Below are 115,813 nucleotides of genomic sequence, written 5' to 3' on the forward strand. Positions count from 1 at the left end.
GTCAGCATCTTGACGACATAGATGCCATCGAAGAGGAGGACGAAGAGGAAGTCGAGAGCTCTCCGCCGCTGGACCTGCAATCGCCGCCTTCCTATGCGGAATCCGACTCGGATTGCCTCGATCGTCGCCGTGGACGCTACACCAGTGACTCGGAGAGCGATTGTCGACCGTATAAGCCATCGCGATCGGGTCGCAGTACCCCAGAGTATGGTGGCGGGCATCGCAAATCCGTGAGCTTCGACCTCAGCGGCGATGAGCGCTCCAGATCGGACTACGAACGTTCCAGGTCACGAACACCCGATGGCTATACGCGGGCCTACGACTCCGAGCAGGATAATCGGGGAAATGCGCGGAACCGCCTGCCGCGGAAGGGCATCCTACGGGCCACCAGCCCGTGCTCGTCGACCAGTTCCACCCTTGAGCGCCGACCGGAGAAGGTGGCGCCCATTGTACCCACTGTGGCACGCATCAGGGAGGTGGAATCCCCGCAGCTGCAGCGGGTGTCGCGGGCCACTTCGCCGGATCGACCCGGGGAACTGGAGCGGGATAATCCCTTCCGCCATCCCCCAATCGAGGACGATGAGTACACGCAGATCGCCAAGGCAATGAACAGGTCTCCGCGGTCACCCCGCTCTCCACGCGATCAGTTCTTCTTTGGCGCCGCCCGCTCCAGTGAGGATCTCCTCGAGCAATCACTTTCCAGTGGACGCAGCACCCCCAACACCGTGATATCCAAGTCGACGGAGAACCTGACGGGCACGCGGCCAAAGGTTGCCACCCAAGCCGCAGGTGAAGAAGGCGGATCTGGTGCGTAACGTGGCCCTGGAGACGTTCCAGGCCAGCGATGTGGGACAGGGCGACTTCACGGTGTTCGAGCACGACGCCAACACCAACACCATCCATCCCGTGGGGGCCAAGGTGCCGGTGTGCGTGTCGACCAAGACGCCGCCACGGCCGCGTGAGAGTCCACCCCCGCCGCCCGTCAATTACTCCACCCTGCCAAAGAGTCCACTGCCCAGCCCACTGTCCAAAGTGCCGACAGTGCTGGAGGAGTCGCTGTATATGGAGGCGCTGCCACCGGCGCCTCCCTCGCACCGCCGTCCCCACGAGTTTGTGCACGAGAACTCGCCGGACAACATTCTGGTGACGCCGCAGGAGCATCGCGAGTATCTGCTGCGGGAGAACGAGCTGCGGAACCAGCTGCGGGCGCCCTACGATCCCGCGCCGCCCATACCCATTGCGGGCAGGGCCAGTGGGAGCGGCGGCTATGCGGTAACGAATCCTTTCCTAGATAGTTGCGACACTGACATTGACAGCCTGCCACTGCCACCACCGCCCACACCGCCCACCGAACAGGCACCACAGCCACTGCTACACCACTACCACCACCACCTCCACCCCACGCGTCATTTGCATGAGCCGCCTGCGCCACCACTAACCGCTGTCGCCACTAACGCATCAACGTCTCCATTTTCTTCCTCCGCTGACGGCCGCCTCCTGATGGATGTCGCGTCGCGTTCGCCGCAACAGCTGCTGGTCGCCGGGTCGCCCACACAGATCTTTCCCACGGCCCAAATACTGCCCGTGCAGTATGCGAGTCTCCCGCAACCGCAACAGCCGAATACGCTTACATTGACACCGTCTCAGAACCAGACACAGTCCCAGACCCAGTCCCAGTTACAGCCCCAGTCACAGTCACAGTCACAGTCCCAGTCCCACCTCCAAAGTTCTCCCCAAACGCAGCCCATTTTCAACTTTGTGCTGCTGCCCGGCGACCAGGGCCAAGTGTCCTCGCTCTACCTGCAATCGGTGCAGTCGCAGCCGCAGTCACCTTCACCGTCGCCCGCCCAAAAATCGGTGAGTGAATCGAGTGGAAAGCCGCCCAAACAATTCCTGGCACCACCCAGCAGCTCCTCCTCCTCGCCATCGCCCTCGTATACGGGAATGAAATTTCCGACATTCTCGGAAATTCTGGTCAGTCCCGACTCAAATAGCAATTACCAAAACATGACCACATCGCGCGCTGGCATATCCAACTCCTCGCTGGCCACCAGCAGCTCCTTCTCCATCGACTCCTCGTCCACGTCGTCGCTGCAGACCAAGTCCACGGCAGCGACTGGGGGTCTGTCCAGCTACTATGAGACGGCGGAGGAGATCTACTCGACCATTGAGGAGGCCATCTACAGTAATACCTCGTTCTTTGATTCGCGTCGCAGCAGCGACACATCGCTCTCCTGTCGCGCCTCCAAGTCACCCACGCCGCCCCCCTTGCCACCCAAGCGACCGCTGAAGCCACTGAATATTGTGCGCACGGCACCGTCCCCACCAGTGGCCCAGAAGCCGCACGGACTGCGTGGCCTGTCCAGCTTCAGGCTGCGCTCCTCCCAATCCCAGCCACAGTTGGAGGCACAATCCTGGGCCCGCAGCCCGGTGCCGCATACTCCCACAACGCCCACAGGGAAGGAGACCACTGTGTAGATTGTGGCACACATTCCTCGTGGCCAGAAGTTCTTTCTTTTTAATTACTCCGTTGGCTCCCTTTCCATCCAATCAGTTGTAGCACCGCTTGCTCTGCTCTTTTCGACTCTTTTTTTTTCTCTCTCTTTTCTTTGGGTTTCTCTCTCTTTTTCTATGCCATTTCGTTCTCTCTCCGTCGCCTAGTTCTTCTTGTCGCTGCTCATACATTTTAATTAAATTCCAACACCTTTTTGCCATCAATTAAATGGCACCCAGCCCCAACAACAGCGCCAACCACAGCCCCTACCACAGCCAGTGGCAGTGAAGGGGTTTTCTCTTGTAGCAAAATTTTCAATATTTTCGTTCGCCATTTAAATTGATTGATTTGTTGTTGGATTTTCGTGCAGCACTTACCCCAGGCGCCGCACCTTGCCAGCTAGCTAATTAGAATGCAAGTTTTTGTTGACTTTGACAACGCTCCTCCAATACCCCGCACCCCCTCAAGCCACATGCACGAGCATATCCCCCTATCCCCCCGTACCCAACACAAAATTGCAGTTGAAATTGAGCAGCAGGCGGTCCGTCGCCCACTGCCTGTCTGGCTCCGCACGTTTTTGGCCAGGTTTAATTTGACGTTGATTGAAACAGTTTTCGGTCGCTCGCCCACCTGCAGCTAACTGCCACGCCCACTGGCCCATTAACTTTTTCCCGCCTTCGCCCCACCCCACCCCACCCCACAACACCCCACTCCCTCCAATTCTATATTGTTTTTAACGGTGCAAAAAACCAACGAATAAATAAGTATAACGAAGGAAAATAATACTTGAATAAAAACGAAAAACGAAATACCAAAAACAAAACAAAAACCCAAAAACACTGGAAAAAAAAAGAAAATACAAATTTACAATTTATAAAGTTAATTTCGGTGTAGCGAAGCGCTCTGCTCTGTTAAGTTGATTTTAATGCTAATTTATTTTTACCTAGAGAGCGGGCCGGGGGTAAAAAAAGCAAGCTGAAACATTTTTAATTGCATACCTTAAGGCAAATAAACACTGCGTATTATTCGTATTCGTACTGCCCGTTTCCGGAGCGCTTTTCATTTTGTTTTCGTCCCCACAACCGAACAAAAGCTCGGTTCTATTTTAAATGTTTATTTGGGTAAATGAGCCCTGGATGGGCGCGAGCATTGACCTTGACCTCACTTGTGGGCCACTCATCTAATTGAGCCCGCCCCCTCCCATTCGTGTCACCTGTTTGCAGAGGTGTAGACCCTGCTGTGCGGCGTGTCACCCACACGCTTTGGCATTGGGCCCTGCACTGATTTGGGCTGCGGCCATAGACCGCTTTATATAGCTGCCGCAGCAGGTGTATTTTGCAGTGTTCCCATTTCCTTATCGACGTTGTTGTAATCTTATCGGAGAGTGGCGGAGAGTACCCCTAATAGACCGCGATAAGGCTCAATCGAAGGGGGAACTTGTCTTTTGTTTTATCTTATCTTATCGAAGATGTGTCATCCACTAACATTCTCCCATACCACCCATGCCGCACCCATCGCATGGTCTGAATAATTTCATAGCTTATTGGCTTTTAATACTCTGTTGAGGGTTGCATACACACACACATTCTCACACACACACTCCCACCCAGGGCTGGGATATACACACATATAGACTATCTCAACACTTTCATGGCTCAATAAATTTCTATTAGTTGGACTAGCCATGGCAAAGCGAAGGGCCAAACAGGACACCGAGTGGCTCCCTTCAGACATTGACTTTAATTGAAAATCGAAAAATCCGATACGAAATTAATTTCTCTTCTAAAAATACAGCTTACAGCTTACAGCTTTGCTTCTTCTCCTGCTTTTGCTCCTTCTCAGCTTTCACTTTTGTCCATGCACTTGTCGCTGGTTGGAGCGTTCGTTGTTGGTCATCGTCCTGGTCCTGCTACTACTACTGGTCCTGGTCTTGGTCCTGGTCCTGGTCCTGGCCCTTGCTTTATTTATGAGCTCGGAAGTGGCCTGGTGTGGTCTTGTCCCCGACTCTCGTATCCCGTATCTGTGCTGGAGTGCCATTGCCCACAGCCAGGGATTGGTATACGGTTGCAATTTGTGCAGTTTAACGCTGGCCTTTGCCCTGCTTTTGATGCTGCTGCTGCTGATGCTGGTGCTCCCAGCAAACTCCCTGCTTTTGTTTTTTCCATCGTTCTGGCCCATTGCATGGTTGCCATTTAATGACTTTGTCGTCGTAGTCGTTGCTGCTACTGCTGCTGCTGGAGGCACTAACTATCTATCCGCCCTACCACATACACCCACACAGCCCACATATCCCACGTCGACTGGCTCTTATCTGCTGCTGCTGCTGTTCCTGGCCCAGTGGCGTCCACTGCGTCGTCGTCGTCGTCTCATGTTGGCTAAAACGAAGGAATTGCATGAAAGCATAAAACCGACAGTACATGACTTTGGGTGATAAATGGCCATGGTCGAGGATGGAGCCTCCTCTCTCAGCTGTAATTTGCGCCCACTTCTGCAGCCATTCTAAACCCAGTCTCAGTCCTCGGTCTATTCGCCCCCCGTAAATTACATGACCCCGGGTTGCGCGGAACGGAACAAAACAACTCCCTGGGTGGGTCACTCCATATGATTGAAACCTCTCTGCCTACGGATGATGATCCGCCCACTAGCCCACTAGCCTTTAGCCACTTCCCCTCCATCTAGCAGACAAACAACAAAATAACCTCGGAGTTCGTTCCGTTCCGTTCCGCTCCGCTCCGTTCTGTCTGCTTTTTAATAAACTTGTGTGTGAGGCGACATCAATTTTCTTTATGGTCGCTTGGACTTTTTTCCGCTTTCGCTGAGGGAAAATGGCACTGCTCTTTTTTTGTTTCGCAGTCATTTAATTGAAAATATGGTGCACAAAGTCAAAAGCTGCTGGCGTTTCGACGTTTATATGTCTATTGATTTTTTTTTTATTAATAAATCTTTGCGGGGTGGGAGGGGTTTATTTTCTGTATTGTTTCCCCTTTGACGTTGCTAACGAAAAACCTTTTTGCCATATTTCAGTCAACACCCGGCGGCCAGGAGGCAGAACCCACACCGACACCGACACCCAATAAAGTGCCTAAATCGGTATCCGATAAAAAACGCTTCTTCGAATCAGCCATGGAGGATCAGCACAAGCCCACACAAAAGACAGGTAAGTGCGGGCGACAAACTTTCCCAAATTAACCTCAATGGAAGCCCAGCCCAGCCACTTGCCACTTGAATCTTACTTGTCGCACAAGTTGTCAATCAAACCACTTATCAATGGTTGCCAAGCTACCGCAGGCTGCATCTTGTGGGTCCCTAACCCCCTTTTAGCTCAGTGGTTTGATTAATTAGAAAGAGGGACCGCAACGCCTTTTGCCTGTCTTTTGCATGCGCTGAAAGAGCGCGAACAGAGAGAATATCTAGTGGATAAATTCAGCTATCGCTATTTATTTAATTTCCTTTCTGACGTGCTTCTTGTCTCTCTGAATTCCTACTGATTTTCTGCGACCTTCGCTTCCTCTCTTTTTTTTTTTTTTTTTTAGAGAAAGTTTTCTCATTCCTGTCAAAGGACGAAGTGGAAAACTTGCGACAGGAGGAGGAGAAGAAAATTGCAACATTGCGCCGTGATAAGAAATCCCGATTATTGGATGCAGCCAATGACAACATTGACAAGAACGCTGCCAGTCATACCGATAAGCGCTATGATAATGCCGGCAACAGCAACAGCAGCGGCGACGATGAGGATGATGAGGATGAAGAGGATGAAGACGACAACGACGACGACGACAATAGCGACCAGGAGGCTAACGCACGGGTGGATGACGTTGACAATGCCGCATTGGGGCGTTTCGATGAGGCGGAGGACATGAGGTGAGTGTCGGTTATGTTGGGAGAGCTCTCATTTATCCGGATTATGGGTGCTTGCGTTTTTTGCGCTTTTTATGTTACATCTGAATGCACAGACACGCCCCCCAATCAATCAAAAAACCCACATCCCATCCCACCATCCACTCCTACCTACACTTCTCCTATACGAATATACGATTATGATAACACACAAAAACATGCACCCTCACATATCCACACACATACATACACATATTTACACATATTATCTTCACGGTGTTTGTGCATTTGCCGTAGAATATTACCTCTCTCTCTCTCTCTCCCTCTCGCACTATTTTTCATCGGAAAAATATTAAACTTTTTTTTGGTTTTTAGTTTTATTGGTCAAGTTTTTTCTGCTGACTTTTGGTTTGGTTCTGGTGCCGGTTACGCTCTTTACGTTGCTCTTAGATTAGATATTTTAAATCATTCAACATGCAACATGCACCATACACATACACATAAAACATATTTCTCTATTTGTACATGCCACACCACAACACACACTCACACATACAGCCCGCTAACGGAGCTGCTAATCATCATTGAGACTTAGTATGTTATTAAATAAGAGTATGGCGATCTATGGCTGAGTAAGCGAGAGGTCTTTAATAGTAAGTACTCCGCACAGCTCGCCCCCTCCCTCGTCGTGCCTCATATCTATGCATACGATTATAAGCGTGTAAGCAGCCCTAAGCAGTTTAAGTTTTATGTAGCACTTAAGCGCGTTCCATGGACTCGTAAATCGCAGACGTCAGACGGCAAACCAGCCAGGCAGCCAGGCAGCCAGGCATCAGGCCCCTGAGCCATTCATCTACTTAAAAAAGTGTACGAGGCAAACATTATATGGCCCTGCCTCTGCCAAGCAAAATCTTTTTTAGTACATTGTAGACCACACACATACACACACCCAGTGGGCATCAAATCATCCTGTAGGTTGGTGCTGGTGGTGTGTAATCTGCCTCTGTCGGAAACTTAACTCAAAAATGTAAGTATTTCCGCTCAGCTTCTACTTAATTTTGCCAAGCATTGCGTATACGCACTGTGGTGCACGCCCAAGCCCAAGCACATACCCCCTGGGCGATACTCTCGCTGTCGTTCTCCCGATTTCTGCGCTCGACTTGGGCGCACTTCAATTCCCCGCGGCTCCATGCCATCTGCTTTTACAATTGAATAACTTCATTTGGGGCATTCCGCAAATTGCGTTTGTGGGGTGCGGCAGCAATGAATTGGCAAACGAGCAGGCCCTCCCCACCCCCAACCCAACCCATCCACCACGTACATGTACGCATAATTTTGGCATTCACTGGGGAATCGATGACGCAGTAGCAGGAGTCGATATCCAGGTGCTGAAATCAAGCAAACATAACGGAAAATTTAACTGATTTTCTAACCATAAACAGAACACACACACATACACACACATGAGAAAGAGAGAGCAGCAGCAGGAGCGAAGGGGGCGACAAATGATATTTTAATGTCATCCACACGACAGAAACTGGCAATTATAATTAGCGCCTTTTGTGGGCGCTCTTCCTGTCCTGTCCCACTTGATGACCCTTGGACTTGCTGAAGGTTGCATGCAACACGTAGCAACCACAAAGCGTTATCCCGGAACTCTTGCCGCAAGCTGTTTTTGTTCTTGTTGTTGCTGCTCTGCTGCCATGTCAAAAGCTGTGCGTGTGTGTGTGTGGAGGGGGGTGGGGTGTCTGCCAAACAAACAATGAAAGAAACTACAACTAAAAGCTCACCTGCCACACCATACCCTAGATCCGTGGCAGCCATTTTATACCCACCGACACACACACACATATGCATACATATACATATTTTCGCTGTCGCCCTTGCCGCTTATCAGGGCAACTTTCACACATATGTATGCGGCTCGGTTGAAGGAGCTGCTCCCCACGCGATGTTCCAGTGGCTGACTCTAACAACATTATATAATGAGCAACAACAAAGTAATTTAATACAATTTTAGCCCCCCAAAGCTGCTGCTGCTGCTGCAGGAAAACATTAAAAAGAGCACAAAAGCCACATAGCAAGAGATAGAGAGTCGCCTTTGGAATACTCTACCACAAAACTAGATCGAATAGAACTGACCTTTACCACAAATTGTAGCGCCATAACTTCCACTCCAAACCCCACACACATATGGAAATCAATAGATAGATAGATAGATAGTCTGAGAAGTCTTTCATCTAGTGCAAACGAATGCCTGCTTCCGGTCATAAGGGTATGGCCAAAGACACTCGTAGAGGAACAAAGTCGAAGAAAACAACAAGCAGGGCGGGGGAGAAAAAATGTGCACAAACACGTATGACAACAGCAGATATCAAATGGCATCTGGCATATGGCAAAGCGCACATCCACACAAACAACAAAACGATGTCCTTTGTGTGGGCGAATGACATGTACTCGAAGGATGGGATAGGCTTATGAAAACAAGGGGAGTACATTTTCACTTGAGCGGTACACATTTATGTACATTTCATTACAAAGGCATTTAATGGATTGCCTTCCCTTGCGAACCCTTTCCTCATTATTCCACTTTTCATGGAGATGGAATTCTGGTATTGCCCTTTCCAGTTATTCCTTTGATCAACACCAGCAAAAAGAACTAGCACATAATGAACAAATCATTAAATATGGGATAATAAATATCCCATGACTTCATAGCGGACCTCACAAGAGTTCTCTGCGCAATTTCGCAAAGCCCCAGACCCTAGACCCTAGAACGCAGAACCCGCTGGAATCTGGTCGTTTTTATATGATAATATTGTCGAAGAAAACCTTGAAATTAAATTGGCAAAAACTTTGGGGAACGACTCTGGGGCTCCTCGAACCAGTCTGCCTTACAACTTTACATGAATAATAAAATAAATTGAAATGTGTGTTATTATGTTGCGGCCTTTTTGCGGGCCTTTGGCTCTCGCTCTCTGCGCCCTGCCCTTGGAATCCATAACGAGGAAAAGAAGATAAACATGTTAATAACCTTGTAATAAATTTCTAGCAAGAATTTCTACTAGTTCTCCCATGGTCGGTATCTTTTTTCCTGTTCTTATGCATAAAATTTAGCATATAAAAATTTAACAAACAAACAAAAAAAGCAAATGCCAGAGCAAGAGCAGAAGAATGTTATGTATAGAAAAACCCCAGATATCAAATTAGCCGGCAATAGCAATGTTCTCCAAAACTATTTGTATTTATATTCAAATTAAACTCGTCTAAATCTATAAAAACGGTGAAACACAAAAGGCTCGCCAGATCCGTGTTTATGAATTTTTTTTTTGTTCTGTCTTTTTTGTATTTTTTTTTTTTTTTTGGCAACATTAGAGGTTTGGCTTCCGTGACGACAAAGACGACGCGACGCGACGAAATGACGGCGGCGGCAAAACGCAATCGAATTCTTAGTCGTGCATTAATCGTCTAATTTATTGTTTGATAATTTATGAACTATTATTAGTTGGTCGTCCGTCTCCCCCGTCTGTTAGCCAAGGCTTGGCCCGGCCAATGATCGGACTCGAACTCGAACTCGGACTGGCATACAACTCCCTCGCTCTCGCTTTCAATTGGTTTTTCGGATTTAATTTTTGGTCATGCGGTTTGGCGCAGCGGTTGACCCTGAATATCTTTTGGACGCGACAAGACAATTGGTGGTCAGTGGAGATGGCGACAGCCGCAGATTGGATAGATGCTGATGCTTCTCTTTTTTGTTTTTTTGTTTTTTACATTTATAAATGTATATGTTTGCGGCCGTTTGCTTCTTGGACTTTTGGACGTTTTTGTGATTTTATGCAGATGAAAATATTTATGTTTTGTTGATTGCGCATAAATTAATTTATATTTTATGGCGTTGGCGCTTCGTTCGTTCCACAAATGGACCGCGTCCGCATACCCGCCCCGCCGCCGCCACTCCACCTCTACTGCTGCTGCTCCGCATATGCAAATCGCAGAATGCTCTGTTGTCTCTCTCTTTCTCTGTGTCTGTGTCTCCGATATAAAAGCATAATTTGACCTTAAGCTAAAAATGAGGGCGTTAATGATGTTTTTTGTATGCTTTTCTCAGTCTATTTTATTTTATTTAATTTTTATTTTGCCTCTCTCGGCTGTCTATAGTATGTGTTTTTTTTTTGTTGTTGTTTGTTGTTTGCCCTTTTCGTTGGGCATAAATATTAATCAAAACCCCGGCTCAACAAAAACAGAACCAGACCAAAAAAAAAATGAGTGGAAATTTGACTGTGTTTATTATTTTACAATTAGCGAGACTCTCTGCACCTGTTTGGATTTTACATAACAACAAAAACAAACAAACAAACAAACTCTCTCTCTGTTTCTGCTTTTCCCAATCACTTTTCCAGGAATCCACTTGATGAAATTGAAGCAGTATTTAGATGTTAAAACTAAAATAAGCTCTGACACAGCTCAAACCACACACCACACACACCGACCACACAGTTGTGAGAATGTGACACGTTTATTAACAATAACTATAATTACAATTACAACTATAACTTAAACTTAAACTTTAACCTTTATATATGTATATGTACATGTATATTTATATGTATTTGTATATCTATATGTGTGTAAGATATGTATTTCGACACGAGACTTTTCAGACTATAAGTTACTACTACAGCAAGCAGTAAACACAACCAACTAACTAACCTATAATATAAAGTAATTTTTTATACTACTATATATACGACTATACGATACGGTAACTTTTTACGAGCGTGAACTTTATGGAGTGACAACTACTGCCACACACACACACATAGAAACGCCCCACCCCGCACACTTGATAAGCATGGTGTTAATGCTGTGTGTGCACGCCCAACCGACCCGCCCACCTTTTATTTTTGTGCATTTTATTAGCCTAATTATTTCTCTCTTTTCAAATTGGCCAACTTTTTCTCCTCCCAGAACTACGAGTACGAGCACGAGTATGAGTACAACTGCACTGCAGTGTGAGTGCGAGTACGAGTATGAGTATGAGTACGAGTACGAGACCCTGTCCGGGCTGCCAGCACTTGAAAATTTTGAGTATACCACCTGCACACTCACACACCTTCAACGCTTTTAAAATGCACACACTCACTCAAACTCAAACACAAACACAAACACATAGACACACTAACACTCAGATAGACACACAGATACAGAGTGCCTTGGCGTGGCGTTTTGTTGCTTGCATAATTTATATGCCATTTTGCATTTTAAAAATGTTTGTTATTAAAAATAATGATTTTTAGCGCAGGACCAGAGATACAGAGGGACACTCTTCACTATTGCCGTATTCTACCACGAATGGCTGTCCTTTTGTGAATGGCTTTTAATTGCCGCAAATACAATATTCATTCTTACTGATATAGTAGTCACGATTCCGTGGATAAAGCCAATTTTCTGTGTGTGTCATTTAGGGCATTGCTTTTGCAAATGTTTTGTTATAGGGGATTCCATTGTGAGATGATTAGTGTTTAATGTTCCTGACTTGAAGTTAGTTTTAATAGTTATCTATCCATAGTACATGTACATCAATTGATTGAGCCCCAGAAAGTTAAGTTTTATCCGTCACGAATAGCAGTGTCGAGGCAGCGTTACATTTTTCGATATATTTTATAAATAAATGCAACAATATTTATATGTTAATGTGAGAACAATAAGAAAAGCATAATTAAGCACTGCTAATCCATGTATTAATTTAAATATATATATATTGGTTATGGTTATGGCCAGCACCTGCATTATACTACATCACTGTCATTATATTTAATCATGCCACATTTTTTATTACTTCTGTATTTATTTAACATCGATTAGTGCCATACACATACAAACATATTAATGTGTTTCTGTTGTTTTGCCACCAAACAAACAAAAAAGAAAGAGTAATATTTCATTAAACTAGAAATAAAGGTGAATGAATCGAAACTAGTTTTATTGCTTCTACTTTATATCGTTGCATAATTGTTTGAACTTTAACCAACTTTTGAGCACTCTTCGGTTGTGGTTTCTGCATCGCTTTTCACTCTCTCCACCCACTCTACCAACATTACAACTTATTAATCCATGCCGCGGACGTTTATTGGAAGTGTTTTTGATTATAGTACTCGTAGAACGAGCACTGGCCCCTCCATCATAATGAGACGGGGGAATGCAGCAATTAGCAATTGAAAGCGGGCAACAATCTACCAGTTCACTTGCAGAGTAGTTTTTTTATTTTTTTGTTCCTCGGTAGGGAAAAAGTTCAGTGGGAGGCCAACCGCCCCACGCCCATTGCATAAATCTGTCAATTGCTAAAGTTGAGCGCGCTCAAATACCTTCAGTGGGGGAGTTCTCCCGAAGCGCAAGGACTGCTAGAAGCTAGCACTGCGACGATGGAACCCCAGGACGGAGCCATTGTATGTCGGTACGCGCTTGAGTGTCAGAGCAAAGTTCATTTAAAAAGTCGAGAGGACAAATGAATGAATAAAAGGAGCGGAGCGCCAAGCAAATGCCAGGATAAAGAAATGAGCAAGAAGAGAATCAGGAGAATATTATAAGTGCAATTCCCTGGGTCAAGATCTGCCCTTCTCCATTCTCCATGCGGCTGGGCGAGAAGCAAACCTCTCCGGACGCCTCTCAGGCGTGACATTCGTAGGTAGTGAAAATTCTTCAACGAAAAACTTTCCCTCCGCAGACGCCGGCGGCCCTCAAATTGAAAAACATAAATCACTCAAGCAGAAGTTGTTGCCACTAACGCCGTGTAGTAGTTCCAGACGACGAAGCCAAAGCCAAAGCTGAGGCTCTGTGCGAAATAATTTCGTATTAAAGTTAAATTGAAAGTGTGTAGCAATTTGTTTAAAACAAAAGCCAGTTGGGTGCAAGAAAAATAGGAAGAAGAGACGAAGAACCAGAGCCCAGGCATAGGAGATACCCAGCAGCTTAGGCAAAACGGAAAAAGTAAAATCCTCTTGCAAATAGTTCTCAGACGGTTTATTTAAAATTAAATTTTGCATACCATATACCATACCATATAGTATATGTATGTATGCATATCTATGTATGTACATGTATATGTATAGTTATATAGTGCGAGACGTTTGCCAAGTTTTACGACTCCACAGACATGCTGCTCGAAGGAGGAGCCAGCCAGCCAGCCCCAACACGCTAATCTCCAGCTGCCATGTTATTGCACTTGTTGGCAAAGTTTTTCAAAAAGTGATTTTGTCAGGGACTGGGGACTGGTACTGGGACTGGGAGTGGGACGACTACCGACGACTGGACGGATTTTGTGGAAAAACTTTACAGTATGTTTCTTGGTTTTTAATTACAACAAATTCGACTTGTTATCCCAAAGTTTGAGCACTGGGAAACTCGGTAACTGGGGGAAAGTACGTGCCCCGTACGGCATGTGTGAGTGTGTGACTAAAAGAAATTAACGTCATTATGTCTGTAACTGCTCATATCACGTGCTAACCGCATTTCACAACCAACCACCACCACCACCCCCCTTTTGTCGAAACAATATGCAAATTTTTTGATTAAATGTGTGTTTTACTTTGCACAATTCGAACACCGAAAAAAAAAAAACAAAAAACAAATCTCAAAATTATGACAGAACCGCACAAAGTCTGGCGCCGACAATGCCGCACGCCCCCAGCAAAATCAGCCAAATCAGCAAAATCCCCAAGCAGAAGCAGAAGGAGAAACCAAAACCCATCAAAGCTGCCACGGCACCTGCCACGGCAACTGATCCGCCCAAGCCCTCGCTGCTGCCGAAGCCAAAGGTCAAAGTTGTCATTCCGACAGCACTGCAGCAGCGGCTCAAGCAGCAGCAGCAGGAGAAACAGCACCAGCAACAGCACCAGCAACAGCACCAGCAACAGCACCAGCAACAGCAGCAATCCCAGCCAGAGGAGCCCACCATACCCGAGGAGGGGCAGCCTCAGGAGCATGAGGAGCTGGGGGCGACATCACCCACCAGCAGTCGCATACCGGTGCGGTTCAACCTGAAGGCTGAACGCCGCGCCCTGGCAGCGGCCGCTCGCCAATCGGGCCTGGGTGTCGACGAGTACATTAGGCGGCTGGAGGAGGAGCGACTCCAGGGCGAGTCGCCAACAACGCCAGAGTCACACTCACCCACAACGCCCACGGGCAAGAGCCGGGCCATGATTAAGTAAGTTATATGCGTGCCGGTCAAAGAGTTGACATGCGTGCAGGTGTACACACTGTACAGGTTGGAGCTGGTCACAGAAAGGTCGCAGGTTACAGGTCACAGGTCAAGCATCTGCTTACCCGTATAGGCGTATACGCTGTAGGCGTAGCTAATTCGAGGGTAATAGACAAAGACAATCCCCATTTGGGCTCGACCGTGCAGCCTACACCCATAACACATGGCCACAAATACACACAAACACACAACAAGAATGCACCCACCCGCCCGCACACAGGAGAGGCAAATATGAATCCCTCAATGTTTCCGTATATACTAGGACCTATGTATTCTACTTGTATAGTATCCATCAATTGGTGGAGCACCTTACTTCTCCCATCTTTGTTTTAGTTTGCGGTGACTGTTCAGGCCACACCCACTCTTACCACTCTTACCACTCTTACCACTCTTACTCCCCCCCACTTGTACTCTCCCTCTGTCACTCTGTCTCTCTCTCTTTCTCTGTGTAAATACAATAGTCACAATAGAATAGACACATTTTGTAATTATTTTTGCTTCAGCTGGAGTTGAGATTCTGTCTGTCGGCCGTATTCAGTAGTCAAGAGTTTCCCCCACAACACAAAGACATATCTAATGGACTTTACTTTCATTCACTGTAGCTCTGAGAAGCGCGCCTCCTGGAGGGCAGCCCGTCTCCGGTCGCTCGAACAGGGCGCCGTCGAGGCCCAGGATGTCATCAAGAATATGCGCAAAGTGACCGACGATCTGATCACGCACGAGTCGAGGGCCAGCGAGGTAAGTCCATCTACAGGGCTGCTGATTAAGAGCACTAACCGAACCCATAGCGAAAACCCCCCAAACAAAAAAAAACAAAAACCATAAATCCATTAACATGCGCGCGATACGCCCCAAGGAATGGCCCGATCCTGCCCGAGAACATAACTAAGAAAAGAGCTACATATGGTTTGCTTTACTAACTGCAAGATAATAACCCTTAACTAAACCCCAAACCCCCAACCTCTCGAATGTGACTAATGATGAGAGGGGATAAAGAACGAATGAAGTGCTCGCTCCAATTATATTTCAATCAAAGTTCTATCTTTATCTTTCTCTCACCCCAACCCAAACCCTCCATCTTTCTCTCTCTCCCTCTCTATTATTGTTTACCCACTAATCAGGCTCAGCTGAAAATAGTATTTCCAAAAATTGCCATAAAATCAAGCGACGGTCCAGTAATTGTACGCGAACGCGAGAAAATACTCGACGAGAAAATCGTGCGCCGCACTGAGGAGGTTGCCTGCCCCATAACGGGGCGACCTCAACTGCGGACCGTCGAGTACATTGAGAAAATCATCGAAACGGAGGTTAGCTAAATACAAAATCAAAATTAAATCCAAACCAAAGCAAAACAGTTATCCGTATTGTAAATATATATCCAATTGGCACCCATCTTGAGTTTCGTTGGAGCAATGCTAAAGCGTTTTAGATACTCTCCTTTCTGTTGTGATTTTTTTTTTATTTTTTTTAGCTTAGTACATACTTATTTTCGGTTTTTGTTGTTGCCGCCTCTTGTTTGTGCGTCTTTCATCCACGAGTAGATTGTTGCGTAGTGTAGTTATCAGGTTGCACACTCCTAAACATTTACTGCACCCCACAAAGCACTTGAACGGATCCAGCAGCACTCTTTGTCTCTCATTGTACAAAGCAAACATCTCACGAATAGGAGTCCCCACATCCACCCACAATCCCGTCTCCCGCACAGTCTTAATTATTTTATAGAGCTCATCATTTTTATGGTCTGTCGAGGTCGTGTCCTGTTCCTGCCTGCTTTTGTCTGTTGTCTGTGCATTCTATCAAGGAAACTCTCCGTCTTTCGGTGTCTCCGGCTTGAATGTTGTTGAGTAAAACAAATTTTAATATCCGCGAAGCACTCTCGGCTGCCATGGGGATTTTGTTGACATTTCTCCGGCTTACGCGACCAGGTGGTCGCAGTCAGGAGTCCACCAACCACCACCAGCCTTCCAGGCGTCTCCATCCTCCAGTCCATCCTCGACTGAAGTGCAGCGCATAAAAAGGACAATAAGCCCCTTTTGTTGGCCACCTACGCGAAAAGGTTTCGCAGAGTCGAGAGTCAGAGTCAGTGTACGCGCGCGGGGTCTGAAATCATTTCCAGTTATTGTTGATGTTTGAGTGTCGCGGTTTTAAGACGCCCCTCTGCATACCACAACTTCAGGGTCTCGAACCCTCAAAGAGTTTCATTGTCTGTTTTTAGGGTTTGTTGTTGTCACGTGTCTATAAAGCGACAGCGAACAGGTCGACCGACGAAGACGACCGTCGTTTGGGAGCCTCGGCTTGATTCTGGATACCATTTTAAGTATGCAAACGCATTATAATGACGCGCAGCGTTTTTATGGCCCACTCCATTAAAATTAAAGCAAAAGTTTTTTTGTTTTGCGGCAGCCCCGTTTTAATGACTTTCAAAATAAATAAATATAAAACAACAATGGTCCGAGGGCCGAAGCTTTTGATACCCTAGCAGATAGATTTGTCCTATACTAGTTATGCGAAACAGTAGCCCGAGATCGATCTAAAAAATGAAACTCAAAACACGGGAGTTTCCAAAACGATCGTTTTATTGATATTTGCTGAAGAACACATAAGTCAGAGCTGATTCCCTCAATGAATTGCAAAAAGCTGGCTAAAAACTTAATGCCCTGTTTCAGGGTATCACCGAGAATGCAAATAAAAACCACAAATAAACAAACACGCAAAGTATTTTATGTGCTATTGTTATATTTTTGGGGGCACGTGTTTCGGTTTGGAAACGGTTCTGATTTGCTTTTCAATTTGCCAACGGAAGGAAAGGCCATCAGACGCCAAAAGCCCAGCCCCATCATCCACTAGAGAGAATGTCATTCACTGGCCCTGGAGCTGCAGCTGAAACTGAAGCTGAAGAGGAAGCTGAAGCTGAAGCCCAAGCACAAGCTGGTTGTGGTTTCAGTCCGGGTAATTCGAGTGCAAAAAACTTTGCTGTAGGCAGACTGCTGGAGAGAAACTTTTGCTTTGCCTTGCCTTGCCTTGTGAGCCTCCTGGCCAGAGGCTGACCCCGTTGCACAGAATGCACTGCACCGCAGGAGGCCAGGCAGCCAGCCTCTGTTCTCCGATTGCACAGTGCCTGTCAGCGGCAGTAGCTGCTGTAGCTGTAGCATGAGGAGAAACGGCAGGGACTTAGTTTCAGCTTATCTTTCGATGCAGGACTCTTTTACTTTGACAAGTAGAAAATGCAGGCAATTTTCCCCCTAGAAGCAGTCGTTTGTCAATTTGCCTCATATCACGTATACGACATGGCTGCCATCGTGCGTGCCTACTTCACATTTACCTAGAGATTACGTCTCGACGGCCAGACAGCTAGTCATCTACTGTCCCTGATCAGATCAGATTAGTTCTAGACAACTGAACCTAAGAAAGTTTTGCACGCATACTCCCCCCGCCCCCCCTGCCGCTCTCATTGCACAATTACTAATGACTCTTGCACCCCGCCCTCGCCCTCTCCTTTAACTTAAATTTCATTGTACTAACACACCTTCTGTTTGGGCTGGCTTACACGCACTCCACCCACCATTCACCCATTCACCCAGTCACAAGATGTTCATTTTCCACCTCGCTGTATAAATTAGCTTCATTCGAATTTGAGCGCCTTGAAGCGCCTGCTTCCATGAACACCATGTAGATTGTTAGATGCTTCTGGTTGGGGACACCTGCCTGCCTGCCTGTTGCTTTCTTTGGTTGCTTTCATTAGAAGTTAGTGTGCTGGCAAAACCCAAATGCACAACGTATCTCCGCATCTCCCATGTACTTAGGTGGAGACCTGCAAGGAGCGTATCATTTCACTGGAGCTGCAGGTGCCCGAGTCGGAGGATGGCACTCTGGATGAGACACAGCCGCCATTGGAGCTGCAGGATGAATATGATTTCGAAGATGCTGCAGAAGAGGAGGAGGAGGAAGATGATTCCTCTATTGTTACCGTCCAGGGAAATAATGAGAAACTGTTTTTGCGTCACGATTCGGATGCCTACGGACCGTCCTCCATCGAGAGCGTCGCCTCCGGCAAGGTGCGCATCAAGCCCACGCCGCTGTCTCTACACCAGACTCTGGCCAAGGAGACGACCATCGTGGAGGTCCTGAATCCCGTCATCGGGGGTGATGGCAGTGCCCGCACCATCCACGTGAGCGGGGTGCCGTTTGACGATGACGAATTCGAGCAGGGGGCCGTGTCCGTGCTGCGTAGCGAAACATTTGTACTGCCACAGAGCGGAGGCAGGTCTGAGCTGTCATTAAATGCAAAAATGAAAACTGTGCTCGAGGAGTTGCTGGAGAACGAGCGCGTCAAATTGAATTTACAGAAGAGCCTCGAGGAGCACAGCGATGACAACGATGGGGACGAGGACGGGGAGGATGCCTTTGGTGATGCGAGGGACGACGACGAGAGGAGCGCCTACGGTGATGCCATTGACGATGTTGTTGACTTTGGTGCTGCCCCGGTCACGACCCGTGGAACTAATGACCAGGATGATGCCGCGAACGGCAATCAGCAGCTGCTCGAGGAGCTGATAAAGGACAGCAACCGCAACACAATCATTGCTAAATTGGCAGGCCAATTGTCCGACGATGATGACGAGGAGGATGAGGAGGAGGACGAGGAGAGCAGCGACTCATCAGACGAGGACAGCGATGACTCTGACGAGGAGGACAATGCCGAAGATCAGCTGAATGTTACCTATGTGCAGGGCGCCCAGGTAATCGAGAATCTCAATACGCTGGCCACCGGCAGCAAGCTGCAAAAATCGCAAACCTACACCACCATGAAGCAGGCCGAGAAGGAGCACTCCGAATCCGAATCCGAACCCGAAGCTGAGGCTGATCCTGTTTCAGTTACTGTTAACGTTCCAGCGGAATCTAAGTGCGGTGCCGACACTCTGGCCCATCTGCAGGCCGAGCAGCGTGCCCTGGCCGAGATCTCAAAGCAGCTGCGGAAATCTGTCGAAGATTTGCTCAGCGCCGATGGCGGCACTGTGGTGGAGACGCAGCGCACCTACACCCTGCCCGCTGCCAGTGACAGTGCGGCGGTCGTAACCGTCACGGAGGTGGTGACCAAGCAGAAGAAAAAGGTGCCCTCGGAGTCGGGCGAGGCTCTGTTCAACCGTCTGCTGAGTGCCGGCGAATCGGAGCGCCAGATCTTCGACCAGCAGCAGGGCGAGACCATCACGACAACCACCACGACCACAGAGGCTGTAACTGGCGCCGGACAGGGAGCAACATCGTCATCGGCGGCGGCGGCGGCAGCGGCAGCTGGCGACCCGAGCACCAGTGTGGTGACCACCACGAGGACAGTTTCCAATGTTGTTACCAGTGGCATTCCCCGTCCGGAGAGCACCACCAGACAGCAGAGCAATCGCGGTGGCAATGGCAACAATAACCGCAACAAGAACAAGCGCAAGGGAAAGAAGAAATAGGAAAAGGAATAAATGAAGGAATGAAGGAAGGAAGGAAAAGATGAAATTGCGTATACGCCATGTGGTTCGTATGTGATTTCCCACTTTACGCACACACACAGACACACCGACACACAGCCACTGTCCATTATTTTCCCACTAATTGTATACATATGTAAATATGTATATATGCGTACATACATATGTATGTACGATGTACGCATATGTATTGATAATTTTAATTAATTGTGCAAATAACGTGTCCCCTGCATTTACAAAAACTCATTTGTTACTAATCATGAAGCAAAATATTATCATTGCAAATTAAAAAAACAAAAAACAAAAAACAAAAAGATGAAAATTTGCCAGAGTTTAATCGTAAATTTTAATGTTGTGCAGCAACCACACAAAGACCATCCAGCTGCCCGATCCCGAAACCCTCATGAACGATATTAATACAACCAGAAACAAAAATCTTATTTAATTGAATTAAATAATTTCATTTTGTTTGAATTTAACTATCATTTGCATATTGCATACGTGTATGTATACTTACTATAGTTTGTCCCTGCATCCATTTCCTGAATGGGCTTCGTTTTAATTTCCGCCAATTAAATTTTATCATACATTTTATGTTTTAGCACAAGAATTAATACGAGTCGCAGCAGCAGCGGTCTGAAGTATTAACGATGATATGATTCTGATCCGCCTCTCAGCATTCCGACTGCCCGCATTTTTTTGGGGCGTACACTCCTCTAAGTAGTTGTATCCATAAGCAAAGCGAAACGAATGGAAACACAAATCAAATATCGTATATCGTGTATCGTAAATAATAGTGAATAGCAATCTGTAAGTGCGTCCATCGTCCAGTTGTAATCCCTAGCATGCAAACACCATGCATAAGCACAACCGAACGAGTGTGAACTGTCGACATCCTAATGCGATTTAAGTTTCAACTTTGATATACATATGTAAATGTAAAAATCTTTACAAGCAATTTTATGTAATACCTTTGCTGATATTTAGTGTGTAAACTCAACTTTTTATTGAACCGAAACTAAGAGAAAAAACAAACAAACGAAAAACGAATGATAATAAACCAATTGTATGCATTTTTATTTAAAGCCAACAAATTCTTTTCAATCTTTAATTTGTGCTGTACTTAATGGGGATTGGCGGTAGCGTAGGCATAAGCTTTTACTGGATGAATCTTTCCAAGGAGGATTGCCGCTGTCATGCCACTGCCACTGCCACTGCCGTGGGCGTATAATTATGTCAAATGGATTTGCCCGCAAATATTTTCCAGCGGGCAGCATCAGTTGTGCGGCTTAAAAGGACCACCAAAAATAGGATCGAAAATTTAATACAGGCACAGACATCTCTATAAATAGGCATATTTCATATATTTTTATACAGCGAAGTGCTGATGCTATGTGGTAAGTGATTTATGTAACAGGTATGCCCACCCCAAACCGCACCCGCAGCAGCATCGCAACAAAATTGACATTTCGCATAACGCAATTCCCGCTGAAAGGAATATTTAAAATATTGTTAAAGCTGAACAATAAGGGAATTTCTAGTACTGCGCGTATCTATGAGATACATATGAAATACATACATATTTGTGTGTGTGTGTGTGTATGGATGGAATGGAAGCCTCCTCCCGAGGCTGTCGTGGAGTGAATGGAAAAGCGGAAGACGCTGCCACTTTAGAGAACGGCAATGGCAATGGAAATGGGAATGGGAGCGAGTTCTACAACTAGAACGCATAACAGACTGTCTTCCGACATCGTCTGTTCAGGTAGTCAAATAGATAGACAGCTGCCAGAAGCGTACGAGGTCCGAGGGCGTGGAATGGTACGGTACGGGGCGGATTGCTAATGTGAAAATCGTTAGAATTCGTTCAGGGCTCATGCTCTATGCTCACATCATATGAACATGAGTACGAGTACGCGTATCTGTGTGCGTAGAAGAAGTTTGGAGCGGAAAGGAAACGTGTAGAGTCCCCAGGCCAGCGGACATGGACGGGGACGGGAACTGGTACTGAGACTTGCTCACGTTGCCTACTTTGTGCACGGTGCATAATACGATTTGGAGTGCGCAACATATGAGAGACAGAAAGGGAGGGAGAGACTTACACTAAGGTGCACTTGCGTCAGCATTTTAAATATTCCATGCCCACCAATTGAATTAAGCTCTGTTGAGCGCTGAGGAAAGGATTCTGCTGACGTAGATGCTGCACTGTTGCCTGCTGCTGCTGCTGCTGCCGCTGCCGCTACTGCCGCTGTCTGTTGCATGTTGCATGTGCCAAGTGCAATGCTCCTGTGCCTGGCAGGTTCTGGCTCCCCTGCGCTGCGATGAGTAAGACAAATGAATGTGGGAGTCTCCACGTGCCCTTGACCGCCCCTGTGCCGCATCTCACCCACTGGCTGCCACTTGATGCAGTTGCATTTGCATTTGGGGAGCCCTTCACATGCAGAAGGGCTGCGCCAGTGCTGCGGGCATTTTGGCAATGACGCTAATGCAACCGCCGCACCACCACCACCACCAACATCTAACCCTTGCTTGACGCATTAATCAAAATCTCATTTTGGGTGGGGTGGCGTGCACACAAAACACAGCGAGAGGAGAGGCAGACAGGGACAGGACACAGACGTAAACACATCGTACATTACATACACTCAGAAATATATGAGTTCCATTTCAAGCCAATCGCTTTAATGCATAATATCGTTATTGCGGAATGGATACTGTCTAAAGGTATTCCTCCTTTTTCTCTCAGTGCAGTCGTAGAGTCGGGCGGGGGAAAAACAAAAACAGTTTGTCATATTTTAATACACTCCAGTGGTCGTGGTCCTGACAATGCAGCTGATGGCTGCTGCCCTGTCCGGATGCGGCGTGCTGTGTCCTGCTGGCAAGTGGTGCAAGGGCGAGTACAAGCATCGCTGTCGTGGCCAAAAATCCAGCCAATTGTCGTCCCCTGTCACATTTAATAGGATTATGCTTGGTTAAACACAAATATCCTTGGACACGCATACGCGTACACAGACATTCCAGGCACCAGCAGCAGCAGGGCACACATTCTAGTCGAGTGGGTGCCACACATAAATTTACAGCATTTGCTGCTAAGAATTTTTCGCATTACACACATAAATCCTGGAGGGATGCTTCTTGCTGCTGCTGCTTTTGCTGCTGCCGCTGCTAGTCGTCGAACCTTTTGAAAAATGTCCACTGTTTGTTTGCGTAGCACAAACACACACACACACACATGGAGGAGACATACGCAGGAGGCACCACATATGACCAGGTAAAGGTAAAAGAGTCTGCGAGTCTACGGACTGTGGCGGTGGTCCTTGGACGCGTGCTCGCCGTGCCATTTGCCGCCGCCGCCGCCCGTTGCTGAGTTATCTGGCAAATAATGGAACGTGCTGTGCAGATGATGCGTTTTCATAAATTTTAAATAAGCACAGCAGCACAGCAGCAGCAGCAGCTGGCTGGGGGCACCAAGAGAGCGAGCGAAAGCGAGAGCAGCGGATCGGTGGCATCGGAGCAGAGACGAGGGACCAGGGACCAGGACCAGTTCCAAGACAAAGGAGGACACGGACTTGTGCCTCTGCATAATATTCCGTTTTATTCGAAAGTTTAGTTGGGTTTGCATTGAGCGCAGCTCCATTGCGCTTAACGGGCTGATTCATTTATCAAGCACTTTATCAGGGGCCACAAGGAGTCCACGTCCACTCTGACAATGAAATATCCATGGAAAACAATAATCAAATTCGATGAACTTTCGGTCTCACGAAGAACGCACAAGAGTACCTACCATGAACAGGCCATTGGGGCAGGGACGATGGCATAAAAATGCATGGCTTGGCATTGCAATTTTTGTACTGACACAGCCACAGTCACAGCTACAGCCACAGCCACAGCCCCTCTCTCAGTTAGATTTCTATTGTGTGTTAGGCTGCTCCTTCAGCCTGTTGCTGTTGCTCGGCCCGATTTTGGCTGGTGGCACGAACTGCGCAGGCGCTGGAAGTGAGCGCAAACTGTTGCAGTTGGCCTTTCCCCTCCAAAGGACATTTTATCCGTGGCTTTATCCACAATATGTGCCACACACGCACACACACACCACACCAACGCCTGCCTGACTGTAATAGTTGTTTGCGTGGGGCAGGTCCCCTAAAGGGACTTCGTCGTCTTCGGCAACGGCCTCGTCGTGTCCGTTGTTTCCGTTGCCTGGAAGTTTGCTTTTTGTTCTTTCACTGCCTGGAAAGCGGTGCGTTCAGTTTTTATTTCTTTTTTTGGTTCCCGGTTCCCCCTTCAAAGCCAGCCCCATACCAATCTAATTTTTTTCTGAGCTGCCTTGGCAGCTTGGCTCGGCGCTGTTCCTCTTTTTCGCACCACTGCGGCAACTGCTGCTTTGCAATTGCAATTTTCAAGGATATGCTTGAAACAGATTTATATGGAGGGCTCAGTACGTGCGGAATTTATTAATGCTGCCCCAGAGCATCAACCAACCAGCCTCCCACCCAACACTTGGGCACAGGCAAAGGCAGAGGCACAGGCACAAACCCACTCCGCCATCATTAGCTGGCGGCCGTAGTAGAGTAGTTGGCGTTGGTGTTGGCGTAACAATGATGCCACCCATTTTGGGTTACATAAGGTGGGAGTGGGAGATGGAGAGCGCTCGCTCAGTGGGAGGCATATCGAAGTTGGAACATTAATAATGAGCTGAGGCTGTGTGTGTTCAGGTGAGGGCAATAGAAGAAATTTCAGCCGCTGTGTTTTTGTGCTGCATTTGGTATTACGAGATTTCCGACATTTGCTTAAACGAAAATGAAAATAGACAGCTCGTTTCCTTTTGTTGTTTCTGAATAGTTTCGCCAGCACACCTCGAACTTTGGCTCCTAATCCAGGCAGGGGCAGGAGGTGGAGCCGTAAGTTGATGGGCCGCTTTCCGGGAATCTGAGCAACGCTCACGTATTCGCATTAACAAACTTCGGTGCTTAAAGTGCACTCGAAAGGCAAACACCAACAAAGAATAGAACGAGGTGGCGCCCGTATCCGTAGCCGGATCCCGCCGGATCCCAGACACGCGAAAGAGAGCGCAGCTTGCTCCTCGCACCATAAAAGTTTATCTGTGTTTGTGCAGTTGGCAGGGCAAGGATTGGACAGAGAAGGGGCCACGATGGTAATGAGGCGTCGACAGGCAGCAAGTGGCAAGGCAACAGTAGATACAAGAAACAGTCCCGAGACTTGGACATGGACAGGGACATGGCCAAGCATAATTCATGGGTGAAGCTCTTAACTGCAAAACATTCCCAAATTGATTCAAGTTCTACGGCTGCATTCTCTGCCATCTATTCCTGCAGCAGCTTCAGCTTCAGTTTCAATTGGGAGCAACTGCCCTGTAGGAGTATTTTAAAAATTCCACCTTAAATTCCTTTCATTACGTTTCCCTCCAGCTTAACTCCGTTAATTAATTTCCATGCATACATACATGCAATACCCATACATATTCGACTATGTGTGTATGTATGCTCTGGTTGTCTGGGTCTGGAGTTGCATTCCTGTTCATCTCGGCTCTTCATCAACGGGCGGCCACAGCGGAAGAGCAGTCGCAAAAAAGAATCTGTTAAATTGGATGGAGCCATGCCCCCATCGCAATTTGCATACATTTTGATTGTGATTATCCTGGGCCACTGATTTAAATAGGGATGGACGGGGGCCAGCCACACCATGCCACATGCAATGCCTCTCGTTGCACGTGACAGATGGAGCGATGCAAGCTCATTAATAAACAGGACGCTCTGCCGCGGCATACTCATCCTCATCATCGTCACCACGGTGCATCAAGAGTAACCAGGGGGAACAGTCCTGCGATGACGTACTCGTGGCTTTGCCATTGTCCATTTAATGTCGATTGTTTTTCATTGGTAAACGACACACTTCTTTATATATGCATTTTTTAAATTCTTTTCTCTTTTTAATTAAACCCACATTAAGCGAGTACGAATGGCAAGCACTTACACTCATTCGATGCCCGGCTGATTCGTGCATTCATTTGCTCGCATTTAAATATCAGTGGTTTGAATGGAAATGGAAATTCGCTGATTGCTATTACGTGGATATCGATAGAGTCAGCCACACAAACGCACACCCACTCGAAACTCGACATTCGCTTGAAAAGAACGCTAGAAAAATGAACCCGACTATGGAAAATGCTGCGATGAAGGGCCGATAGCCCGCTGCTTTCATTTCTCATCAGCTTTTAGCCCTGTTTGCTGTCTGTTTCAGCCACAGAAGAAGCAGCAGCAGCAGCAACAGCAGCAACAACTTAACTGCACTCAACATTAGTTTGTTATCAACGCTCGATTGCTGGAGAAAATTGAAAAATATTGTCGCTGGAGGATTCACAGGAAACGGAAGGAGACGAAAGCAGCAGCAGCATCTGCTGTGCTGCTCCTTGGGATGCAATGCACCTCCCGCGGCTCCCACCTAATGATGGATTGTGCTGAAAGCGTCTTAAGCTCACACGCGCACCCGCACTCTTCAAATAAAAGTTTCCAAATGTCGCCTATGCAGGCGCTCCAACCACCAGACACCACAACGCCCCTCCTCCCTGGCCTCAAGCTGTGCTCCATTTTGGCCCGTAAAAACTTTGCTTTTGATTTTGCATGAACGCAACCTTGTTGCCCCGCCACCGACCCGTCTCTAAAACTATTTGGGTTACGACTAGCTAGCTAGCTAGCTGTGCGGACTGGGATGTGGATGCTGGCTGGCTGGCTGGCTGATAAAAAGCGGCGACATTGCCTGCTTTAAGTGCACTTTCCTTGCCATTTAGTTGGGGAATTTCCAGTTTCTCGTTGGGCTACAAAATAAATCATCTTGATCGAGTGCACAGTGTCTGCTGAAATATTAAAGCGACTCTCGCCAAATCGAATTTAAGCGTAAAATCGGCAGCTGTTTCAGGCAGATGCCCGTAAAAGAACAAAAGTGAAAAATCGTTCAATATTTCAGCTGAAAACCCTTTGGCCATGAATGGTCTGGGTGGTACATTTGCAGCCCCCCTCGAGGCTGGCTACATCGAATATTTCTAACATCTAATTTGTGTTCGCTTCAAATGATACTTGAATATAGCCCACAGCTATGCGCGGGACCAATGGAAATGGTTACACGAAATAAAAATGTATAAATTAATGTTATCGGGCAGGTGATTTCATAACTTGTTGCACTGCCATGGCAAAAAGCATAATTCATTTGTCAACGAGCCGCGTCCGTGCCGAGGCACGCTAATGTGGTCAATGCCAACTGTTGCCGGTCGGCGGCAGCCATTGGGCAGCCATTCAATTGCAGGATGCAGCCGGAATGACTCTATAAATGTATAAATGTATCTGTGCTTGCCTGTGCCTGTGCCCAATAAACTACTGTGACTCTGCCTCTGACTCAGGCGATGGCGATGGCAACGGAAACGGAAGCGCGCAAAAAAATTACGACTGCAAAATGGCAATGGCGGCGATGGGCAGGATAGGAAGTGGCAATGATGGGAGAGAGAGAGACAGAGAGATGGTAGTGGCAATGCCAACGACTAAGTGGCAAAACATGAACAAAAACTTTGTCCGCTGTGCGGCCGACAAGTTGAAACTAATGACAATTTTGTTGTAATTAGTTGCGGCTTTCCCGTAAACCAGCAAATGCGACGCACAACAAATAAGTTGTCAGCGGACTTAAGTTAAGCAATTTTCATAGTTTTCGTCGCCACGGAGCTGGAAGTGGAAGTAAATCTAAGGCTGGGACCGGCGTTTGGCAAATCTTTTTGCTCAAGCTCAAATTTGTCGGAAATGAGATTCATTTGTTTTCTTTGTCAAGATTGTTTGAGTTGTTTGCGTGGTCGTTGCCATTACGCGGTGGCAGATTACACGCTCCTCATGCAGGGCAGTGGCATGCACGAGTGGCATGGGGTAAGCTAAGCAAGGCCACTGCCTGCCAGATATTTCATTGCTTGAACACTTGGCTTTTAATTATTTAAAACTGCAACCATGCCAGCTGCTGTTGACGTGTTCCGAAAAGGGAGGGGTTGTAAAGCGGTGCTGTGTGGCACAGGTACCACAGCCACAAAATATTTGCAACAGCATCCACATAGCTGGGTTTCGGGCTTTCGGCTTTCGGGCTCCTGTTTCCTGGCCTGCCAGCTCTGACTTGGCTAAAAATGGCTTTTCATAAATTTTGTGCAATTAGAAGCTGTCCAAGGGCATTGTTGAACCCGTACAAGCTTTCACACTTTCATCCACAATTGCACAAGAGAAATGAGATCCCCAGCCATTTGGCGTTCGCCTGGTAATCTTTGTACCTTATTTAAATCACCACTCGGAATTGTAAATTCAATCCGTACACCCCAATCCCCCACCCAACTTCCCTACCTGCATTTTCATCTGTAATTTTCCGAACTTAATACACACACTGTAAACTTTATTGAGCACGCTGTGGGTGGTCGTGGCCTACGTCTCCGTCTACCCGGGCGAAGTGTGTGCGAAAAAAATAAAACAATTTAAGGCTTGCGTTAAGAGAACATTTTTATGTGCGTGGCAGCTTCTTTATTTTATGCACCACACTGGCAGAGACGCAGAGGCACGGACGGGTACAGAGCGGCAGAGGGTGAGGCATGATTGTGCGGGTGCCGCCCACATGTGCGTCGTCGTCAGGCGAAGGACTTCTTTGAGCATCGACTGCTGATTCCATTTATTTGCACACGCGAAGAACGTTGAGCGTAGAACAGGAGCAAGGCCAGTCGCACGTCCTGTTTGGCTGACAGGCGGCCTCCTGCAGGACGGGTGTGGAGGTACATTCATATGGCACTGTCATCGCAAATTGATGGTGCACGGCGGCCAAATGAAATATCGAGCAACGGAGAGTGACGTCTGAGGCGTGTCCCTCACTTTGTGTCTAATCAACATTTAATTGTTGCTGTTTGCTCGTACAATATTTTGTGACTTTTCTCTGTGTGTGTGTTTGTGTGTGTGTGTCTTATAAAAGTATTTCCAAAAATAAATATTTATTTTTCGTGTGGAAACACATTTGCATACGCACACACTCATACGGCGAGAGAGAGAGAGAGAGGTCAGCCATGTGGATGGCGGTCAAGCGGAGAGAGTGCGTATCCACGAACAGAGACAGAGTCAGTGGGGGGGTCGAGGCTGGATCATTTGCATATCATAAAAATTCATGTTGGAGCTTTTTTGTAGACTTTTTAAATTGGAGAACCGCAAAGTTTTGCATTGCATTATAAACAGCAAGTGGCATTCATATCCGGGCATTCCTCCTGCCCTCCAACGCACGTACTCGGAGTCGTACTCTAGATTTTGCAACAATATTTTTGAGAGCACTTTGCTTCGATTTGCCGGCTGCTGCGGGGCCTCAGCACTCAGCACTGTGTCCATGTCCATGTCTATGTCCATGTCTGCATATAAATTACGCCAACTTGTAGTTGTAATTCCTTTCCACGTCTCAGTTTGCCGGATCCGGACCCGTACCCGTACCCGGACCCGGCCCGGCACGCACATAAAATACATCAATGTGTACGTAACTCGAGTTCCGTGGAGACACAACTCGAGACTCTGTCCAGAGTCCAGTGTCCGTCCTTTCACCATTCTCTCTGGTCTCGGTTTCTGTCTCTACTTTCAGTTTTGATTTAGTGCCACTTGCGACAACTATGCTCGTTGCTCGGTTTTTCACTGGCCTCAACTTTAAGCCACTCCAGACACTTGAATTTTCTGGCAATTGAGGGCGTTGCCAGAGCTTAATGATGTTTTGCCTGTTGTTGGCTCTCCCTTTCGTCCGTTTCGTCCTTTCCGCCTTTCGCCCTTTTCCTCTTTCATTTGCCACTTGCAATGCCACCGCAGGGCAGTCGAGACCAGGCCAATGACACAGATACAGGCGACACACACACACACACACCAGAGGCACACCTGGGACGTGGCAGAGCGAACGTTGAAATATTGTTTATTTACCCAATTAACGATAATTGCTTGGATCAATAAATTTATATTTGCTCAACGCTCGAATAGAACCACAGAGAAACCCGTAGTAGAGTGGTCTAGTCGTCGAGTAGTCGGCTGGTCGGCTCTGGCCAGTTGGTCAGTTGGAGCACTCACCTCACCATCCAGTGAATTGATATTTGTGTTTCAATGAACCGAGCTGCTAGCTCGAGCCGAATCTAAGGCACAAATTTATCATTATTATTCCCAATTGTGGGCTGACATTAATCATGTCTAACAACGCGCGACTCTCAGCCCATTAATACAGTCATTACCATGTGCCAATCTTTCGCTTAGGCTCTGCCATATCTGTCCCTAGACTCCAGACACATCAAACCCAAATGACATCCATTCGGGGGCCTAATCACAACTGCAATTTCAAGAGAGAGAGAGAGCCTCGTATCTGGCAATAAATTTGGAGGCGCGTATCTCGCGGTTGACATGCGGAAATGTCATTTGGCTGCCGCGCGCCTATGAGTGGGGCAACACTTTTTTAACTGCTTATTAAACTCGAAGGACGAATAAGGACGAAGGCGTCACGTAGTATCTAGCAGGGAGTAGGCGGCGGGGCAGGGGTCCAAAGCTTTAAGTTTAAGTGGCAATTTTATAAAATAGCTGAGCGTAAAACAAATTTCTTTTATGTACTCACAAATTGCTAGCCAAAGTTTTCATATAAATAAATATAAAAGCGACCGAACAAAGCGAATACAAAATACGAAGAAAGCGAAAGAAAACGAAATCCAAAGTACAAAATGCCATCCGAGGGCACACTCTTGTAACAAGTGTCAATGGTGGTGCGGGGGGCGGGGGGCGGACAGGACACTATAAACATAAAAATGTCTTGCCACACACACACACACGCACATACAGAAATGCTTTCTTTAAAAACTTGGCGAGGCGTGGCAGACGCGTTAGGCGTGTTTAGGCGAACACACACTTATTGTTGGCATTACTGTTGTTGTTCGTGGTACTGTTTGTTGCTGCTGTTGCTGCTGCTGCTGTTACAGGGGGCGCCGCTTAACGGCAATTGAATGCCGAGCTAAGTGGCAATGTGTGCGAAGGCGTTTTGCTTTTGCAATTTGCAATAACCAAAGCATGGCCATAAAAATATAGTTGCCTGGGCGGAAACCCTCGCTCGACATCAGAATCCCCTCAACCCTCCACAATAAAGAGAGAGCGAAGAGAGGCCAAGGTGTGTGAGAGAGAGAGACACAGTCAGATACTGAGCAAAAGAGATGGCAGCACAATGAGTTTTTGATTACTTTGAAATTTCTTATTTGCCTTTCACTAAGCCGTGCACCCAAAAACAGAAAGAGAGAAAAAATTCTCGCCTCGTTACTGTGCAAATATTGATAAGCGTCAGTCACGGGGCCGGCTGTCGGTCGATGTTGCCCATTCTTTTTGGGCCAAAAATTTTATTTGTTTCGCAATCAGACAGTCAAGTGACATTCGACGGCTGTTTGTTCTCCAGGGCTTAATGCTGCCCAGATTAGGGACAGGCACTTACCGAGTCACATCTACCCGTAATCCTGCGCGCCTTGTGACCGCATCCAATCGAAGGAAACACACACACAACCTTCCATTACTATAGTTTCAGAGTCGTGAACTAATTCAATCGATGGTTTTTTTTGTCTTGTCAGCTAATTAAATAGTTTGCCATAGTCTTTGGGGAAGCCATTTCGACCACATCCACATCAGTGCATATTCTGGAGAAGTCAAACCCCCGTATATCAGCGGGACTTGGTGCGAGGTCCTTTGCTAAATTGAAGAATTTTTGTGTGTAATAAATTTGATACGTGACACGCGGTAAAATACAAAAACAACAACTGCGACCTGTGTGCCTCGAGGCTTATTGATAGGGCAAAAAGGCATCCAAAGGAACAAACAAGGCAGCTACTTCTCCTGTGGCTCCTGGATATAGATATACGAGTACGCATGTCGGGGAGACCCGAGACCCCCTCCCCGCGCTGACAGATCTGTCACCTGCTCACGTACGGGAAACATAAGCCATCGATGGGGTTGGGGGGAAAAAAGAGACCTTTTGACGTTTAAGAAAAACATGATAACCTCAGCTAATAATTTATGAAATTTCCAATAATAAGCCTATGGGGCAAAGCCAGGGTTTTCCATTTCCGCTGGCATTAACCAAGTTCATAAATTACCAAAGTCTTACCAAAGTCCAGGGCTCTGCCTAATGTGGGTCTGGGACAGAGAGACAGAGTGGCTGGCACGTGCAACTAGTTTGCTGATTGATTAAACCACGCAAGCATCGCAGCATCAACTTCAAACGGCATCAACTACAAGCGAGGGAACGTTCCAGGAATTGTTATTAGATCGTTTGCTAGTTTCCCCCTCCTCCATTTCTGCACACTTCTCAACGGTTGTGCTGGTGCGTGTGGATGTTGATTTCGGAGCTGAAGCTGATTGTGATGCTGATCTGACGTGGACGGCACACGTGCTAAAGTCACTTTTAACGGAACAACACGGCAGCACTTAACACGGTCCCAGCTCCAGACTGCTGTTCCATCCCTATCCCTATCCCTATCCTATCCTATCCAGCCCAGAAGCTAACCCCATGTTCATTGACTCAGACGTGACAAGTGCGGGCAATGGGCGATATCCAGAGCCAGAGACGGGACTGCGTCTCATTGTCATGTGTAACGCATAAATGGGGCCGCTGGGCGGGGCTAGTGCTGAGTGGCAGCCAGGAATACCCAATATGACAGCCTCGGGCAAGGTCGCTGCTTAAAGCGCATGGGTATCAAGTATACGCACTGTGTACTTTCGCTCACGCTCTCATTCTCGTACTTAAAGCCGAGCTTGCCATAAAATCAAATTCCAAACGGGCTGATGAAATTACTTGCAGGAATATTTAACAACTCAAGTGCGAGCATGCTAAAAATCCAAATTGTTGTCAACGGGCAAACACTCGAGCACATTGTGGAAACATTAGATGCTTCACCCTCTGCCCGGGGAGTCCTTAAGAACGAAGTAATAAAAATACAATCTACCCTGCTTCACACACCATGGCATGGATGGCATGGCTTAATTGTGAAAATATTTAACTCAATTACCAGTGTTTAAAAGAAGGCAGAGCTACGCAAATATTTGGGAATTTATGTCGACATATTTCCCACAGCCTTACGTCGCGACGGGGTGCATCTCTCCACTCGAGCCATGAAATATATGTTAATTCCCTGATGGTTTGATTACAAAGCTCTCCGCTTGACCACTGCAGACGGCCGAGTTCTGGTGCTGCTGCTAAGGCTGCTGCTGTGAGTATTCATTAGAAATGCAAATCAGCCTGGCGACATCTTCAAGTTCAAGTTGCCAATAAATTTCGTGGTGCGTTGCGGGTGTGCGTGCGAGCTCTGGGGAAAAGGCCAGGCAAACCAGGTGACAGTTGTGGTGGTGCCAACCAGTTTCTACTGTATGGCCAACCCGTTTTCATTACGTATACGCAGTGCTGCGCCAAATTTATGTCAACCAGAGAGGCGCAAATGGGCGCGCACTATGTAGATGGGTCTACTCGTATCTAGCTGTGTGTGTGTGGGTTTATTTTCTAATTACTCTCTTAGTGTGGGTGTGTGTGTGTGTTTGTTTGTGTGGATGAATGCATGTGTATTTGTAATTAGTGTTTGGTATTGTACGTTTAATATTCATATTAAAAGCCGTTGTCACTCGCTGCTTAATAAATTAAACGACAATTCGCACTTGGAAAATCCGCTGTCTGTTTTCTGTTGTCTGTTGCCGCTCGTAAAGCGGCAACCAGGACATAATGCCAGCATTAACAAGAGGCATGCTTGCAATTAAAATAAAAAGCAAAGCTCAAGTGTCGTCGACAATATGCACTACATATACATACATAAGAGCACTGTGTCTTGTCCTACATCTAGGCTTTGGACGCGTGCTTAGGAGGCCTCGAAAATAATTCATTGCCTCCCTGTGGGCGCCCACAATAAGCTTGGAATTTATTCTCCTGTTTATCCTGTTCGTACGCTCCAGAAGGTGAAGCCGAACGAACGAACATTCACATATTTTTATTCGGATAACAGCAAAGTCAACTTCCAAGAGTCAAGGCATTTTCTACGCCCATCAATTCTGTTGCCAATTTGCCAGACATTATTTTTTCTGATTAACGAGTACAGAGATATCCTTTCTGCAAATTCTTTTTAACAAACAATCTGGGAGAGGGGCTGAAAACACAACCGAAAAATAAATAATCAGCAACTGTCGTCGTTGCCATTTGATTGTCAATACAAAACGTTTTGATCGCTAATACAATTTGCTAAACAAATTGGCCAGCTCGGCGAAATTTGATTTGATTTATTCCTTTCAGCACTCTCGGCCAGTTATTAAAATGTTGCTTTTATTCGCGCCCACTTTCAGACTAGTTTAGTTTCAGTTTCAGTTGTAGTTCGTTTTGTTTATTTTTTTTTGTTTTTTTCGCTTGCAATAATTGCTATCCCATCCGATATTTGCATATCAAATTTAATAAATTTGCATATCTCTTTTATTTTTTTTTTTTATTTTGTGCAGACACCGGCCAATTTTATGGCTAACTGGCAACTGGCTGTTCTTTGGTTTTTTTGTATTTTTAGCGAAACCGTTTTTTTGTTGCCTTTTTTGGTGCGGTATGCGGAAATATTTCGTTAAAATAGAATCAAAAGAGCGGCGGACAGCTCAGCTCGTAAAATGTTCTTAAAAGGCAGCCGCTCAAACATTTCTGCAAAAGAAAGGCAAGAAGCAAACAAACTGGTCCGACCACTATCGAAAACTGCAAATTATTGCACATAAACCTTGTGATTTAGAGAACTTACTAATGCCCCAATTTATGATGTGAGATGACAGTTTCGTTTTAGTGGTTTTTGCACCTGAAAGACAACGCCCCGCACCGCTCCGCCCCGCCCCGGTTTGACAGCTATTATGCCATATAATTTGAGTTTGCTCTTTCGGATTTTACTTTGTTTTCGGTTTGTTGTTTGTTGTCGCTACACTGGCAATAAAATAATATAGGGGGCAGGCTTATTGTGCAGAAGAAAGGGGGCCAAAAAAACATCAACAGTGACAGATTTTGTAAATAGATCGATTGACCCCAAAGGGCATTTGCATAAAGCGCTGTCCGGACGCCGGGGTTTCCTCCCGGAGCTTGGTCGATTTTTATTTTTTATTTATTTATTGATACGCCAACGTTGTCGGACCGCTATTATCGGCTGACTTTGTGGGGGGACTGGAGGGAGAGGTCTGGTCGCCCGTCTCCGCTGCCCTCTCGTATCTTGTCGCATTTTTATGTCGCTGCTGCGTGCATCTTTTATGTGCGTGTGGCGCCCGAGACCTTGAAATTGTGGCTGGTTTGTTTTATTAGGTTTACATTTGTTTAGTTTGCATATGACATTGCCACCAGCGACATGGAGAGTGGCAGAGCAGCCGCAGAGACTCCGGCCATTGGTGGATCAGCAACAGTTGAATCCAATACGATGCGATACGATACGATTCAAGTGGATCGGGTTGGGTTGGGTTGGGTTTCGGTGGTTGGGTTAGACAAAGACAAGACAAATTGTTTGTGACTTCGATACTGAACCTTGATTAGACTTCGATGAGCACGCTCCGACTGGGGAGACCTAGAAAGATACACATAGAACGAGAGATGCTCAGTGACCTCATGAATGACTCGCCATAGGCCTGCTCCATGACCCCCGTCGCTGGGTTACTCATACTAGCTATAGTTATCCATGATATCAATCAATATATGTTAGTCATAAGCACGGCCAGCAGTCACAGCTATTGATTTGCAAATCTAAGCGTCTATCTTAAATATGGATCTTGGGTATTTCTCTCTGCTGAAACTCTTTAATTATGCAAATCGAATCAGTTTTGCGGCAGTGTTGTTGCTATTTCGCTCCTTCTACACCCGAAATTTTGTGTATCAATACGCGAAAAGCAATAATTTTTATGATATCAATAAACCATGATGAAAAACGTGATAATCGCTGATCAGATTAAATGGTCGCCTGGCGCCAGCTGATTACCGCCGGTTGGCTCTGGGCGATTGGTGGTCAACAGTAAAAAATCTCAAGGTCGCAACGGTTGTTAACTTTATGGCTTCTATTTGGCCGAACAGAGCCGTGTCTTTTTGCTACAGGTTAAATGGTTGAGATGACGGTACGGACAGACGGATGGATGGACCGATAGATAGATGGATGGATGGATGGATGAATGGATGGGCAAAAAAGGCTGGCGAAAATTGATTTCGTCCATTGTTTCCCAAAAACCACCAGCCTCTAGCCAGCATTCCATTCAATGTAACTTGATAAGCTCGGAAAGACCAGCAAAAGAGCAGCCAGTTCCAAATACCGAACAACACCAAAAAAAAAAATGTTGACGGCGGACGCAATAATCGTTTGGGAATTCCCAGCTAGAAATATGCGGCTGAACAAACTAAAAAGTGTAGAAAAACCGAGCAGGTCTCGTCTAGTTTCGTCTCGAACAACTCGTTTTGATGCTCCGCCAAATGTTTTAGCATATAAAATATGAAGAAAAACATTTCTTTTATTGAAAGCATGACCATTTTTAGTGGCATTTGCTAAACAAGTTTGATACTCTGCTCTGCTCTCCTCTGCTCTGCTCTGCTGATGACCCGAGCCTGCCAGCCCTGATGCTGCTTCATCGATTTACAATCTGAGCGACCGCCAAAGGTTGTCGCATTAATGCGACTCGCGCTAGGGCTGGTGCTGCTTGTAGTTGGTACTGGCTCTCGCCTGGCTCTGAGACTGGAAAATTATCATAATGATGGCAGCAACATTTGCAAGAATAGGGCCGCATGATGGCATGATGCGCTTTGTCCGCAGCGTTGGCGCCATTGTTTTATCACTTTGGCGTCTCTGTCACAGGCGGATGGCCATTTGAGAGACAAAGGCAGCAGAAGATGTCGCGCTGCAAAATGCTCCAAGCCCAAGCCGAGCAGAGCCGATCGGCAGCGGCTGAGGAAACGGCAGCAACAACCACACGGCCAGCCACGGAGCAGCCTCCGTGGCCACGGCAAAAGTCTGCATGAACTTGAGCGCAGTCTAGTGACACCGATCGGTGGTTTTCGTATAAATACTGGACCTTTCGGTGATGCAAACGTCAGACACAGCTCAGTGGTCGAAGTCAAAGAACTAAATTCAAAATGCGTGCATTCATTGTAAGTATCCAGGACAGCCCGAAGGATTTCCAAGGATTACAGCGACGCTCCTCTCTCCCTAGGTTATGTGCTTGGTGGCAGTCGCCTGCGCCGATAAGCTCGGCTACAACTACCAGCCCGTGGGACACTCCAACTCCGGCCTGTCCTTCGCTCCTGGCAGCGGCAGCATTGGTGGTGGCAGCATTGGCGGTGGCAGCATCGGCGGTGGCAGCATTGGAGGAGGACTCCAGGGACTCGGAGGTGGTCTAGGAGGAGGTCTCGGAGGTGGCAGCATTGGCGGCGGCAGCCTTGGTGGTGGCTCCATCGGAGGAGGATCCCTCGGCGGTGGCAGCATCGGTGGTGGCAGCTTCGGTGGTCTGGGCAGCCTTGGCGGTCAGTCCGGCGAATCTCTCAGCGCTCCCGTCTCCTACAACGCCCCTGCCCCAGCTGCCGAGCTTGAGAAGGAGTTCTTCACCTTCACCGCCAACGAACAGGACTTCGATGAGCCCCAGGCTTTGGAACGCGTCTCCAGCTCTCTGAACAAGGCCCTGCGCGTCGTCTTCATCAAGGGACCCGAGAACCGTGGTCTGGAGAACGCTGCCCTGGCCCTGGCCAAGCAGGCTGCCCAGCAGGAGACCGCCATCTATGTCCTCAACAAGCAGGCTGATATTGGAGATTTGGCCAACAAGCTGAATGCCATCCGCAGCAACAACAACAACAAGCCCGAGGTGCACTTCGTCAAGTACCGCACTCCCGAGGATGCTGCCAACGCTCAGCGCGCCATCCAGGGTCAGTACGATCAGCTCGGTGGATCTTCCCAGGCCACCAACGGCGGTGTTGCTCCCGTCCTGAACTTCGCCTCCGCTGGTCCAGTGCGTCAGGCTACTGCCCAGAACCCCGACAACTCCTACCTGCCCACTTCGGTCTTCCGTCGCGTCTAAGTTGCTCGTTTGATTCTGAGATTCTGAATCGAAAACGCCAGCGATCTTTGACTGATTTTAAATCCTAGTTATTGTTGACTAATGAATAAATAAATTTCAATTTTTACATTTTAAACCAATGTATTTTAAACCTTATTGGTGGTTCTTCGATGCTGGGCAATGCCTCGTACAAACGATTTAAAGTGTAGTCAAGGGAATCCTTTGATTCAAATGGTTTACCATAGCAGCTGCATATTCTTCATATCAAAGCTGCAATTAATAAAAAATTTTCTGTTAAAGATGATTCAGAATGCATTTAAATCAAAGATCTATGGTTATGGTTAGATTCATTCTACACAAATCCAATTTAAAATATCTTTCTTAATGATCCCATCATATGGGCATTTCGTTGACGACGTCCACCGAGACCAAAATTTCATTAACTTTGATGTGAAAACTGTAGGAGGCCCAAGATTGATGTAAGCCACTGCCGCACTGCCGCACTGTTGATTGGTTGTTCTAAAACGATTCGCACGACTTTCTTTTATTCCGCTCAGTACTTTCCAAGACGCTCGTAATATCCGAAAGTGTCGGGCTCGATCCACGTCTCCGCCTCTTGACTTATGGATAGTTCTTACACGATGTATTAGATTATATTGGTATCTCCACTGTTTATATTCCACGACTTAGTGGAAGATACCAACGCGCGCTGCATATTATTTAAATTCTATTTCCCTACATAGTTACAGTGCTGTAAATATATTGCTACAAAACCTATTCAAATAAGCAAAATTTTATTTTTGTTTATTTCCTATAAGATTTTTGATATTATTGATTTTTGACTTATGAACCTAGTATTTTTGTCCCGTGCGAAAGAAATTTAAATTAAATTAAAAAAAAAAACGAATCATATTTTCTTTAAATTATATATAACCATTTTAAAGAGACATCAATTTATCAGAAATTCGCATCTGTTGCCTCAATTTAAATCTGCGTGTGATTTGATCGAATAGTGACGAATAGTGGCGCAAAATCGACCTTAACATGAGTTATATGGCAAATCAAGAGGTGCGTCATAATGGAAAAATAATTTTGAAAATCTTTCCTATTTTGACTACCACATGCAATGCGTACGTATGTCCCTTCGACGTCAGAGAAAGACCCATATGTTGATACATTTGGTGGAACTTGACCTCCTTGTCTTCAACAATCAATCTAAAGCTATCCACCGTCGAATTTTTGCACTGCAAATCTGTTAAAAAATTATATTACCCAATGAATTAATTACTCGAATGTAATTTAAATTAAAAACAAAACTCTATCAATTTTTATTCGAAAACAACCTATAACAAATGGATCTAATAGAAAGCTTTTTAGTGGCGCAGGCGATTGATGATGGAGGCGGGGAGGTAGTCGCTGATGGGCGCCTGAACCTGACCGGCACGGACTGGAGCAGGAGCACGGGAGGCAAAGTTCAGGGCTTTGGCTACTCCTCCGTTGATGGCTTGGGAGGTTCCACCCAGATTGTCGTACTGCGACTGAATGGCGCGCTGGGCGTTGGCAGCGTCTTCGGGAGTGCGGTACTTGACGAAGTGCACCTCGGGCTTCTGGTTGGCGTTCTGGCGGACGGCATTGAACTTGTTGGCCAGCTCGTTGATGTCCGTCTGCTTGTGCAGGACGTAAATGGCGGTCTGCTGCTCGGCGGCCTGCTTGGCCAGGGCGAGGACTGCGTTCTCGTAGCCGCGGTTCTCCGGTCCCTTGATGAAGATGACGCGCACACTCTTCTTAAGGGAGGCGTCGATCTTCCTCTGGGCATCGGGATCCTCAAAGTCAGCCTCGTTGGCGTAGAAGCTGTAGAACTCCTTGGTGACTCCGGCCTGGGGAGCGGCATTATAGCTGACTGGTCCTCCTAGTCCCTTGCTGACTCCGACAATGCCACCGCCAAGGCTGCCACCGCCAATGCTGCCAATTCCTTGAGTGGTTCCCTGTCCGTAGTTGTAGCCGGACAAGCGTCCGGCGCTGACGGCCGCCACAAAGCATAAAATGATAAATGCACGCATTCTGATGTTGACGTTGTCCTATCGCTGCCGAACTGTTCTAATAGAATGCGGGATGTATCTTTATTAACTAGCTTTTATACCGCCAACGCGTAGACGGTTAAAATTGGACCAGAAAATCTGGTCGAATTGAGCCGTCGCATATGGTCGGGTCGGAGCTGCGTTCCCGTCGCTTCTGGCGCTGCTGGCGGAAGACGACGCTCATCGATCTCCGAGCGCGAATCGTGAATGGCCATCGGGTTTTTGGAATGTTGTTAATCTGCTAACATAATTTCGCTCTTAACACATTTAACACATTGTTTTGAGCAGAGAGACAGCTTCAATCGCGCCGCCTTTTAGCCCGAAGGCGACCTGCACTCGGAGGTCCAATTCCAATTCCGAGTCCCATTCCGATGCCGATGCCGATGCCGAGTCCAGTCGCCGAGCTGATCCGAGCGGTGATTGGGTAGCCGTGATTCACCCATAATTGGCTTATAATTTATGCATAAGACAGAGATCGGCTCACGCAATACTAGTATGTGTTGAATATGTATACAGAACCGCTTATTTGTTAATGATTTCAACAAAAAAGTGATCGTCAGCTCAATAAAATTAATGATTAGATTTTTGTTTTTATGGCTAATCAGGTTTCGATCGAGCATAAATCTTCTCCGCTTTGTCTTCGTATGTGGGTTGCACTTGAGATTCCTTTCTAATTGTACCTGACACACGGCAGGGCCACGCTCGGAAACCAGGTCACCTAACTGTTGTTGGCAGCTCGGAGACCTTGAGCTGTCACCGGCAAGGAATTAGTCAAGCGACTAACTGGTCAAACGAAATTAATGCTTCCCCGGCGCCTAGGTGGGCGGAGATCCGCGAGTAATCTTGTAGCTAATTTGTTCGGATCGGACAGGAAAGGAATTAGTCAAAAGCGTTTAGCGGAAAGTGAATCTTTTACTTCTACGACGAAACCTGTCTATAGTCACTCGGAGTGACTATATTCTAGTTCAAACCAACCCAAACTATTTATAGCTTGGAGGGCATTGTCCATATTTAACGCATCCGTTTTGCAAACAAGATCACGATGCTGATTTTATTGTATCAACAAAATTCTGAGCCATCGGAAATCGGCCATAAAACGGCACTTAACCAAGCATTAAAAGAACACCTTTGTCTGAATTTTCGGGGTCAAATATAAATTTCAAATCTCAGATTTATTCGTGTAATTATGCATTAGTCAACAATTTGTAACAAGTAGAGTCGGTCGTGACGCTTCTTCAGTCGGTTCACACTTAAGCTAAGTCCTGGAATCCGTTTAGAAGCGCAGGCGACGGAAGACCGAAGTGGGCAGGTAGGAGTTGTCGGGGTTCTGGGCAGTAGCCTGACGCACTGGACCAGCGGAGGCGAAGTTCAGGGCTGGGGCCACACCACCATCGGTGGCCTGGGAAGATCCACCGAGCTGATCGTACTGCGACTGGATGGCGCGCTGTGCGTTGGCAGCGTCCTCGGGTGTGCGGTACTTGACGAAGTGCACCTCGGGCTTGTTGTTGGAGTTGCTGCGGATGGAGTTCAGCTTGTTGGCCAGATCTCCGATATCAGCCTGCTTGTTCAGGACGTAGATGGCGGTCTCCTGCTGGGCAGCCTGCTTGGCCAGGGCCAGGGCAGCGTTCTCCAGGCCACGGTTCTCGGGTCCCTTGATGAAGACGACGCGCAGACCCTTGTTGACTGAGCCGGAAACGCGCTCCAATTCCTGGGGCTCATCGAAGTCCTGTTCGTTGGCAGAGAAGGTGAAGAACTCCTTCTCGAGCTCTGCAGTTGGGGCAGGGGCGTTGTAGGAGACGGGAGCGCTCAGAGAATCGCCAGACAGACCACCGAGGCCGCCCAGACCGGAACCGCCTCCAATGATGCCACCGCCGATGGAACCACCACCAAGGCTGCCGCCGCCAATGCTGCCACCTCCGAGACCACCTCCAATGCTGCCACCGCCAATGCTGCCACCACCAATGCTGCCGCTGCCAGGAGCGAAGGACAGGCCGGAGTTGGAGTGTCCCACGGGCTGGTAGTTGTAGCCGAGCTTATCGGCGCAGGCGACTGCCACCAAACACAAGACCTGTAGCACAGCGGAGAAGAAGAAGAAGTAGGAGAAGGTAAGGGTTATCCATGGTTATCCTGGCGATGTGGCGTCTGTGGAACTTACGATGAATGCGCGCATCTTTCTGCTTCTTTTTTGGTTCTTTCAATTCGAGATATGAACTGCTTCTGTGTTTGGATGGGAGCGATCTTTATTATTTATACAAATCCATCTTCGAGGCTGATAAAGACAAAGATACCGCCGCGGCGTCGTCGCTGCACGGAGATCGCTTTGATGCCACTGTGTTTTGCCGCCTACAAAGGTTTTTGCCTCTTTGGTTTTATGGTCGCAATGGAATTTTTGTTGCGTTCGGATGGGCAGCTGCTTGGAATGGCGCTGCGATTGGACAGCGACAGCTCTGGTGGCTTTGGGTTATTCAAATATTCGAGTTTTTATTCAATAATTTTACAAGAATTAATATTAAATTATAAAATTAATATGTCGCGAGCACATCGGAATGAGTTTATCATGCAGATGGGTCATAATTATGTATTATATAAAATAAATATCTCTCTCTCTCTCAAATTCTTCGGCAAGGCTATTCGGCTTGTTTTATGTAGGACAACTGCAATTGGTTTTCCCGATAGACCGACAGCGGTCAATCGTTTAGTTATCATAATCGATGTCGACACATCTTTATGGTTTTGATTTATGGGCATGACACAAGCCCCATAATTAGAGGTGCATCTAATGAGGTGTTTAAGATGCCGCCTCTCTGATTTATCTATTGAATCATGCAGCTATTTTTAGTGCGAGATTCATATAAACTTTGAACGATATTGCTTTGGCTTAATATTATATTATTATTTTAGATCATCGACCTCCAAGGACAATCGAATACTAAAATATTGCGAGTCGGAAGAACTTATACTCTTTTCCTTATTATTATACTCAATGCTCATGAATAGGAATTTATATAGAACACAGCTATAGATATGAACCATTATTTATATTTAAAAAGAATGGGCAGCTCATACGTTTCAGAATTCAATGTGCTAAATTGCGCCAGATTGTTTGAGCTGTAAGGCGGTTGGTATTAGTAGGCTAGAAATAAGAATCCAACTGATATATCAGAAACGGTAAGCAAATCTCATATGGTAAATGTTCGATATTCGAGCCTATGCTCCTAAAGTCGCGGAACAAATATCCCTTACGGGCAGCGATTTATCAAGAATTTACGTGCAGAAATTATTTGTCAATTTCAAAGGAGCCAATTCGTAATTTTCGGGAGTTTTTGTTGGCGCGATTTTGAACAACAAAATTGTGTTTCTGAACGAGGAGGAGGATAATGATGAGGGGCTAAAAGGTAAATATAAAAAAGTGTCCAAATTTTGACATTTTATTCAAAAGCACACCTGATTTTCTACATACAATTTTTTATGGAAAAAAAAAAATCTGAGATTCCATTGCAATGTGTCCGACCGCCACATAATTTCTGCACGTAAATTCTTGATAAATCGCTGTCCGACATCGTTTTTGTTTTGTTTTTCTTTTAGCATAGGCCTGTATATATGTAATATTTACCTTCATTTTCTAAGTAATTATCCAAAACTGTGTAAATTTGTATTTCGTTTTTATTTAATTTTATATTTATCAATAAGTTTCAACAATAATTCTTTAACAAGGACCAGAAATAGTTTCGATTGCTCGAAACCATTCAGCAACACGATGCTTAATAGCGCAGGCGACGGAAGACCGAAGAGGGCAGGTAGGAGTTGTCGGGGTTCTGGGCAGTAGCCTGACGCACTGGACCAGCGGAGGCGAAGTTCAGGGCCGGGGCCACACCACCATCGGTGGCCTGGGAGGTTCCACCCAACTGATCGTACTGACCCTGGATGGCGCGCTGAGCGTTGGCAGCATCCTCGGGAGTGCGGTACTTGACGAAGTGCACCTCGGGCTTGTTGTTGGAGTTGCTGCGGATGGAGTTCAGCTTGTTGGCCAGAGCTCCGATATCGGCCTGCTTGTTCAGGACATAGATGGCGGTCTCCTGCTGGGCAGCCTGCTTGGCCAGGGCCAGGGCAGCGTTCTCCAGGCCACGGTTCTCGGGTCCCTTGATGAAGACGACGCGCAGGGCCTTGTTCAGAGAGCTAGAGACGCGTTCCAATTCCTGGGGCTCATCAAAGTCCTGTTCGTTGGCAGAGAAGGTGAAGAACTCCTTCTCGAGCTCGGCAGTTGGGGCGGGGGCGTTGTAGGAGACGGGAGCGCTCAGAGAATCGCCAGACAGACCACCGAGGCCGCCCAGACCGGAATCGCCACCAATGATGCCACCGCCGAGGGATCCTCCTCCGATGGAACCACCACCAAGGCTACCGCCGCCAATGCTGCCTCCTCCCAGACCACCTCCGAGTCCTTGGAGTCCACCGCCAATGCTGCCACCGCCAATGCTACCACCACCAATGCTGCCGCTGCCAGGAGCGAAGGACAGGCCGGAGTTGGAGTGTCCCACGGGCTGGTAGTTGTAGCCGAGCTTATCGGCGCAGGTGACTGCGATCAGGCACATAACCTATGGTAAGTAAGTTGTGGGCGAGAGTAATCCATTAGTAAGGGCTGTTGGGATGGAGCTGCAGCTGTTGCTGTCGCTGTCGCCGTCGCTGATCCTTCCGGAAACTTACAATAAAGGCACGCATCTTGGATTCTGCTGCTTAGGTTCTCTTGGTTTGGAGCACGGTTGGCTTCTGGCTGTCTCTGCGGCGGCGATTATTATTTATACAAATCTGTCTTCGAGGCTGTCAGCGCAGCTTCTCGAAGACAAAGCGATGACGCCGCTAAATGTTTTTTTCCGCCTACAAAGTAGGCAGCGCTCGCTCTCGGCCTTTGTGTGCGCTCGGACCAGAGCAATTCGGCTTTGCATAAATGTTATTATAAGGAAAATCGATAAAAATAAAAAAACATGAGCATAAAAATGCAATAACCGCACACAATGCGGCCAGCAGTCCAGCAGTGCGGAACATGGAATGCGACCGCCACAAGTATTACACAAGATCACGATCACGATCACATCAACTGGGCTTTGGGTTTACATCGTTTTTCGTCTTTATTCGTTTAAAAATGGGTACAACTGGGCATTATATACAACAACAATCGGGGCGGACCGGACTCCTCCTCAACTCCTTAACGGACACGCAGGCGACGCAAGATGTTGGCGGGCAGGTAGGAGTTGCTCACGGCACCGGGTGGCGAGTAGTTGCCACCGGACTGACGGGAAGGACCCGCTGGGGCCTGGGAAGCGAAGTTGATGGCATTGGCAATGCCTCCGTTGATGGACTGAGAGGATCCACCGAGGTTGTCATACTGTCCTTGGATGGCGCGCTGGGCGTTGGCAGCGTCCTCGGGAGTGCGGTACTTGACGAAGTGCACCTCGGGCTTGTTGTTGGCATTCTGGCGGACGGCATTCAGCTTGTTGGCCAGATCTCCAATGTCGGCCTGCTTGTTCAGGACATAGATGGCGGTCCTCTGCTCGGCAGCCTGCTTGGCCAGAGCCAGGGCAGCGTTCTCCAGACCACGGTTCTCAGGTCCCTTGATGAAGACCACACGGAGACCCTTGTTCACGGAGCCAGCAATCTTCTGGTCGGCCAGAGGATCTTCGAAATCGTTCTCATCGGCCTCGAAGGTGTAGTATTCCTTGTTCAGCTCGCTGGAGGGCGCGTAGTTGTTCCTCTGGCTGCTGGGAGCGGCATCGTACGAGCTGTCAGAGCCGCCGGAGTAGCTGGGAACGTTCTCGGAGGCGGAGCCAGTGTACTGTCCCGCACCGTAGTTGTACTGGGCGCATGCGGCGCCAATCAGGCAGAGAGCGATGAGGAAACGCATTGTCGAAGGTGGATTGAGGTGTAGTGAACAGGCAAAAGGCCAAGACTGAATCCTGAGACTGCGGCGCGCACCTTTTATACGGAAGAACCGCAGCGGGATTGGCGTTAGAACAATAGCCGAAATGATTCCCGACGGGTTCGCTTCATAACTCAACTAGTTTTTTATGCAAAGTGTTGCGCTTATGAAATGATTATGCAAAACTATCTAATTCCTTAATAGAGCCGATCCAGTCGGCCACTCGAGCCCAGACTTTCTGTCCAAATGCAGAGGCGCTTTAGGAGGACCGGTTACCGGCGCCAGGTTTGGTTCTATTCTTGGCCGATCTGAAACAGATTGGAATTCGCAGTGCTGGGAAAATGCTGCAAAAACTATCGAACTCGTTTCGAAAAAGTAAGAGCCGGCAATAAATGTTCTCGCAGTCGTTAAATCCGACAAACAATGCGTTGCATTCTAGGAGTTCCGCCTACAAGTCCATAAAACTAATCTATGGATATGCTGATTCCATTGATAGTTTATGAATCTCTGCCTCGCCTCGCCACGAATCGAAAGTGAGTTGGAATTCGAACAAGTTTCTTGCTCAAAGTACAACGTCAAGAAGAATGCTGTCGGAAGAGCTCTTTGAACTCGCCAGTTGGCCACGTATGTAGCGGGGAACTGGTTTCAGTTCGGCTGGGGAATTCCACACTAGTCCTCTACATAAGTCCCATCAATATCAACTTGCGTCAGTGGGGAAACCGATCTCATTTCGATCCGAATGGGACGAAAAGTCAGATTACATCATTGTTATGGCTGAGTTTCGTCTCCAAAGCACAATGGTCTATTTTTAAGGGAACCATGTCAGAATTGACATCACCCCGATTATATTTTATGATAATATTTAATGATTTCCAATCTTATTAAGTCATCTTAAATATACACAAAAAGAGCAATACATTTTATCGGAGCTTCAACTTTATGGCAAGATGTTTTTTTAAAGCATATGTTTAGGAGTCATTCAATCGTTTCATTCAGACAGAATTGATCTTTAACTTTTGTTTGGTTTGTGGCTGTGCACAAAGCTGGGCCAAAATTTTACCCAACGAATTTTGTTTTCTTTTTTTAAGCGGACATACCTGTACTCTGTTCTTTGTTAGTTTTTTTTTTTTCAAATTTGTATACCCGTACTCAAAAAGAGTTAAGGGGTATATTAGAGTTGTGGTAAAAGTGGATGTGTGTAACGCAGGAAAGGAATCTTTTCCGATTTTAAAAGTAAAATCGTAGTATCGTAGAGAATGGCCATATATATCCGATTGCCGAATCTGAATCAGATCGGATCATTATTATAGCCAGAATGAAGAAAATAATTTTCAGTTGCTTCCTCACCTCCTCCAGCGCTGCTGACGCTACTCATTATTTTTCTCGCTCGAACACACTAAACTGCCGTCTGCGAGAATTTCGCCAAGAAAAAAGATTCAGAACCTATACCAAAGATGTATAAGTCTACTGTTCTAGATGGTAAAATAAACATGTTAGATGTAGATGACAGATGTAGCAGTAAAATATTTTAAAATTCTGCATAAATCATAAGCTTATTGAAACCTAGAAACTAGTTCATATTAATAATAAGGTATTTTAATTATTTATTTGTATCCACTGTCAATGAAGTTTTTTAACGATTAGCACTGTGGGTAAAAACCCGATTTTGGTGCATAAACCTATTTATATTTTTAATTAATTTTTTGGAATGACCCATATTAATCGAATCTATGCAAAATCCCGCCTTCTAACCAATCGATTGGTGAAAATGGGGAAGTTCAGCTAAGGTTAAATTCAAAAACAAATTTTTTTCGCTCAACCTACTGTGCACATTTCAACAGAAAACAGCATAGAATATTAGGTGAGACAACTCCAATTTCAACGAAATTTTAATAGCTAAACACTTTTGTTTTCCCCCAAATTTTTATTAAATGTGAAGTGTTTCCATTCGTATCCTAAGACTCGGCTCATATATCAGAAGAAAAAATGAATTTATGATTTCTTTGAAATTTTTATTTATTTAAACAACTAAGCAACAAATCAACAAGTTTCAGATTCCGTCTTAGAAACGGTAACGGCGGAAAATGTTGGCGGGCAAGTAGCTGGCGCCTGGAGCGCTGGCAGAGCCACCAATATTCTCTTGCGCGGGCGCTGGCTGCGAGGCGAAGTTCAGGGAGGATGCGACACCACCGTCATGGGCCTGGGAGGATCCTCCAAGCTGATCGTACTGTCCCTGGATGGCCTTCTGGGCGTTGGCAGCGTCCTCGGGTGTGCGGTACTTGACGAAGTGCACCTCGGGCTTGTTGTTGGAGTTGCTGCGGATGGAGTTCAGCTTGTTGGCCAGATCTCCGATATCGGCCTGCTTGTTGAGGACATAGATGGCGGTCTCCTGCTGGGCAGCCTGCTTGGCCAGGGCCAGGGCAGCGTTCTCCAGGCCACGGTTCTCGGGTCCCTTGATGAAGACGACGCGCAGGGCCTTGTTCAGGGCACTGGACACCTGCTCGGAGGCAGCTGGATCGTAGAAATCACCCTCGTCGGCGGTGTAGGTGAAGAACTCCTTCTCCAGCTCAGCCTGGGGAGCGGCGTAGTTGGGGGAACCAGATGAAGAGGCTCCAACGGGTCCGTCGATGGGTGCAGCGGGTCCAGCGGCAAAGCTGGGGGCCTCGTTGCTGGCCAGGCCCGAGGGCTGGAAGCTGCTCAATCCCGGAAGGTTGGAAGCTGCTCAATCCCGATGGCTGGAAGCTGGGTCCCGCTGCAAAGCTGGGCGCCTCGTTGCTGGCCAGGCCCGAGGGCTGGAAGCTGAGTCCGGAGGGGGAGTGGGCCACGGGCTGGTAGTTGTAGCCCAGTTTGTCGGCGCTGGCCAGGGCCACGAGGCAAAGGACGATGAAGGCACGCATTGTGACTTGTGGAGTGCGACTGGTGATTTGGTGGATTGGAGAGATGATTTGTAACTGCCTTAGTTGGGGGCACTCTGCGCTTTTATAAGTGCAAGATTCAGTTCTTCGATTTGGCAAAGTCTGCGACGGGGGGCGACCAGTCGACTGCATCGTGAACATATATGAATTATGAACAGTCAACATTTGCTTTAAAAATGCATAAATAATCTGCTTAAGATACGTTTTCTTTATTATATTTATATTTATTTGTATTTTATGATTTGTCACGCTGCCGTTTGGCTGCTGCGGCTGCAGATCTTTGCATAGCTCTGCGACATGAAACCATGTTTCGTGGAAGGCTCAATGCAAATTAGCTGATGGCCAGAACTGGGGATCAGAGTCTGGGCTGTGATTCCGATTCCGATTGCCAATTCAGATGGCGCCAAGTAATTTATTAATACGAATAGTCCAATTATCAGATTGTCTTATTTGTCTTTCGGTGACAAGTCGCTGCAGTGCAGTTGTTAATTAGAGGCTAGGCAGCATTAAAAGATGGCGGCTATATTTAGCGATGAAGTCGGAGTCGCACTTCCGGCGCAGACCAGCGCCGACGAGCGCAGACTGCGGAAGGTCGCCTCCACCCGCAACATTTGCATAAATCTGAGCATACAAATGGACAAAAAAACACAAAGCGAACAAAGACGCTGAAAAAGGCAATAATAATTTCGCGAATCGTTAAAATATTTATTTTTGGCTGCGAAAAAACGCGACTAGGCGCGCCTCATTTGCATGTGAAACGGTCTGCCAAACGTTTTGTTTGCTCGCGGACCAATTGTGGGCGACACTTGTCATTCCCGGCTGGCCCCCCCGTGGCAAGGGGTGCGATGCGGAGCCATCCCATACCCGTGTAGGTGAGTAAGAGGCAATGAAATTGACCCGAATCGGTTTTACGATGCGTTCGCCACACCGCCAAGTGGTTCGATTTTATTGATTTTAACGATAAGGCTATGGTGTTAGAAGTCCATTTTGGCAAGGTTGAGCCGCGAATAAGAATAACGAAAATTATTGATTAAAGCAGCACATAAGCATATTGAATTTAATATGAGTTTTATGGCGACAGCCATAGCCGTATACATATACATGGACATTGCCCCTTCCTGCCAAGCCACGGAGCCGACCGAGCAAGAACGACCGACCGACGGACCGACCCTCGCCAAGCAAAATAGCAGTGCAATCGAGTGGATCTCTTGCATATTTTAGCAGCCTGGGCTGTGGCTGGCTGCGGCTGTGTCGACCATAATTAGACCGCTTTATGCAAGAGCTTTTGCAAAAGAGTAAATGCCTCACATAGCCATCTGCATAAAAGCCAAAGAATCATCTGCCACCAGCATCACACGCCTCCACCCATCCGCCAGCTAAACATGCGTCAGTTCTCCCTCATCCTCTGCTTCTGCCTCGCCGCAGTGGCCAGCGCCGACAAACTGGGCTACAACTACCAGCCCGTGGCCCACTCCCCCTCCGGACTCAGCTTCCAGCCCTCGGGCCTGGCCAGCAACGAGGCGCCCAGCTTTGCAGCGGGACCCAGCGTCCAGCCATCGGGATTGAGCAGCTTCCAACCTTCCGGATTGAGCAGCTTCCAGCCCTCGGGCCTGGCCAGCAACGAGGCCCCCAGCTTTGCCGCTGGACCCGCTGCAGCGCTCGAAGGTCCCGTTGGAGCCTCTTCATCTGGTTCCCCCAACTACGCCGCTCCCCAGGCTGAGCTGGAGAAGGAGTTCTTCACCTACACCGCCGACGAGGGTGATTTCTACGATCCAGCTGCCTCCGAGCAGGTGTCCAGTGCCCTGAACAAGGCCCTGCGCGTCGTCTTCATCAAGGGACCCGAGAACCGTGGCCTGGAGAACGCTGCCCTGGCCCTGGCCAAGCAGGCTGCCCAGCAGGAGACCGCCATCTATGTCCTCAACAAGCAGGCCGATATCGGAGATCTGGCCAACAAGCTGAACTCCATCCGCAGCAACAACAACAACAAGCCCGAGGTGCACTTCGTCAAGTACCGCACACCCGAGGACGCTGCCAACGCCCAGAAGGCCATCCAGGGACAGTACGATCAGCTTGGAGGATCCTCCCAGTCCACCGATGGCGGTGTTGCTCCAGCCCTGAATTTCGCCTCGAGCGCTCCTGTTCCAGCTGCCGCTCCCGCAGGCGCTGGCATCGCCCAGGGCCCGTTCGTGCCCTCCGGCCTGCCCGAGGCCACTGCTCCAATCTCCTCCTATGTGCCCCCCGTGACGCCTGGTAGCAGCTACCTGCCCGCCAACATTCTGCGTCGCCTGCGATTCTAAGATCCCAGATCTAAGGTCCGGAGCCCACTCTTGGGCCGGCATTCCTTTGTTACTGTTTTGCTAATGTTACGAAAATAAATCTGTTTTGTTTGTTAAATCTAAATTGCCAAATAGTTTGCGGATCTGCTCAACGAACATTCCTAGACATGGAAATGACTCGGACTCGGACTCTGATTCGGAATCGAAATCGTATTTTATTTGCGAGTTTCGGAATTCAGTATCTTTTACGTATTCCGTGTTGTCGTGTTTTTGAACTCCATTCCGCAGTTTGGGCGGCTGGCAAACGAGTCCGACGGGTGCGGCGCTGAATTATGAGTCCGCCGTCTAGGCTGTTTATGAAAATTGCAAATGAGGAGCGGAAATAGTCGTAGTAGAACATGTTCTCTGCCAGCGTTTTGTATAATCCGGTGTATAACACACGGCTTATCGCCCATCTGCCTGCTACTTGGGGCCACCGCAAAGCCCAGCCCAAAGCGGAGCCCACGCATTCGGCAAATTGAATCTCTGCCGCTTTTGACAAATTGCATTAGACGGCAACCGACAGCTGACAATGGGCCCCAATGGCCAAGTCCATAGTGGTATGGCGGGGAGCAATTTAAAATTATTAAGCTGGAAAATTAGCCCAAAAGCATTGGTCAGAGGCAGTCTTACTTTCAATCATCGCGCGGGGCATCCAAGCGATTTGCATAACAAAATGAATGAACAAAGGGATCTGGCTACTGCACAGTCGAACAATTTGGAGCTTCTGCCGCCGCCCCAGCCCCAGCCCCAGCCCTTTGTGCCTCAACAACTGGGCTGCTCGCGCCCCTGATTTGCATAAAGATTCGTTGGATTGTAAGCTGCAAGTTCATCAAATTTTAATCAACACCGTAGCCGCCAACGCCACCGCCGCCAACGTCGCCACTTCTGCCGTCGCTGCTACTCGTACTGTTGTCGTTGTTGTGGCTTCTTGGGCTGTGACCAGGCCAAAATAGCCACCGCCAAACAAGAAGAAAAGAAAAACAGGTTGGCCCAAACAATGCGGACCTTATCGTGATCTCTAGCGTGATTGTCAAGCGCTTGTTCTGATTGACATCCGATGTATATAAATGGCCCACCGGCCACCTCCGACATCATTCTCAATCGAGAGCTCCAAGTAGAACATCAAAGATGCGCGCCTTCATCGTCCTGTGCCTCGTGGCAGTCGCCTGCGCCGACAAGCTCGGCTACAACTACCAGCCCGTGGGTCACTCCAACTCCGGCCTGTCCTTCGCTCCTGGCAGCGGCAGCATCGGCAGTGGTAGCATCGGCGGTGGTAGCATTGGAGGAGGACTCCAAGGACTAGGAGGAGGCCTAGGAGGTGGTCTAGGAGGCGGTCTAGGAGGCGGTCTAGGAGGCGGTCTAGGAGGCGGCAGCAACTTCGGCAGCCTGGACAGCGGTCTGGGCGGTGGCTCCAGTGGACTGTCTGGACTTGGTCTTGGCTCATCCGGTCTGGGCTCCTCCGGTCTGGGCTCCTCCGGTCTGGGCTCCTCCGGTCTTGGCGGTGGCATCAGTGGTCCCGTCAGCTACGAGGCTCCCGCTCCATCTGCCGAGCTCAACAAGGAATTCTTCACCTTCTCCGCCAACGAGGAGGACTTCGATGAGCCCCAGGAATTGGAACGCGTCTCCAGCTCTGTGAACAAGGGTCTGCGCGTCGTCTTCATCAAGGGACCCGAGAACCGTGGCCTGGAGAACGCTGCCCTGGCCCTGGCCAAGCAGGCTGCCCAGCAGGAGACCGCCATCTATGTCCTCAACAAGCAGGCCGATATCGGAGATCTGGCCAACAAGCTGAATGCCATCCGCAGCAACTCCAACAACAAGCCCGAGGTGCACTTCGTCAAGTACCGCACACCCGAGGACGCTGCCAACGCACAGCGCGCCATTCAGTCGCAGTACGATCAGTTGGGTGGATCCTCCCAGGCCCATGATGGTGGTGTGGCCAACGCCCTGAACTTCGCCTCCGCTGGTCCAGTGCGTCAGGCTACTGCCCAGATCCCCGAGAACTCGTACCTGCCCTCGTCGGTGCTGCGTCGCCTGCGCTTCCGTTACTAGGAGGCCATAGGAGGCCATAGCCATGGCTCCTCTGGAGCTCTTCCATCTGCCATTTGTTAACTGTTGTGTTATCTATTGATTTGTCGAACGCCCCAAATACAATTATATTTTAAACTGAAGCAATCGAGTGTTTTACTAGGTGTGGGACACGATATGAAGTTATCTCTGTCAAAAGTGAATGTCGATGGGTGGACGCAGATTACTCACTCGGAGCGGTTTGAAAAATTGCAGATTTCGTCGTTTATTACATGCCCTGAGTGGCAATAAAAATTCCAAAGCGCCGAATACAAGTGGAAATCAATATATAAATTTACATTTTTTTGTTTTCTTGCATGCAGGCAGGCAAAACAATCGACGAAATTTTTTTTATCATAATTAAAATGTTAATCTGCGTGAAGTAAAAGGTTAGACAAACTATTAGCGCGTAAATTTATGGCAACTGCAAGACGGAACCGCAGATGGTTCAAGCCCAGATCGGTTCGGTTCGGTTCGGTTCGGTATGGATCGGGCCAGACCACGTCAGGGTAATACATAATGTATGAGTGATAACAGAGCGGCCGGATGAATGGCCAGCCAAAGCCAAAGCCAAAGCCGAACAAAGAGCAAAAGTGGACATCGACGGCTCTGTTCAAGAGCACCCACTACGGCTGATTAGCATAAGCAGAAAAGTCACCAGAGTTTGTTAGAAAAATCATAAAAAATTATGCTCGTCGACAAATTATGCAAAACAACAACCAGCAACCAACAACCAACAACCAAGACAAGCACGAAAAACAGATAACGATGCGCAGAGCAGAGCCGAAAGCCAAGACCAAAACTAAATCCAACAGTTGGCAGCGATACTCGCACGAGTAGAAATAAAATCAGCAAAAAACAACACGAAGAAGTAAAACATTAAAAGTGGCCAAAAAGCGAATGGGGAATTGGCAAGAGCAGCCAAGAGCAGCGCTGATGAGGGAGCGAATGGCGACAGCAATCTCGACCTGCTCCAAATGAGGTGCAAAAACAAAAGACAACCAATTAAAAATGCCGAATGCTAATTAGGAGAGCTGCAAGCTGCAGTCCCCTTTTTTCGCATAAAAGACGTGGGCGTCTGTGACATCAGCATACTCGAAGTTTACCCAGCAAACCGATCGCAGTTATCCACCTACACAAGTCCCAAGATGCGTTTCCTTATTGTAAGTCCTTTTCGATTGGTCGCTAATCATTTAAAGACTACTATAGAATCTCCATCTTCTGCTGCTGCTTTAGGCCCTTTGCCTTGTGGCTGCTGCCAGCGCCGACTCGCTCGGCTACAACTATCAGCCATCCGCCTCCACTGGATCATCGTCCTATGCTCCGTCTGCTGCCGGACCATCCTATGCCCAATCTTCTGGCGGTCAATCCTACAGCCCAGCGGCGGCTGCCACCCAGGAACAGCCCACATTCAATGCCCCCTCTGAGTCTTTTGGCAGCGCACCCGAAGCTGCTCCCTCGGCTGACGCCCCCAACTACTCCGCTCCCCAGACCGAGCTGCAGAAGGAGTTCTTCACCTACACAGCCGATGAGAGCGCCTTCAATGAGCCAGCCGGATCCGAGCAGGTGTCCAGTGCCCTGAACAAGGCCCTGCGCGTCATCTTTATCAAGGGACCCGAGAACCGTGGCCTGGAGAACGCTGCTCTGGCTCTGGCCAGGCAGGCCGGCCAGCAGGAGACCGCCATCTATGTCCTGAACAAGCAGGCCGATATCGGAGATCTGGCCAACAAGCTGAACTCCATCCGCAGCAACAACAACAACAAGCCCGAGGTGCACTTCGTCAAGTACCGCACACCCGAGGACGCTGCCAACGCCCAGCAGGCCATCCAGGGACAGTACGATCAGCTTGGAGGATCCTCGTCCATCCAGAACGGCGGTGTTGCCCCCGTGCTGAACTTTGCCTCCCAGGCACCCGCCCGCCCAGTGGCCGCTCCCTCCTCTCCGGAGAACTCTTACCTGCCCGCATCGGTGCTGCGTCACCGCCTGTAAGGGGCCATCGAACCGAACGACAGCCGAGTGAACCCACTGACTGACCCCCACTGATTCCTACGCACTCGCTGCGACCTCCTCCATCTGGAGACCATCTCTGTTGAATAGTTTGTATTGCGATTTTCGAGACAAGTCCAAAATAAAAATAAAAAATAATGTTAATGTGAAATGTTGTAATCTTTAAGTCTGGGAATAGCTGGCGAAATTCGCGCGACATTGAACTATTTACCCTATAAGGCGGGACGACTTATGGAGTCCCGATTTGGCGGGGTTGGGTCTAGCCAACATGAGATTATAAAACGCTCCGGGGCTGGTTGATTGTCAGACAAATGCCTGTTGCTCTTCGCAGTGGTTATATCATGTTGGGAATTGTGGTAAGCGGATTGAACACTACGGCAGGGAATTCACAGATATGATTATTAATAAAATGAATTTCAGTTTCTTGTATTACTGGCCAGCTGCTGCTGCTCGGCGGAGCTGGGGTACCAGTACCAGCAGAACAATGCGCCCCTCAACAGCTACGGAGCTGCAGCTCAGGACTATGGAAACGATGGAACCTCCGCGGACGGCGGGTATCCGACTTTAGCTAATGAACACTACGATGACCATGCCGAGTTCCACAAGCATTTCTATGCCTTCGAAGCGCCCTACGACTCAGGCGAGGAGGCGGACCTGGTGGAGACCAAGTTGGCCTCCCTCTCGCAGAAGAACCTGCAGGTGGTGTTCATCAAGGCGCCGGAAAACAAGGCCGTGGTGGGGGCTCTCAGCGCACTGGCCAAGCAGACCACCGAGGACAAGACGGCCATCTATGTGCTGAACAAGCAGACGGACTCGAACGAATTGGCAAGCCAACTGAGCGTCCTGAAGACGCACCACAAACACAAGCCCCAAGTTCATTTTGTCAAATACAGGACGGAAGCGGAGGCTGTCCAGGCACAGCAGCACATTCAGGCGCAGTACGGCGGCACGGCGCCACCGCAGCCAGCACAGACATCCTCATTGGGCTACTATCCGGAGCAGCAGCCGCAGCCGGAACAGGACCAAGGCTACTATCCAGAGCCTCAATTGCCAGCCTCGCCGCCACCACGGCCTGGTTACTTGCCACCAGCTGCATCTGTTCAGTCCAGCTACTTGCCCACACCTTCTCCTTTGAGCAGTTACTTGCCGACACCGTTGCCTCAGACGAGCTACCTGCCAGCAGCCCCACAACCAAGCTACTTGCCCGGACCTCCACCTCCTCGTGCTCAATCGAGTTACCTGCCAGCAGCTCCTCAATCGAGTTACCTGCCACCACCAGCTCCTCCCCAAGCAGGATATCTGCCCTCCTTGCCCAACTATGCCTCCATTGCTCAGGGCTACAATGCGGGAGGATCTGGAGCTGGGGCAGCAGCAGGCACACTGGGGCAGATTGATCTGCCGCCTCTGTCTGAGCCGCAGCAGGACCTTGGCTCCAGCTACGACGACTTGGACGAACGATCCGGCAGATCGCTTCGCACCGGTTTCCGAGCCAACGAGAGACGGCGCTCGGGCAGTCGCATGGTCTTTCCCACGGAGTTATCCTCCTCCAACTACTATCGTTCCCAACAAGCCTCCAAGCGCCGCAGACGCGCCCACCACTAGGCTTAAATTCCTCCGCTAATTAAGACATTAAATTAGTTCCATAAAACTGCCCCCTCCCCCCCCCTCCGTATGTATCTAGTTGTAGCTGCAAATAAAAGTCGAGATATCAATGAATTGCCACCAGTGTTTTCAGCTTCTTTAGTGAGAGCTCAACGGATCGGATCGTTGCTCGGTGCCCGGTCCGAGTTGTAAATTTGTTAAGCGGCTTATCAGATCCAAGCCGAGCCGGGCCCAGTCGACAAAAAGAAGACTCTGACAAAAAAAAAACACATCAAAATGACGTGTAAATTAACGAATCAGGTAGCCATAAAACGTCGACCATAAAAATATCTTCCAAGTGAAAGTAAAGCTGCGGAGGTGTAAGCCTCCAGAGAGCAGAGCTGCCCCCCCGCTCCACAGCAGTCACAACAAATGGCTTTGTCTATGGCAAGCGACAACAATGGTGTGTGTGGTGTGTGCCCCAATAGCATATGAAAATATTTTATAACTAATTCAAATTGGGAGCTCATTTGTAAATTTTATGCGAATTAAATTCAAGTTCACGCCGGACCCGGGCCTGGGCCCGGGTCAGAGCTGGCGCCTCTACATACGGGCTTCACGCATTTGGACTTGGCTTTTGTCTCGGGTGTCTTGCAAGCACAGAAATTTGCATTTCAAAATTGAACGACATTAACATGGATAATCGGAGCAGCAGCAGCAGCAGCAGCAGACACACAAAAACCAGAGCAGAGCCACAGCCAAAGCCAAAGCCAGAGTCAGCGTTTGCAAAAATCTTTTATAAGTTCATAAAATAAAAAAATAAAAACGAATGCAAAAAATTTAAAATAAAACGAAATAATCATAAAGAGAGACGACGCTGCCGAGAAGTCAGCTTACTTTCGAGCATCGGTCTTGTTGTTTGTGTCGTATATAAGGATGGTTTTGTTGCTGTGACTAGACTATAACCCAACAGAGCTTCGAGCGGTGAAAATCAGCCGCGGCAGGCCGCCCATCCAAAGCACACCTCACAGATCCACTCAGCATGCGCACCCTCATGGTATGTAGGAGTACGATGAAGGCCATGGCATCCGCAATCTGCTAACCATAACCATAACCATATCCACAGTCCATTTCGTTGCTCTTCGGCATTAGCCATGCCCTGAACAACGCCTACCTGCCGGCCAACAATGGCTACGCCCCGGAGCGCCCTTTGGCCACGGAGTACTTCACTTACGCGGCTCCGCCGGATGAGGATCAGGCAGCGCCCTGGCAGGCAGCCCGAGAGCTGGCCACGGCCCTGGCGCCGCCGCAGCAGGTCGTCTTCATTCGCACTCCGGAGACGAATCTGTTCACGCTGACGGCCAAGCAGCTGGCATCCCAGAATCCACTGGACATTTATGTGCTGCAGCGGCAGGCGGATACGGCAGCTTTGGCCGAACAACAGGCCGCCATTCAGCAGCAGGCGGAGCACAAGCCATCGGTGCACTTCGTCAAGTACCGAACGCCCGCAGATGTCACGAGGGCTCTGGCCAGCCTGCGGAGCGGCTACGATCAGCTGCCCGGCAACAGTATTAGCCATGCCATCGAGTCTGCCGATGTCTTCGAAGTGAAGCCGCAGCAGAGTGTGCCCCCGACAATCCGACAGCCGGAGCCAGTTATTTTCAAGATCCTGCCCAAGGGCGGCTCCGACTATGAAGTGCACGAGGAGGCCACAGAACTGGAAATGGCGCGGCTGCAGGCCCTGTTCCGGGACTACCTGCCGCCGGGGAAGCACTCAAGCTAGGACATAAGTAGAAAACGGGCCTCTGCCAAAGACTGCAAAACTAAATTAAATTTTAATTGTAATTAGTAAATAAAAGACAAAGTTCTGTGGCGCTTGAATTACCCAATTTCTGGGAAATTTCTCCCCTTGCTTTATGGAAATACACGTAATGCGGATAATTGTTTGCGCCCAACAACAACGCCCATAAATTACTCAATGTATTTCGAGAATTCGCTGTCTCTGCATTACTTGGTAAACAAATTTAATTGAAATTTCAATCAAAAAATATTTAGTTGTAGCTCCAAGGCCAAGGCAGTGAAAGGATGCAAAGCTGGCCAAGCACCTCACCCGGTGGGTGGCGTGGCCGATGTTTATCTATAGCTATTATGAATAATTAATTACACGGCATGGCTCCAGACTGTAACATTTTATCTTTGAGTTCTCCCACAGCACACACCCACACACACACACACTTCGTGGATTACGAGTATCTTCAAAGTATCTCTTGGATAATCATTAAGGTGTTGGTATCCAACTCTTCCTTCCAGCCCAACCATGCAAATGTTTTTACGTTTTCTTGAGCAAATGTCGCCGCTGCCGCTGCCGATGCTGCTGCCGTTGTCGCTGGGAAACTTTTTAATGAGCTGCGTTCAGAGTTTGCCCCCTACATGGGCCACCCACAACGCTGTCGCATCCGCTGCCCCCCAACTTCTGTGTCGCCACGGGTTTTACGACAGGCGCTGCTTTAAGAATGTTTCAACTAAATTACGACGAGATAGAGGAGGTGGAGTGGAGCAGGAGTGGAGCAGAAGGACACTGAGCCTGACATCACTTCGCTTTGCAAATTGTTTTAGTGTCAAAGGTCAAACACACACTTCCACCTCCATTGCCATATGACACGCTGAAAAGCAGCCGTAAAAAAAGGCGCCCGCCACTGCAAATCTGTTGAGCAAGTTTTAGTTTAAGCATTTTCGAGCAACACAGTGAAGAGGGAGGGGAGCGTCGCTCGTTAGCGGCGCCTGCCAAAAAGTTTGCCAGTCACGTCAAAGCTGCCGGTCTCACATTCTGCTCCAGAAGAGATGAGGAGGAGGAGTAGGAGAATGTGCACGAGGAAACTCCTCTTTGTGTGCTAGCCAGCCGGCTGCAGCATGGAGCCAGAGGGCAAGAACTGCTTTAATCCTGGCTGCCAGGACAACTCATGACTGGCTGCAATTTTGGGACAGGTGTGTCCAAGGTCCAAGTCTTGGAACGGATTCCCTCAGCAGCAGCAGCAGCAGCAGCAGCTGCCAAGTTTGCGTGTTTTTCAATCTTTTCTTCATTTTTGCGGGGCGCCATCCCCAAATTAGGCGCAGTTTGGCGCTGCTGCGGGTTTTGCTTTTTGTTATTTTCACTCTAGGCGCCAAACTTTGCGTGGCAGGGGACCAACAGGGGAACAGGGGAACAGGGATAATAAGCAGCATGAGTAGCTGAAACTTCAGAGATTCACTTTCGCTTGAATAATATATATATATATACTCGTACTATCATAGAAAATATGTAGTACAAGTCGTGGCAACTTGGGGAGCGGGGAGATGGTAGTCAAATCAGTATTAAATCAACCAAACTTTTGGCTTCGAATCACTGGTACTCACTGGTAGTCAGGGAAAGCAAATGACTTGTCAGTGGAAATTGTAATTATGAGTTTTGGGAATTGCGTATCCCGTATCCCGTATCTCTTTGTATCTGGGCCTCGGCCCACGCAGCTGCTGATAAAAAATGTTAAATTCTTATTTTGCTTGGCCATCAAACGATGCCAAAAAGTTTAAATTAGTTAAAGAACTTCATTAGCTGAACCGTCGAAAGAGATTGACGTCCGCGGGAGCAATGGGAGCAGCAAACAGCCAACAGCCAACAGACAGCCGGCAGCCAGCAGTCAGCAGCGCGCAAGCACAGCGAAAAAGCCAAGTTGTGGAAAATTATGAAAATTATAATTACCGGCTTAGCTGGGTCGGCTGGCAAGTGCCTGGGCCTGCGTCTGCGTCTGCATCTGGACCGAAAGACTCAAAGCCAGCAGCCAACTTCCAGATATTATCGGCAAAGCCAGTAGCTGTTTATTTTCCAAGGCATTTCAACACAGTGGCAGCTGCTCCGCGCTGATGCTGTGGAGCATTGACTGAGAGTCTGTTTTATGGCCTGTCGCAGCCAACACAAATCAATTAGATAATGTGGCAGCAGCAGCAACAGCAGCAACAGCAGCAGCAGCATTCGCAATCGCAGATCGCTGGTCCATGCATATTTATAAATGTCGCAGAGTGCATTTAAATCAAAAACAAAGAAAAAGGCAAGACAGACTATCATGGATCAGGTCTAGGCCTAAGCCAGGGAAGACGCATGCATATTTAAACGGTCGAGGCATTTTAATGACCATCGAATGGCATCGAAATCAACGGCAAGGTCACACCGAAACCAGGCGTTCCCCTCGTTTTGTGTTGTGGGAGGGGGATGAGTGTCAAACGTCCCAATGCATGCATGGATCTGATCTCTCTGCCGCTCTCAACGTGTGGCTTGTGCCTATAAAAGCCAGACTTTGTCGAACTTCAAGCATTAGTTCCTCTTGTCACCTCCAAGACCAAGCCACCAGCCCAGCCCAGCCACAATGCGCGTCTTCATTGTAAGTCAAGCAACCATTATTCATGGACTGTGTCATGGAATGTATCAGCATCACCTCTAACCACGCAACCTTCCCACAGCTTCTGTGCCTTTTGGCTGCCAGCTGCAGTGCCGATAAGCTGGGCTACAACTACCAGCCCGTGGCCCATGCCGATGAGGGCCTCTCCTTCCTTCCAGGCAGCGGACAGATTCCCATCGAGATCCAGCAGCAGCTGCAGCAGGTGCAGAGTGGAGAGGCTGTGCTCTCGCAGCCCATCGCAGCACCCATCCAGGCGCCAATCATTCCCCAGGCTGCCCCTCTGGTCGAGGAGTTCCAGAAGGAGTTCTACAGCTACGCGGCGCCCGAGGAGCAGTTCGATGAGGGTGTCAACAACCAGCAGATTGCCAGCTCGCTGAAGAAGAACCTGCGCGTCGTCTTCATCCGCACACCCGAGAACCAGGGCTTCGAGCAGGCCGCCCTGCAGCTGGCCAAGCAGTCCGCCCAGCAGGAGACCGCCATCTATGTGCTGACCAAGCAGGCCGACGTGGCCAACTTGGCCAAGCAGCTGAATGCCCTCAAGTCCACATCCACCAATAAGCCCGAGGTGCACTTCGTCAAGTACCGCACTCCCGAGGATGCGGCCAACGCCCAGCTTGCCATCCAGAACCAGTACAACCAGCTGCCAGGCGTGTCCCGCATCTCCAATGAGGGTCGTGCTCCAGTGTTGAACTTTGCCTCACCAGCGGCAGCCCAATCAGTACCCGCCAGCCTGTCGCGCGCTCCCAGCTCCGAGTATCTTCCCGCCAATGTGGTGGCTGGCCAGGATTATCTGCCACCCACTCTGCGTCGCTTCCGCGTCAAGTGAGTGCCGTATACGAGCTACCACTACACGGTAACGTTTCCTAAACGATCACATTACCCCACATCTTACATCTATTGCAACTAATTAGCTTTTAAGTATCCATACGAGTGTCTAGGAATAAAATTTGTTAACTGACAAATTTCCAATGTGAACTCTCTCTCTGGTCTGCAGCTGGAAAACTCATTCAGTGGCGGCTAATTGGGCGAATCTTTGTGGGGATTCTGCCACTTTTTGCCACACATTGCCTTTGGACTTCGGACCCTTCGCCCTTTTTCGTTCCTTTTATGTGTGATTTGTTTTGCGAGGCAAATCCCAGCCCACGGCAATGGCAATGGCATCGAGAATGGCCATGGCGGGGGCAATGGCAGTGCCAGTGCTAGTGGCTGTGCATTGTCCTTTCATATTAAATCCTTGAAATAATAGCCTGGATAAAGCGGCTGGCATGTCATAAAGTCCAGCAACAAGTTGAGCCACCCCCAACAGAAGGGCACCGCCCTGCCCTGCCCTGAAAACCGAGCCCACACACACACACACACACTCGTTGATTCCACCCTTCCCTTCGGTCGCATATGCACAACGAGTTTATCCCATCCGCCATTTGTAATTGGAGTTATTAGAATCGAAATGAAGTGGTTGCACAATGGCCCGGTCTAGGCCCGGTTCTCATTCGACCCAGTCCACACATTCCACCACTCGTTGTATCCTTTTTGGGCCGGTCCGTTGGTTTCCCATTGCCAGTTATGGTCCGTGTAAGTGGCAACGTCCTGTTGCAGGTGGAATTTGGCTGCTGGGCTGCTGATCTGCTCTGTTCTGTTCTACAAGCTGACACTCATCGGCCTCATCATGATTGTGTATCTCTGCGTGTGTGTGTGTGTGTAGATGTAGATGAGTGGGTGTACATAAGAGTGTGGCGGTGAGTGGGTGTGTGCCTTGATGGCTTCCTGCTTCCGTGGAAAGCAAACTCATCATGTGAAATGCCACCGCCTGCCCCACACCACCAACCCCATCAAGGCTACCCATGAACTATGCAGAGGATTTGGTACGCTGTTGAGTGGAGTCCTTAAATTTCACTTAGATGTAACATAAGCCCGATATAAACGCAACCCAACGGTGCATGTATTCATGGCCATCACGGCAGCTGTTTGACTGTGTCCGTGTGTGTTAGGTGTGTGGGTGTATGGGTGTGTGTGCTAAGTGGGCGCCCCTGCAGGAATCGCACGCTTATCAGCAGTCGAGTGCAAACTGAATCCGTTGCTCTTTCTGTCGAGTACAGTAACGAATCGCTAAAGCGTAACGGCAACGACAATATGGCTTGTACAAGTGGGGACTGGGAGCTAGGAGCTGGGGGTGGGAATGGCAATTTGGCCCACCATAAACGCTGTTAGCTTGTCTGCCATTTGCCGTCTGACTGCGCCCAGACTGCTGCCTGTAATTAAGGTGATATGCAGCAGTCAGCCGACCGAATCAACGCCGACGAGGCTGCCAAGTGCGTGTTCTATGCGTGTATGTGCTCTGTGTGTGTGTGTGTGTGTGTGTGTGTGTGTCATTCTGCGCTTGTATTTGTCTGTTAATGAGAAGCCTGCTGTGCAAGAAAAATAAATTATTAAAACGACATTCACTGCGCTCTCGACTGTCGCCAAGGCAAAGCTGAAGTTGACGCCAAAGCTGAAGCAGAATCTTCTTTGACACCCAGAAAGATATCACAACATTTTTCCGCAAAGTTGAAATGCTTTGGCAGCACGGAAAGACGACCCACAAAGCGAGAATTATAGAGCGCATATAAATACATGTATAACATTTTTATCATTTTTTCTTAAAGTAATGTTTCATAAGTCATGTTGGGGCACGTGTAAATTGTGTAAAATTCACTGCAACACAATAACACAATAAATAAATTTGATTTACCGCATTGCCCTGAAACATGCATAATGACACAGGCCTTTGTTACACCGCAAGTTAAGTGTATTAAAAAGCGGCAATGAAAATTTGGTGGCACAAAAAGTAGTTGCACATACGCCACGTTAACCGATGAAATAAGTTGCGTATACGAGTCGTAACCCGTTGCTAGAGTAGGGGAAAGGGCGAAAAAAGCGAGAAAAGCGAAAAAAGTGTAGCCTGCTTTTGGGCTGCGTTTTTTATCCAGATCCCTCGCTCAAGTGTCGTTTTTTTTGCGGGCTTCTTGCTCACCAACCCAAATCAAATCCATTTTTTTGTACGCGTGGAACCAAAAACCAAATACAAATCGCTGGTATTATGGAACTGTTTGCAAACAGGAGCACGGGTATTGTGCCGCTTTCAATCACAACAGCCGACAGCTGCGGTGAGCCAACAACACAGCACCATTGCAATGTGGCAGTGTGGCAGTATGGCAGTGTGGCACAGAGGCAAATTGCAAGCAAACAATGCTCCCTATGCAGGCAGCAGGCAACAAACATTTTTATTTCGATTTAATTCGCAGAGCAAAAGTTTCGCCCGCTGTTGGTTCCTCTCCTGCTGCTCATGCCCATTCCCCCACCCCACCCCACCCTTTTTCGGCTAACCAATATTTCTTTTTAATTTCTGAAAGCGCTCGCGTTCTGCGGCAAAAGTTTTGTTGTACAACTAAATATTTTGACATTTGTCCGCATGCAGGCGGCAACTTTGTTGGGTTGGGCTAGAAATAAGCGCAAATTGAAATGTGCTCGAGACAGTTTCGCAATCGCTATTGTTTTTGGCCCTGCTCGCAGCGAGTCTCCTTTGCGGGCAACAAAGTTTCTGAAGTTCTGGAGTCGCAGTAGCTTGCTTTTGTTAATTTGGCAACCACAGCACTCCCCCATACAAGTACAGGTGGCAATGAGCTGTGGGCCTGCAAGCCGAAGCTAAAGCCGGAGCCGGAGCCCAAACTAAAGCCCCAACCGTGGCCACATCCAAATGCATTTGCAGTTGGCAGTTGTACGCCATGTTGTCGCTGTCGAAAAGTTTTACTGCGCCTGTCGCTGTTGCCTGCCGCTGCCGCTGCTGCTGTGGTTGCCTGCTGCTGCTTCGGGGGTATGGTTTGGATTTGTTGCAAAAAGTGTTTATTGGTGTTCCCCATGAGCGAGTACGCGAGCACTCGAGCCGGGCCACTCAATGAAAATTGAGTTATTTTCGGGCATCATCGTCAGCAGCCCTCGGGCCATTACTAGTACGAGTACTCCGGCTGGTTGCCTTCTGCCTTCTGCTTGCTGCTTTCTGCCTTCTGGCATCTCAATGTGTGCATGCCAAACAGACGCTTGACTGACTGTCGAAACTTCGTGGCACACATGCTGAGAGTCTCGGCTCATTAACCGTGCCACTCTCCGCTGGCTGACTGCTGCATATTAATTAGGCGACTTTTAGGCGCTGCCATGTATAATTAAGCAACGAACGAACCTCTTAACAAACCACATCCTGTTTGCCCCCTGCCTCTCCTGCCATGGCCATGGCTCATTAACAGTAAAAGCAAAGGCCAAAAGTAGTAGCAGTAGCAGTAGCACTACCAGCAGTAGGAGCAGAAGAAGAGCAGCTGCCACTACTGCCGCTCTGCAGAGCTTACTACATCCTGGCTACATCCACTGCTAATTTAATATTTATACCTTAATCAAGACAGACAGACAGACAGACAGACAGGACACAGCCAAAGATAGAGGCAGAGCCAGAGACAGGAGCAGTAGCAGTAGCAGTAGCAGGAGCAGAAGCAGAGAACCCTTTTGATGGGCCAAAAGAAAATCTGTTGATTCGTCAATATCCAGATTGGATGCCCAGGCGTTAATTGCTCATTTCCATGCAACGTTGTCGTTTGGCTGTGCTGTCCGCCCTGCCCCTGATTCCAGCCTGACTTTCAGCTTGCTTGCCACACGAATTCGCAATCGATAGCGCGCATCTGTCACCAGACACACACCCATACACCCACACTCACCTCCCACTCTGATGTCCTTTCCGCCCCGACCTGTGAGTGTTGTGTGTGTGTGTGTGTGTGTGTACAGGGCTTTGATTCCGTAATGAGCCAACCAGGACCGCTGCACCTTTGTGGGCATACAAACGAGTCGAGGCAGAGAGGCATCACAGAGAAGAAGGAAAAAGAAAATACTCGACCATTGTGTCTTGGGCTTTGTTTGTGGCCCCCAATCCCATTCTCAGTGCCGATTCCGACTCTGTGTCAGGCTCCTGGGCGGATGTGTTTTACGGCCATGATACCCTTGATTCGCCATTTATTTCGTAGTTTATCCTTTCGTTGATTATTGCAGGACATTTACGCCCGCCCCTTTGGTAATTTTGCTGGGACTTTTGACCTTATGTGTCCTTACGTGGCCCGCCTTTATTTACGCACTTCGCAGGACAGCCATCTTGTCCCGCCCCGCCCCGACTGTGGCTGGGGCTGTGCCTCTGGCTCTGGCATCCAGCTCATGCTGCTTCAATTTCCCTGCACATTTAAAAGGATTAAAAGGATATTCGTCAAGCAGAAAGTTACGCAAGTTTGTTTAACGCACTTGTGCGGTCCCGCACCGCAAAATCCTGTCTCCTGGCATCTCCATCCCCATCAACCCCAGGGAAGAGCCCTACTCTACTCTGAGCCCGATTTTTGTGGCACTCTCTGTGGCTGCCACTTCGTTGTGTGTTATTCCACATTTGCCATTTTTGTGTGTGTGCTTTCGGGTCTTTGTTTGCCGGGTCCGCTTTAAGGGGTTCTGGGCCTGTCCCTAAATGAAACGCCCTTGGCCTCTTGTTTTCAACATTTATTTTTTAGTTCGTTCTCTTTTTACCACAAATATTCGTACTCGTATTTCTGTATGTATATTTAATATGCTGTATATCTCTTCAGTATAGTAGATTGGCCAAGCAGTAGGCGCCATAATTTGGGTTGAGTTGTAATTATATTTATTTTTCTTGTTCTCTTCTTAGTGTTTTTGGTATTTTTTACATTTAAATTTTACATTTAGTTTGTGCTCCACACAGCACAATCCGCCTGCCCTTCTGCTCGGCATAGACAATGTACGTACACTTGTATTTTTTGTTAATATTTAAATATTAGTATTAATACAATTATACACACAAATATTCCATGGTTACGATCGCGTATAATCTGCATAGGTTGCTTTTTTTCCCCCCAACAATTACAATTGTAACTGTTGCCAGCTATTCGTACTGGTACATTACTGGTAATGGTACTGGTACTTGTACTAGTACTGGTACTGGTATGTCTGTATCTATAAATAAATATGTTCGTTATTTTATCAATTTTAATTTGTCTTTTTTCCTCATTGGTTTTGGTTTGTTTTGTTTCGTCAGTTATCCGCACTCGTGGTAGCCTCGAATTATGCTATTTATCTAGACCTTTTCTTACAGTAAAATATTTTATACAATACAAATGAGGTTAAGTCAAATAAAGTCGTACAATATTGAATATGTTTGTATGCATGTATGTCCATGTGTATGTGCATGGGAATATATTAATGTTCGACAAACAATGGAAATGAAAAAGTTAAAGCTTTTTGTGGTGTAAGTGTTTAAAATTAATAAATTATGCCTTTATTTATAAATGTTTATACATATATGTATAAATAAATAATATATATATATATATCTTTTTTTTTATACACCTTTTGTGAGGTTTTTCTCCTCCCTTCTTGTATACATACACATTTTAAATATATATTTTGTATAATTTCTTGCCGTTTGTTCAATATGCAATGATATGTGTGACTGGAAGATTTTGATGCGAGTGAAATGATGTAGGTAACTGCGAGGCACAGACCCCGAACGAAACGAAACGAGTTGCTGTCTTTGTGTCTGACGATATGGCATTATAATACTATTTTTGTCTTATCAAAACACAGCTTTACAAATATGTATAAGGTGATATCCATATCCATTCATCTGGCTAAGAGTATCGCCACCAACTTGATTTAATGTTCCCGGAGGAGAGGCCTCATGGATAAACGATAATTGAATGACAAATACCATATGTTAGTCATGAAAAATGTCACTTGTCTCTCTCTTGGTTAACTGACACATGTTATAGAGAAAAAGTTACAACATTTATGATATGTTTTACGAATTGCTGCGACACTTAATGTACGTTAATTTGCTCTTTATAAATATCATCATTTTTTGTGTTTCCTTTGCACTTGACACTTACATGAATGCTTTTGTTTTCCATTACATAAATACACATTTACACGAGTATGCTGGATAGAGAGTGCCTGCATGGCACATACAATAATTAGCAGACACATGGCTGAGAGCTGGCCCATTACCAATTATGAATATTCATGCAGCTATTTGTTGGGACAACGGACTGAGATGACTGACTGATGGACAACGCACAATGTGCATTCTTAACAGACAGATACACATAGATACATATATATATGCAGGTGGAAAGAGGGAGTGCTGAGTAGGGAGGGAGTGATAATGGGTGCTGGGAGGTGCAAACTGTATATGTATGTGTCGATGCGATGAGGTGCTGAGAGTTAAGATGTGTTTGCACTTGTTTATAGATTGGTGGGAAACATTTACGAGTGAGTCTCAAACGCATAACAAACAGGGAACCAGTTCCCATGATAATCTTACATAAATCAAGCGAAAATATCCAGAATTGAATAGTCTTGATGATGGAAAATCAGTGATAGTTTTAAACTTAATAGAAATAACTTATTATTTGATCTTAAAGCATTATCATTTTTTTGTGTATAAGTGTTAATATTTTATTTGTTTTTTTTTTGGTTTTCATTGGTTTTTTTTTTCCTTCACATACAGTAAACTTTGTATGCATACCTCTATTCATAATGTATAATTTATAAATGTAATTCATTTGTTCAGTTAATAATAGACAGCGTAGCATAGGAAGACGTCAATACCTGCATAAGACATTTTAGCCATATTTTTTATATGTAATATGAACTTTGTTTTGTTTGTTTTTTTTTTTTTTTGTTTAATATTATTTTACTTGATGTTACCGTTACCGTTACCTTTGTCATAACTATAGTATATTTTCATTTATAAAAAATTGTTGTAGTTCGTTCAAGCTAATATCCGGTTGCTGCACTTCCTCAGCCGCCACCAATGGACGTGAAACTACTCGTAATCGTAATCGCATTCGTATTGGATCTACTGCAGGTCCGATCACTCTGAACAACCGTTTGGAAAGTGTTTCAACTGGGAAAAGTGTTTTTGTTTGCTTTCGTTTTTTTGTTTGTTTGCAATTGTTTAACTGGTAATTGTCAATCGGTTGGTTTAGCTGATTTCGCTTAGGATAACTTCTGCAGGCTAAATTCTATACACTAATATTATTTTGGGTTTTGGTTGCGTTTCGCCGTCGATTTGAAGTCAAAAATAGAAGCCTAATTACACACATACACACAAAACAGATGCTCATGCATGGGTAGGGTATATGCATTGTATATGTACGTACACGTATATAGTATAAGGTATATGGTATATGGTATGTGTATGTATGGTATAGACTAGTCCGCTAATTGCTTTACATATATTTACTTTGCCGTGTTGTTTTTTTGTTTGTTTGTTTACCGTTTCTGCTACCGGTTGCTATCTTCTTGCTTTACATAGTTACATTGGTATGCTACTCGTATGTTCTTTTATGTGTTTAAAATTGTTCTCTAGCAAATATACGTAGACACTTAAAGCGCGTTTGAAAAAGGTTCTCCTAAATATACATCCATACATACACGTAATGCATACGCACTTGCTCTCAAGTACGAACGCCTAGGATCCAACAACAAAAAAAAACAAAACCTAAAACGAAAACAATTACAAAACACAATTAATCGCAATGGCAAATATTTTCCTAACTACTCTCTAAACGATCCATTGCAACGATAACCATTTATACACACACAACGAAACGAGAATAAGGGACGAAATGAATGTACTCGTAAATAAATAAGCGTCGTAATGTGTTGCGGCGGGGCCTGGGTCTGGATCTGGTTCGGGTTCTGCCGCGGGCAAACTCATTTGCCCAGCCGGTCCAACCCATTTGGAGTTGACCCTTTCCGGGGGTTCACCACGTGCCACAGACGCGCCCATTGCGAAGCCATTTTCTTGTGTCTCGTGTTCTTTGTTTCGTTTCGTTTGGTTTTTTTGTTTTTGTTTTGGTTTTCTCAAAATGTTTTCAACACTGATTGTTTTTGTAAGCTTCTTGGTTTAACTGTCTAATTATTTTACATTTAAACGTTTAATTTCCTTTGTGTTTTCTGGGGGGGTACAGGGCACGGGGTCCGGGTACTCGTACTCGTATTTAGCGGAATGTGGCTGGCGCTTAAATTCAATTTGCCTTAATCTTAGCCTAACCCTCAGTGGGCACATCCACATCCACATCCACATCCTTGACTAGCCGATGCGCTACAAACACCATCAAAAATAACTTTCATTTCGCTAAATTGTTTGTGTACCTCGGGGGGGGGAGGGGATCTGTTCATCTGTTTGCTTGGATGCTGCATTTGGATGATGCGATGCATTTTAGGTACAAGCTTCGTAGCGACTAACTAGCTTGGAAACGCCTAAAAAACTTTGCTTCAATCGTTATTCGTTTGCTTGGTTGGGGATTTATCAGGCATCAGGGGGCGGCATTCGCGCAAACTTCTGACAAGGCCGGCGATGAAAAATCACTGGGTGGAATGCCACGCCCACTGTGCACTGACCTTGAAGAGCACAAAAACTTTATTTCGCTCAGTTGGATTAGCCGGCCGCCCGATGGTCGAGCTTCTCCACAAAACTTATGTTCAATTAGCTATACAAAAATTTCTTTGCGCTACAAAAAATGCCCGTCGGCGTCGGCTGCAATGGAATGGGAATGGGTACCGTGGTATCCAGTCCAACAGTCCGACTGCAACTTAATTACAAACATTTCTCTTTGGCATTGGTGCCACACAAAAAAAAAAACACGGGGGGGGAAATCAACACACTTTGCCCCTCGGCAATTTCAAGTTATCTACAAGTAAACTATTTAAATTCTCTGCCAAGGAGAGCAGCACAAAAATTGTACAAATTCTCCACTAAATCCACTCGCTCTGCATCGTGTCCCCCCTTGTTTGTTTTAATTTCTTTGTGCTGTGCTAATTTTCCTGCTCAATCGAGCTCATGCACATGGAAATAAATTAAAAATTTTTGTGTACAATTTATAAAAACCCAACTTAGTTCTGCTGCTGCTTCGTCCTTGATGCTGACGACGACGACGACGATGATGATGATGATGTTGATGTGGGTGTCCTTTGTTTTGGCGTAACTATGCCTTAGTATGTCGGTGGTCTGCTTCTCGCCAGCTGCTTCTGCTGCACATGCACTCCTAGTAGCTCAGGGGCAGGAGCATGAGTAGCAGAATCTGCGCCAGAGACCACAGATGTGGCATTACGGACCCAGCCGATGTCTCGTTCCCGTGTCCATTACCGTTGCCCAGTGCCGCCATTCCGATGCTGGGCACTGCCGTCGACGTGGAGGAGGCCAATTGTCGCTCAACCTCAACTGCAGGAATCCGGAAAAAAAGAAGATAAATATAATATATATATACTCGCATACTCTGGGGCTTTAGAATGTGATAAACAATGCGGGGATCAGGTGAAAAGAAATGCCAGGGTCCTTGCTGGTCTGCTGGCTAGCTGGAGCTGCCGGTCAAGGTTGGCAGGCAAAATTAATTGAACAGACTAAAAGCCATTACGGCAGGGAGAATGAGTATATCCGGACTGACAGGATGATTGCCCAAACCGTAAATAGAAGGGAAATCAATTTGGAGAGCAGCCTTGTAAGCTGAATAATTTAAATCAGTGAAAAGCCCTTGAAAGTGACTAGCAGGACACCACAGCAAAGGTCGCCGATCAGCCGCTGAAAAGTTTTGGCATAAACAAGGCGACCAGCAGCTAACTGATGGCAGCCCCTTAGGGCAACATAAGAAACAATTACAGTGTGGAGGAGCATTCTCGGCTGCGAAGTGCCCGAAACAAATGACGCACTTCACGCAACATAAATAACACGCATACGCCCCTTGGTTCAAGTGACAGTTTGGCAGCCACTTGGGTTGGCAAAGAGGTCGAAAGACAAAGGAGTTGCCTCCGGCTAGACCACGCCTGGGATCACGACAAGCAAACCAACGACCAACGACCGCTGTGAGTCATGGGCCCTGTAATGTGTAAATTATTTCGTACAATTCGGGACAATTTACAACACTGGCCAAGTCGAGTCAACGACTTGGCTGGAAGCAAGTGTTAACAACCGGCTTGTAGGCAAACACTGTCGGCAAATATATAAATTAACCTTTGTTTGTGCCGTGCCCCGTCTCCCTAGGTGTGGGGGTAAGTCGAAATTAAACGAACATTCAGTGCACTCGGAGAAAATACTCGGAGAGTCTTACTATCATGTACTTGGCGCATTTTAATATACAGTGGAACACCACGATGGTTCTCCCTTTTTTCTCGGTGTAGACTTACGCCAGAGACAGGACATGAACCCGGCCAAAAGCAGCGCGGCAGGCTCCAATGCAAATAAGGACAACATTTCAAATCTGCCAGGAAGACGAAATGACAGGGACAACGTTGACTTTTGTTTATACATTTCTTGGCGGCTGCGGGAGAAATTCTGACAGCCCGAGAAATAACAATAGGCATACACATATACTGTACCCCCAACACACACACCCCATCCATGCACATAACATCCCATTATCATGCTAATTTATTTTGTGAAATTCCATCCGTGATTCTCTCCTACATTTGATAATTTTGTCGCGCGTGCCTCCCCCGAGTGAAAAAGGAGAATTTTTTGATGAGCTCACGGCTCGTCATTTTGCGAGAGTGTGGCCCAAAGCAAATATTGTGCTTGCATAGCATTACATTACAGAATAAATAAACCGAGTGTGCACACACACGCACAATTCATGCGAATCACGCATACGCCGCATTGCGTTGCCGTTTGCGTTGCGGCCCCCACTCACCTTTCACGGAATACGTTTTGTAATCGGCATACTGTTCGCCCTGGCCCACTGTCGCCGGTATCGTCGACAGGCAGGTGATCTCCATGCGCCCATTGCTGCCCACATGCTCGTCGGTGAGCTCCAGGTTCAGTTGACTGATGCTGAACATGCCCTTCTCCTGCTGGGCTGCTGTGACAGCCGCTGCGGCTGCTGCCACGCCACTGCCGCCGCCCGGATGGGAGAGCGGACGCTGGTAGCCGGCCGCCAGCTGATTCATGGGCCCCGAATTCGAGGGTATGCCCAGCTCTTTGGCAATGTTGGGCGCCTGGGGGCCAAAGCCACCGCTGTTCAGGGTGCTCCGGATGATGCCGAGGGCGTTCTCGTTGATGTGCCGCCGATACTTGCGGCTGCTGCTGTTCCTGCAATAAAAAAGGAGGGATTCGATTGAGTGTTGAGAGTTAGAGCCTGGGTTTAATGGGCGTGGGGGCCGGCAATTTGCACACAAATAAAATCGTAAATATTTGCATTTTATGATTGATGTGCGGCAACGTGAAAACGCAAAATAAGAGGCATGTGGAAGCCCAAATTCGAGGCACGCACATCTGCGCAAAGAATCCCAGTCGAATGAAGATGCGAGCTGTCATAATTTCCAGCAGAGCCCGCCCGAAAATAATTGATAATCAAATCGTATTCTCCAGTTCACAGAAGTTGCCATGGATTGTGTGTGTGTGTGTGTGTGTGTGTGTGTGTGTGTGTGTGTGTGTGTGTGTGTGGTGTTATTGATCATTTGAATTAAACTTTTACCGCTGACTGGGCGTGCTTACTAATGGTTCTCCTGCATTACTGGCCGATTAGTTTGCATTATTCAGGCGGCAGCAGCTTCTGCTTTGCCCAACCCCACACAGACATTCCAGCTCTAATTAGCTTTTACGACTTTGCCTCATATTTGATAAGAGATGCCTGAACGGCATACAAATGAACTCAGCTCCGCTGGCTGGGCTGGGGAGAGAGAGCCCGATCTGCTTCCCTGTAATTACCTTGGGCATCGCTGGGCTTAGGCTGCCACAGAGGCTCTGACGATGTGTATGTGTGGCGACATGTTGCTTTATTACAAATGCAAAATGGCAGCGAAATTACCTGAGCAAACTCACAGTCGCCCACACACGTACACACACACATACACAAGGCGGCCCCGTGCCCCATGCCCCATGCGCCGTGCGTGCCCAGACACTTGAGCAAATAATGTGAATGCCATAAAGTTTAATGCATCGAATGTGCTGGCAAACCAATTGTCAGCTGTGTTAGTTTATGGCCCGAACCCCACTTTACGGCCCATCACAGCACACAGCATTCGATTTTGTGGCAAACTCGTTTCGAATGCCATTTGCAGGGCAGGAGCAAGGCGCTTACTTCCGTCTCATTTAAACAATTATTTCATTTGCATATCAACTCAGTCTGGTCTTCCGCTCCTTCCTCTCTGTAGCATTATGTCTGGCTCTGGCTCTAGCTATGGCTATGGTTCTGTCTCTGCCTCTGTCTCTGTGTCAGACTTGCCTGCTTATGCAAATTGGAAAGTAAATGGCATAGAATTTTAGCAAAATTATATTTAAATATTATTTGGCTTAAAGTGCAGCAGCAGCAGCATCAGCATCAGCAGCGGGAGTGCGGTTGGGGGAGAACTAAAAGCGGAATGAACTAAGGCAACGGATGCCGCAAGGAGTCCTGGAGATAAAGCAAGGTGTCAGCAAAAAGTTGCTTTTGTGTGCGAGTCTTTGCTTCTTTTGGCAATGTGTGTGTGTGTGTGTGTGTTTGTACTTCCTGTGCTGCTCGGAGAGCACTTGGTAACCAGAGAGGAGTTGGGAGTTGGGCATATGACGGCACATGGATGCGCTGCCAGCAAAATGGAGAATACCCCCCCCCATCGCATAATCATAATCATAAAGAGCACACAAAAATCGATTGCCATTATGCATTCCTTAAGGTTTTCGAATAAAATAGGATTTGAATTGCTGTTAAGAGTTGCCAATGTGGCTTACAGGCCCCGAATGCCTTGGCTTCCTTACAGGGTATTCATTGCAAACTCTGGCACGCACGAAAAGTAAACAGCAGGAGGAGCAGGAGCAGCAGCTTGGGGAAAAACTTAAACAACAGCAACAGTACGAGTTCCAATAATAACGAAGAGATAGCCGGTTGCTTGGTAACTGTAGCTGGGAACGGAGTTACCGACAGCTCGAGGCAACAGTAAGCCAGTTAAACTAAGGGAGCAAACAAATGCTGGGCAAAACTCAAAGCAAATGCACATCATCCGCATAAGCCTTCGACAGCTCTGGCTCTTCGACGGTGGCTGATGACAGCAGGATCCGAGACAGAGGCACCAGCTGCAGCCCCAGCACCAGCATCATCAACGCAGAGCTCTTGTTACTGTTGATGTTGCTGCTGATGCTCCTGCTGCTGCTGCTGCTGCTGTTGCTACAGTTGTCTTAATAAAATTCCTTATGCAGCGCACTTTTCGCAGGAAGAGCCAGCTAGAACCGGTAGCGACAACAACGGCAAGGGAGCGACAGGACGGTGCAGGACGAGGCAGCGAGGAGCAAGAAACAACAGCATCAGCACACCCGTGGCAGGAAGCTCAAGTTCGAAAACATAACAAACTTGCCAAGCAATTCAAATCAGACGGAAATGCGGCCCCCGGTGTACATACTTGTACAGTCGTGGAATACATATACGCAAGTGTGTTCCCAAGTTATGAAACTGCTGTCTGGCATGACACTTTAAATTCCACTCCACTAAGGAAAAGAAACTGCCAAATGTCTTAACTCTCCACTGACATGCAAAACAGCCTTTGGGGCGGCCAGGCCCAGGGTGATAATTTGAGAAATTCGCTTAATTAATTGATAAGTCATGTAGATTCGTTGGGGCTGCTGCTGCTCTCTCTCTCTCTCTCTCTGGAGTGGCATATTTATGTGTCTCTTGGCCACAGAAACCGCAGCTTAATTTAGTTTTTAAAGGCAAGCAAACGAGCCGAAGGCAGCAAAACCTTTTAGCTATTTATGATGGACAGGGCGGAGAGTGGGAAGAGCCCGGAATATTTCCAATACTTGAACAGAGGACAGAGCATTCTGTTCTGTGCTCCATCGGTCCACTTAGCAGGAACAAGCAAAGCATTTTAGGTGGGCGCAAAGGCTGCAAGCAGGACCATGAATTTCGTATACGGGTATGCACAGAAAGAGGTCTTGGAATCGGAAACCGGAACTTGGGGCGAACCGCAACTTGGCAGCTCCAACTTGAAACAACAGCAAAAACAGAGCAGAAGAAGCACCAGAAGCAGCAGCAGCAGGAACCCAACCAGACACACAGATTACCAGTTTAACTTTTTGCTAGGTTAACTTTGCAAAAGCCCAAAACTGTTGGCCAAAATCAAAGCTTAGACCGGGGGGCAAAGAGCAGAACCCTGCCTCATCTCTCTCTCGCCTTCTTTGCTAAATTACATGGCACAATGCATGCAAATTTCGCTGGAAAGTAATTGCCTGGGGCCAGCTAATTTGTATTAACTATTCAGGGCTGTAAAATGTTTCGTCATCGGAAACGGGAACTGGTAAGGGTACGGGTACGCGTACGGGAACCAGGCCAAAGTCAGTGTCGACCTAACTTTGGGATCGGATGCGCGCGCACAAAAGTATGCCACGAAATGGCTTTAAAACTGGGTTAGACGGGCACAAACACCAACAGAGCCGCAACAAAGAAAACAACATCCACTGACAGCGGCAACGCGTGTGAAATTATAACTGACAGCGAAGCTCCTTTTGTCGTCTCTGACTCGCTGTGGCATGCGGCCCATTGAATAATTTATGCACTATAAAGTGCCACAGCCCCTGGCCATGCCTTCACGCTACGATACGCTTCCTGCCATGGCGGCAGGTACTCGTATATACAAGTCCAAAAATGTCAGAGTTAGTGAGAGAGAGAGAGAGACATGAGACATGAGATACGACGCGAGTTGTTTGGTATTGTGATGTAAATGCATTTGAATCGGACTTTTCGCGTGTGCGTCAGTTGTTCTGTTTGTGTGTTGCCCTTGGCGAACCTCATTTAGAAGTGTATTAATTGCATGCGTGTCACTCCCACCATTTTCAGATGGGGCATGCAACTAATTAGAGGTAGACTGTGAGGTCAAACGGAAAATGGTATTTGTTATGCGAGAATTCCATCATTTAACCCAACCAACCAGCAATTAGGAGCAACAATTCGATAAATTAAGTTTAAATCAAATTATAGCAAAATATATATTTTGGTATTCCCACACTTACTCTCTGGCGCTCTCCGTACTCTCTTTGCACATGTTGCACGCGACAGGCAGACATTGAAGTTGCACCCGCAGGGCCGTTGAGCCGGGTAATTGCCGTAATTGGCCATTTATCGTCAATCACAGAGAGTTGAGTTGCATGTTCATGTTTGACTTGAAAAATGCATATTTCCGTAATTAACTTGATTGCATTTCTATTGGCAGCGCTTTCTGTCAAACAGACAGAACGAACCGTGTCACAGTTTAAGTTCAATGCCGCTGGGCATATATCCATATTATCCACTGCTTCTCTTGACAGTTTGACATTCACTTTATACTTATTCTACTGCGACTTAATACATAGACGGGTGGCGCCCCCGTAGATCGGCAGTGTAGCGTGTAAAATGTAACATGTAAAATGTATATAAGCTTCATGTAGATTTGCTGTTTGAAGTCACTCTTGGACACGAAAGATTTATGTTACTGATCTGCATCAAAATCCGCTTCGTTTATAAAATTAAAATTTGAATTAGAAATTTCCATTTTCGGATGTCATAATTTCCCAATTTTAAGTCGAATGGATCGTCCTTAGTGGGACTATAAAAACAAACAAAAAAGAATACCTAACCCCGCTAATCAAAAAACAAACAAAAAAGAACAGGAAGACAGGTTCTGTCGCGCTCGGACACATCAAATGGTGCAATCAATGGAATAAATCAGTCATATATCAAATGCCACAATAAATGTTATCATAAATGCTTCAATAATATGCAGACAACAAGCCAAACAACAAACACACAACAACAAAAAAAAAAAAAACGAAACCCTAAACTATAAATGCCGCAAGCGACGCTAGCTAATTTGCATAAATAGGTCTTTTTGTGCCCACATGTGTATTGTATCTGTTGCTTTTACGAAATAGATTCAAACAGTCACCCATATGCAGATTTGGTACAGTGGACAGCCAGTCGAGCAGCTGGTCGATGGGACCATGATTAGTGGTCCACTGTGGCCAGTTGCCACTGCCATCGTGCAGTGTTAGCATTAATTAATTTTGAATTTTGCAAATCATTCCCAGAATTATATCTGATTGGTTGGATGGATGGATGGGGATGGGCTGTGCTGTGCCGTTGACATTGTAATTGATTTATTTATTTTTGTTTTGTTTTTCTATTGGGGTCTTTTTCTGCTGTTTCTTCATTGCTGTAATGCTTGTAATTAATTAATTACGTATCCACAAAACTGCCAGCTATGCAAATCGTTTGGCATTGCTCCATTTGAACGCTGATATGTTTGGCCTATCGATGTCCAGCTCCAGCTCCATTTCCACTTTGCATTTGCATTTCATTCAGCGAAATTGGCAATACGCTTTCAATTTATGCAAACCAATTCGCTGGCGGATACAGTTGGTCCGTTTTACGTTTTGCGTCACTTGCAACGGAACGGTTTGCGGTTCACGGCTGAGGCGAATTATCGAACCAAGACAACGGCAACGGGCATAGCCGCATCTCTTCTTGGCCTCGCTTTGGGCCGGGCTATAAAAACGCCCATCGGACGGAGGGGCCACAACATTACCCGTTCACACCTCGAGGCGTGCCCACCAACGTGTTGACAGCACAGCCCTTAGCAGCGAAAAAGAGTTTAGCGAAAGCCGAAGAAGATGCGTGGATTAATCGTAAGTGAAATTGAGTTGGGTCGCAGCAGGCATTTGGATTATACATTCGATTGGATTTCTTTGCCAGGTTCTGACCTTCTTGGCAGCAGTGGCAGTGCGTGCCGATGTGGGTGGCTACAACTACGGAGCCGGCCTGGGTGGCGCGTCTAGCGGCTCTCTGTCTGGCGGTTCAAACTCTGGTGGTTCATTTTCTGGTGGTTCCAGTGGCTCCCTTTCGGGAGGTTCTATTTCTGGCGGCTCTCTGTCTGCCGGATCGCTTGGCTCCTCTGCGGGCTACTCGAATGACTACGCCCCCGTCAACACCGATTTCAACAAGGAGTTCTTCACCTACACCGCCCCAGAGGCCGACTTTGAGGACAACACGAGCGTCAGTGACCTGGCCGCTTCGCTGAAGAAGAACCTGCGCGTGGTCTTCATCCGTGCGCCCGAGAACAAGGGCCTGGAGAACGCCGCCCTGACTCTGGCCAAGCAGGCTGCCGAGCAGCAGACCGCCATCTATGTGCTGACCAAGCAGGGTGACCTCTCCAGCCTGGCCAACCAGCTGCAGAACCTGAACCACGTGAGGGCCAGCAAGCCCGAGGTGCACTTTGTCAAGTACCGCACGCCGGAGGACGCGCTGAATGCCCAGCGTACCATCCAGCAGGAGTACGAGCGCCTGGGTGGCTCCTCCGCCTCTCACAATGGAGGCGTTGCCCCAGTGCTGGACTTCACCTCCAAGCGCCAGCAGCAGTTCCAACAGCAACAACAACAGCAACAACAACAGCAGCAACAGCAACAGCAAGTGCAGCTGGTGGATGAGCGTCGTGCCTCCAGCATCAATGTCGCCTCGACTGGCAGTGTGTCGAACATTGGCGCTGAACTGGAGGCTCCCTCCGCATCCTACATCCCACCCGCGGCGGCCACGCCACAGGCCACTTACTTGCCTGTGAACAAGGTCAAATAGTTGGTCGAAGTGTAGCCTTATTAACAAATTAGCCAAATTGTGGAGTGTACCCTCCAACCCCCTTCGTTATAAAATAGAAATTTAATTTTAATGTGTGCGCTTGTTGTTCTTGTGGCTGGTCTTGTTGCTGTTCTCGTTGAGATTAATGGGGCACGCCATTTCGACGTCTTGTAGCCACATTCGACGAGCCACTTACCCAGACATTCCGCTCCGCTCCGACTCCGACTCCGCCCACAGCTTGCAATTAAAACTAAAAGCGCATTGGCATTGGACGCGTTTAAAAGTTGCCGTAAATTTAAGTGACTGGTCCCTTATCCGAGTGGCCCAGTGTCCGAGTTCGAGTCCGAGTCCGAGTACGAGCTGCTGGCCTTGTCCAGTTTTAGAGCCCCAGAACCCGGCTCCATTATTGCCGCGGTTTATGGCACGTCAACGTTGGCCACCGTTGACCCGCCTTAAAGGATTACCGCCACACACGCGATCAGGGCTAGAAAAGTAGCTAATTACCGCCCCAGCCACACGGCCAGCCAATTTCTGGCGCTTCAAATACACCAGTCGCGACATTTAATGGCCGCCCTTTTGAGGGTCAAGTCAGTGGCAATTTGGTCTGGGATGGAAAAGGAAAGAGAAAGAGAAAGGAGAGGAGATGGCAAGGAAAGGAAACCCACACTGAAAATTAAATGAAAATTACAAGCTGCATTTAGGGGCGCCCTGACTCTGGCTCTGGCACTGCCTTTGTTTGTGCTTGGGAATTTCGTCGAGCAGAGGAAGCCTGAGAATTGTTGGCGAAAGTGCAGAAGTCCTTCACCGGAACAGTTGCTGTTTAAGTACTTTCCCAGACATCTCTCAAAATAATTTAGAAATTTACTTTTAATAGGAATTTCATTATGAACAAAGTGCAATCTACGAGTGGCGCAGCTCCACTGCACTACTCCACGGGGACTGCTTAACCTCCATTTAAACAGACATTGAGGGAGCAGCAGAAACATTCCACAGCACCTATTTAAGGGGAGTTTCCTGCGGCCGAGTTAGCTTGCCGTTTGCTGGCTTTTTGGATTGCTTTTCGGATCTCGTGTGTGGGGGCTACCTGCTCGGGGGACTGACGGCACAAAGGAAGTGTGTAAGGGGCAGCCAAACGGCCGGAATAAAAGGCAGTAGTCAGCCAAGTTGCAGCTAGACACCGACACTTCCCTTCCACAGAATCAAAGGCAGAAGTAGAAACAGAGACCTTCAGACCTTCACAGCACAACGCTTAGCTTGAATTTTGCTCTGGCTGAGCCTGCCACAAAAGGCCTTACGTGTTGCACAAACATAAATTGTGCAACAACGTGTAAACTACTTTTTGACTGCACGGAACGAGCCATTCCCTGGCCCATGTCCTTGCCCAGGTCTGGTCTGCGCTCGGTATCCTATGGTACCTATTCCTGTATCTGCTGCTGCTGCTGCTGCTGCTCGTTGTTCATTCCCTCGGCAAGTGTTCATCCAAAGCTACGTGTTATGCCTTTTATAACCATGGAACGTCTGCTGTTGCTGTTGCTTTTGCTTTTGTTGCCCTGCTGCCTCATGGCTGTAGCTCTTCTTTTGTCTTTCGTGCTTTTCATGTTGCACTCTTAAAGTCATTTCAAGCTGCTCCAGAGAAAAGAGGCGAGCGAGAGAGAGCGAAAGCCAACCAACAATAACGAATTGTTGTGCGAATATTGTGCTTCATAATGCGGCAATGAGAGTATGAAAGCATTTTGATGTTCCGGCTTTTGAGTGGCACTCGACGATGCCTGTTTGTCGTCACTAATCACGTTAAGCGGTTAATTACTTTGCATGGCTTATATCGCACACCCACACACACGAGCAGGCACACGACACACGCCACACGGCGTATACTCAATATTTTATGCTGTTGCCCATTGCAGGCAATAAATCCTGCAAGGCCTCTAGGCGGAGGCGGAGCAGTTCCTGACCCAGGGCGTGGCTCTTGTCTGGCGGTGGGCTTGACATTAGCATTGCATTTGCATAAAATAACATGAATATTTTCGCCATTCTCCCTCCACCAGTCACCAGTGAGGCGCACAGCACGAGGCGACAATCAGCCACCCACCCACGTTCGAGCGGCGCATAAGGCATAAACTTAATAAACAGCGCAGTTTATTCTACGCCTGGATGGCCGAGCAGCCCAAGCCATGCACCCACACTTTCACCCATGAATAAGCACACAGACACACACACACATGCTAGGGAATTTATGCACATTGGCATTGGCATGCACATAAACGCTGCCCTGCCTGTTAGTGTTACTGCCACTGCCGCCGCCCCTTTTGTTTCTGCTGTTCGTCCTTGTAATTGTTGCTTTTTCTGTTGCCTTATTTGTTGTACATTCCAGAGGGTATGCCTCATTTGGTGTAGGTGTTTGCAATGCTGGAAGCATATGGCCTAAGTCCAACTGGAAGGGATAACAATGTCCTGTCCGTATCAAAGTTTAGTCCATCCAGATTGAAACACTATAACATTGCAAAACTCCCGTTGAAACACTGGATCTGGCAGGGTACCTAAGACTTCGGCGATATCCAAAATGATTTCTTTGTTTCTTGTTTTTGTGCAGTTTTTTTTTATTGCTTATGCACTTTATGGGTATCCATTTTTGCTGAGTTTACGCCAGACTGCTGCATAAATATGCAACGCTTTTTACATGCTTTTATGGCACAACAGTTTCCCACCTTCCAGTTCCAGTTTGCAGTTAAGGGCGAGTGTGAAATCACGCCCACATAAACCCATAACCGAAGCCGTCTACAGGTGTCTGTCTGTGTGTCTGGCTTAAAAAAGAATGGGTTCTGCAGCAGGTTAACGATTTAATCTAATTTATTGCACAGGGCTCAAATTCTTCCTGTGTAGTACACATCTTCTGCGATATTCCCTCTGCACTTTGCATATAATTTATATCATATTGCCATTTGCTTTTCAGCGAAATTAGTTCTTCAGATCCCCAGCCACCCCTCGTACGCCGGTTTACGTGTGCGAGTGTGGCACTATGAGTTGTGGGGAAATTATATATAAAATAGTTTTGCATTTGGCTCGTGCATTTGGCGGAGCTGCCTCGCTTTCGGCTTACGGCAAATGCAATTAGCGTTTGCTGATTACCCGGCAAGGAAATGGAACGGGTGTAAATTATGGTTTTTACTTTATGGCAAATTAACCAAGTGGGTTTATTCCGCGCTCTCCACCCACACACACATGCGAAGCTCGAACTTTCTACGGCCATAAACTGGGAATTCTATGGCGTAGGCGGTGACGGAGGCGGAGGCTGAAGCAGAGGCGGAATACCAAACTTTTTAGCTTATGCAAATGCAAAGGCAAGGGCAAAGCTAAAGCAGGCAGTCCTTAAATGCCAAATTCATTTACCAATTACCAGCAGGGGCCTTGACATGTACAGTGTCCATCATCTGTCAGGGAATGGAAGACCGACCAGTCGCCGGAATTGTCCCACAGAGAGCCAAGGCTGGCTGCAATATGGGCCATGAACATCGTATTTTTGTGAACCTCCCCACACACACCATATCCCAAAAGTGTGGGACGTGCTACGTGCCACGTGCCACGTATGGCGTATGTGTAATATCAGGCACTACCATACACCAGGCAACTTCAAAGACGCAGGCAGCCACTTCGTGGAAACTCGCAGCGACTTGTGGCTTTCATTAAACTGACACCACACCACACCCACTCACCAACACCAACACCTTCACCGCCCCCGCCCATACAGACTTGCAGCCCAAAAGTTGTTATATTGGAAAAGTTTCAGTGCTTGATTTTTAATATCACAGGTGAACGTAAATAATTTATTGCGTTCATTTACGTTTCACATCCAATCGCGCCACGTAAAGATTTCGAATACCCAGCGCCATGGCAGCCGTGGAAGGGGGGAACGTAACAATGCGGGGAGCCGTGCCACAGAATTGATTTATGCGCTATACAACAAAAAGCAAAAGAAGACGAAGAAGTCAGACAAACCAACCAACCACAAGCTCCAACAAGCGCCAACAATGTGGCAACAGCCGTTGGCCTTAGCGGGGCAAAATCCTTTCAGACCATAGATAAGAAAACTTTAATAAACACGCCACACACGCAACCTGGGGAAATTGATAAGAATATGAAAAGTTTGCGCTGGGCACTGGCACTGGCACTGGCACTGAGCAGCTTGCCTAGCAACCTCCTGCATCATAGAAGAGGGAAACTTTTCACATTCCTATGTACCTAGTCCTTCCAGGAAGTCTGTGAAACGCGGGGGCTAAGCTTGGCTCGTGGCTGAAAGTTGCAGCTTTTTAATTTGTGTAGCTCATAAATATGGTTCAGAGAGCGGTCTCCGCTCCAGGTAATGGCGCTAAGGGTCAGGTTTCGTGATTAATGGGCGGCCCGGACCCCATCGACACTTACCTGTGCTTCTTCAGCTCCATCTGCTGTTGCTTCTTCAGCTCGAGTTTCTTCTTGTTGATGTCATAGTTGCGCTGATGTATCTCATGGAACTCGCCCACGTCATGGTAGTTGGCCAGCGAGCCAAACGGATTGTTGTATATGCTGCTGCCACCGCCAGCACCGCCGCCGCCATGATGGTGGCCCTCGTGATGGTGTGCGGCAAAGTGCGGAAATTCATCTGCAGCGAAAAAGAGTGGACAAAGAGCAGGCCATCAGTGATCAAACAATCTAATTAACGTAAATGCTGCAGCAGTTTTCGGTTTCTGATGACTCTGTCTGTCCGTTTTCCCCATTCTCCACAATTTGGAACTCAAATAACGACACACAGAAATGTCACATCAGCGGCGCAGCCCAAAAAAAAAAGTGATTACCATTGTCGGTCACTCCTCCACCCTCTTTCTCTCTCGCCTGGTACTCACCCGCACGTGCGCCTGCCGGCCAACGGAGGCTCTTGTCATAGCGGTCCATGAATTGGCCCATTGGGATGTGGTACTGCTGGTGGTATTGGTTGTAGTACTGGTGCTGGTAGTACTGCTGCTGCAGCTGCTGCTGACTCAGCTGTGTCTGTTGCTGCTGCTGCGTGCGTCGCGGGTGCTTGCCGTTGAACGAGAACACATGATGAGTGCGCACGTACTTCTCCTCCACCTGCCCAAAAAAAACACACACACAAAATAACATACGTGGGTTGAAATTCAGTAGGGCTGGGCTTGGGTTGGGTTGGGGCATGATAAGGGTACTCTCGGTTCATTGTAATTGCTACAATACGCTTTGCACAAAAGTCACTTCAATGTCAAACTCCTGGCCTCTGCACGACCCACACCATCCTCTGGCGTGCAGCTTAAATTAAATATGGATCATGGCACAGCGGGTCAGTCCCACATCTGCTCTCCAGGACCCCCAGCCGCACACACTGCTGCATTTTCGGTCCTTGCAGGGTGGGTGGCGGTCTGTGCTCAGTGTTGGTTTGTGACCCAGGGGCGCGTTTATGAATAAATTTCATTTTAGAGTTTTCCCATATTCCATCCGCCACTGGCAGACATAATAAATTTATTTAAATTTCATTTCCTTTTCTCGCTCGCTCGCTTGCCGTATATTCTTTTTTATATTTTTTATTTTTCTGCGAGGACAGCAACATCTGGCTATGGCTTTTTGTAATTAAAATGAAAGCTGCCCTGACCGCTCGTGTAGGCCATAATTATAAAATGGCTTAAACTGATGTTAATCTGCATGCACTGCTCCCATGGATATGGCCAGTGCAACTGCCGCCTGCCACATCCCCTGGCGGTAATTTTGAGTGCATTATACCACTGATTAACCAGAAGGCTAACTACCCTTCATGGCCCCCCCAAACATGTGATACTCGCTAATAATCTCATTGCAAATTGACTTCGGCTACGGGGAAAGCAAGCGAGCAACGTTTACGCAATCAAATTGTTTTGGATATCCCTATCCCTGTCCCTCCATGCGCGACGAGAGGTGAGTTTCAAATATCACGCATACGCACCTTTTTCCCATTGATTAGCCACGTGATGTGCGGGGCAGGCCGTCCGCGAGTGGTGTTGCACAGTGCGAAAAGTTTCTCGCCCACCGCAAAGGGCGTGCGTTTGCGGAACTTAATTGTGGGCGGACCCGTCTGGGGCACTGCATGATAGATAGGTGGATAAATAGACAGATAGATGGAGGTGTAGATGCAGATGGATGGGAAAGGAGACAATAATTAGAGTGGGACTCTTGAATATGGTGGCGAAAATTGTTACGCACAGAACACGCTCATGAGCTCGTCGGCGCTGGCCTTGGTGAAGATGGGTGTATCCGTGGAGACTTCGCAGTAGAACTGCCCGGAGAGATCGAACTGCACATCCTTGAGGGTCACCTGCTGCTCGTTAGAGTTGTCCCACTGTAAATGAGAGGGGAGCATAGAGGAAACGAGCGGATTAAAGTGGCAGACAGAAAAAGTTCATTAGCAAATCAATTGATTCGTCCACATTCGTGCTCTTAGATGCGCTTAGATGTGGGGTACTTAAGTGTCTATCAATTAGCTGCGATTTACTAGACCATTCTTCAATGCTTAATTCGAGGACAATTACCGAGGTCCGACTGCGGACTGACAGCGATAATGATGATTGAGTAAATAAGTGAGCACGGCCCAGAGCACTTTGCGCAGGGACGCCAAACCATGTACTTACGTCAATTTCGGCTCCCTCGATGGTGGAGTTGCGGAATGGCGGATTCCGTCCATTTATGAACTCGAAGAACTTGCCCTTGTCAACCTTCAGCCATGTCACCTGCAGAGCAAAACAAATTTTGCGCAATATTAAAATACATATATCCAAATGGCGGTTACGTATGGATTGCTCCCAGGAAATCCCAACCCCCAGCCAGATTCATGTCAATCCCTGGCTGTGCCTGACAGTGATTGAATGTGTCAAGTTTGAAGGGCGGCAGCCCATGTCCAGGGCCCCAAACTGTAACAATAACAGTGGCGGGGCTCAGTTTATATTTCCAAAGTAAATTATTAAACTGTTTAAATTGCACAACTCGAATGCCAGCAAGCTCTCCCTGCATCCCCATACCCATCCCCATCCCCATACCCATTCACATCTTCGTCTCCGTCTCCCCTGGCGATGCAATTTAACTTTGCAACAAGTTGCAACAAACGTTGTTGTGCGAATTGTTTGCGCGTTAAACTGTAAAACTGTAAATAATAAAATGTTTTTATTGGAATGGCAATGGCAATGGGAGTATGGCAGTATGGCAGTATGGCGGAATGGCGAAATGAAGGGGGACTTTGCGCATGTCTCCCCTGCAATTAAAAGCAAAATCTACTCGTGCAAATGCCACTTGCAGCGCAAAGGATGCCACACAAAAAGTTGCAACATGGTAGAGATGGAAGAGCAGGGGCTTAAATGTGCAACGTCAACGGCAAATATGAATAATGAAAATGGAAATTAATTTTCATGCGCAAGTTTTCCACATTCAACTTACAACTAACTGAGGGACAGAATGGGAGACATTCCGGACTACAGCCCGGATGGATGATGGTGATGGTGATGCTGATGGTAGTGGTAGTGGTGGCCGGATGTGCGGCGGCGGCTCTTGTTGCCAGTTTTTTAATTACACCGAGCATTTATTTATTATGTATATTTTTTAACGCCAGTCCCCCCGCTTTTCTGCGTTTGGTATAATCATATTTGTTCATCGTTTTTGTGGTGCTGGATTAAAGTTGAAAAGTAATTTATTTCGCTCTTTGGATCTGGTCTTATCCGGCTGCCCCTCGGGGCAGTGACAACTCTGCACTGTGTACTGTGGCCACTCACTCAGTTATTCCACGTGTGTCTCCCAGGCGTCTGCTGATTGCCCGATTGACACGCTCCCATCGAATTGCATTGATTGCACGCAACTTAATAATATAAATGTGCTCATTGAATGTGTGCGCGGCCGGCGAGGCGTATGCGTAATGCCTACCGTGTGTGTGTGTGTGTGTGTGTCCCCGTGTTTGTGTGTGTGCTTAGCGTTTTGTGGGTCGTTTGTTGTGCCGGTCAATCGATAAAGCACACACCCCTGCCATATAATGAGAGGGCAAACACAAATATTGTGGCCACTGGCCGGGGGGAATGCGGGAAGAATGACCATGCGGCCATTACCGCACTCTAGAACCGCCAGACACGCATCAAATTTTATCAACCACTTGTGGTCGTTCCAAACATTTTCCCTCGATTTGACATGCAGCACCGTATCGTCATAATACCGCCAATGGATCTCTCAAAGTAATGAAAAACAAAGGCCTCGCCTCCCACTCCAAATATTTGCCAACTCAGGAGTCGCGGGACACAGGAGTCGGCAGGCCAACCGGCATGTGTTTGCTTTTGGCGTGTCTGCTGCTCGGAGCCCCATTCAGTGCTCCAGTGCTCCAGTGCTCGACTTTATTTCTTTTGCCTTTACCTTTTGTTCTTGATGTTGATGTTTGGGCTTATTAGCCCCGCATATACTCGTTCATATACTCGTGCGAGCCGGGCTTTGTTCCCAGGTCTCTTGTCACAAATGCTGAAAAGTGTCGTGCCTGGCAGGCGGCAAATCAAAAGCACATTAATGTGCACTGGCCCCGATTTTGCCGTCGATTCCCCCTGGCTTATGGCGTAATTAGTTTATTTAATTTGTGTGCATAAATATTTTTTTTGCTTATATGTACAAATAATACCCAAAAATGTATGCTCTACATGTGTAAAGCGGCCCGTGCGGACGACAGTATTCGCATTTGCGTTTTAATTGCCTTTTTAGTGCCACTTCCACACAATTTGCCACGCTTCGGGCCACAATTCGAATGAGATCGGGCGTCGCTCACGAGTATATAGTTAATTATACTAATTAGCCATCGCACTGGCCACAACTCGACCAACTGCCCGAATAAACGAATGTCTACATCTGCATGTAGCGACGGAGGCGTCGCTGCTATTTGACTGTTTGGTTATTTGGTTAGCCAGCTAATTGTACATGTTACCCGTCCGTGGTCCGTGGTCCGTGTTCCGTGGTCCCTGGTCCGTGGCCCCTGATCCTGAGCCGTGCCCACTCCCCGGAACACATTTCACATTTGTGCGGCTCAGCGGCGCATTAAACTTGTTCGCTGACACTTTGGCGGCAAATCGCACGAACGAATTTCCATGCAAATGAGACACGAGACACACACACAAAGCCAGCTTAAAGTTGCCCCGGATCACGATTCGGCCAAGGAACAAGGGACAAGGAGCAACAGAGAATGGAACAGCTCTCTCACTCATTTCTATAATCAACTTTAGCGCACTAAATCCATCTTAGTTTCATGGAAAAAAAAATCAATATACGAGTAATGTAATCCACTGCTGACTGCCGCTGTCCCTGTCCTGGCCCCTGCTCCGGCCAACGCCATTCCTTCTTGATGTGCCATAAAAATTTGTACGCTTTTTTTATGGTACTTAGAGTGAACAAAACGTAAACGTCAACCGTTAACCTGGACGCAGAGGAGGCTTCTCTCTGGGCTTCTCTGGGGCTGGCCTTGAGTCGGAATGCCCACTGGAGCTGTGCGAATTGTAGTTCCAAACTGCGTCCCCGCCACAAAGTTCCAAACTAAATTGAAAGTATGCGGCATGGAGGACATGGGCCACTGGGCCATTATGCGGTCAAGTTGCGCCGGACTCGGTGACTGGGGCAGTATGTTTGCCATAAATTCCACGGCTGCTCGAAGCGGGACACGGATCAGGCGGAGTTCGAGGGCTTGGTAATGATTTCGCCTACGCAAGTGCGTGTCTGCTGATGTTTCGTGATGGAATTAAGTAAACTGAAGTGAAATTAATTGCCGCGTCTGGGAAACCAACAGCGAAACGAACAGAAGCCACGAACCAGGAGCCGATATTGAGACGGAAGTGGTAAACGGTTTACGACTCGATCCCTTCGATGGTGCCTTTAGAATGGCACTTTGAGTGCAAGTTAGTTTGCTGCACAGAGTCCGCGATGCGCGATGCGGGATGCCTTTGACTGCCACAAAGTTGCGGCACGAAACTTGCTAAAATTTCTCCATGTTCTGTTTGTCGGTTTTGTTTGTCACAGTGCCGGAAACTTTAGCCCACAAAGTAGCACAAGGCGAACAAAGTTTCCATGTGAGATAGGGAGAGGGAGCGAGCGAGAGTTTTTATTTTTCAATTTAAAGTTTTTAATGCGCTTTCCATAATTTATATCCCAAAGCCATGCATGGCCTCATCCAGGTCACGCCACGCTAATGGACTGAGTCCATTCTAATCCATCGCCACTTACCTTGAAGAGTATTTCCGGTTGGACATTGTGCCGGCACTTGAATGTGGCGCTTGAGCCGCGCTCCACATACCTGGGTACCACCAGCTGCACCTCCACGTCCGATTGTCCATCTGTGGGCGGGGTAAACAAGCAGAAAGACTCGGTTATAGGTGCGGAAGAAAAAGCAATTACAATGAAAATCATCGACATCGATGCTCGCCCAATTGTGGCTTAATTGAAAAACCATTAAAAGGGCTTGGCCAAATAAAAAGGAAATCGAAAAATATACCGAGAATATGCAGGCAATTTAAAGTGTGGCATCCCAGTGCCATCCCGTACCCGTACCTCAAATATTTCGACTATTCTTCTGTGCAAATAAAAGCGGAGACACAGGGGACACACTCCCCTGCCCACTCTGACCGATCTGCTGCTCTCCTGCTCTGAGCTGCCAGCTTACTGGACACCGTCCACCCAGGATTGTGACCCCGCCCTGGCTCAATAAATCTTAATTTGTTTGCCAAAGTGCACATGAGAAATTTTTGCGCCTGCATGCCGGAGTGCAGGGGGTGAACGCGTCTGGCTGGCAGCACGGGTGTCAAATATTTGTGCCTCGCTTTTCACTCTGTCTCCTTCGTTCGCCCTCTGATGGTGCCATGTGGGGCAAGGTGGCATTTAAACGACATTTTTTCCGGCTACTCCACTGCTTCCAGTGGCCGGCACGTACGAGCAAAGGTGACGGCACTGAATTGAGCTTTAAAATTGAAAAATTTATATTTGTTCGCACTCGACACACTCATGGCCGACCACTCGTCGGACACCCGCTGCGTATACGTAATGTCTGCGCTGGACATTTTCGAGGCACTTGTTGACATTTAGTATGTGTTCATGCAGTAACTTGGCAGTGATTTTATAAGCTATTTTACATAGTTATAATCTGTGTGTTCTTCCCCACTTTTCCTGTTTTCCTGGGACCTCTTTTCCCAATTGACTCATTGGCAAGACTTTGGAAAATTGGGAAAATTAGGAGGAAATCGATAATTTAATTTGCCATGTGGCAACAGCCGCATGGGAGCTTCCGCCTTTTGCAATCATAATTAAGACACAAAGTGGCAAAGGACGAACGAACACATTGCCAGAGTCAGGCGGAGGGCTTACGCCTACGCCAGCGGCGCCAATTTCGATTCCATTTTCATTTTCATTTATTCACACCACGCGTCCATCGTCAGTCACGCAAAATGTCAACGACTGGAGTAAGTAAAAAACGTGTCTGACAGCGCGAAAAATATGGAAATAATCGGATAACGTGAGGCCAAAAGAACAAAACCCAATGAAATGAAGCGTGTCAAGTGCGAACGTCAGTGTGAGTGTGTTGTGAGTGTATGTTGCAGGGTGTAGGGCATGGTAGGACTGGTAGACTGCCACTGGAGCAGCTGGCAACTTGTTGCCACTTGCCATATATGGCATAATGCCTTCGCCGGTCTGGTATCGTAGCCCCCAGCATGACGTACGTGTTCGTGCCGCACGCTAACGAGCCAAAATTTACGAAAATTCAATCATTGCCTCGGCCGGCCGGCCAGACTCAGACCCAGACCCACAGACAGAACCAGAACCTAGACCAAGACTCACGGTAGACAAAACCGCAACCGTCAGCCGCAGGCAAGAGGCACGGGCATCTGGCCGCAGGAAAAGGCAGGAGACGAGTACACAGACGGAGACGGGACGGGAGCAAACAGACACCAGAGGCTGCAGGGCCAAAGAGCTAAGACCCCACTGGCTTCTGGCTTCCAGATACACCCATCCTCCCCCACCCCTGGCTTTATAATCATGTCGAATTTTTTGACATGAATGTCGCAATACTTTACGTCATTTTTTACCCAACTGCCAGATGGGAGATGGCACATTGCAGTAGAAAGACTTCGGCTGGCGGCTGAATGTTGGCGGTTGTCAGTTGGCGGCTGGTGGCTGGTGGCTGGTGGCTGGTGGCTGGCGGCTGGCCAATATATATCCAAGAAAAGACAATGAAAAACAGGGGAAAATAACGAATTTGAACTGCACGACGAGCCGCTGACAAGGAGCTCAGCAACCGCAATTATGCTCCGCTGACTGCCTCCCAGAAGGGCGCACAAAAAAATTCATTACAGGCAAAGAGAGGAGGCGACTTCTTTGGGTTTTGCAACAAGCCACGAGTCGCGTTGGCAGGAGGCTTTACTCTCCACCATAGCCATCCCACTGGCTCGACTGCCTGACTGAGTGACTGGATGGCTGGGTAGATGTTTGGATGGGTGGATGGATGAATGGATGGGATGGATGGATGGATAGATGGAAAAAACGAGGTTGCTTTGACAGCAGCTACGTTTTGTTGTACGTGTTGTTATTTTTTTACAAGCGGAAATTGATGATTTTCCACGCGCTGAGCGACAATAAAGCGTGCATCATGTCAGAAAAACGCAAATAATCAATCAATCAACATTAATCAACGCTCTGGCCCCCGAGACAAGCCGCAGTGGGCAACTGTTGCAGCAACTTCGTTGCTTGCCTCGTGGGCTGCTGCTCCGTTCTGACTTTAACAACTAGATTAGGCCTCCAAGTCAATTGAAATTTATTGCCGAATGTAACAACAAATCCCATTCGGAGGGATATCCATTTTAAGTGCTTCAGAGAGATTCATCAAGAAGAACTTTATGGGTTTCCATATTCAATTCAATTCATTCCCAGATGGCAACAAACTTTCCTTGCAGGTGTTCAAAAATATCTAATACACTCCCCCCACACCAACCACAGACCGGAATCATAATAACTGTTTACGAGCACGGTATTCGCTCCATTTCAACTTCAACCTCCGGGCAACCACATGGCTGACCGCCACTCACAGTTTGAGCATCTCTGCACTCCCTCCCATTCCTGAATGAATAGTCCTGAATGAGTGATTAATGAGCGCACTATTAAAGTCAATTATTGTTTGCCAGAGGATAATTTAAGAACTATTGAGCTGGTCAGGTGATTGATTGCCCACGAACCACAGGAGGCCAAAGACAGGCCTCAATAATTAAAGAGTTGCCCACTGACACCTTGCCGGGGCCCCAATTGTTTGCCCCTGCTCCACCGCTAATTGCAGCAAATACAAACTGCAGACATATGTACGTTCGAACATAAAGACCATTTTCCGAGCATTTGTATAAACATTTTCAATTGATTTCCCAATCAATATTTGCACTTTGGCAGCTTCTCCATCGATGATTCAAGCTCGATGAACGATGCTCTAGCCTGAGGGCCAATCCCCAGTGACTACGAGTACAATATGAATACGAATACGAATGGTAGGATATGTTGGAGAATGACTGTCGGTCGATGCCCGGCGCCTGTTGCAATGACAGGGCAAAACGCAATTATATCAACTCGAGCCGTTGTGGCCAGTCTCCTGTCTGTCTGTCTGTCTGTCCGTTCGTCCAGCTGTCAGTCAGACTGTTAGACTGTTAGCCCCACGGCGCTTTGAGCATTCTCGAACCATTATGGTTGATTGGCAGACAGGGGTAGCCCAGAACAGAACAATACAAAATACGACCTAGGAGTGCACATTCCATGGTGTTCATTAGACACGGGGCAGCTGCCAAACCGGCCTTCCTTCCTGTCTGACACCCCCCCTTCGTCTATTCCCCAACAAATACTTTTCAAAACTGATTTCCTGTCCTCATTACCGCCGTTTGTGTGCGGCTCGCTCCAGTAACTTGGCCGAACTGTGCGGCCGAGCGTGACAGTTAATCATTTTTGAACGTGCAGTTTCTTGTCCTGCCAGGACACGGACACCAGCCATTTACTAATTGATTTGTGGCCATGTGGCTTTCCAATGTAAATATATGCTTGATTGGTAGCCCAAGGACTGATCCGGCCAGTCATGGCTTGGCTGGCAGAACCATTCGGGCGGCAAAAGTCCGCAAATGTTTTAAAGTTGACCGCACAAGAGCTAACATTTTTCTACATAGTCCCACAAACATGCACAGCGATACATACATACAATACATACTATATGTAGGAGTACGAATATATCTAAGGCTGGCACGCACACTATCAGGGAACATAAGCCAAACAATAAAACGGCAAACATCCGACATTTACCCACAGTTACCCACACTTGGCCAACAAAAAGGATAAAGCCATAAGTCGTTATGCTGCCGAGGCGTTCGCTCAGAAAATGTAAGCACTGGCTTTGGTTTGGCTGGGCCGTGGCGGGGTAGGAGGCGGAGGCCCACAGTGGCGGCTGTCCTTGCTGGGGCACGAAAACAAAAGCCCCAACAAGGTCCGCCAGCATGTTGGAGGCATAAAGTAATTTTATAGAACAAATCACAGGCATTAGCGGATATAAATCCAGTTTATCCTTGCCAGTGTATGCGCGCGTGAAATTCAAATATCTGAAACGGAGAAACGCAGAAACGGACCCCAAAACAATGGGGCGGGACACGCAACAACGGAGGGACGCAAGAAAAATGGCCGATTGTGGCCTGGACGTGGCCCTGCAGCAGAGTATCCTTGAGCATGTTTAGGGCTTGTAATTTCAGATTGGAAATGGAAAAATATTCATACACACTCCACACTCCGCCACGAACGAGTATATGAACCACTTTATCCCCTGCAGATCCCCAGGGAATAGAAGAGAGTTTTAAATTGTGAAACTACCAGGGAATACAAATTACTTTTACTCTGGCAAAAGGTAACCTAAGCTGGAATAAAAATGTTGTTAAAGTTTGGTTGGCTTTAAGCGTACGAGCCCCCAAATTGAATTGCCTCACAAGGGGCAATCTTTTATTTGATTCCGTAATTTTCACTCGCACATTTTAGTCACATTTTTGAAATTAAATCAAAGCCGAATGCTGCATGAATGAAATCAAAATCAAAAGAAAATGAAAATAGCCAACGCGAATGTCTCCCACAGCCATACAGCCATACACACAGACACACAAACACCATCCTGTGCCCCCCCCCCCACACACAGAGGCATTCATGCACCATGACCGACAAAAAGTAGCCAATGTAATGGCCAAAACAAAATATGAAAGAAAATTGCGCACCGGCCAGGGCCGGTGACGGTGCGAGTGCCAGTGCCAGAGCCAGAGCCAGAGTCAGTGCCAGCAGCAGAGCCAAAAGCAGCACCAGAGCGCCACAGGAAGCCAACTTCCTGGTTGAAAATTTTATCTGGTCGGTCCTGCTAGCGACTACCAAAATGGGAAGAAAAGGAAGAAGGCAAAAACGAACAGAATCCGTTTATATGTATGAGAACAAGTACGAGCATAAGAAAATGGCTTCAAGGACACCTCATGGTAGGGCTGTTGCTGGCGGCTGCACAACTACAGCCACAACTACAGCTACAGGGCCACAGCCATCCTCTAATGCTTAGGCCCTGGCCCAGCCCCCGCCCCCGCCCCAGACCCCAGTCGCGCCCACAGGGCTGCCCGGCACGTAAAGTACATACCCGGTAACACGCCCCGCGCCCATTTACAAGGCCATGGAGCAAACACATGTAGGCCATGAATCTCATAACGAGTGTTAGACATGCGCCACGACCCGATGTCTTTGTGTTTGTGTTTTCGTTTGCGTGTTAGTGTTAGTGTTAGTGTATCGGTGTGTGTGTGTGTACATGACTGGCCAACAGTTGCCGCCTCAGTGAACGCGACCTGGACTTTGCTGCCTCGTAAAGATGCAGACCATTAAAGAAATGAAAAGCAAACGCTGACGACGACGACGACGCCGCCACCAGCGACGACGAACCACACATAAAAATACTTAAATTACTTTTAAGGGGAATTATTTATTATTAATGGGCTTCTGTCCCACAAAACAGCCTGGGTAATAGCAACAAGACCGAGGCGGGGCAGAGTTTCGGTTTCATTTTCAATATTTTGGTGCGCTGGCTAATGCGGTGGATGCGTAATAAACATTTTCAATTTGCACACTAGACCATTTGGGCAGCGCAGCCCGAAAAATGCAATTTTCATTGAGGAATAATACTCCGGTTCACAATAGTCGCCCCATTTCCGGTGGCTACATTTATTTATGTGCCACAAAAACACATTCCACAAACGGTTTGGGTTGGGTTGGGTTGGGTTAGCAAACACATTTAAATCATTCACGACAGCTGAAACCCGAAAACTGAGTTTGACATTTTTCCTCGCCGCACATTTCTGTGGATGCCTCGATTTGTTTATTATCAAATCCGATTCAATTTCGACTCTGCCAACGGGTGCCGCACAGCACAGCACAACACAACACAACACGACACACACAGCAGTCTAGTCGCAAACAATTAAATGCGGAGTGTGGGAAGTATTATTTATATACATTTTTTTGTTTTGTTCGCGGCTACGATGTGGGAAAAGTGACACGCGCAGCTGTTTTACGGCTTTTCAAAATTGAAAACTTTTCCCCAGGACACAGAACAAATGACGATTGTAGGGCAACCGCAGGTGTTGGGTATGGGGATGGAGTGTCTGTGTCTGTGTCTGGTGGCAAACGCCCACCTTGACAACTAATGAAGGCCCTTGCCACGCGCACTGTCCCAACCATCCGTTCCTGACCGCCATCACGTTTGAGCCAGAGCCAAAGCCACAGCCAGCAGAGACAGAGCGACAGCCAGAGTCACAATTTTGTTATGTATACGCAACGCAACGCAACGCAGTTCACGTAAATAATATCCTCCTGGCCAGCTTTTTGAAGTTGCCCTAATCTCTAATATACACAGGCATTAGTCCGCTGACACAAACATGGGTTGAGGGCGGCGCGGCGCGGCACAGAGCAGAGCAGGAGATGACGCGACTGGGCCTGCAGCGTTTTCCGAGCCTGCTGATGATATTGACATTTATGCTTGACCCACAGTTGAGCATTTTTTCCTGTTTCATTTTTCTGTTGCTCTTTATGCCCTTGCAGAGGGTATTATGATATTGATCAGATAGCGCGTGTATATATTTTTAATCGGTATCAAAAGTCGAGCCGATATATTCGGTGCGACTGTCTACTACTTTCCTTTAACCATATATATATATATATATATTCATGACCGAAAACAAGTAATCGTGAGAAATGATTCTCTATTTCTAGAGATATTTTAAGCCAATTCGAGTTTCCCGTTTCTTGAATACAAACTGAATTTTTAATCATATAGCAACTATATCATATACAAAGTTCCTTCGATCTGGAAGGGTATCAAAAGGCTAGCTGTTTAGCTTGTGATTTTTTTTGGCATCATCATTTTGATCAAAATGTTGAGCACAATTTTCGTTGACACTTGGCCGCACCTGGTTCTGCCACATACCTCCTGCCTTCTGCCTCCTCTGCCAGCCTGCCACATGCCTCCTGCCTGACTGCCTGCCTGACTGACAACTTGTTTGGTTAAAGTCTGCGGCAAAGGGGCAGGGGCGCACAGCCACAGACACAGACACACTGAACATACAGAATGGACATTCTGGACATTTGCCGTGTGACTCCAAACTGACGGAAAATGCGCATTGGTCCCTGAGTTGAGCCACGTATGGCGCAATGGCCAAGGCAGTGGCGAAAGCATATTTGCTTAGTGCTAATAAGGAGCCGAGCAGCATACTCATGGAGCCCTGGGGCGACAACAAAACCCTCGTCAACCTTGGCCAGAACTTGTTGAAACAATGCGCGTAGGACAAAAGTCCTTGCACAATCAATGCCAACTGGCCTTTGTTTGCATTCCAATTCCGATCCCGATCCCAATCTCAATCCGTATTCCAATTGCCGCTGCTCCCGCTGGCCCAAGGCGCCATTAAAAAATCAACGCCCGGCCGGCTATGGTCGGCTATGTAAAGTGCCTTCATTATGCGATTGCTTGCCGTCACCGATTTCGGGGCCCTTGTCCAGAGCCAAGGGCTCGAATATTTTTATTTTTATACCACCCAAAACCCCACTCTGAGGCAACACATACACACACACACAAACACACTCGAAGTATACGCACAAAAGGCGTAACAATCAGCTCAGGGCATCATAAAAAAGGCTATATATACAAGAGTGAATATGGTATGGCATGGGTACGGTGCACGGGTATGGGTATGGCGAGTGGCTGGGCCTTTAGTTGGACTGCATGATTTCTGGCGATTGTAATCAATAATTTACGCATTTTCATTTTGCCCAGCCCCAAGGAGGCATTAGCATTGGGGCCGCAATTACAAAGACAGAAGTGCCAGCCATTCAAGTGTGTCCTTATGTGAATCCCTATCGCCTCTCCCCGTCTCTCTATCACTCTCTCTCTCTCTCTATCGTTGTCTGTGTAAGTGTCTGGGGTCTGTGCTCGTGGAAAGTTTTCCCTTTTCTTGCTTTTGTCTTCGTTTTCCTTTGGCTAAGGATACTCCCAAAACGCCTTTTCCCAACTCGTCGCTGCATACACTTGAGTGGGCTCCAAGTTGGATTTTGAGTTTGAAAGTGGAAAAATGTCTTTGGCTGGTTGGTTATATCCAACCTCATTTGCAGTCCTTCCAGATTGCTGCTGTTAATTTGCACACATTTCTTTGTTATTTATTTATATTTAATTTTTGCCGCTGCCGCTGCCACCGCCACTGCCGCTGACTCTGTGCATTTCCTTTTCTCCCCAAGCCCACAGATTTCATTATTATGAGGCAGGCAGCTCCATTGTTGCTGCCCCATTATTCAGCTGGTAATTCCTTGAGGATTGTGCTTACTCGAGTGCGCATGTGGCTGCCAATTGACGCGTATTTGGCTTTGTGCTTTGTGCTTTGCCGCCTGCTTACTTGCTCTCTTATATAACACACAATTATTGAGCGACGCCGTGATTGCCTTCTCCCCGTGCAGCCATGAAGAGAGGAGCTATGAGCAGCCATATAGCTTGTGGAATAATAAGCAGCTTAGCCTCAGCCCGAACGCTTAGCGTGGATTTTGTTCAGTGCTTGGCATTGAATTTTAAATGGCCGGCAAATAGCTGAGAAAAGAATAGCAGTAGCAATAGCTTGGCTTTAATTGGGCTCTCAGTATGCTTAAATATCGCAAATGTGGCAATTAATAAGGCGCTGAGGCGGAGCCAAGATTACACATACGCACGTGAGCCGGAGGGCCACAAGTCAAGTAGGCACGAAAGCGCATATTCATAAGCCTTCTACATTACCATTATTAATTCAATTTAACGCATGAAATATTTTATTCATACGCAAAGCAAGATCGTGTTGGGTCGTGCCCAGCTACGCACTGGTAAAACTCCATCATTAGCTTCCATGGGTGCTCATTAGCAGCTCTGGTACCCACATGCTGAGTCACCTGCCGCATATTAACTGCAGGGATTGGATATTGTCGAGAGAGCCGCACAATCATTACAGCTGGATAAATTATTGCCCTTTCACACAAGCACACACTCAGAAGTATAAATGGCCAGGAGCAGCAGCAGTAGCAGCAGTACCAGAAGCATAAGGAGCCACATCATTGGCATAAGGACACGAAGAGTCAGTCCAATTAATTAAGCAGCTGCTTTGTGCTTTCTGGTAGGGGTAAGCAAAGCATAATACTACACAAAGTGCCCCGGGGATGAGTAGACACATGTATCCGATTTGCATGGTAACTTTAGATGTTCCGATGCTCAGAGATGCCCGGAGACATATGGCATGGACTAAATTGCTTAGCTGCTCAATTTCTAAGCAAGGATAAATGGAAAATCTGTGTTTAAACAGCAGCACTTAGAGCAGATTATATGGCTTACTCTGTATAATTTATGAATTTGTTCCACCATCCATAACTATTCAACGTTTTACACTTGGTTCATTCACAAAATCAGGATAATTTCCGAATTTATATTCAACTTTTCACACTTTCGTCCCATGACAAACTGCAAGTTGTCTTTGCCGCTTGTCACACAATTCATGCGACTCACTCAATTTGCTGTAATCACACTTTATTTGTCTCATTTGTTGGTGTTCATAAAAAGGGAGAAAGAAGTTCGGCCGAAATCCGTAGCGGGGCCCAGCTTATTGTTTGTCATGCGTTTTGGGGCGCGTGTCTAGATTTCGGCTAGTGTTTTATTGCCTACTTTAGGGCGCCCCACTCATATGCGGCTCTGGAGCGGAGCTCCACTCGTCAGAGCTTGCCTTTTCCTTTTCTATACACTGCTTTTATGTGTCCCGTTAACAATACTTTCAAGTGAGCACACACACACACAAGAAAATTACACACACACACGCACTCGGAGGAAGGGGCAGACACGAGTGCAAAAACAAAACATTTGCCTTTCATTTGCGCCCCCTTTGCATAATAAAAATGGGTAGTTTACTTCGTTTTTTTCTCTTTTATTTTTAATACCCTTGTTAAGGGTATTATGATTTGTACCATGTTTTTGCAGGGCAGGGCATACCCTACCATTGAATTCATTCGCCACAAGAGTAAGAATCGAAGCTGCCATAGAAATAATCGGTCGAACAAGAAGTCTTTATACAGAAATAATTCTCAGTCGATCCTCATGCATATCACCTCTATCTCTTTCTCTCTTTATTTGCATCCATCTAGTTAAGTATACTTTTTTTATTTCCAGTACCGTATGCTTCGATTCTATCTATCGAGTACAGTGTGAGCGCTGGAAACACAGCTAATTTGCCAACCTAATGTATGCAGCGGTATCTCATTGTCGACTATAGGTTGTCCCTGGCTTTTGTTTTTTTTGGTTTTATTTTTTGTCTTTGTTTGTTGGTTCACCCATTCACATTTCCCACTCCCGGGCGCTAGAAGCTCAGTCGGCCAACTTTGCTAGCCCTTTTTCCAGGCATTTGCTGTCGTTATTGTTTGTTTGTTCTTGTACCCTGCTTCCTGGCTGCCCGACTTCTCACTCCTGCGATCTGCGACCTGCGTCCTGCCTCCTGGCTGTATCTCCGTGCGGCTGTGTGTGGGACGCCAGTGGGTGCGGCTTGTACGTATGCATGTAAATGTATGTGTGACATTTCCGACTCTGTTTAATTTTCCATTCAGCCCGCTCCACTCTTTCGCAGAGACGTTCTTTTTTCGGGCATTTAATGCGAGTTCTTTTTACTTGGACGGGGGCTTACAATAATAAACTTTTTAGTGCCTAGACATGTTTTTATTTTGCTTGATAGGGATAGGGAGGTTGGAAGAGATTGGGGGGAGGCGTAAGAGAGAGACACTGTCAGGCACAGGCTTTTTTAATTAATTTTCTCTACTGGCGGCGTCGAATCGTTTGGATGTGCACCATCCGGCTCGATATCGTGGGCCTGTATACGTATCGCGGCAATAAAATAAAATACTCCATCGCTGACTTTAAATTGTACCAGGCTTTGGCAGTGATTAAATTGTTATGACACTGCTCTGAGTGGGGAGCTCCATGATGTTTTCGGTGATTCATGGAGCTCTGAATCAGGGTCTCTTCCGTGCTGTTCTGCCCACCGCAGAGCCAACAAATGCTCGGGCCATAACCCGACTCCTAATGACTAGCACAAACATTTACAGATTGAACTTTTCCCATAACTGCCCGACTGTAACCGTACTTCTATGATTTGAATAGAACCGGGAACGGCAACGGGAACGGGACCTGGACCGGGTTCCAGTTCAATTTATGCGTTTTACTGTCATTTGTTTTCTTGACCACCTCGCTTATGGCTTAAGCTGTTTCGGATTGTGCCCAGAAATTTATGCGCCATCACTTTGGCCTTTGATCCCGGCTGTTTCTCGTATTTGTGTGCTTCCGCCTAAATCCCTTAAAACCTCAAAAAAGCAGAAACTTTCCTCCCACTAGGCTGGCAGGCCGAGGAGGATCATTCATTCATTTTGTATGAATTGCCGGGAGCGTTTGACTCTGACTTTGGCTTCGGATTTAAACTGCTCTCGACCTTTGTCAAAAGTTTTGAGACCGAAAACTTTGTGGCAAAAATCAAACTGTGGATAATGATGAATGCGGCCAGCACTTTGTGGCCTAATGCCTGGCAGGGACCTCTCGGCCCTTGGCTCATGGCATGTGGGCCTGGTTTTGGTTCTGGTCCTGAATAATTAACGCTTCACTGGACAGCGCATCCCATCGATGTGCCCGGTTGTCATTGTGGGATGTCAATTTACATTTCGATTTTGCTGGTGGATTTCTATGCCTTTCCGTTTTTGTCAGCACTCAGTGACCCTCGCGTGTCGCTGGGCAATTTATGGATTTTTGCGAAATTTATTTCGGGTCGGGTCCACTGATTTGGGTTCGCCGAGATTTATGCTGCAGTTGTTTCCTGCTGCGTGCCGCCTTATTAAGGCTCATTAAGGCCAACTTTGGCGTTGAAGTTCTGGCGAAAAAAGTTCTCAAGTCCGTGGACAGGGTTGCAGGGGCGGGGCAATAAAATATAAATATCATCAGCATTTCTCATGAAGAAACCGGGGCGCGATTTACTGTCAACGGCAACAGCAAGGATGATTCCTAATAAACTCATAAATTTATTGAAAAATGGCAAATCGATTCCGTTCCTTTGCGGTCATTGTTATTACAAAACTGTCAGACCAGACCCCAGCCAGATTCCGGGCATAGGTTCCGGGTCCTAGTCCGGGTACCGGGGACAAGTGTAGGGCAAATTCATCCTCGTCCACGTTTGGGGCCAGCTTCGCAAATCCCCTTTGATAAAGTGCTTTCTTTCGGCAGACCTCCGGCATCCAGTATCCAGCAGGCAGCAGCCAGCAGCCAGTGACTGGCAAGTTGAAGCGCTTTTCCTCAAGTGTCGCATTATGGCCATTCTCGGAGGCAACGCCTCGATGGCTGCGCAGTTTCCAGCTCAGTTCGTTTTACTGGCGGATTTGGCAATGGGAGGCGACCAGATTTATGCAGCTGCTTTCATGCGTAATTATTTGCTGACATCCTAATAGTTTTTCCAAGTCCCTTTAGCCGCTTTGACTTTTATTTGTGAAACTTTACAGCCAAAATTGCTGACAATCGAATTGGCTCCGCTCGAAATTCGGGGGCACAAGCGAGCCGAGGAGTGTATTGCAAAGTAAGCTTCATAAATATTTCAGATCCTACACTTAGGCATAATTGTTTCGTGGAAGCTTCCCATTTTTATTTGCCTGTTTGTGATCCGCTGTCTGCCGCTGCCACCGCCACGTAGGTGGCATCTGCCATCTGTCACCCACACACATGCTGGTGCCCAGAATGTATGGGATTTATTTTTAATGGTCCCCCGTTTAACGACATTGCCAGAAGCGACATAAATAATACAAATAATAGGAAACGCAGAAATATAAAATTCGTTTTCCCTGTTCGAAGCCTCGTCTACCGCTCCTAGTGCCGCTCCTGTTGCCGCTCCTGGTTTTGGTTCTGGTTTTGGTTCTGGCACTGCCTCTCATGTAGCTCTGGCAATTTGTCGTGTGAGCAACTTTTTGATAGGCCGCACCACGCTTTGGCCGATAAACCCGGCGCTCTTCTTCGTTTCTCCATTTCGCTTTCCACTCAGCTTTCACTGCTTTTTCTCTCTCTCTCTCTCTCTCTGTCTCTTTAGGCCAAACCAAAAACAAGCTTAAGTCCTTGTCGTCCTTGGCAAGGCGACGCCACCTTGGGGCTTTTAAGTTTGACGCTCGTTTATAGACTTTGCACACTTTGCATTTACTTTACGGCGCCGCTGATGCGGCTGATAATAAGACCGCGCGGCGAGGTGCGGTGCGGTGCGGCGCGGCGCGGCGCGGCGCGGCGCGGCGTATGCGCAATGCCAGCAAAGCCACGGCCCAAAACACAAGGAAACCATGGAAAAAAAAACGAGAGTTGTGCAAAAGTTTTTACGGCCCGATACACACACGCCTCAGAGACACCTAGGCCAGCTTCAGTTCCAACCGAGATGGAGATGGAGATGGGGCCTGGGTCTGTGTCTGAGTCTGAGTCTTGGTCTGAATTCAGCTTCCGGCTCTCTAGCATTGCTTTTGTTTTTACCGAAGCTTGTTTTATAACTTTTTGATTGTCTTTGCGCCAAATTTGTGCAAAATTGTTCAAAGTCCTGTTCCGAATTCCGCTCACCTGCGGCTGGCTTCAGCAAATTGTGGGAATGGGGCAAAGCCCCATGCATTATGGCGCCGCTGGTCTGGCTGCCATGTACGAGTATAATATTTGGCTTAATCTGATTTCTGCCACTCAACTTAACTTCGCCTGCAAAGGCAGTGGGTGGGGGTCGAAACTTTGCCCGGGGCAAAAGCAACAATTTATGGACCGCTTACAATATTTATTTCGATTGGTAAGGACAAGTTTTCTCCGCGTTTTCTTTCGAGTGCGGAGTCCATTAAAGTGCAATGTCAAACGGCTGTGACTGTGGGTGCTGCTGTGGCTGTGGCTGTAGCTGGGGCGCCAAAGGGCAGACTGCAAAAAAAAAACTTTCATTAGATATGCCAAAAGCGTCTTTGCACAGCACGGCCCTGGTCCCGACGAGGAGGACGAGGAGGACGAGGAGCTGGCTTTGTCAAAGTCGTCACATGTCATATGGCAGACAGGCGAGGCAGGCAGGCAGGCAGTCAGGCAGTGAGGCAGTCGGCCAGGCACGGCCACGCAGTCAGTTAGTCTGCTGCAGGCTATAAGGGTCTATCTTGCTGCGTCTCTTTCTCCTCCGATCTGTCGTTGCTTGTCGCCTGGGTGATGTGTGTCCCACACACAGACATCCAAATCCACATCCACATCTACATCTACATTCACAATTACATCCACATCTCCGGCTAACCCGCTGGGCAGGAGCAGGAGCCCTGCCATTGAGGTTGCACCGAGTGCACACACTTGCCTTGTTATGGCCGTCCCAATCCCATTCGCCACAGCCACTGCTGGGGCTCACAATTATTACATTTGTATGGACATGTGGCCACATTAAGTATACGACGCGAAGGCCAGCCATTGCCTCAGGCTGTTGCCTCTCCTCTGCTGCTCTGCTGCTCTGCTGCTCTCCTACTCTGCTGTCATCATCGTCGTCGCTGAAGTGGCTGTTAGCCAGTGGCTTGACATAATATTTATTCAAATGTAAATTTCATGATGCAGTTTACTGTTTAGTTAGTCAAATTGATTTATGTTTTGCTTTAATTTCGAAATGAAATTCGCCATTCCATCAAGAGCAGCGCAAACAGTGAACGAGTTGGCTCATTCGATGCGGTGCGCGTATTCCCGTCACGTGCGCCTTTTGTTGTTTGTGTAAATAAGTGTTCGGCAGACTTCACAACTCAATTAAGCCGTCAGCCGAGTGGCCCCACTAACGAACCACACTCCACTCTACAACCAATGCGATCCCACCCAGCACTCACCCAGTAAATAATTCAATCAGAACAATTTCAGTACAGAAAATCAATAATAATCGCATCAAGTGTCTTCGGGCAGTTTCGATTCCACTTTCCGGAGCTGAAGCTGAAGCTGGAAGTGGAGTTGGAGTTGGAGTCGGAGATGGCAACGTGTTTAAATTCTTAAGAGCCCATACACTCAACCAACCACTCAACAGCCGGAGCTGCTAATCTTTGCGGGTCGGGGAAACTTTTCCTCTCACTGGCATCCCGACGGCGGTTGGACGGGCGGACGGTCGGGCGGGCGGGTGGATGGGGTCCATAAAGATTCATTTCGTTTAATGACTTGAAATTGATTTCACTGTGGCATCGGCGCATTTTATATGACGCCACTCCATGTATCCTTGCTCCTTTGCCGACGCTGTGTGCTGGGGCAAAAATGGCAAAAACGTGCTTTACGACAGGATGATCTCCTTCGGGTTGGAGCTGCTGATGATGCTGCCGCTCCTGCCGCGCTCCTTGGCGAATTAATTTTTCAGCAATTACGTTGCCAGCGACAACGTGTAATAGATACAAGCCAGGAGTAGGGAGTCAGCCAGTCAGCCAGTCAGGAGCCCGGAGCCAGTGGGGTCGGAGACTTTGAGCCACTCCGTAACCGCGCGCTGTTGTGTTTTATGAGCTGCTCATTGGGTTTTTGATTAACTTTAGCCCGAAATGAAGCTGTAATGAAATTTAATTTTGTGGCATACTTTCCGCCGCTCATTGGGTCGTTAATCAAATCAAATTGCCAAAGGCAATTCCCATTAGCAGGGACATTTCGCATTCATCGCGTTGCAAGTGTTGCAGGTGGCAAGCTAAACATTTACAATTTATTAAAATTAAACTTGTAGACTGGCAGAACACCCAAGGACACCCACGGCGTGGGCACTCCCTTCCATTTGCATTCGGACCGTGAAGTTACGAGTATGTAGGTATGTTTATGGACTAAATAATCGAAGCGTGCACCATGAATTATTCATGAGTCTTATGGAAAAGCAAGCAGCACCAGCAGCAGCAGCAGCCAGCGGTGGCAGGTGCTGAGAATGTGTCCGGCTGCTGCCCCTGCCCCACTTCATGCCACTACAAGTGCGTGACATTCGACTTTCTTCAGAGCCGAGGCTGCTGACATGCCTGTGCTCCATTTGCAATTAGCCAGCGGCATGTTTACTCTCAACTTTTTTGCATATGCAAACCCCTAGCTAAATGTCAAAATTTTAAAAATAAATTTGTTGGTCAAACTTTGAAAAACTATTCATAAAATATTGATTGGCCGACCCCAGGATGCTTGAGTTTTTGTGGTGCCCAACTAAAATTCTAGATAATCCATTCCGCAATCAAAGGCTAAAGGAACAAAACGAAAAACCATCCACAATCAGCCACAAACTGGGAAACCGAAACATGTTTGCGTTATTTCATTGGAAATGTACTTACTTATTGGCTGTGTATATAGTAATCCTAAAAGTAAAACGATTATCCAAGACCTATGCATATTTCTGTATTGGTTTGTTCCAGCTGAAATGGCAATCGTCGCACAAACTGCACCACCAACCTCTCTGCAATTGGGTTTAATTTCGGTTTGGGATGGGGTTCGGATTAGGTTTGCAATAGGATTGGCTTTGGATTTTCCTAGAAGCACACACAACTCTTTAAATACAACGAGTCGTTGGCCATAAAATATCGTATCGATCAGGCCACTGATTATCTTCACAAAATCACTAGCACAAAATCGGTGGCTTGTTTCTGGTTTCGTTTTGGGGTTCTACTTTGGCACCACCTCGCAAATATCGATCGCAGAGTTACATGTTTGATTCACCCATTGATGCACGCGCGCAGCTAATTAACTTTGGGGGACAATCGCATCGCGCATCCCCGGAGGAAAGGATTCGGATTCGGAGGGGGCAGATGTCCTGCCAGTCACTCACTCACTCACTCACTCACTCTCACTCTTCTGATTGATTTCGCACTCGGAAATTTCACTTTCGCACTACACTACACAACAGGCTTGCGGAGCTGTTGAGTGACTCCGGACTGAGGATGGATCCGGGGCTGGTTGCATGCGCGCACTTGTTGTGCTCGTCGCAAGCGTTTATCCTAGACTGAAGTGGCAGGCGGAACGGAACGCACTGCCAGCCTGGAAAATCGACGGGCTAAGGATACTCGCACACCGACGACGACGCCTCCACACCAGAGCCCCCAACGTGGGAGTCGAGCCGTTCCAGGGAAGTGCACACCCCACGAACCCGAGGCACGAACACGCACCAGGCACGAGAGAGCGAAAGCTCAGGACGAGAGAGCTTTTGCTCTCAGTTATCCGGCCAGTTGTTGCGCTACGGCAACAGTTCTTTGGCCTGTCCCCGCCCAACGCCGGTTCCAGGCGACCCCCCACCACTCTTCTTGACATACCACTGAATCAACAGGCTGCTAGATGGCCCAGGCCTCTCGGCCCTGTTCGACTGTGTGCGGCCAAAGCAGCCGCTTTAAATGCATTAAGTGTGGCCTGGTGCCGTTCCGTTGATGGCCACGTCCAGAAAATGGCTGTGTATTTTATAATTAGTTAAGCAGTGGACTTTTATGGCTCTCTCAATTGTGCAGCACACATCTAATCATGGTTTATTTTGCATTTGATAAGATTCCTTATTCCCGAATCATAAAACTGGGGATTGGATTCGATTCGATTCCATTCCACTTCTCTGGCTTACCTTGCATATCGCTTCTGTTCTCGGTCATCTTCTAGTTCTAGCTATAAATACTATAATTTTTATATCCACAATAACGAATTAAATTTCACTCACTGCTCGTTTAGCAGACCATGAACCTTATTTTGTAGTCAACTGCTTCCGCAGTCCTTGATTGTGTTCTTCCGCCACATTATTGTTGCTGTGCAGGACCTTTGACAGCCCATTACTCATTCCCACTAATAGATGCTTGGATCTGTTGACAGGTCCTGCCTACGGAACTGCCTCAAGCCCTGCCACTGCCACTGTCTCGAGATGTTTCGCGTAACATTCAAGTTTTGATGGGACAAATGAGCACGAAATTATTTATGCTAATTAACCATTTAAGACGTCCCACATACAGACCCACGCGTATGGCCTTAGATCCGCAGATCCATCTCCGGCACGTGTTGTACCTGGCGGCGGTTTCCGTTTTATTAGATTTCTACTTTTTAAATTAACGACAGAGCTCCGCCATGGCGTCTGGCCGTAAACTTTTATGCCCGGCTTAACCGCAAACACACACACACACACACACACACACACACAGACAGAAAAAGTCTGACCCGGACGAGGATTGGCAGTGGCAGTACGACCTTTCGCATATCCCGCTGCATGGTCATTTAATTTTCGCCGCGTCTGTCCACTTTTAATTACAAACAATCAAATCTGTTTGCTTTTGTTTCCTTTTTTCCGCGACGACAGCAAACATCAGCCCCACCCCTGTTATGGTCGTAGTCCAAGCTGTGGTCGGACTGGATGCCGGACATGGGCCACATCATTGTCATAGCTTCGGTGACAAGTGAGCAGCAAGGTCTCCGGACAAGGTTTCTGCATTGTGCACTGACCAGGCCAAAGCCGCTCAACGACCAGTGTGTCAGTGTGTCTGCGCGTGTAGCGTTCGGGCCAGGCTGTCATCATTAGGGACCACAACAGAAAAGTTAACATTGCGCTAAATGGGAACACGGTCGGTCAGTGCTCGGTCTGGATCCCGGTCCCTGCCTTCCTTCCCATCCTTTCTGCCCACTTTCTGTTTGTTTTTGTATGCTTGTGTTTCTGACATATATTTTGTCCAACGTATTAAGTCATAAAAGGCGTGGCCCCTGCTAATTTGTGAAATAATTTAGACGACCTATCATGAGAGGAAACTAACCTAAGAAATCATCCAATAAACCAACAAGAATTAATCTCGGTTTAGCCAGGATTTTCTCTAAAACCTGACTCTCATCCGTGGCTGATCACTCCCTTTTGTATTTTTGGCTTAACTAATTGGCGAATGCTGTTTAAAGAAGTGAAATCCATGAAACGGATTACCCTACGCTATGCATAAATCTGGAAATAAAATAGGAAAACAAATCATTTCACAAGCCCTGTCAGCACTCGGCCAGGGCCATCCCATCCCGCACACGCTGCACAAATATGAGTTTCCTGTTAGTTTTCCGTCCGCACGGAGCACGGAGCATGCAAAATGGGAAATGGAATAAATGGCAACAGTCAAATATTTATTCCTATTGCCATTTCATATTTGCTTATGCAAATGCGTGGAAGGTTTTGATGGGTGAGTAATTTTGTGTTGAGTGATTTTAGCTGTCCTGCAATTAAAATGCAACTAAAAACCATTTTAATTACAAAAACTTCCACCCCTCTTGGATACGAGTATCAATGCGGAAAATGCTGCTGATGCGTTCGAATGGTGTCTCCATTTGGGATTTCTGTGGAATTTTACCGAGTGTGAAGCTGAAAGAACACCAAAATTTGGAAGTATTTTGGGGCGGGGGACATTGCACGCGCTGAGCTGGAAACGTCGTGCCTCGGGCACTGGGGGCGTAATACCCCATTGGCTGCGGGGCCATGAGAAATTTGTCCCAATAAAAAAGCAAGCGCCAGGCATGCCCCCAAGCAATTTCCAGCGCTCAGCCATATAGAGACCGTGCCTCAACGAGTATTTGGTTAGGATATGTAGAAGGCGATGCAAGCCCGCCACAGCAGAGGCGGCACACAAAAGCTCGGCCAGCTCAGGCTTTTTGGGGTCTCACTCGCTTAGTCGAGCAAAGCAACGGGCACAACGGCAAACAAAGCTCATTTACACGGGAAGTAGCCTAAGTGCAAAAACCATTTAAATGCAAATTAAGCACAAAGTGAAAACATGTGAACAAAGCGCCAACACACACACACACACTGCCATACGCACGCACGCACGCACACACACTGGCATGCACGTGGCAGGCCACATACTCGAATTCGGTGGCTTCGACGTAGCCTCTGGCTTTGCCCCAGCTTTGGGGCTGCTCTAAATGTAAAATAGTTTAGCGCTGCCAGCGCAACAACAAATGTTTTCGCCTGCGCCTTCACCACCGCCATCGCCATTGCCTCTGTCCAGGTACTGATTTGAATAAATTCATATGCATAAATGGGGCACAGTCTCAGTCTCTGCCGTGGAATACTACCACTACCATTTGGTAGTGGAAGTTTAAGTGGAAGTCAACTGCAGCTGACAAAATCAACAACATGCCGCTTGCCAGTAATTGAGTCAAAGATCCAGGTCTAAAGATACGAGGTATGCCCCGTACAGAACCACCGTTGGTCAAGTCCATCCGTCCGTCCAGAAAACTTCACGAGCAATTTACTCGCTGCGTATCAGGGCCCGTGCTAATGAAGTTACCTCCGTCCAGTGGCAGCAGTAGTTGACTTTGCATTGGGCGTTGGAGTGGGAGTTGGAGTTGGAGCTGGAGTCGTCGGTCAGTTGTAGGTGCATTAAAGCGAGCACCCGGATCCGGCCATCGCACACCAGTTGAACGACTGAACGGCTGGATGGGCAGCTGGCCACGTCCAGGAAATAGAATGGAATGGAATGGAATGGGGGGTATGCCATGCGATAGTCTTTGATTATATCACACCAGACGCAATCCGGACTCTGTCTGTGGGCGCAATGCGAGTGTACTGCGTGAACCCGATGCCAGAGTTGTCCGAGTGTTTGCTTTATTTATGTGCCCACACAACAAACAGCCGAACACCCGGACACCGCTCCCCCGGGGTGCTGCTGGCAGTGAGTGCAACGCCCAGCTGCTGCAAATTGAGCAGCCAGCCGCAATTATTTCTACACTGCAGCGGTGGGGGGAGGAGGAGAGTCAAGGGTCAAGAGTTGTTTAAACACATACCCCAAATTGAACTCTATTGCATTTGCCATTTTCACCGGACCAGGACTACATTCGAGTACTTTTTCGAGTGCTTTATTATTATGCATGATTATCACTGCTCTATGCGTGACTATTTGTGTCGAGGGAGCTGGTACATTAAATATATTAATTTTCAAATCAATTTATTGATTGCTCGCCAGAGCAACACTTTCCTATTAAAACACATCAAATAATATCCCCCTTAAATCCATATGAACAGCAATCTCAGATCCATCAAATTCTATAAAGCTGTGATAAATCAAGCCGTTCGGTGTAGCACAGAATCGTGCTCATGATGCTTCACTCGACATTAGCTTGTTGATTTTGGGACCGTTTCGTTTGATGGCTTCATTCTTGTAAAATCTTATTAACTTTCATTGTTGTTGGCACTGCCACTGGCCCTGGCACTGGCACTGCTGCTGCCGCTATGTATCAACTGTCAGGATAAAGTTTTGTCTCCCACGTTCTGCTGCCAAGTCATCAGAGTACGACCAGAGCAGACCCACATTCGGGGGCCGTCCGCAATGCCCGACCTCATCATTGTGCTTACAGTTCATTTGATATTAATATAGACGCTCTCTGGTCAGTGGCTGCTGCTCTGATGTTGCCGCTACATATGTTTTCATTTGTTTGACGCTGATGATGACAACCCTCATCAAAAGTTTGCACCGATGGCCGCTCGATTGCCCGGGCGAGTGGTCAGCGGCTGTTGACAGGCCACTTTGACATCGTGTGGGTCCGGGGTCCATGGGTCCGTGGCTCCTGTGGCAACTGTACGTGTGGGAGACTGTATGTATGTGTTTTGGAGTGTGCGAGGGTCCTGACAGTGATACATAATTAAAAAGTAGAGGCAAGCGGGTGACTGAGATAACCATTTTGGGGGGAGGGAGGATGGAGATCCCAGGACAAAGGCTTGGACAACTTTTGATGCCACTCACAGATACACATATGTATTTATGTACAGACACACACACACACACACACACAATTTAACTTAATGGCTAAAAGGGACAAAAGTTTGTGATTTTCCACATAAAAGTAAACAAGTTGCTTCCAGGTAATTTATTAAGCTTCGGCCCCCTCCCTCTGCCACTGTAACACAAATTGGTACAATTTTCATGGCCTGCAGAGAAGTCAAGCAAAATGAAGCAATTGAAAAAGGCAGGCAGAAAGAAAAAACATAAAGCAGAAAGCAGATAAAGGTGCAAAGTCAATGAAAATCAAGTGCCACAGAGCCCAAGCCCGACCTGCAAGGGAGAAGGGAGAAACACACATAGAGAAATCATTTGTAGTAATTGAAATCGAACAAAGCAGAAGTTGCACAGTTCTAAGAGGAATAGAGAGAAGAGCGAAAAGCAAATGCTGAAGCTGAAGCTGAACCTGCCACTGGGGCTTCGAGCTCAAAAACGAATGCACATATGCGGCGAGGGCTGGCTTTGTCTGGTCCCAGAATGATTTCTGGCTATACAAACTGACTTCTGCAGCACCACTCACTCACTCACTCGCTCGCTAGCTGTGCCTCATTCGCTGTCAGCCTCGGGGTCGTGTGTGCCACCTCCAGTCACAGACGATATGCGGGACATGTGTTGTGAACGTGTTCAACACGGCCAAGCGACGGCGACATCGCATCAGCTTGTATTGTATGCCATTTGTGCAGCCAGCACCAGGGGCAGGAGCAGCAGCAGCAGCTAGAGAAGCCCCAGCAGCCGGAAAAGCCGGAGGAGAAGCTCCAAAATCAGCAACAATTCGAAGCATCGTCGTCGTCTTTAGTCAAGTGTAAGCGGTGGGATGCAATCGTGCATGGCGGTGCTGGCGGCTTAGACGCGCATTTTGAATGACGCTAATGCGACTAAGCGGGAGTCTTAGCTCAACACTACATACATATATATTATAGATGCAACCGTGCCACAATAGACACACGCTTGTCGAGCTGTTGTGAGCACATAAATATTGATTTTGAACAACGTCAGATGACATTGCGTATACGTAATATTTGTCAAATGATTCAAAAATTATTCCCTCTGTGGCATAACTTGGTCGAGAGTTCTCTTCTGTAATTTAATAGCTTTAATTTTAAATAAATTTTAAAATTAATTTAAGGCAGCTGGATTTTTCAATTACTGCCGGAGCTGCAGCTGCTGTTGCCGTTGCCACGCTCTGCCACATGGCTCGTGTTCGCACTGACCCGCAGACTGGTGTATCCTCTTTCTGGCCACAGCTATATGGTTGCCGATGAAACTGTCGATGCCGGCAAGAAATGATTGGCAAAAGGATACAGCCACAGCAACAGCAACACAGCAATACAGATGCAGATGCACAGATACAGAGCAACACGCACACAGCTGTGGCTTGCTGTACATTTAAGGTTAATTATATTCACGAAATCGAATTGGTTTCAGATGAAATCAAAAGAACAGAAAGTAACCAACGTTCAGGGCCATAAAAACTGTTTCCACATACGCCCAGGCGGAGCAACCAGCAGTACCAGCAACAAGTCGATAAAGTCCTAAAAAATTAATGCCACAGCAAAGACAAAGCTGCAAAGCTGATTCGCATTTCAGATTCTGATTGGCACTTCAATTGGCGTGGCTCTTGATTGCTGTGTTTTCCCCTTTGCTACTCTCTGGTGATGGCAAATGTTGTTTTGTTAAATGCCAAATGCAATGACTGTTTGCACAAACGTGCGTGTTAATTAACTGCTCGTACAGCTACTCGTATTGGTACAGGTACAGGCACAGGCACAAGCACGATAGTGGGTATGTATGCAGGTACTCCTATGCTAATGCAAATAAAAATGCTATTTCCACTAACTGGGATGGTTATAGCCGCCTTTTGGTTGAGTTACGCTCACACGTGCCCGATGTACATATGAGTGAGTATGCGGAGTGGGCGGTGCAGGAGGGCGGATGGGTGGATGTGCTCGCTTGAGTGCACTGAAACACTTTTGCTGCTCGGGCGATTTCAATAACGCAGCGTAACATCGATGGGTCAGCAGCAGCAGGAGTGCAGGAGTGGTGTCGATTTGCTCTTTCAATGCTTTAACCATTTACCTCAGATGGTCAGATGGGGGCGCCCCGGTCAGATAGACAATTGATGCTCCTGTGCATCGGTTGGCAGTGATGTTAAGCCCTGCCAGTTGCCCAGACGTGACTCTGTCCTCGATTTGTCCATGTGAATGCGAATGCGAATAAAAAACGAATGCGAAGCACTCAATGTGTGAGTGGCGATAAGTGCACACAATCCATTCGGCATTCAAATTACTTTAAATCGCATTTGTCTCGCGTGGGTTCAGCCCTTCCGTCGTGTCTTCCGGTGCCACCTACAAAGGGTTGCATTTAAAGTCAGCAGCATGGCCAAATCAAATTTAGCAAAAGTCACTAGTGGCACATCCACACTGAGGCAGTGCCAAGGACATACATACACACAGATACACACCCACATGTGTGTGTATATGCATTTGCTTGCTCTTCTGTCACAGACAGCATTTCCAGTTTGGTTTTCAATTAAATTTATGGCTGGTCATCGAAAGCGGGTGAGAGGGGGGTTATTGGCTTATAGAAAGCAACGGTACCGAAGAAATATAGATATAGAGGGAGAGACTGAGTGAGAGAGGTTAGCCAGCCTTGAAAGGACGCTCCTCTTTAATGGTAGAGCCGAGTAACCGAATAACCGACAGCAACGGCAAAGTTCATTTCGGCGTAAAAGGACGAAAATCGATTAGATTCAAATCTTTTAATAAGTTTCATTTCCGCTTTGTGCCTGCCGTTCGCTGTAGCAGCCTTTCCCCTGCCTCTGCCTCTGCCCCCGCCACTGCGGTTAGCAGTTCCCGCATCTTGCCCCTATGCAGCCGCTCCCATTTGCATTGCGGCTTTCTGGTGGCAAGGGGCAACCCCCCACCCTACCCCAGTCTCCACAGCCTGAGCTCGTTTATTACGTGTATTAGGGTGCGATTTGGAAATTGCGGTTCAATTGAGTTTCGGGGTTGGTCGATTGCTGTCGGCAGTCAAGTGGTTACCAAGCAAATTAGGCCAAACAGAATACACATCCCACACATGCCGCATGCCACATGCCACATGTGGCAGCGATTTATGATTGACTTGTGTGTCAAAGAGGGTCAGTCTATTGTCATCGATAATTCGATAGTGATTGGGCGATCCCCTTGCGACCTGTCCCTACCTCTGCCTCTGCCTCTGTCCCTGCCCCTACCTCTTGCCGCTTGCCGCATGGGACATTAATGTTTCATGTGTGAGGCAGGGGCTGTGTGCTTGAATTAAAGAATTAACGAATCGATTCTTTGTGGCGGCTAATTGTCTGGGGACTGCCTGTCATGCAGTTAATCAGATACACACAATACACCTGTAATGGCCTG

At 47.6% G+C, this 115,813-nt stretch overlaps 15 protein-coding genes across 16 annotated transcripts in view; 9 read left to right on the forward strand and 6 right to left on the reverse strand.

Annotated features, from left to right (window-relative positions):
- LOC111067632 (protein lap4) overlaps positions 1-21,147 on the forward strand; it is a 71,434-nt gene extending 50,287 nt beyond the window's left edge. The window contains 7 exon segments of the mRNA XM_041593567.1: positions 1-772; positions 774-1,857; positions 5,519-5,651; positions 6,028-6,355; positions 13,977-14,534; positions 15,191-15,326; positions 20,665-21,147. The exon segment at positions 1-772 is cut by the window's left edge and continues 199 nt beyond it. Coding sequence (XP_041449501.1) covers positions 1-772; positions 774-1,857; positions 5,519-5,651; positions 6,028-6,355; positions 13,977-14,534; positions 15,191-15,326; positions 20,665-20,676 — 3,023 coding nt within the window. The 3' untranslated portion in view covers positions 20,677-21,147.
- Positions 21,148-37,202: 16,055 nt separating this feature from the next.
- On the forward strand, positions 37,203-38,227 carry LOC111067649 (glycine, alanine and asparagine-rich protein-like). The gene is made up of 2 exons (XM_022356871.2): positions 37,203-37,237; positions 37,300-38,227. The coding sequence occupies exons 1-2, from the start codon at positions 37,223-37,225 to the stop codon at positions 38,155-38,157; spliced, it is 873 nt and encodes a 290-aa protein (XP_022212563.2). The 5' UTR covers positions 37,203-37,222; the 3' UTR covers positions 38,158-38,227.
- A 1,273-nt stretch (positions 38,228-39,500) lies between these two features.
- LOC111067650 lies at positions 39,501-40,218 on the reverse strand. The gene has a single exon (XM_022356872.1). The coding sequence runs from the start codon at positions 40,194-40,196 to the stop codon at positions 39,510-39,512; it is 687 nt and encodes a 228-aa protein (XP_022212564.1). The 5' UTR covers positions 40,197-40,218; the 3' UTR covers positions 39,501-39,509.
- Positions 40,219-41,414: 1,196 nt separating this feature from the next.
- On the reverse strand, positions 41,415-42,607 carry LOC111067646 (glycine, alanine and asparagine-rich protein-like). Of its 2 annotated transcripts, XM_041593628.1 has the most exons (3): positions 42,370-42,607; positions 42,141-42,282; positions 41,415-42,068 (listed from the first exon to the last, which is right to left on the reverse strand). In XM_041593628.1, the coding sequence occupies exons 1-3, from the start codon at positions 42,382-42,384 to the stop codon at positions 41,488-41,490; spliced, it is 738 nt and encodes a 245-aa protein (XP_041449562.1). In that variant the 5' UTR covers positions 42,385-42,607; the 3' UTR covers positions 41,415-41,487. The 2 variants fall into 2 exon arrangements, with proteins under 2 accessions (XP_041449562.1, XP_022212558.2); XM_022356866.2 differs by having other exon boundaries at positions 41,415-42,282.
- A 1,272-nt stretch (positions 42,608-43,879) lies between these two features.
- On the reverse strand, positions 43,880-44,967 carry LOC111067645 (glycine, alanine and asparagine-rich protein-like). The gene is made up of 2 exons (XM_022356864.2): positions 44,916-44,967; positions 43,880-44,806 (listed from the first exon to the last, which is right to left on the reverse strand). The coding sequence occupies exons 1-2, from the start codon at positions 44,928-44,930 to the stop codon at positions 43,976-43,978; spliced, it is 846 nt and encodes a 281-aa protein (XP_022212556.2). The 5' UTR covers positions 44,931-44,967; the 3' UTR covers positions 43,880-43,975.
- Positions 44,968-45,384: 417 nt separating this feature from the next.
- On the reverse strand, positions 45,385-46,123 carry LOC111067647. The gene has a single exon (XM_022356868.2). The coding sequence runs from the start codon at positions 46,108-46,110 to the stop codon at positions 45,415-45,417; it is 696 nt and encodes a 231-aa protein (XP_022212560.1). The 5' UTR covers positions 46,111-46,123; the 3' UTR covers positions 45,385-45,414.
- A 2,064-nt stretch (positions 46,124-48,187) lies between these two features.
- LOC111067599 lies at positions 48,188-49,022 on the reverse strand. Its single transcript, XM_022356769.2, has 2 exons — positions 48,879-49,022; positions 48,188-48,811 (listed from the first exon to the last, which is right to left on the reverse strand). Exons 1-2 carry the CDS (start codon positions 49,020-49,022, stop codon positions 48,188-48,190), a joined length of 768 nt encoding a protein of 255 aa, XP_022212461.2.
- A 1,400-nt stretch (positions 49,023-50,422) lies between these two features.
- LOC111081859 lies at positions 50,423-51,337 on the forward strand. Its single transcript, XM_041593571.1, has 2 exons — positions 50,423-50,587; positions 50,666-51,337. The coding sequence occupies exons 1-2, from the start codon at positions 50,423-50,425 to the stop codon at positions 51,335-51,337; spliced, it is 837 nt and encodes a 278-aa protein (XP_041449505.1).
- A 1,149-nt stretch (positions 51,338-52,486) lies between these two features.
- On the forward strand, positions 52,487-53,407 carry LOC111081861 (keratin, type II cytoskeletal 1b). The gene has a single exon (XM_022378015.2). The coding sequence runs from the start codon at positions 52,487-52,489 to the stop codon at positions 53,405-53,407; it is 921 nt and encodes a 306-aa protein (XP_022233707.2).
- A 1,128-nt stretch (positions 53,408-54,535) lies between these two features.
- LOC111081862 lies at positions 54,536-55,483 on the forward strand. The gene is made up of 2 exons (XM_022378016.2): positions 54,536-54,585; positions 54,659-55,483. Exons 1-2 carry the CDS (start codon positions 54,571-54,573, stop codon positions 55,409-55,411), a joined length of 768 nt encoding a protein of 255 aa, XP_022233708.1. The 5' UTR covers positions 54,536-54,570; the 3' UTR covers positions 55,412-55,483.
- Positions 55,484-55,740: 257 nt separating this feature from the next.
- LOC111081860 (actin cytoskeleton-regulatory complex protein PAN1) lies at positions 55,741-57,031 on the forward strand. Its single transcript, XM_022378014.2, has 3 exons — positions 55,741-55,785; positions 55,850-56,456; positions 56,613-57,031. Exons 1-3 carry the CDS (start codon positions 55,741-55,743, stop codon positions 57,029-57,031), a joined length of 1,071 nt encoding a protein of 356 aa, XP_022233706.2.
- Positions 57,032-58,052: 1,021 nt separating this feature from the next.
- LOC121404261 lies at positions 58,053-58,793 on the forward strand. The gene is made up of 2 exons (XM_041593591.1): positions 58,053-58,067; positions 58,137-58,793. Exons 1-2 carry the CDS (start codon positions 58,053-58,055, stop codon positions 58,791-58,793), a joined length of 672 nt encoding a protein of 223 aa, XP_041449525.1.
- Positions 58,794-60,350: 1,557 nt separating this feature from the next.
- Positions 60,351-62,393, forward strand: LOC111067652. Its single transcript, XM_022356874.2, has 2 exons — positions 60,351-61,422; positions 61,502-62,393. The coding sequence occupies exons 1-2, from the start codon at positions 61,408-61,410 to the stop codon at positions 62,264-62,266; spliced, it is 780 nt and encodes a 259-aa protein (XP_022212566.1). The 5' UTR covers positions 60,351-61,407; the 3' UTR covers positions 62,267-62,393.
- Positions 62,394-70,591: 8,198 nt separating this feature from the next.
- LOC111067696 lies at positions 70,592-107,650 on the reverse strand. The gene is made up of 9 exons (XM_022356953.2): positions 106,986-107,650; positions 90,321-90,430; positions 86,723-86,821; positions 86,298-86,433; positions 86,041-86,177; positions 84,956-85,181; positions 84,498-84,714; positions 73,203-73,600; positions 70,592-71,740 (listed from the first exon to the last, which is right to left on the reverse strand). The coding sequence occupies exons 1-9, from the start codon at positions 107,041-107,043 to the stop codon at positions 71,565-71,567; spliced, it is 1,557 nt and encodes a 518-aa protein (XP_022212645.1). The 5' UTR covers positions 107,044-107,650; the 3' UTR covers positions 70,592-71,564.
- Positions 79,049-80,130, forward strand: LOC111067697 (probable serine/threonine-protein kinase yakA). The gene is made up of 2 exons (XM_022356955.2): positions 79,049-79,138; positions 79,206-80,130. Exons 1-2 carry the CDS (start codon positions 79,124-79,126, stop codon positions 80,079-80,081), a joined length of 891 nt encoding a protein of 296 aa, XP_022212647.2. The 5' UTR covers positions 79,049-79,123; the 3' UTR covers positions 80,082-80,130.
- Positions 107,651-115,813: the final 8,163 nt, after the last annotated feature.

Source organism: Drosophila obscura, unplaced genomic scaffold, assembly GCF_018151105.1.
Source record: "Drosophila obscura isolate BZ-5 IFL unplaced genomic scaffold, ASM1815110v1 contig_192, whole genome shotgun sequence".
Classification (NCBI taxonomy): domain Eukaryota; kingdom Metazoa; phylum Arthropoda; class Insecta; order Diptera; family Drosophilidae; genus Drosophila; species Drosophila obscura.

Coding starts and splice junctions, on each gene's coding strand:
- LOC111067650 (XM_022356872.1), bottom strand. CDS start 40,196: ATGCGTGCATTTATCATTTTATGCTTTGTGGCGGCCGTCAGCGCCGGA.
- LOC111081861 (XM_022378015.2), top strand. CDS start 52,487: ATGCGCGCCTTCATCGTCCTGTGCCTCGTGGCAGTCGCCTGCGCCGAC.
- LOC111067647 (XM_022356868.2), bottom strand. CDS start 46,110: ATGCGTTTCCTCATCGCTCTCTGCCTGATTGGCGCCGCATGCGCCCAG.
- LOC111081859 (XM_041593571.1), top strand. CDS start 50,423: ATGCGTCAGTTCTCCCTCATCCTCTGCTTCTGCCTCGCCGCAGTGGCC. Junction 50,588..50,665: donor GCTTTGCAGCGGGACCCAGC/GTCCAGCCATCG, acceptor GCCAGCAACGAG/GCCCCCAGCTTTGCCGCTGG.
- LOC111067599 (XM_022356769.2), bottom strand. CDS start 49,022: ATGCGTGCCTTCATCGTCCTTTGCCTCGTGGCCCTGGCCAGCGCCGAC. Junction 48,812..48,878: donor ACGAGGCGCCCAGCTTTGCA/GCGGGACCCAGC, acceptor AGCAGCTTCCAG/CCCTCGGGCCTGGCCAGCAA.
- LOC111067696 (XM_022356953.2), bottom strand. CDS start 107,043: ATGCATAGGTCTTGGATAATCGTTTTACTTTTAGGATTACTATATACA. Junction 86,434..86,722: donor TCGAGGGAGCCGAAATTGAC/GTAAGTACATGG, acceptor TCTCATTTACAG/TGGGACAACTCTAACGAGCA. Junction 86,178..86,297: donor CGAGCTCATGAGCGTGTTCT/GTGCGTAACAAT, acceptor TCTATCATGCAG/TGCCCCAGACGGGTCCGCCC.
- LOC111081860 (XM_022378014.2), top strand. CDS start 55,741: ATGCCTGTTGCTCTTCGCAGTGGTTATATCATGTTGGGAATTGTG. Junction 55,786..55,849: donor ATATCATGTTGGGAATTGTG/GTAAGCGGATTG, acceptor AATGAATTTCAG/TTTCTTGTATTACTGGCCAG. Junction 56,457..56,612: donor GCAGCCGGAACAGGACCAAG/GCTACTATCCAG, acceptor ACCTGCCAGCAG/CCCCACAACCAAGCTACTTG.